The sequence below is a fragment of the Mustela putorius genome, unplaced genomic scaffold, assembly GCF_011764305.1.
Source record: "Mustela putorius furo isolate JIRA1106 unplaced genomic scaffold, ASM1176430v1.1 tig00537227_pilon_pilon_pilon, whole genome shotgun sequence".
Taxonomy (NCBI): domain Eukaryota; kingdom Metazoa; phylum Chordata; class Mammalia; order Carnivora; family Mustelidae; genus Mustela; species Mustela putorius.
This window is the reverse complement of record NW_025422368.1, coordinates 35152655-35274550: the sequence shown is the minus strand read 5'-3', so window position 1 is coordinate 35274550 and position 121896 is coordinate 35152655. Positions and strand designations below refer to the sequence as shown.

The following is a 121896-nucleotide window of genomic DNA, read 5'->3' as shown; positions in this document are numbered from 1 at the left end:
GTTGTGGTGGGTTTTATGAATCATTTCATAATCTGGACTTTCAGATTACTTTCACCCTTCAACGATTTGTAGCCGTAGGTCTAAAGGCATTCCCTTGCATCTAAATTCTGTTCTGGGAGGGCAAGAGCAGTCAATCTAGTGGGAGAAAAAGGTGGAGGAAGGAAGGGGCTGTTGTATTTGGCGTCGGGCTCAGGTAGTGGAAACTGCTACAGCCCCAGGAAAGAATCGAAAAATGAAGAGGAGACGGAGTTCCCACACGCAGCTCCTGTCAATGGCTTTAACTGTGCTCGGGAAGCCAGAACCTGTGTCAGGGGTGTAACCTCGCTTTTGAAACCCAAGTGTATCTGAGACCGCTACCAAGTTCATTAGGGACTTGGGAGACCAGCGGACTTCTTGATCTTGAAACGCTTACTTTTACTGAGGGAGACCTTGGGTTCAGAATACATTGAAAGTGCTGCGTCCAGGTTCGCCTCGGCTTCTTCCCAAAACCCCCCGTTTCCCTAGAAGAGCAGAGACTTCTAGATTCAGAGTGAGCTAACCGGGGCTCACCCCCAGCTGAGGCACCCAGGCGGGGGGGCTTCTAGCCCCTCGGAGCAGGCTACCCTGCCTCCTTGCAGTGCCAGAAGTTAGGGCCCAGGGGCGAGAGCCCAGCTGGGGGGGGGGGCAGAGCTTCCACAGCCTGCCTCGGCCGTCAGCGGCCCGCACCCCCCAGGCTCGGCGACCGCGGGGAAAACAGGATCGCCACCAAGGCGTAAACCGACCGCCAACCACCTTGGAGATCACGGGATCCTGCCCCTCCGTCCCCCACACCCCCCGGCGAGCAGCGGGCGCGCCAGGCAGCGCCGCGCGGGGACCTGAACCCGAGGCCCCGCCGCCCCCGCCCCTCCTGCCCCTCCCCGGCTTCCCGGCCGTTTGGCGAGTTTGTTTGTCTCGTTTGTAATTTCTCCGAGGCCAGCCGGAGCAGGTTTGCTGGCAGCGGCACACCTCCGGCAGTCACGCGACCAGCCAATCTCCGGGCGGCGCTGTCGGCGGCTGCGCGCGGGCGGGCGGGCGGGGAGGCGGCGCGGCCGCGCGGGGCCACCTTAAGGCCTCGCTCGCCAGCCTCGGCGGGGCGGCTCCCGGCGCCGCAACCAATGGATCTCCTCCTCTGTTTAAATAGACTTGCGGTGTCAATCATTTTCTTCTTCGTCAGCCTCCCTTCCACCGCCATATTGGGCAACTAAAAAAAGGGGGCTCGTCTTTTCGGGGTGTTTTTCTCCCCCTCCCCTGTCCCCACTGCCTCGCCGCTCCGCGACTCCGACGCCGGCAAGGTTTGGAGAGCCGCTCGGTTGGCGGGACCCGCGGGCTCGCCGCCGCCCGGGCTTGGACGGGCTTTGCCACCCCCTCCTCTCTCCACTCCCCTTCCCTCCCCGCCCTCGAGCTCGCCGGTACACTTGATCGGCGGCGGCTCTCGGCTGCCTGGCCGGGGCTTCCCCTCCCCCTCCCGCAGAGCCAGCGCGCCCCTGACGCTCGGGCAGTTACTTGTCGGTGTTTGTTTCTCTTGGCTCCGAGCGCGGTCGCAGGGCTTATAAGAGGGGTGCGGGCTGGGTCGGGGCGTTTTGTTTTGTTCAGTTTTGTTCTGCGAGCGCGCGCGCGAGGCGGTCGTGAAGACCCGGGAGGAAGATGTCAAACGTGCGGGTGTCTAACGGGAGCCCGAGCCTGGAGCGGATGGACGCCAGACAGGCGGAGTACCCCAAGCCCTCCGCCTGCAGAAACCTCTTCGGCCCGGTCAACCACGAAGAGCTGACCCGGGACTTGGAGAAGCATCGCAGAGACATGGAAGAGGCAAGCCAGCGCAAGTGGAATTTTGATTTCCAGAATCACAAGCCCCTGGAGGGCAAATACGAGTGGCAGGAGGTGGAGAAGGGCAGCTTGCCCGAGTTCTACTACAGACCCCCGCGGCCACCCAAAGGCGCCTGCAAGGTGCCGGCGCCGCAGGAGAGCCAGGACGTCAGCGGGACCCGCCAGGCGGTACCTTTAATGGGGTCTCAGGCAAACTCAGAGGACACACACTTGGTAGACCAAAAGACTGACACGGCGGACAACCAGGCCGGCTTAGCGGAGCAGTGCACTGGGATAAGGAAGCGACCGGCCACAGACGGTAATGACCCTTCCCCAAACCGAACATGTCCGTCTGTCTGTCCGGCCGGGGCATCAGTTTGACCTGCTTGAGGGTCTTCACCTCCGCTTTTTTTCCCCCAGAGCATTCCGATTTAGCTTTCGGGGAGCGAACTGCCCTAATCTTAGGTTTTTATTAAATGCTGTCCGGCTGACCGCTTGTCTGGTGATGGTTTTTAAGTCAGGAGCCCCGGGGGGTAGTATCTGACCATTTCTCCAACCGAAAACATCGCAGTGCCTCCCCGCTAGCCAGCGGTAGGTCTGTGACTACGCAGGGATGTTTATCAGCGGCCTCCCTCTTGGCAATGGAGAGAGAGCTTTGGGGCGTAGAATACACTTTCTGTTATGTGAAAACAACCTCATTTTGTGCCCTTAAAGGCCACTGGGCATGACGGATCCAGGATTGTGGGTGGAGGTGTGGGTTTTTCATCCTCTAACTATTGTGCCAACTTCTGTCAGCCATTGTTTTCCTAATAAAGGTTGTGTGTGTTCTTTTTTAAAACTCCCTCTTGCCCTTAGATTCCTCTCCTCAAAACAAAAGAGCCAACAGAACAGAAGAAAATGTCTCAGACGGTTCCCCGAACGGGGGTTCAGTGGAGCAGACGCCCAAGAAGCCGGGCCTCAGAAGACGTCAAACGTAAACTGTTCGGTGGGTTGTTTGCTAGGAGCTTGTAACTGACACCCCGAATTGGGTTTTCATACCCTGACATACCCGATCTTAGTGGTTGCTGGCACACTAGAGCTTGTGGGTTTTTGTATTGTTTATATTTTGGGAAGTCAAAAAGTAGGAATGGGGAAGGTTGGGAATCACTGGTGGGGATACTGTTAATTTTTGCAGTTTCTACATCCCGAGATCATTTTTCCTTGAAACACTGAATAACCAGAGCAGGTGTCCTAGCCAATTACTTGTGACCAAAGACCGATGAGTAGGAAGGTCCAGTCCCTCTGAATCCCACCAAAACTTGTTGGGAACAATAGGTTCTTTCCCCCATCTGAACAAGAACTGGGATATGCCTCAGTCCCACTTCATGAGAATTCATTTCCCAAAGGTTCAAGTTGACTCAGTAACAGATTTTGAGGTATATGTGGGAAAATGGCAAGTGATTAAATTTTAAAATTTGAGGGAAAAGTTAGGTACAAATGGCTCATACCTGGTGAATTCCGTTAACAGTGTGAATAGAGAGGTATATTACATTCTTTTATCATTTTTACAAACTGCTACTTTCTGTTTGCTTACAAATTTGGAGAACAGGAAATGAGCCCTGTGTATTAAAAAAAAAAAAAAAAGGCGGGGGGGAGGTGCGGCGGGGGGGAACAAAATAAAATGGAAAAATGCTTAGGTCCCTATAGAATTTTCTGATAACATTGAAGTTGCAAAGCAGAAGTTAACTTTGTTGGATTAAGCAGTCCAGGCACAAGTCAGAATATGTATACTAATTGTCTCATTGTGCTAAAACAGGATGATTGGGATATTTGTAGGGAAAATGGGTAATAGATAACAAGGGCCGCAAGGGTAGATCTACCTTAGGCAAGAGAAGTGGAGATTTTTTTCCATCTACTAAAGTCTGATCAATATGAATAGTTAATTTGAATATTTGAGCCCTCAACTTTCCACAGATTGGTTATCCATAATGATCAAAGTGTATATGTTAATAGTTTGAAAACTTCATACCTTTGAGGACCATGACCTCTTCCCCAACCCCAAACACAGTCATAGCTTCGCACATAAAGAAATTTCAGTAGCTGTTACTAATTTTTAAAATTCTCATTTATAAAAAGGTAAGAATAAAGAACATAGAGATTAAGGTGAGATTCTAGTTTGTTGTGTTTTTAGCTCATAATATAATATATATGATTTCTTCACACCTATCTGACATTTTTCAAAGCTTATACAAAACATCCCTGTAGAATCTCTATTTTATAGCTATATATGAAGTGGGAAAATTGGATTAAAAAATTTCCTGAAGCAGCCTTCAGCTTGGGACTTGTGGTTTGTGACCTGTAGCCTAGCTCATCAGATGAGCCACAGTGAATCACACCTACTGAATTTTGATCTGACCCTCCTCTGACATACAGAGAGGCATTTGTTAGTAAATACTGCCAGTTCAGAGAATACTAGAAATAGTAATAAGAACTTGTTCAAAAGCATTCATGTGTGTATTTTGCATATGACCAAGAAACTAGAATGTTTAGAATTTTTCTTTGGCAAGCATTTATAAGTTATAGGCCCAGGTGTTTTTTAAATTTAGAAGATCTGATACTGTTAAGTATTACAGTTTCTTAGTTTTCCTCTCCTTACCGTCTTTGACCCCAATTCTCTAGACCAGGGTTTCTCAACCTCTGCACTGTTGGCATTTTGGGCTGAATAATTCTTTGTTGTGGGACGCTGTCCTGTGCATTAGTAGAATGTTTGGCAGCAACCCTGGCCTTTCCCAACGGATGCCAGTAGCACCCTCCCCACCCCCAGTGTTAACAACCAAAAATGCCTCCAAACATTGCCAAATGTCTCTTGGGGGGCAAAAATGCCCACTAGTGAGACCCACCGCTCTATAAACAAGAATACATGACACAGAGGAGAGTAAAAAGCTAATGAAAGAAACATTGGATGGAGAGGACTATAGTCATGAACTTTTAGTACACACTTTTCTGTTCTGTCACTTAGGTATTTCACAATTAAGACAGTGACAAAATGATTCCTGTACTTCATTGGTAATGCTGTTCTAGTGCTGTTCTCCTAATTCTTTTTTTTTCTTTTGCAGAATTAAGAGCACGTTTCCTTGTTTATCAGATACATCACTGCTTGATGAAGCAAGGAAGATATAAATTAAAATTTTTTAATACATATCGCTGACTCCATGGAATGGACATCCTGTATAAGCACTGAAAAGCAACAACACAATAACACTAAAATTTTTAGGCACTCTTAAATGATCTGCCTCTAAAAGCATTGGATGTAGCATTGTGCAATTAGGTTTTTCCTTATTTGCTTCATTGTACTACCTGTGTATATAGTTTTTACCTTTTATGTAGCACATAAACTTTGGGGGAAGGGAGGGTGGGGTGGGGCTGCGGAATTGGCATGGGGGGACCTTATGAAGAGCTTGCTTCCATTTAGAGCAAGGAGTAAAATATTTGACTTGCATGGAGAGAAGCAGTTTTGGGAAGGGTTTGAATTGTTTAAAGATGTAATGTCTCTTTCAGTGAAAATTGATACTTCATTTAAAAAAAGCATCTGAATTTGAGCACCGGTTGCAAATAATGGCCAATTATTTTTACATGAAGCTTTTTCTCATTTGGGAGCTCTGATGATTCCATATATACTGGCAAATGGCTTTTTTTTTTTTTTTTAACAACAGAAAAAAAAAAAAACAAAATGAAACCTATTCTCAGTCATCCCTGCCCTTCCCCCCAGTTCCTCTTAAAATTGGAATTTACCAGTTAATTATTCAGCAGTTAGGTAATCATTCCAGGTAATTTTGGGCAAAAATCTGGGGTATATGAGGGAGTTCTGAATGCTCAGAATTGACCGTCTAATTTTTATCAGGTTTGTTGAGAAATTTTCTTAATTTTTTTGGACTTGGGGCTATGTAGACATGGTCAAAATAATTCCAAATCCTTGGATATTTTTTAAAGATCTGCAACTTCACATAAGAAAAATAATGAAATAATTTTTAATTTAAAGCTTCTCATTCTATTTGTTAAAATGTCCAAAGGAAATGGTATTTTTAAAGAAAAGTGTATAGAGAGAAAAGCACACGTGGAATTACTGAAATGGATACTACATCTTTAAACAGTATTTTTACATTGCCTGTGTAGGTATATGAAACAAACCATCTGAAGTGTACCTGTGTACATAACTCTGTAAAGACACTGAAAAATTATACTAACTTATTTATGTTAAAAAGAGATTTTTTTTTTTAATCTAGACCATATACAAGCCAAAGTGGCATGTTTTGTGCATTTGTAAATGCTGTATTGAGTAGAATAGGTTTTTTCCCTTCTTATGTTAAATAATATGGCTATGCTTAAAAGGTTGCATACTGAGCCAAGTATAATTTTTTGTAATGTGTGAAAAAGATGCCAATTATTGTTAAACATGAAGCAATCAATAAATAAACCTTCCATAGCTATTCATTGAGTTTAACTGTAATGTGCTTTATTAAGCTTGAGGTATTTGACCTGGCATTCTAGTCTTACACAAATATAATGTGAAGTGGCAAATATCTTGATAATTTAGGCCCATGTCTGTGATGATGTTTATGTGGCTCTGAATGTGGTAGTCACTATTTTCCACTACGTTCTGTACGAGTGAGCAAAGCTTTAGACATGTGAAGTGGAAAAGCCACATTTTCATATAAGTAAGATTGTCAAATCTCTCATTAGTTCAAATATTTAGGTCTTAGAGGATATGTATCAGAACCAAAAATTTTTACGTAAGTGTAGGCTGGCTGATCACACATTTGCAGGACTGAAAATGAAAGTAACATGGTGACTTCTCTAAATTGTGTATTTACACATGGAATGTTGTGAGAAATAAGAGCAGTTGCTTAGACCATGTAGTACACACCTCTTGTCCAAAGTATTAAGATACATATAGGTCTTCTAGAAATCGGCATGCATTCCACACTAATTTAAAACAGTTATTCTTCAAATTAAACTGGTCATGAAAAACTCCTCAAAGTTGAACTTTCCTGGTGATAATCCACACAACCTAAAACTGGTTCATCTGAATACCACATCTGAAGGTTTGGGGCCCATATCCACATGGCAGAGATAGATATTTTTAAAAAATTTAAACAAGGCCTTTTAAAGTCAAATTTACTAAAAACTGATTTCCTGTTATTTCACATTCTCTTAAAAATGGAGCTAAGGTGTAAAAGTAAGTTATTTTTTCTAGGCATCTGCAGATGGTTAAATTGCAAAAATCTGAATTTGGGTTAAACTGTTACCCTCAAATACTTGCGTTTACATTTTCGCACCCCAAAAGGGACTCTAAACAAGATAGTTTGAGCTTATTTTGACCTGAAGTTGCTTAAAAAAAAAAAAAAAGGCGTGTGTGGGGGGGTAGGTCGTCTCTCTGCTGCTGCCGGGAAGGGGAAAGAAGGTCCTTTGGTGGCTGGGCTACATCTTCCAAGTAGGTATTATTTTAATTATAGGCTAAAGGTGTTTTTATGATTCAATTCAAAACACGCAGATGGGGTGTTTTTTCAGGAAGACACTGAGAAAGCAAGAAAACAATTCAAAATGGGGAGGAAGGAATGGAGAGTCAGGAAATAATGAAATAAAATTACTTTCTGAGCCAAAAAGCGTACTTCAAAAAGTCTCTGACAAAAGACTCTTAATTGCTGCCTGTACCCCATTTTCCTTTCCTCAAAAGGCATCTTTAATGTGGATTTTTAGAGACTGCGTTTTAGGAGTTCTGGGCCAGGAAGAAGTGGATGCTTGCCGCGCCAGGCACGTTCACAGGAACGCAGCCCCCGAGTCACCGGGTCAGTCTTTTCCACGTCTGTGTCAACTCTCCAAGTGCATCCCCGATATTCGAAGCGTTCTCTCCCCGGCCCCTGACGGCGGGGCTCGCCGCGGGCGTCCCTATGAGGGGATGCGGCCGCGGGCGCCAGCCACCCACCACCCTGCTGCCCAGGCCCGTGCGTCGTCCTCTCTCCAAACTGCCCCGAAGCCCCGCACCCTCCCGTCCCGGCAGCGGCGGGGTCCGGCGGCTGGAGCCTCGGGACGAAAAGCCCATCGAGTCTCACCGCTCGTCTGCCACTTGCAGCGCCCGCGCCGCCGGGGTCACTGCGCGCAGTTCCCGCGCCCCGGGCGCCCGCAGGCCGTGCAAGGCTGCTGCGCCCGGGCCCACTCAGTGGCGCGGGGCGGTTTCTCACCAACTTTCCTCCCTCATCATCTCTCCTCCGGGCTAATAAAGAAGCGGAATCCCCCCACTTCTTCCCACAGTCATACCCTCCACACCAGCACCTGGCCAATTCTAGAGCGGTGGGGGGATCTGAGCGACGGGGAGAACCTTTCCGAGTCAGTGGAGCATTCGGGGCAGCAGCCTGCTCCCACTCCCACCCTGGGCTCCAATGATCCGCAGCCCCGCGCATTTCGAAAGGCTTCCCGGCTCGCGGGGGGCCAAGGAGGACCGCAGCGGCGCGCAGGAGGGGCCGAGCGCCACAGCCGCTTGCGGGGTCGCTTCCAACTTTGCAGCCGCTTTGCAAAGTCCACCCCCGCCAACCTCTCAACACGCATCCCCAGCTGTCCCGCGCGGAGGACTGGGGCAGGGAAGAAATGGGGAAATGTGGGGCCAGGGGCATGACTGCGGGATGTAGGGGACCGTGGAAATCCGCAGGATTGGAGCGGGGCGCGCGGTCTTTCAGGCCACGGAGCGCCCACCGCCCCGGCCGCGCCTAACGACTTTTCCTGGCGGCCGGGAAACGCTGCCTTCGCCATTTCATCTTCATCATTGTGAGCGTAGACACTTGCTCTTCATAAGGGTTTTTTTTTATTGAAAAGGTGTTTTAAATGCACGTCTAGGATCTCCAATCTGCTTTTCAGAGTGTGGATTTCTTTTTATTAATTTGCTATCTCTTTCACCTGAGCCACACCCAAAGCCCGCTCCCCTCCCTCCCCGCCAACATTAAGGTAAAAATCCTGCAGACGAACTTGGAGAGGGGGGGCAGGGAAGGAGGGCGCACTATCCTGCCAGATTCCCTCCGCCCACCCGGGGTCGGGGTCGGGGGGAACCTCCCGGATCTCGGCTCGCGTGGGGGTGGGGTGGGGTGGGGTCAGCCTCAGTCGGACCCTGCAGAAGCGAAAGTGTAGTATTTGCACGGAGGCAAAGTCCCCCGTGCGGCCGCCCGCGTCCCAGGTCTGTCTCGCGTGGGGACATACAGTAGGCAATTATTAGAAAGCGAAAATACAAAAAGAAATCGGTGCGTTTTGGGCGCGAAACGTCGACGCGCCTCACAGGAACGCGAAGAAAAGGCAAGGAGAAGGGCGCGCGGCCGGGACGCGGGGCCGGGAGATTGCATCATTGCTGCTCCCCCTCCAGAAAATGGGCTCCGAACCGCGGCGACCATCATGGCGCTCCGGTCGGGCCGCGCTTCCCGCGCGCCTTCCCCGAGCGCTCGGGCCGCGGGCACTGAGCCCCAAACGAGCGTTTTGCAAACATCCCCCTCCCACACCCACACACACTAACTCGGGCGCCTATCCCCCCACCCCCTCCTCCCTTTTGTGTCATGTATGTGAGTGCGTGCGTCCGTCTGAGTGTGTGTAGGATTAGAGAACTCGAAGATTATTTTTTTTCCTTTTTTTTTTTTCCCCTCCCTTGCTGGTGGTTGTAAACTTGATTGGCATTGGCTGCGCCCACTGACCCCTGCGCGGAGTCCACTGCAGATTTAAGGTGGATCCGAAAGACTGCGGCTTCAGGCGGAGTCCCGAGCTTTAGCTGGTTTGGGAGGAAAAGGAGGAAAGGGGAAGGGGGGAAAAAAAAAAGGTCCCAAACCTTGCGCCCGGCGCGTTTTCACGAATCCCCTGCGGTACCAGCCCCCGCGCCCCCCCTGCCCGGCGAGCTCTTCCTCCGCCCACCTCCCGCTCCTTCCCCATTGGCCGGCCGGTGCAGTTTGAATTTTTTCTTTTCGTTCTTTCTTTTTTTTTTTTTTTTCGGATGCTTGTTTTCTTGTAAAAAAATACAGTACCCCACCTCGTACTATGAAACCCACTACGGCGGCCCGAGGTGGGGTGTTTTAGCTGGTTTGGGGAAGGCCGGGGCGGAGGCGGAGCATCTGTGCCAACATTTTGCCCCGAAGTGCCGTTGACATTGTGCAGGCGGGTAGGGGAGCGTGGGGCCGCGGTAAACAAACTGAGTAGCTTCGGCGGGGACAGAGATGTAGTATAAAACGTTAATGGATGTCCAGGGCGCACCGTTTCGCCGGCTGCTGGCCAGAGGTGCTAGGGAGTTGCTGACAGGAGCCCGGGAGAGGATGCACCTTCCCCTGCCTTGGAAAGGTAGACTTGGGGAGGGCTGGGGTTGGGGGTGAAGTTGGCCCAGTAAAGAATATCTGCTCACAAACAAAGGGGTGGGGTGGGGGGAGAAGAAAGAAAACAGGGAAGGTGTAAATATAGCTCAGGTCTATTACCTCAAGCGCTGCTCAGCTAGCATGCATCATAATTCAGCCAGTTGCTGTCATTTTTATTGGATTTTTTAAAAAGTTTTCTCTCTGATTTCGAGAGTGCTTTTGAGTAAGGACAAGTGTTAAAATTGAGGATAAAAACGATAGAGGGAATATGACTTTTAAAGTGACTTTGGTTTCTGGGTCTGGAAATTAATTCTTTTGATAAAGTCCTTTAAGGTTTAGGGTAATGTTATTTGTACTGCAGGTCTAATAGAAATGATAGCCCTTACTAATTATAGTCCAATTATGTTTCACTTTGCTGTGAAAATTTCAGAAGTTTATAATAATTCAAAGTATTATTCAAATCACTCTATCTTCAGGTTAGTGAAGCTAGCACATATGCATACATTGTGGGGGTCTCTTATTCTTCTCACACTGTAGCTAATGATTTTAACCAGATGTCCAGCTCACCCTTCAGTCCAGCCTTCAGTCAACAGTTCTCAACTTCCCCAGTCATTTTTTTAGTTCTTAACTCTTTCAGTCCTTCCTAACCCAGCAAAGGCTTTACTTACTCAACCAAACTGAGCTCCTTGGACCACCATAAACCAAACTATCTATGCCCTTAGAAAGGAATTTGTTTGAGTTAAGAAAGCCCACAGATGGACTGGCTAGCCTCAGGAAGCAGTGAGTTCATCATTCCTGAAGTGTGAATCAGTTACTAATCGGGATGACCCCTTGATAGGGACATTGTAGACAAGACACATATATCAAGGGAGTGTGAGGACTAGTTACCTCCAAAGTCTGTTCTAGACCCTTGAGATACTGTATTTCCAATCTTGAACTTTATGGCTTTCCAGTAAATTAAGCAACTTTCCTTGGTCATTACCATCTTCTGAGTTGTACTGTCCAGTATGGTAGCCAGAAGCCATATGTGGCTGTTGAGCACTTGAATGTAGCTAGTCCAAATTGAGATGTGCTACAACTGTGAAAGACACACCAGGTTTTAAGAATCAGTAGGAAAAAGAGTGTTAAATATCTCATTAATAAGTTTTATATTCATTACATATTAAAAAAGTTATCATGTTTTTGATATATTGTATGAAATAAAAAATATTAAATTTCACCTGCTTCTTTTTACTTTTTTTAACATGGTTAAATGGACAACTTTAAGTTACCTTATGACATAAGTTGCCTTATATGACTCCCATTTTATTTCTATTGGACATTGCTGTTCTAGACTGGCACCTGTGATACCTGAAGTACTATCTTTGAGAGTGGGGACTAGTAATACTGATGAGTAAGTAACTTCCAGCTGCTATCCGAATTTCCCAACTGAAAGTGAGGCCCAAACTGAGCCTCCGGAAACTTTAGAAAGAATTCTGCCAACACCTAACACCTACTGTTTCATCTTTAACACTTAGTATTGGGTTTGAGCCCAGACTGGAAATACGGTACAGATCTGTCTGATGAAATCAGACGTGATAACAGCTTTCCACATTATGTAAATAGAGAGACTAAGGAGTCCAATATGTTAGGAATGAGTCTGGAAAACAATTTAGACCCCAAACAAAGTGTCTACAGGTAACTTTTCACTACCACTCTGCAGTGGACTGGAAGGCAGGGACAGATGGAGCAGGGTTCTCACTCTGTGGATATATCTCTAATGGAAGACTTGAACAAATGAAAAGGTGCATCATATTCTTGGGATAGAAATATTCAACGTGATAAAGATGACAATTAAATCTATACTTTTACACTAAATTCTGGTAAGTTCTGATTATCCTATTCCATTCTATTGTTCTCTCAGTTTATGCACTCAGGACTATGTTCTTTTAATTACTGCACATTTAGAATTATGTCATAATGTTTAGTAGCACTAATCCTCCATACCCAACCAGTCCTTTTCGTTTTTTCAAAATTTTCCTGGATGCTTTTGCTTGGCTGTTTTCCCATTTGGACTTAAATGAATTTCTCTAGTTTGAAATTTTCTTTCTTTCTTTCTTTCTTTCTTTCTTTCTTTCTTTCTTTCCTTCCTTCCTTCCTTCCTTCCTTCCTTCCTTCCTTCTTTTTTTTAAAGAGATATCACAAGTAGGCAGAGAGGCAGGCAGAGAGAGAGGAGGAAGCAGGCTCCTCGATGAGCAGAGAGCCTGATGTGGGACTCGATCCCAGGATCCCGGGATCATGACCTGAGCTGAAGGCAGAGACTTTAACCCACTGAGCCACCCAGGCGCCCCTGAAATCTTATAGGCATCTAAAAAAATGGAGTGGGATCCTTATCGCATACTTTACACCAGGATCAATTCCTGGAGGATTAGAGTGAAGTGTAAAAAAATGAAATTATAGACATACCAGAAGAAAGTTCAGAGGATTTAAAAAAAACCTAATCTGAGAGTTGGGAAGGTCTTTCTAGATATGAAACAAAGCAGAGTCTATTGAATATAATATTGTTAAATTCAATGACATAAAAATGAAAAAGTTTCCGTATGGCGAAAGGTATCAGCAAAGTCAGAGGCAATGACCTAGGGGTGATAGTTGCACAACAGTGTGATATACCTCATGCCACTAAGTTGTACATTTAAAAAATGTTTAAAGTGGTAAATTATGTGTTAAACCATAATAAAAATATAGATACCTACATGCATGCATACTTACATACATTCATACATACATACATACATACATACACACACACACTACTGGAAAAATTTTAAAGTTGTCCATGTTCTGTCTGAAAGAATCTCACACACAGTGTTGTGGGTCCCATCCTTTGTGAGACACTGGTTGCATTTCAGGCTCGAGTTTGATTCCTGGTCACCTAATTCATTGCCTATAAGAGCTTTTGCAAGTTACTTCACCTTTTAAAGCTCCTATTTCTTTGGCTTTATAGTGAGGATGCCTTTAGCTCTCTCATTGGGTTATTAACCTATTCAGTGGGATATTGTATTGTGGTACTTAGCACAGTACCTGTTATATCATAGATATTAATCATTATATATATTTATAAACAATATAACATCCCGTTCATATTTTGGATTCTCAAATAAGCAACCACAATCAGCACTATATTAACCCTGTAAATATGTTTCTCGATTTTAATTATTGCTGTTATTACCCTTAAGAAGAACAATATTTTGGGGGTATTTAATAAACAATATAGTGCAAAAAAATGGTTAAAATGGTAAATCGTATGTTAAGTATAATTAATAATTATACTTAATAATAATAATGATTTTATTACAATTTATTATTTATTATTACAATAATAATAATGATTTTAAAAAAATATTTATTTTTTTGAGAGAGAGAGAGCACACGCGCAGGGGGCATGGCAGAGGGAGAGGGAGAAGCTGGCTCCCCGCTCCACAAGGGGCTCGATTCCAGGACCCTGAGATCATGACCTGTGCCGAAGGTGTACAGTTAACTGACTGAGCCACCCAGGCACTCCTATTTAACACTATTTTTTTTTAAAGGTTTTATTTATTTATTTGACAGAGATCACTAATAGGCAGAGAGGTGGGGGAGGGGGTACGAGGGTTGGGGGGAGCAGGCTCCCTGCTGAGCAGAGAGCCCCATGCAGCCTAAATCCCAGGACTCTGAGATCATGACCTGAGCCAAAGGCAGAGGCTTAACCCCCTGAGCCACCCAGGTGCCCTATTTAACACAATTTTATTTAAAAACCTAAATAAAGCATTTGTTGAGTTTAGGGCCATTTCTAATTATCTCAGAAAGGATCTGGTATAGATTTGTTTGTGGTACCAAATCAGTAACACACACCCTCCAAACAAACAGAATGGCAAACTGGGAAAACTGTCCACAACCTATATACTGGAAGGCTAATTTCCCTGATAATTATCGAATTTCTATAAATCAATGAAAAAAAGCAAACCAACAGGAAAATAAGCAAAGGATACGAATGCAGTTTTCAGAAAAGGAAATACAAAGGCTCTTAAAACATGAAAACAGGGTCAACTGTAGTTTAAAACTATGGGAATATAAATTGTATACAGAACACATAAGTCAAGGCAAGTACGGTCACAATTAGCATCGCTCAGATACAAAGTTGGCCGTTATCCTTTCTTGGCAGTTTAACCTTTCCTTCCCTCCTTTCTATCCAAGGCTGAGTGATCGTGTCCCTGCCCCGGGCTTCACTGGTGACCAGAGAAGCAGAGTTTGCATGTGTGGAAGCCATGACCACCTTTCACATTCAGTGTCAGATTCCTGTCATCCAAACCGGCTAGTCTTCCGCGTAGGGTCACCTTTTTTTGCCCACGGAAATCCTCTGAATCAGCCTCTTAAAGTGAGTCCGGCCCCTTTCCTTGACACATCTCATTCATTCCCAGTTTTAATTCCTGGATGTTGGCTGATAATCTGAGCCTCTCCCAAATCCCCGCCTTCGCCAGGGGCTTCCTTCAAGTTCTCTATTCTCTTAAAAGCTTCAGGCGGAATTTAGTATATGATAAGCACAAAATATCAGATCAGTAGAGACTGTATGATGGAATAAATGTCTTTAGGTGGCAGGATTATAGACAGCCTCATGGGAAAATGTGAAATCTCTCCTACAAAAACAGACACACATTGCATTTTACCTTGTCGACTGTGGGTTTCCTTTTTAATAATTCCTCTTCTACAAATTTACTTTTGGGAAATAATCAGATGTATAACTGAAGATATATTGACCATATATTGATCTTTATGAAGGTATATAATTATAAAAAGGAACAAAGGAGTAAACAAATAACAACTCCTTAGACGTGGGAATATGGGATTGATTATTCAAATCAACTGTAGTATATCCAAGAATGACACAGATTGCAGCCATTAAAACACTCTGGGTTCCTTTATATATTCGTAGGAAAAGTCAATAATATTAAAATAGGCACAGAACAATGTTTATGGTATGACTCCATTTTGGTCCAAAAAATTTTATTTATTTATTTGCTTACTTTAAAAAAATATTTAATTTATTTATTTGACAGAGAGGGAGAGAGAGAACGAGCAAGAGAAGCAGGAGAGGGAGAAGCAGGCTCCCCGCTGAACAAGAAGCCCCTTGTGGGGCTCGATCCCAGTATCCTGGGATCCGACCAGAGCAGAAGGCAGACACTTAACTGACTGAGCCACCCAGGCAGCCTCCCCTTATAAAAAACTTTTAATAAGAAACAACTGCAAAGGTAATTCAAATTTGAAAAATATTTATCCTTAGAGTTATGGAATGCAGAATAAGTTTCTCTTCGTGTCTCTCATTCTCTTTTCTCAGACATCGGCAGAGAACAAGCATTTCTATAATTCATTTCCCTTCTCTTTGTCTGTCTGTTTAGTTTCAGATATCATTAAATCTATATATGAATTATGAGGAGTGCGTTTTGAGGTATATGCTTCCAGAGCACGTAAATGAGGTGTAAATAGCATTCCCATTAACTCAGGAATATCTTAACAAGCCCTGAAAAATTTTTGTGTGCCCTATTCCATCTTTTTGGCACAAGGGATACTATGGGTAACATTATCCCAAACCTCACATTCCTTGATCTTTGGCATTTGGCACACCCAGAGCTCCTGCCCAGAATTCAACAGATTAGCTCCCTGTCTTAGTTTTATTACTTAGGACGTAGTGCTGGGGGGATTGTTTTAAATTTCTCGTTAGCAGACCAGTCTTGAGCTGTGACTCTCCATGGGACTGACTTGGGGCAAATCTTAGAGTCTCCGAATACCAGGTGTGGGAGATCATGGCATCCAGGGTCCATTTTATAGATGAAAATATTCTAATCCTTGACTTCCTGTAAAGTGGGGAAGTTAAGATGATTTATAGGTTCCTTCTGGTTTATGACTCCGTGATTTCTGTTTCCTACTCAGAATCACGTAGTCCATCCACGTGGATCAGGTTATTTTCCAGGGAAGCCAGATTCTTGATTTTTGGCTGAAAAACGCATATTCACAAGAGTCAGAGGAAGATGATAATACAATAGTGTAGACGGAACAGTGAACGTTTATTATCTTACTGGAAAAAAGCCCGTGATAACTTCGTGGTTGCTCAGTGGTGCTAAACACTGCTTCATTGTTGCGTCCAGCCCCTGCTACTGACCAGGCTCTGTGTCTTCAGGGAGACAAACAGGAGTATTGCCCTCTTCAGGCTGTTGGAGGAGATGGACAGGGAATCGCAGCCGTACTTATTAAATGGAATTTGCTCTAGTGTTCCGAAGGGATCTCAGAGCTCTGTTTTATGCTCCAGCAGTTTGGGCCCCCTACAAAGGTGTTCAGCTGGGGTAGCAAAGCAGGGGCTGAAATCATAACTCTTTCCTCAAGTCTGCCTGTGTTGGCCAAAGAGAAACAAGCCATTAAAAATCCAGCTCTCCGCGTGGGGCCTTCTGTAGTTTGCTGAAAGTCCCCTGTGTCCTAATGGCTGCCCTGTAGGATGCCCTAAGAGTTTGACACGGTGTACCTAACCTAGCCATGGTGGTGAGGATATCTCTCCTAAGGAAATGACTTTTAGCTGAGACCTGGAGACTATGGGAGGAAGGGGAGAGTGACCCAGGCAGAGAGGTCCAAGGCCCCAAGCCGGGGAAGGACTTTGAGGAAGTGGAAGAAGGCGCGCTTATGGCTGGGATGCCGTGAACCAGGACAGCAGGAATGCGAACTCTGGTGAAGTTGTGGTGAGGTCTAGACATGATGGGATTCTGGACCTGACTTTAAGAGCAACAGGAAAGCCATTTCTTTCTAAGACATTACTTTAAGCAACTGACTTGTGCAGGTTCAATTAAACTTGATTATTATCCTCCTTTAATCTAATTCTAGTCAAAGCCCTTAGTCTTTTTTTTTTTTTTAATAAAGATTTTGTTTATTTATTTGACAGAGATCACAAGTAGGCAGAGAGGCAGGCAGAGAGAGAGAGGGAAGCAGGCTCCTGCTGAGCAGAGAGCCAGATGCAGGGCTCAGTCCCAGGACCCTGAGATCATGACCTGAGCCAAAGGCAGAGGCGTAACCCACTGAGCCACCCAGGTGCCCCAAAGCTCTTAGTCTTGATCAGGATCATTTCCACTGGATGTGGGCTGAGGCTGGCACCTTTATGTTTCTTTGCAATGCTGTTCAACACACACAACAGAAAACATGTTCAAACTCTGGTTTCAGTAAACGAAGGGGATGTGAAGTCTTTGGACCATCAGGGCAGATACTGGTCCCAACCGATACATTGCTGGCTCGGTGGGGGACACACACTCCCCACCCCCACCCCCACCTCACCCCCCTACCCCCGCTGCGCCCTGCAAATCCCACCTCCTGGTGTCCTCTGTTGAGTGATAGAAGCTGAAGGTGTGCATCTTACCCACCACTTGGGCTCCACCAGCTGCCAGTTCAGCTTGCCTTCTCTCTTCTCTGACATGATGAGCCAGTGGCCTGTCGTTTTAGGAGTGTGCCCCTGGTGTGCCCTTTGCAAGAACAGTGGGTGTGAATCCTCAGCCTAGGGGTGAATACCGAATCATTTTTTCTTCAAATAGCTCAACATTTTTTTTGCCTTCCATTTTTACTGGGCGACTGGCTGGAATGTTTACAAATAGTTTGGCCAAAGGATTCACCATTTATTTGCTTTTGGAAGGAGACTTCAGAGGAGCGATGAGAAAAACAAGCAAACCACAGAGTTCTATTTTTTTGTTTTTGTTTTTAAAAAATCAAACCCTTAAGATAGGAAAAGAGAGACCTCTGCTGGCCAAACTGAGATAACGCCCTGCCCTTGGTCGGTGACTCCAGGAGAAGCTGGCCCTCCGGTGGGAGCAGGTGTTGGCACTTTAAGGGCTCTCTGTTCATTTCCTCAGCCATCAGTTCAGGGGCTTTGGGAGCAAATCTAAGTGACATGTACTTCCCAGCTCGGTCCCGATTACTTCTGTTCCAGTCTCTAGGAAGAGTGTCAGTCTTTTCATATTTCTCAAAAACAAAGCTTTAAACAGCAGCGCCAGGGAAACCCCAGGCCTGAAACAGCTCCCACATCTTCTCTTTGTTTTCTTTCTCTTTCCTGCCCTTCGCCTCCCCGCCTCCCCTCTGACAGGGAAACAAAATCAAACACATCTTCCCTCAAAATCGGGAGATGGTGCTGATGGAAAGGGAGAGGGAGGAATTAACCACTTATCTGTATTCTATCCTCCACTGAATATGGCAGCCGGGGGCCCAGGATTGGGGTTACACACCCGAGGGACTCCGTCAGTGGGAGACCCACTGCTCCTCTGGAGAAGACAGAGGATGGTTATGTGGGAGGAGGGGGAAGGGGTCTCCCTGAGCCCTTTGGTTTGTCTGCAGTGAGGACCATGAGGACCAGGAGGAGTGCCCATGGCCCAAGTGCTTTACATAATTTAATTCTGTTTCCTGCTTTGCCTCTTTCTCTACAATCTTAAAACCATCTTTCTCCAGAAAAAAAAAAATTAAAAATAGGTCAGCAATTTAGAACAAAGCCTACATAAAAATAATAGCTACGTGTGTGCTTGCTATTTTATTAGGTTTTTTTTTGGGGGGGGGGGTCTCTGGACTAAGCTGCACCCAGCCCCCATATGAGAAGAGGCTTTCCCTGGGCTCCGTACTGTCTCCATCCAAGAAAACACCTTGGGGCTGTGGTGAAGAGCTGCAGAGGGGCCTCCTGGTTCTGGTTTCCACACGATGGTTCCACGTCCTGTCTCTCTGTGTCTAGCCTGCTCTCACTCATTCTCCTAGGTTTCACCAACCTTTTCTGCATCTGCTAACACAGGAGCCAATAGTACCAAGTGATGGTCACTTTATGGCTGGCAAAGGACCTTAAATCATCTAACCCAAGCCTCTCTTTTGAGACAACTGAAGCCCCGAGAGGTTGTCAGCTGCCTAAAGTTACCCACCTCATGGCTTGCTGAGGCAGGATGGAAACCCAGAGGCCCTGGATTCTGGAGGAGACACTTCCTTTAGGACACCCATGCTGAACTTGCACAGATGTCCGTTGTGCACAGATGGTTCATACTTTTACTTTCTGCTCTTTCTCCCTGGTTGCCTGTCCATCACCCCCTCTTTTAAGGCCTCCACTCCTTCATACTGCACACAGACAACCATGGGCCAATTACTGTATCCACCAGCCAGCCCTGGGTGGCTTTCCTTTCCTCCCCACACTTACCTCTTCTGCTTGCACCTGGTTAGTGCGGTAACAAATCCCTTGACTCACACCTTTACCGAGCAAGGCTCCCAGACCTCGTACCCTTCTCTGAAATGCCTATTGATATTGGCATTCCTGGGCTGCTGGGTCGTCTTGAGTGTTTTTCATGTATGCATTCAGTTTGTGTATGTCGGAAGTTGCCTTATCCTTATTTTAACCCTTTTTGATTCCTCAGCATAGTACAGTGCCTTCGTCTGGAAACACAGTCTCTTAACCCAGCAGAGTAAATCTCTGTAACTCTGAGAAGGCCAAGTATGGTGGAAAGCCAATTATATAGCCATTTTAAAGCAGGGCGTCCTTTTCTGACTTTCAGATGATACTATATAGTTTCTAATATGGTGCCCTGGGTATCCTGTTAACATTTGCTAGTTTTGTAGATGCCAAATCATCCAACCACAGAACTTCTTCATTCATGGACCTGGCAGTTATTGAAGGAGTGCCTGAAAGTATGATGCATTGCATTAGGCCCCTGAAGGCATTTGAAAAAAAAGTTTGACATCTGCCAGTCTGTCCCCTTCTGGCTGCCTGGAAGGTGGATAAGGTGGATGCAACCTGAGGAGGCATCCTTTGTTTCTGAGGATAGAAGGTGCATTGTAGAGCACAAAGATCCAGGAACTATAGGGGGTGCCTTAACAGCTCAGCACTGCTTATCTCCAGAATTCCTTTAAAGAAAAGAAAAATACACTTTTATCTTGTTTAAGCCACTATTATTTCTGGTCTCTGTTACTAGCTGCCAAATGCAAATCTTAACTGATAGAGAAAAGTTCTTGAGGATTTTTGAGCAAGGGACTGATTCTGATTGGTAGCTATGCAAGAGATAGATTCCTGGCTGGGGGGCCAGGGTGGGGAGGTGTTCCGGGCCATACAGAGATAAAGTGGGCCTGGCAGGTGGATACGGTAGTGAGGTGAGGCTTTGAATGAGGAGAATACACACATCTTGCAGGGGGTCATTGATTTTGGTTCTTTTCCCCCAGGACACCTCTGCTAAACTCCTGTTATATAGTGGCTACTTAAATATGTACTTCCTGAGTGATTTGCATTGTGCTATTGTCAGGTGGCCTGAAAGCTAGGGAGATTGAGAAGATGGGCATTCTTTGTGTCTTAAAAAGGAGCAGGCAAAAGCTGGCACAGGAAAAGCATATCAGTGTTACAGAAAAATGAAGTTACTATGTTTGCTGAACTCCTGCAGGCATTTCCAAGGAAAGGAACTTTTGTTACATGGGACTGTCTAATCAAGATACATTTGAAATGTATCCTCTCCTGGAGAGCAACTGTAAATAATATTTTAAAAATGTATCTTGGAGTAACTTGCAGGGTAAAGATACATTTTATGTGCTAAAAAACTTCTAAAAGGGGAAAAAAATCTACTTTATTAACTTACTTTCAGCTTCCCATCTTCCTAGTGCACTTTTCCTCTTGAGGTTGGGCAGGTAATTTCATACCTCTTAGATTAGAAGACATTTCATTCTTGTTTAAATAGGTTTAACTAGGCTAAAAACATATGAGAGTGGAGCTGTGATCTAGCATAATATTCCTGTGAACTAGCTGTGCTAACCTAATATCTCGGTCTCTCTGTTTCCTTAAAAATTTGTTGACAATTGCAAAGTTCTTCCAAGCCTGGCTCAAACAGGTAATTGGAAGCCTACTACAAATACCAAGGTCCCTTAAGGCATCGGCCTTCAGCCTTTCTCTCCTTGCGCATAGAAAGGCAGATGTGCCCAGTATTGCCTGAAAATTTTTGCTCATTAATTATGTCTCCCCACTCTTGACCTCATTTGGAAAAAAAAATACGTTTGACTGCAAGCCATTGGGGGTGCCTGGGTGGCTCAGTTGGTTAAGTGTCCCACTTTTGATCTCAGCTCTGGTCTTGATCTCAGGGTCATGAGTTCTAGCCCTGCACTAGTCTCCATGCTGGGTGTGGAGCCTCTTAAAACAAAAAAATGCAAGCAACTGAACATTAGGTGTACCTGGACTACCTGTTGCAAACTTCCATACTTTTTTATCAGCTCAATTTTAATAGCATATATGACTGTCCCTCGTTTATAGTGGGAAGAAACAGGAAAAAAATGATTCCAAATACTGGGTTTTGATTTACACCTCCCTGAAGTGCCTGGGTTGACTCCCCAGCAGTCTGATAAGCAGATGTTCTCTCCTTACAGTTAAAGAGATAATAACAGGAACCAACATTCCTGGAGCACTGTCTGCCGAGTCACATATCTACATTATTTCTTTTAATCCTGATGAAAAATTCTGAGCAACAGCTGTCTCGACGAGGAAACTGAGCCTTGGAGCTATTGTTCAGTCACATTAAGGTGCTGAACCAGGGCCCACATTTAGGTCTCACTGACTCTTCGCGTGGGTTTAGAGGGCGTTCTGTTATTCTTGTAAATAATCTCAACGAGAACAGGGCCAACTGGCTCAGGGTGACACTCGATTCCAAATCATTCTCTTTTAGTTTTTGCCAGATTGGAAGACTGTCTGGTGATTAAATATTTCTGGCCAGCAATATCTTGCCATTTATGGAAAAATGATACCCCCTAATCTTTAATAATTGTTTCATTAAGAACAAAAACAATGTGCCTGCTAAGCTTTGGAATGGCTGCAGGAAAATCTCAGTACTTCTTGTACCTTCCTCTCTGTGTCTCCAGGGGCAAGATGGAAAGAAGAGTATCGCTTAGCAAAATTTCTTTAGGAAGAAGACAAACAGAGGATGCTACTGAGCTATGATTAGTAGATAACTTTCTGTGGCAGGCTACAACCAGCATGGGACACTTTAAGGTCTGGAAACCCCTTCTTAAGGGAGAAGACCATTTTATGTTCCCATAAGCTTGGAGAGCCTAAAGGAAGGAGTTTTTTAAAAATATGAGCTTGTCTCAGAACTTCCTTTTGCTTTTTAGTTGCATAGAGAATCTGGTGTTTCCAAGGCCGCCTTGTAGGTTAGGGAAGAAAACCCAGTCCTCTCTTTGCCAAACTTGTTCATGTTAGCTCTCCTACCTCCTACTTCATTGGCCTGGGAAGGGGGGACCCGGCTTGCTTTTGGGGAGGTGTAGCAAGGTAAGAGCCAAGTGATGTTTGCTAATTTTTTTTAAATTTAATTTTATTTTTTCAGCATTCCAAGATTCATTGTTTATGCACCACACCCAGTGCTCCATTGAATACGTGCCCTCCTTAATACCCACCACCTGGCTCACCCATCCCCCTACCCGGCTTATTTGTTTATTTAGTGAGGGGGTCTCACTAAAGAAGTCATTTCTTTTGTGTGCCTGAAGAGTTCCTCAGGACATTTTTCTCATTTATCTGGGTTTCAGGTGCTATTTTGAAGGTAATTTTGAGAGACGAGTTCAGGCTTAGGTCTTCTTTTCAACCTGGCAGGTCCTGGAGACACCAGTTGCTTCTTGGGTGGGACTACACCCACAGCTAGCGGAGCAGTGGGGTGGGTGGGCAGAGACAGAGTGGGTTACTTGAAATCTAAGGCAGTCCTGTTTGCAACAATGTAGATGGAACTAGAGGGTATTATGTTGAGTGAAATAAGTCAATCAGAGAAAGACAATTATATGATCTCATTGATATGAGGAATTTGAGAAACAAGACAGAGGATTATAGGGGAAGAAAAGGGAAAATGAAACAAGATGAAACCAGAGAAGGAGACAAACCACAAGAGACTCTTAATCTCAGGAAACCAACTAAGGGTTGCTAGAGGGGAGGGGGGTGGGAGACACGGGGTGGCTGGGTGATGGACAGTGGGGAGGGTGTGTGCTATGGTGAGTGCTGTGAATTGTGTAAGACTGATGAATCACAAACCTGTACCCCTGAAACACATAATACATTATATGTTAATAAAAAAAAAAAAGAAAAAATATAAATCTAAGGCAGTCTTCCTCAGCGGGCCATGGCAATATCTCAGTGAACCAGGCCATGGCAGACTTGTAGGTAAAGTCATGTCTTCGTGTAGGACGCCTAGCTTATGAGGGAAACTAATAACCTCCCCACAAGGCTGTTGTCAGGAGCGTGGCTAAAGCAAGTGTTACAAAATGTCAGCTATTATTAATAAGAGTGCAATTCAATATTAGGCCCACTTGGAGAAAGCTGATTTATCCAAACATGGGTCAGTGCCTCATGTATTTGAAAAGTGCATTTTTCAATACACTTATATTTTTGAAAAGTTTTTTTTCAGAATACATCCTCTCCCTACCTGTGATGTTCCTTAGCATCCATTCCCATCACTCCCCACTCTCTCCAATTTGCATGGTCTTTTCATATAAATGCTTTCTTCCATTCAGTTTTAGCAGCTGGAACATGCATTCGGTTTCCTTAGTCGTTCTGTTCTGTGTGAAGTGAACATTGACTACACATTATTCTTTACTTCAGGAACATGAGGACAATTCAAAGCCAAGGGCATGTTGGAACACTGGATAATCCGATGTCACATGGCCCATGCTTGGAATAATAGGTATATTTTCCTCAGGCCTGGCATCTCAGACCTGCTTTGTAGGACCAGTGTCTCATTTCTAAGCACAATATTTCCTAATTACTCAAATGAGAACAAGGCCATGTTGATATGATATAACTGCATTAGTGCTGGGCACGATTTCTTCTCTGGTTAGCTGACTGAATCATCATGATAGCTAACATAACTGTATGAATTGTGGCTCTCGCACCTGGAATGAGGGAGAGTGACCTATGTAGCTTTGACGCTGCTCCTTTGCACAAAGTTCAGGAAAATATCTATCTGACAGGGAGTTCTGTATCAGTTTTCCTTTCTTTCTTTCTTTCTTTTTTTTTTTTTTTTTGTATATCAATTTTCTTTTTTCCTTCCCTCCTTTTTTCCAATAAAAATGTATTGAGCACCTACTGTATGCTAAACATTAGGTATAAAAAAAATCATCCCTGCTCTTAAACCCCTAAGAAACTCAAAAGGGGTGTGTGTGTGTGTGTGATCACAGTACAATGAATTATGTATTAACAATGAGGTAGGTTTGAAAAACCTTCTGTGAGTGTACATGTGGGAGAGGGAAATTCTGGGAAGGCTTTTGTGGAGCAGATGTTATGTTAACTATTGAAGGATAAATAGGAATTTGCTGGGCCCAAACCCAACAAACGAGAGGAGAAGAGTCATTCGTTTGGCTGAACAGACTCTACAAAGGCACCGAGGCGTGGAGGAACAAGATGAGGACATATGATGTCTAGTCTGGTCTTGCTAAGCTCGGGGAATTATGATTTGGAGTCTGTGTTAGTAATGCATGGATGCATGGCTCATGGAATTAGACATTCGGTGGGTCTATTCCTGACATTGCCCCATGGGTATGGTAATCATCTGCTACAATCTGCTTTTTGTAGGCAAAGATTACTTTCTTTTTACTTCATGGTATAGAATTCTGGGGGATCAGTAGAACTCTTATTAAAATCAGTTCTCTGTGTGGCCTTGGACAGGAGTGAAACTGAACCCTGAGTTGACTACCAGTTGCCTTCTGCCACTAAATGGAAAATATTTAGAGAGTAGGCGCCACAATAAAATTACCTTACGTTATTTGAATTACCTGTTCTGGTAAATAATGCTGGATTTGAAGAGTCACACCAGCTCCTTTTAGCTAGACTAGGATCACACTTAGGTGGTTTCCTCTGTCTCTTTTCTCTTGTGCTTTGATCTATTTCCTAGTAAGTGCCTAAAACAGAGCCTTCCCCATAAGTAAAGAAGCTCCTGGTCCATTTTACTCTGGGTTTGAAAGGATGCACAGAAGGGAAGTGTGAGAAGGGACAGATCTAAGATAGGCGAAGCTGAGATGGATGTAGTCATGTGGAAGGAACAGTCAGAGGAGTCTCAGGGCTCTTCAGTATCACTTTTGTGTTCTGTTACTGGATGGAGGCAGCCTTGGAAAACATGGTCTCAGGACAGAGTCAGGCGTGGGTTTCAGGTGACTGGCTTGAGGACTCCCATGTGGCCTTGCTAAACTGTTTTGAGAACCCCACTGTGACCCAACACACTTTCACTCAGCCTTTCTTCCTTCCCGCTCCCCTTCCCTCACAGTCAGAGATACATCATGGTTTGACAGCTTCCACAACTTCTCTTGGCTCCTCCTCACTTCCTCTACAGATGTTTACCCTAGTAAATTTCTTTTTTTAATTCCCTTTTGGGGGAAACAGGCTCTCTGCAACGTGGGGCTTGATTCCAGGACCCTGGGATCAGGACCTGAGCTGAAGGCAGAAGCTTAACTGAGCCACCCAGGCGTCCCCCTTAGTAAACTTCTTGTGTGTCTAATTCCATCTTGGTGCCCGCCTCTCGGAGGACCCAGCACAATACTGCCCAGAAAGGGCAAAGGAATGCTGTTTTCAGTTCTAATATTCCCCATTACCGAGATTTGCCAGTAGGAAAATGGATCAGAAGAAACATTTCAAAAGAAAAGAAAGAACAAAAAGCATGTCAATAAGTCAAGAGAAAGCTGTTGAGAAGGATTAAGGTTAGACAAAATAGAGATGATAGGATAGGAGATACAAGAAGATAAAATGATTTAAAAATATTCGAACAAGCATGACGCGAAGATGGGTAAAATCAGAATGCACTGTCGTGTGGTGGCACGCCGGCCCCGTAAGGCCTGTTTCGTGGGCAGAACCTTCACTTGTCTCTGGCTGAGGCTCGTAGAATAAAAAATCCTCACTTGGAGTGGCAATTTAGTAACTGAAATTGTCCAGTTTGATGTTTAATCAAAACTCCATCTTCATTCAAGTGAAAACCTTTTCCTTGCCTCTGCCCCCTTCAGGGGGTGCTCCTCAGCTTCCGCCATCCCCCCGCAACAGAGGAAGAGGCCCAGCACTGGCCTACTGACAGGGTCTGTGCTGGGTATACTAACGGAGGGGGAGCTGCCAAAAGGAGCTACGCGGCCCTTGAGGCTGGAGTTGGGCTCAGAGGGGCTGCCAGAGCCACCAGAAGCATCCTGCCTCTGTCCTAGGAGAGGCCGGGCTGAAACTAGGCTTGAGGGGCAGGTGGCTGCTGTGACCCCGATGGGTCACCCCCAGCCTACAGGTCCCCCATTGTAGTCCTTCCTCACCCTCCCTCCACACCCCTCCCTAACCTCCCCCACTCCCCCCCAGTTAAACCGATGACCAAAGACCTTTCTTTTTTACTTTTTTTTTTTTAAAGATTTATTTATTTATTTGACAGAGAGATCACAAGTAGACAGAGAGGCAGGCAGAGAGAGAGGAGGAAGCAGGCTCCCTGCTGAGCAGAGAGCCCAACATGGGACTCGATCCCAGGACCCCGAGATCATGACCTGACCCGAAGGCAGCGGCTTAACCCACTGAGCCACCCAGGCGCCCCCCAAAGACCTTTCTTATGCAGGAAGCAAAAACCAAAACTTTTTGTTGGCTTTTTCCTTTGTCGCCTCCTGCACCCCCTATTTCTCCTTGCTCCTCGACCTTGGCCCCAGGCTGGAAGCCCTCCCTTCACTTAAGTTATTGTTTTAAACCAAAGTTTACAGTGTCTGTTGGTGGCCCAGACCCTCTCTCCACCCTTCCTCCACCCCACCCCGAAGACCCTGGGACTCAGGAGAGGCTGGGGGCCCTGCTCACCCCCACTCTACCCTTGGCCAGCCCGGAGGAAGGCAAGAGGGCGGAAGGAAGGAGGTGCACTGCCCTCAGCACCCCAAGGGGTTCCCCTGTCCTCAGGTAGGGGACCTCAAGCCCTAGTGCCCACCCTGGGCTTCTTCCTGGGGGCTCTCCAGACCCCTCGCAAGGACCAAGTCCCGCATCACGCTGGGAGTGTGGATTCCAGCAGAGGAGCTGGGAAAAAAAAAAGTGAGACTCCACAGACCCCCTATGGGGGACCCCAACATGGGCCAAGGACTGGGTGTGTTGGATGCTTATGATACCCCAGGCCAGGCCCCTTTGCTGAGAAGACTCCTTGGACTATTTCCCAAGAACCCCTCCCACAGACACCCCTTCACAAGCCACCCCTCCTGAGAGGCAGGGGGCCCTCCGCCCCCTCCCCATGTACTCCCCACCTGTGTTCTGTTTGACCAGCACAGAAATATTAAACGTCCTCTTTTTCACTGGGAAAAAAAAAAAGAAAAAAAGAAGGAGCTTACGACCTTTTAAATTCTAGATAAAACCCATACTCTTGTCTCTTCTGCTCATTCTAGTTGCCAAAGCAAGTCACGTGGCCAACTCCAAAGCTAAAATTCAAGGAAACAGACTTATTCCTGAGTGATAAAACCTGTAAATTACAGGTGAAGTGTGTGGATAGATGGAGGAGCAAAGGTTAGGGCCAGCAATTCAGTCTTTCGTAGTGCGGAGGGGAGAAAGTCTCTTAATTAGCTGTGCTTGGCTCCTGTGTCCATCCCTTGACCAACAGTCCCTGAGGCCAGGGTGGGGACATGGTAGTATGATTGAAAACTCTAACAGGACCCTGTGCTTGAAGTGAGGAAGAAGAGCTTTTCCCCCAAAGAAGGAGATGCTGATCTGGGAAGAGAGGAGGAGTGCTGGAACCAAGATAAGCAACGTCTGCTACTGTGCCTTGGCTTGTTAGTCCTTGTAATCGCTCTCTCACACAGGTCCTACTAATATCCTCTTTTCAGAGCTGAGAAAATCGAAGTTGAGAGAGGTTATATAACTTGCTCAAAATGACACATATGAGTGATGGAACTTTTTGGATTAAAAAAATAGAGGTACCGGGACGTGGCTGGCTCAGTCGGTAGAGCAAGGGACGCTTGATCTTGGAGCTGGGAGTTCACAACTCACATGGAGTGTAGAGATTCCAAAAAAAAAAAAAAAAAGTAGCTGGGGAGGGGGTGCGCCTGGGTGGCTCGGTCACTAAACTTCTGCCTTTGGTTTGGACCGTGATTGTGGAGTCCTAAGATCAAGCCCTGCTTCGGGTTCTCTGCTCAGTGGGAAGCTGGCTTCTCCCTTTCCTACTACCCCTGCTTGTGTTCTCTCTTGCTGTATCTCTCTCTGTCAAATACATATATGAAATCTTTCTTTTTTTTAAAGATTTTATTTTTTATTTATTCGACATAGAGATCACAAGTAGGCAGAGTGACAGGCAGAGAGAGAATGGGAAGCAGGCTCCCAGCTGAGCAGAGAGCCCTATGCGGGGCTCGATCCCAGGACTCTGAGATCATGATCTGAGCCAAAGGCAGAGGCTTTAACCCACTGAGCCACCAAGATGCCTCCATATATAAAATCTAAAAAAAAAAAAAAAAAAAAAAAAAAAAAGAGGCGCCTGGGTGGCTTCATTGGTTAAGTGTCTCTCTTTGGCTCAGGTCGTGATCCTGGGTCCTGGGATGAAGCCCTGCCTTGGAGTCCCTGGAGTCCCTGCTCAGCGGGGAGTCTGCTTCTCCTTCTGCCTCTCCCCTCCTGGCTTGTGCTCTCTCTCCCTCTCTGCCAAATAAATAAAATCCTTAAGAAAAAAAAATAGATTTATCTATTCATGAAAGCTACAGTAGTCAAGAGAGTGGTGGTATTTATTGAAAGGATAGACCCCAAGATCAATGGAACAGAATACAGAGTCCAGAAATAGACACACCCATTTATTGTCAACCGATTTTTAATAAAAGCACAAAACCAATTCATTGTAGGAAGGATAAACTTTTCAGTAAATGGTGTTGACACCATTTGTTAACAACTATACACATGCACACACACACACATACACACACAGACAAGAAGAGAAGAGAAAAAAGAAAAAAAAAGAGGAAAGAAAAAAAGAAAAAGAATCCTGACCTATACTTTTCACCTTAGGCAAAAATGAATATGCAAAAGCCTCGTAATGGATCATAGACCTAACTGTAGAATGTAAAACTATAAAGCTTCTAGAAGGGGCGCCTGGGTGACTCAGAGGGTTAAAGCCTCTGCCTTCAGCTCGGGTCATGATCCCCAGGGTCCTGGGACTGAGCCCCACATCAGGCTCTCTGCTCAGCAGGGAGCCTGCTTCCTCCTCTTTCTGCCTGCTTCTCTGCCTACTTGTGATTTCTGTCTGTCAAATAAATAAATAAAATCTTAAAAAAAACTAAAGCTTCTAGAAGAAAATGTAGAAGACGATGTCTGTGAATTTGGATGAGGGAAAGATTTCTTAGATATGACACTGAAAGCACGATTCATGAAAGAAAAAAATTGTTAATTGGACTTCATCAAAATTAACAACCTTTATTGTGTGAAATGACCATTAAGAGAATGAAAAGACAAACCATGGTCTAGGAGAAATAGTTTTGAATCACATATCTGACAAAGGACTTGTATACAGAACATGTAAGAATTTTTAAGATTTATCAATGAGAAAACCACCCGGTTAAAAATGGACAAAAGATTCTTTTAAAATTCTCTATATGAATTTATATATATGTGTGTGTTTGTGTGTGTGTGTGTATATATATATATATATATATACACACTTTTAAAAATGATTATATTTAGGGCGCCTGGGTGGCTCAGTGGGTTAAAGCCTCTGCCTTCGGCTCAGGTCATGATCCCAGAGTCCTGGGATCGAGCCCAGCATCGGGCTCTCTGCTCAGCGGGGAGCCTGCTTCCTCCTCTCTCTCTGCCTACTTGTGATCTCTGTCTGTCAAATAAATAAATAAATCTTTTAAAAAAATGATTATATTTATTTATTTGAGAGAGAGAGAAAGCAAGCAAGCAGGGGGAGGGGCAGAGGCAGAGGGAGAGGACAAGCAGACTGTGCTGAGTGCATAGCCCAACATGGGGCTTGATCCCACAGCCCGGAGATCATGAGCTGAGCTGAAACCAAGAGTCAGTCGCTTAACCATTTGGATGACACAGGTGCCCCATATATATCCTTTAAGTAAATACTTTATTAGTATAATCCAAATTTTCTGCATGACACAGACATTAAGGGGGATAATTTTTAAAATTTCATGCAGTTGAGCAATTTTAGAGGCTGCTTTTGTTATGTATCACATTACAAGGTAAAAATATAGGATGTATAGGTTTTCTGCCTTTCTGATACTTATTATATTTTTTTAGTTAAGCTGTCTAAAAAAAGTAGTCAACATGGATTTGGTTAAAAAAAAGTTTCTTCTGTCTTGCCATTAAATTTTTACTATGACAAAGTTATTTTTATGTCATTTATTATTTGATATAATTTTTTAAATTATGTTTTATCTTTAAAAATTTTTATTTTAATTTCAGTGTTAACATACAGTGTTACTTAGTTTCAAGTGTAAAATACAGCGATTCAATAATTCTACACATAACTCAGTGTTCATCACAATAAGTGTACCCTTAATTCCCTTCGTGTATTTCACTCATTGCCCCATCCACTTCCCCTGTGGTAAACATCAGTTCTCTATAGTTAAGAGTCTGTTTTTTGGTTAGACTTTTTTTTTTCATTATTTGTTTCTTAAACTCCACATACGAATATTTGTCTCTCTTTGACTGACTTATTTCACTTAGCGTCATACTCTCTAGATCCACCCATGTTGTTTTATTTTTTATTTTTTATTTTTTATTTTTTTTAAGATTTATTTATTTGACAGAGAGAAATCACAAGTAGACAGAGAGGCAGCCAGAGAGAGAGAGAGAGGGAAGCAGGCCCCCCGCCGAGCAGAGAGCCCGATGCGGGACTCGATCCCAAGACCCTGAGATCATGACCTGAGCCGAAGGCAGCGGCTTAATCCACTGAGCCACCCAGGCGCCCCCCACCCATGTTGTTTTAAATGGCAAGGTTTCATTCTTTTTTTATGAGTAATATAGATATTACAAATATAATATATATTTATGTATCAAGTCTGAGCTGGGCTTTGTGCTCAGTGGGGAGCCTGCTACTCTCTTTCCCTCTGCCCTTCCCCCTGCTCGTGCTCTCTCTCTCTCTCTCTTTTTTTAAATATTTTATTTATTTATTTGAAAGAGAGAGAGAGTGGGAGAAAGAGCACAAGCAGGGGGAGAAACAGGCTCCTGACCGAGCAGGGAGCCTGATAGTGGGGATCAATCCCAGGACCCAGGTGAAGGCAGGTGCTTAATTGACTGAGCTACCCAGGTACTCCAGTAAATAAAATCTTAAAAAATAAAAATAAACTGCACTCCTCTTGCTTACGCCAGTGTTCTTGAAAACACGTTCCTAGCTCCCAGCTTCCCCTCGCACGGGTGACTTGACCTCATTGTAAACCCAGTTTCATGTGGTGTCTGTCCCCGCCTGGAAATCCATGCTCCTGATCTGCTTTTCCACCACCAGATAACCCTACAAACTTGTGCCTGCCTAGACCCCACATTCACTTCACCCTGACCTAAGTTCTTCTTCCCTCTCCTTCTTGCCTGCTTGGAATTTTGTTTTCTGCCTGTGTGCCAGAGGGAAAAAATGTATCATAATGATGTAGCCACCATGCCTCCCCTCTTGTCTGCAGGAAGGCTGAATGCTTTGTGTGCTCGGCTCACTCTAGAGGGCTTGTTGAATTAAGCAGAGGAAGAGGATGAGGGAAGAGGGAAGAGGATGAAAATGCTGAGAGAAGACCAAATTGCTCTCCCCACCCCAGGCTGAGGGTGAACCTTGAAAGAAAAGTTCACGAGAAGGTTGAAGAGGCAGAAGAAATGGGTGAGCTATAGGCTGTAGGGCTTTTGAGGAAAGAGGAACTTGATGCGTATTTAAAAGGAAGGTTTCCTGTATGACCTGTACGGGTATTGTTGTCTTTGCCTCCCTAAGAAGCTGGCTGTGTGGGAGCTTGGAGGCAATAAGTGCTGAGGTTGGCCTTAAGGCAAGGGCAGGATGACCCCAAACAGCCCAAATAGTTTTACGTGGGAAGAGTGAGGCAAGGGAAGGCCTCCCAGTGGCATTTGCTCAGGCCTCGGGGATTCTTCAGAAAGCCTGCAGGAAGAAGCTACGCCTCAGAGCAGTCCAAGAAAGAGAGACATGAGGGCATTTACCTGCCTGCCCCCTCCTGTCTCCATTTCCTTTGGCCAAGGTTTCCCCCTACAGGGAGCTAAACCCCCTGAACTCCCTGGGGGTGTGGTCTGGCCACTCTATGACCCCCCTCAGAAAATCAAGTTCACACCTTGCGGCTTGGCTGTTTCACTGCAGTCTGGAAGTGGGGTGACTTGCATGACTGCCTGAAAGACTGGAAGAGGAAGTGGAGGGAATCTGAGAAGGTTGGAAGCATTTGTCCCTGAAACTGAGAAAAGCTTTTATGTATATCTTGCTCCAAATTGTATCGTCTTTTGTTTTTGTTATATATATTTTTTTTTAAGAGAGAGGGAGAGAGAGAATGAGAGAATCATAAGCAGGCTCCATGCCTAGTACTGAGCCTGACTTGGGGTTCCATCTTGTGACCCTGAGATCACGACCTGAGCCGAAATCAAGAGTTGAACGTTTAACCAACTGAGTCACCCAGATGTCCCAATGAATCATGTTTTTAAGTGCAAAGCTAATAAATGTATGAACTGATGTGTTTTCACAAAAACTTGAAAAACTACTGGGGAAACATTCCCTAAAGCTAATTGATAATACCCCAGAAATTTTTCTTTAGAATTCCAGATTATGGGGTGCCTGGGTGGCCCAGTCAGTTAAGTGTCCAACTCTTGGTTTCAGCTCAGGTCTGATCTCAGGATTGTGGGATCGAGCCCAACATTGGGCTCCCCGATAAGCAAGAAGTCTGCTTGGTTTTTCTCTCTCCCTCTGCCCTTCCCCCCAAAATAAATAAATAAATCTTAAAAAAAAATCTAGATTATAACCCTAGCACACAGTCCTACCTGGTGGGAGCTTCAACCATTTTGGTTTAAAAAAACAAGTTGTGTAATTACTCAATAATACATATAGTATTTTTATTAGTTTAAAAAAAAAATCAAGTAGAAATTGCCCTTCCAAGTGAAGGTAGTTGTTTTAGACTTTTCTCTGCCCTTTCTTAAACTCAGTGCTGAACTGAAAAAGGGCATGATTTAATTGGCAGATTTGGGGAAAATAAAGCGGGCATGCCCAGTTCATTTGCATCCATTCTCCTTCTTGGAATCGAGGGAGCATGAGGTCTGCTCTCAGGGCAGCCTGACGCCCCCACCCACAAGGAGGCAAGTCCCCTTTGGACGAGACCTGCTGGCTCTCACTCCAGCTGGGTGTCGGGAAGCTCTTCTGACTCAACCCAGCTTTATCAGGAACTAAGTAATACTTGGGCCTCCTTCGTCCACTCCTTTATCTTAATTCTTCATTTGTTTTAAACTCAGAAAAGGAGACAGGGTGCTATTTATTGGGTTCTGCTTCAGTGTTCCAGCCTGTCGTATGCTGGCCAGAAAGTGGACGTGTAAGAAATAAGGTGCACAATTAGGGAGAACCCCGTGAATACCCGGGGAGTGACGGAGGCCTCTGGAGTGGCAAGGGTTTGGCCTTGGCCCTGCGGTCTTGCTCCTTAGTGTGCATGCAGGACATTTCGATCTTGGCAGTGTGTATAGGCTTGTATTGAGCCAGGTGGGTTTTCATGGTGGTGCACTTGGCTCTGAACAGTGCGGGCCTGGGAAAAAAGGCCTTGGAAAAGCCACTCTGAATCTCTAAGAGGGCCTTGGCAAGGGCACAGAGGCCATAGAGAAGGACTTAGCAGAGGCCAGCAAGCTGAAGAGACCTTAATAAGCAGTTCAAGCCGAGGCAAGGATTCAATTATAGGGAGAGAGAAAGTCTTTTCATATACTGCCCTTTTAGATATTAAAGGAGTAGAAAAGTATTTGCTCTTTTTAAACAGTGGGGGCAGCTGGGTTCTCTTTGGACCAGAGAGCATGGGTGAGAGACGAGTTTTCAATGTGCTAGTACTAGGTCTGGGAGGGTAATGTGAACAAACAGTCCCAATTTTAATTCCTTTTTTATGTTGCTTTGAACTATCTTCAAGGGCAAAAGTGGATGGACTAAGTTTGCATTGATGTGGCTCAAGAATCCCTCCCTCTACTTGTCCTCAAGTTGCTAGACGCCAGTTATTTAAATATGATGGAGAAATCCTCCCCAGGTGATGATTTTCTTAGGCCTAAGCAATTCCACTAGAAAGGGGTGGTGGAAAAAGCCCCTGAAGCACAAGAAGAAAAACGCTTCCTGGTTATTGTGGGAGCTCTGTTACTGGACGGAATTCATCTTCACTGCAACGCTATGGCGCAGGCACCTAAAGGTCAAAATGGCCATGGAAATGAAAGGGTTCTGACCAGCTGGGTGGGAAAGAACAGCTCCACCAATAAGGTCGAATGACTGAAGGTGTTTCTACTGCACATTTCTGCCTTTGCAAGAAGGCACCCCCCCACCCCAAGTGCCTTCCCAGAGGTGGGGCGTCCTGGTTCTGGTAAGTGCAAGGTGCCATTGTGCAGAAATTAACCTGTAGCTAGTAGATTTCTCCTAACTGGGTTTTAATTCACAGTGCACATGTTCTGGATTCTTGGTCTCAATCAACTGGCTTCTTGGTGAGGCTGCTATCTTTGTGATAGTCTTTGGCAACCCAAAATGCTGATGCTGGCTATTTTGCTTGAGATACTTGTGAAAAAATTGTCTTTTCTGGCTATGGTATGTGTAGAGCTGGTGCTATATGATCAATTTGCATCTTCTACTAAATCTGTAGACTCTAGGAAAGAGTACATTACAGACTTGCTGGTATAACTGTTGTTTTCTAATTTAGGGGTCTTGTAGGAGCTGCTGCCATTCCAGTGAGATCTGGCTTAAGCTGTAGTTACTAAAGATCCTTGACTCAACCCTGACATTGAAATCCCCTTCAACTGAGACAGAGCGGAATAAAAAATTGGGGAAGATGAATTTTGGACCTTAATTTTTTTGAATTTTAACCCACAAAAACAAGATAATTTTATTTTGAACCTTACTTTCTTTGAACTTTCATGTCTCATGATTTGGATTTCATTCCTTGGACTTTATTTTCTCTCTAACCATTTGATCAAAGGAAGAGAAGAAGTTAATGTTAACAAATCTTTTCCCTTCAACATTATTGGCATTTTGTCATTGGGGTTTTGTTGTGCATATTAATATTGGAATCACGTAGTTTTGTCATATGATCCTCTGATTTCCTCTGCCGACAACACGGACAGGCATGATAAAAACAGGTGATAGGAAAATGAAAATTTCAACCTTGGATACAAAATGGCATTGAACTATTTAATTAATGCATTATAGGGAACTATTTTGGAACCTTTTGTGAGTGAAATCTCTTCCCCATCACTGCTCCTGGGAGGGCACCAAGTTGGCGGGATAAGAGGGAAGGGTGGCCTCTTGAAGATGGAGCAAGACTGTTCTGATAGGCTGCTGGGACTCTCTCTTAATGCTGGGACCCTCTCTTAAGGATGTCAGATACACCTCTGGTTGACAGAGATTTAATGTCTACACCAGTGGTTTAAGAGAACCAAAAAATCAAGGGACTATTAGTGGGAGAATAATTCTCCCAACTTTTTTTTTTTTTTTTTTTTTTTTTAAAGATTTTATTTATGTATTTGACAGAGAGAAATCACAAGTAGATGGAGAGGCAGGCAGAGAGAGAGGGGGAAGCAGGCTCCCTGCTGAGCAGAGAGCCCGATGCGGGACTCGATCCCAGGACCCTGAGATCATGACCTGAGCCGAAGGCAGCGGCTTAACCCACTGAGCCACCCAGGCGCCCCTCCCAACTTTTGATATTACCTTCTGTCATAGGCTGAGTGGTTCCCCAAACATGTCCATGTCCTAAACCCCAGAACCTGTGAATATGTTACTGTATATCAGAGACTTTACAGATGTGAATAAGTTAAGATCCTGAGGTAGGAAGGTTATCCTGGATTATCTGGTTGGCCTGATGTGATCACAAAGGTCCTTATAAGAGGGACACAAGAGAAGTAAGAGTCAGAGAGGAAGGTGATGCGATGACAACCAGAGATGCAACTGATGATCATTGGCAATGGAGGAAGAAGACACAAGCAATTACTGGACGGAATTCATCTTCACTGCAACGCTATGGCGCAGGCACCTAAAGGTCAAAATGGCCATAGAAATGAAAGGGTTCTGACCAGCTGGGTGGGAAAGAACAGCTCCACCAATAAGGTCGAATGACTGAAGGTGTTTCTATTGCACATTTCTGCCTTTGCAAGAAGGCACCCAAGACACAGGCAGCCACAAATGACAAAAAAGCCCAACAACAACAACAAACCCTGCCAGCACAACAACAACAACAACAACAACAACAAACCCTGCCAGCACCTTGACTTTACCTGAAAATGGATTTTGGACTTCCGACCTCCAGAACTACTAGAGAGTAAAGTTGTGCTGTTTTAAGTAACCACATTGTAATTTGTTGCAGTGGCCACAGGAAATGAATACACTTTCCATACTTGAGGGAACCTGACTTAGTAGATCTTTTGTGTCTTTGGAGAAGGCGATGTAATCTGATGGGTGAATCTGGAATAATAAATCGGACACGATTGGCTTGTTTCATTTTTCTTCCTCTCTGGGAGCCAGTCAGCCCAAGAAAACACAACATCTGCCTTTTCCAGGGCAGGGCTACACAGGTGCACTTGGGGATGTTGGGTTTGGCTAGTTATATCTGTACAATTGGGTGGTTCAGTATTAGGAGGCTCATTTGCCTTTTGTGCTAAACTACATTCTCCAGTGGCTTTTTATCAGGAAAGGTGATATTTTGGTTCCTATTTACAATTTCTTGAATTATTTCTCTCGTGTATAATTCAAGCATGGTAAAAGGGTGAACTCAAAGATAATGGATTGAATAAAAATGATGCAACCTTCTCTTCCAGCTCCAAATTCTGTAAGGAATGGAAAAGGTAGATGAAGAAAATCAAACTGCATGGAAAACAAGAGGGGAAACTTTCCAGGGACCAGCAATTATGACAAAAATGTCTGCATGTCATAGGACCAGGTGAAGAAAGTCTACCATAGCTAAAACTAGAACAGTGATTTTTTTTGCTGTAAAATATAGGAAGGACACCCTGAATGCTCATTGCCCCAAAGGGATAGATGCTATCAGCAGGGAAATGTTCAAAGTTCAAATAAATTGACCAATTCAGGTACCAGAGAAGGAATATCTAGATGGTTTGATCCTTCCTCACCACCCCTTCAGCCAGATGATAGTCATGGCAGTATCTCTCGCCCATGGAAAGAAAAATGGCGAGGAGGGTGAGAGTAAGAAAGTAAGGAAAGACCCCACCTTCAGGGTCTAGTGGTATCTGGGAAGAATGAGGAGAACCTGCACCAGAACACTCTCTACCAAGGTATAACCAGTGATACCTTCTATCCTTCCTCAAAAGGATAAGGTTAGATAAGGATAAGGTTAGATAAGTAATAGAATGTAGACCTAACAGGGGATGTCTTCTATAGAGATGAGCAAAAAAATGAAGAATGCCAAACTTGAAAGGCCACCGTGAAAGAGATGGAAGAAAGGCAACAACAGGTGGTCACAATTTCTGAGAAAATGGAGTTAGTAGAGCAAGAGGATTAGGACTTTACAATAGGTTATGATTTGTGTTGTGAAAGAAATGTGAAGGTTTCATACACTTAAGTATGAATAAACTGGAGATTATGGAACTTGTTGAAATAATAAAACGGCTAAATCAAGTCTGCTGAAAAACAAATTAACAAACTGGAAAACAGAGCTATGAAATCCTCTATAATTAAGGTTAGTGAAAGATCCAGAATTCTAATTTTTATCTAATAAGAGTTCCAGGGGCACCTGGGTAGCTCAGTCGGTTAAGTGGCTGACTTTATTTATTTATTTATTTATTTATTATTTTTTTTTTAAGTGGCTGACTTTTGATTTCAGCTCAGATCATGATCTCAGAGTCCTGGGATAGAGCTCTGCATCAGGCTCAGTGCTCACTGGGGAGTCTGCTTCGGAATACTCTCTCTTCCTCTGCCCCTTCCTCCTGTTATCTCTCTCTCTCTCCCCTTCTCTCAAATAAATAAATAAATCTTAAAAAAAAAAAAAAAAGAAAAAATATAGAGTAGGGAAGAGAGGCAGAGCATTTAAATAAGTCCGGAAAGAAGGCTTGATTGAAAGCGCCTACAAATAGTATGAAATTTATGAATAGAAGAGATAAGGAAAGAAGCTTAAAATCTTCCAGACAAAACAAATAGAAGGCCTGTAAAGGAGGGAGACTCAAACCAACATCAGATCTCTCATCAACAGCACTGTATTAAAAAGGAAAATCAAAAGACAAGTAGGATGGTGAACCTAATATTAAGATTCATAAAATGCAAATAAAAACAATAATGTGAAAAAAAAGAAAAAAAACCCAAAACAATAATGTGATGCAATTTTTAAGCCATCTCGGCAAAAATAAATTTAAGTATGATGCCAATTTTTGAGGGCATAGAGCCATAGGACCTACTCTGTACCACTAAGGGAAGATAACTGGTTTGTCCACTTCGGAAAACAATTTGGTCATGTCTGGAATAATTACAAATGCACATAACGTAGCCATAGGATTCCACTCTGAGACATTCACTCTAGAAAAAGTCTTGCTACAGGAAGTCAACAAGACTCAGAAGAAAATATTCAGAGCAATTGTTAAAGTAGAAAATTTTATTGTTAAAATAGAAAAATTGGAAGCATGCATTAGAAAATGTATTAGAAAAATGAGTAGTTAACTTGGGTTCTTTTCTTTCTCTTTCTCTCTTTTTAATTGTTTTTTATGTTAGTACCAATAGAATACATCATTAGTTTTTGATGTAGTGTTCTGTGATTCATTGTTTGTGTATAACACCCAGTTCTCCATGCAATCCACCCTCCTTAATACCCACCACCTGGCTCACCCATCCCCCACCCCTCCCCTCTGAAACCCTCAGTTTGTTTCCGGGTGTCCATAGTCTCTCATGGTTCATCTCCCTCTCTGATTTCTCCCTGTTCATTTCCCCCTTCCTTCTCCTCACGTCCTCCATGCTATTCTTTACGTTCCACAAATAAGTGAAAAGAAGGCCCATATGCAACCCAATGTTCATAGCAACAATGTCCACAATAGCCAAAATGCGGAAAGAGCTAAGATGCCCTTCAACAGGCAAATGAATAAAGAAGATGTGGTCCATATACACACTGGAATATTATGCAGCCATCAGAAAGGATGAATGCCCAGCTTTTGCATCAACTTGGATGGGACTGGAGGAGATTATGCTGAGTGAAATAAGTCAAGCAGAGAAAGTCAATTAACTTGGATTCTGTTTATAAAAAGATTACTACAAATCAATCTGATGAGATTATGATTAAGCTTGAGCTTCACATTCAGCATGGTGATGACTTTCACCAATGTAATATTGAATGAAAAAAGCAAATTGTCAAAAGAAAATACATTCAGTAAGATATAATTTATATAAAATTGGAAACAACCAAAAAAATACTATGTATTGATTCAGGATACATATGAAGTAGATAAAACCTAACGAAATGCATGGAATGATAAGCACCAGAAGCAGGACAGTGTTTACCACTGCAGGAAAAAGAGGAGGATGTCATCACTAAGAAACAACAAATCAAAAGAAGTAACTAGAGAACATTTGCATCAAACAATTAAAATCTTAATTTTTTTTGATGTTTTTCACATAGGAATTTTATCTCCTGCTTTAAAGATTTTATTTATTTGACAGAGAGAGATCACAAGTAGGCAGAGGCAGGCAGAGAGAGAGGAAGTGAAGCAGGCTCCCCACCAAGGAGAGAGCCCGATGCGGGACTTGATCCCAGGACTCTGGGATCATGACCTGAGCTGAAAGCAGAGGCTTTAAACCACTGAGCCACCCAGGCGCCCCTTAATTTTTTTTTTAAAGATTTTATTTATTTGTCAGAGACAGAGGGAGAGAGAGCGAGCGAGCACAGAGACAGAGGCAGGCAGAGACAGAGGGAGATGCAGGCTCCCTGCCGAGCAAGGAGCCCGATGTGGGACTCGAACCCAGGACCCTGGGATCATGACCTGAGCTGAAGGCAGCTGCTTAACCAACTGAGCCACCCAGGCGTCCCAAAATCTTAATCAAAGATATTGAAACATATAAATCCCATATATGTTGTGTATATATATCCAACAGGTAGAGAAATACCATTTTCTTTAATTCACATAAAACATGTACAAAAATTGAGCATGTGGTAGGACTGTTTTCCAACCTCTATAGTATGTGGGTCCTGTATACCAGGGGCCAGAGGTTTGGGGATTATAGCCTGACTCCTACCAGCATCCTAATCTGGGGCTCTAAATTCCTTTTGCCCTCAGGAGATGTGCAAATATCGTTTTCTATATGTAACATGATACCAAAAGATTTGGGAAGCAGATCCTTGACTATAAAGAAAAGCTCAATAAATTTCAGGCCTCATGCAGTGACTACAATGTAATAAAATTAGAAACTGAGAATAAAAAGAACTATCCTCAAATCTATACACTTAAAAATTAAGACTACAAAGAGACATTTCAATAACTCTTGGATTAAAGGGAAAGTCCAAATAGAAGTAACATTATTTAGAATTGAACAAAAAAGAATACTATATATTAAGTAAGACCCATGGAATGGAACCAAAGAAGGAAATCTGTAGTTTAATTAATTAATTTTTAAAATTTAATTATTTATTTTAAGTTGTCTTTCTACCCAGTGTGGGTCTCAAACTCATGACCTCAAGATCAAGAGTCACATTCTCCACCACCAAACTGAGCCAGCCAGGTGCCCTGGAAATCTGTAATTTTAAATGTACTTTTTTAGAAAACAAGAAAGAAAATAAGTGACTAGAATATTAACCCAAGGAGCTAGAAAAGTAACAAACCCAAAGAGAATAAAAGAAAGGAAATACTGTAGATAAAATGGGAAACTCGGGAATATACATCTGACTTTTTTTTTTTTTTTTTTTAAAGTAATCCCTACACTCAGCCTGGGACTTGAGTTTACAGCCCCGACTTCAAGTCACATGTTTCAACAACTGAGCCAGCCAGCAGCCTCCATCTTTTTTTTTTTTTTACATTTTTATTTGCTAACTCTGGCAACCCTAAAATTAATGAAAACAGAAAATGAAGTTAGGTTTTTTGGGGGGTGGGGAACAAGCAATTAGATAAACTTTTAGAAAGTTTAATCAAAAAAGAAAAGATAAACTTGACTTTGGGATAGAAAGAGACATATTATAGAGATTTTTCAGAGTTACTAGAGAATACCATGTGTAATTTGTGTGCCAATATGTTTAATGAGATGGACAATTATTGCAGATAACTTAAATGTCAAAAATTGAATCCACAATAAGTAAAAAATCCAAAATACACCAACAACCACAAAAGAAATTGAAATGACTGTCAAAGGAATACCCACTAAAGAGGTCCATGGTCTAAATGTGGTCTGTGTTTTACAATGAATTCTCCCAGGCAAAGAACAGATAATTCTCATCCTATCCAAGCCTTTTCAGAGCACAGAATCAAATGGAAAGCTATGTGACTCATTTTATAATTCTGATGACAAGGACAACACAACAGAAGAAACAGACTCAGTCCCATATAGGAGCACAGAAGAATCAATCACTCACTCAACAAGCAAATCTAATTTAGATGTGTTCTGAAAGAATAATGCATCATGACTAATTAAAATTTACCATACAATGTAAGAATCATCTAAATTAAAATTGTTAACTAGTTTACCACATCAACAGATTCATTTACTAAGTGTTTAATGAGCTCCGGTTACCTACCAGGCACTGTACTGGGAACTGAGAAAACAACAGCAAACCAGCAGCTTTAAAAAATGTTTAAGTCAACTTTATCTGAAACCCTATCATAAGAATCAGAATTCAGTAAATCTTTCATTTGAATAAAAATGTAATCACTTAAGTAATAGTAATTTCCTAAACTAAAAATGGGCAAAAATTCAAAATGAGTTTTAAACAGAGACTTTTTTTTAAAGTCTCTAGTTCAGGGGCACCTAGGTGGCTCAGTCAATTAAGCATCGGACTCTTGATTTTGGTTCAGGTCATGATCTCAAGGTTGTGAGACTGAGCCTTGCATTGGGCTCAACGTTGGGCATGAGCCTGCTTGAGATTCTCTCTCCCTCTCCCCCTGCCCCTCCCCCATTTTATCTCTTTCTCTCTTAAAAAAAAAAAAGAAATAAAAATAAAAAGTTCAGCAGTAGGTGTGATTGAAAGCTGAATCAACTCTGAGGAGAACCCACCACATCAAGATACAGGGATGGTGGAGTGAAATAGTACACAAGATAATAAAACCAGGCAAATGTTTTGGTGAATGGGTATTTCTCATTGCTTCTGAAGGATGTGGTAGGCTAGGAAAAAAGGGATTGGTAGAAAGGATTTTGAGGGGGTCCATACGGGCTTTCTGGATATACAGGAGGGAGAAGAGGTCCCCTGGACACACTGGCAATGGAGGGCTGTGAATTAGCGAATGAGGCATGTGATAATTAATTCTGTTGTCAGTTTGCTAGGCTGTGGTGCCCAGTTGTTTAGTCAACCACCAGTCTAGATGTTGCTAGGAAGGTTGTTTTTTTATTTTTTAATTTTTAAAAAATATATTTAAAAATATTTAAGATATTTAAAAAATAAATAAATTTTATTTATTTATTTGAGCAAGAGAGAGAGAGAGCACAAGCAGGGAGAGTGGAGAGGGAGAGGGAGAAGCAGTCTCCCATTGAGCAGGGAGCCAGAAGTGGGGCTTGTCCAGGAATCATGACCTGAGCTGAAGACAGATGCTTAACTGACTGAGCCACCCAGGTACCCTGAAGGTTATTTTCTCAGAGGTGATTTACCTTTATATCAATAGATTCTGAATGAAACAGATTACTCTCCACCATGTGGGTGGGCCTGGCCCAATCAGTTGAAGGCCTCAAAAGCAAAGACTGAAGTTTTTCACAGAGGCAAATCTGCTTCCAGATTGTACTGTCTACTCCAGCCTGACTTTCCAGCCTGTCGATTTCACACTCAAAATTGCAACATCAACTTTTCCCTGAATTTCTTGCCAGCCAGTCTGCAAGAAGTTCAGACTTGCCTGCCCCACAATTGTGTGAGCCAGTTCTTTCAAATAAATCTTTCTCTCTGTGTATATCTTATTGGTTCTGTTTCTCTGGAGAATCCTACTACAGGGCAGAAGAACAAAGTCTGTGAACAAATGAGAGACTGACTGGAGAGACATGAAAAGATCTGTTCTCAGATGAAACTGTCCCTGTAGTTCAGAACTGTATTGGAGATGACTCTGCCAGAGGGAAAAGTCTGAGTGGTTGCAGGGAGTTTGGTTTATGTTTTGGTGCTTTTATCCTCCCTGTGATACCAGCAGCCAATTTCTCAGATTTCTCTTTATCTGTTCTTTTCCATCAAATTTGTTTCACCACGGAATCCAGAACTGGACCCGTATGGCTCTTCATAAGCAGTTTCCAGATTTGCTGCTTCCCATGGCTCTTTATAAAGGTGGGCATTTTGTGAGGATAACTCCACACCATCTGAATTTCTTAATATGGCTAATCTCTTCAAAAGTTTTACATTTTCCTCCATTTAGTTTAAGTTGTTGAGTGAGCTTCCCTCCTGCCTCTGCAATTGCTTTCTGTTCTGTTTTCTGGTATTTGTTTTTACCTGTAAAATACACCTACAATTTACCATTTGAATTATTTTTAGGTGTGCAGTTCAGTGGCATTAACTACTTTCACAATGCTGTGCAACTATCACCACCACTGATTTCCGGAACTTTCACCACCACTGATTTCCGGAACTTTCACATCATCCCCAGTGGAAGCTCTGCCTCTGTGAGGCAAAAACTCCTTCTTTCCCTCTCTTCCCAACCCCTGGTAACCACTCTTCTACTTTCTCTTTATGTAAATTTGTGTAGTCTACCTACCTTATAGAAGTGGAATAATACACTATTTGTCCCTTTTTAAAGATTTTTTTTTTTTTTTTTTTTTTTTTTTTTAGTAAACTATACCTGGGGCTTAAACTCACAATCTTGAGGGCAGTAGTCACACACTCTTCCAGCTGAGCCAGCCAGACGCCCGCCATACTTGTCCTTTCTACAGTTGCTTTTTAGTTGAATAAAAACTTCTCCCAGGCAAGAAAACTATGAAATCTTCCAAAAATTGTTGCCTACACCATCATCTCCAAAAAAAACTCAGAGACTAGAACCTAGACTCATGTTTTCAGGCAACAAGACCACAGCTAGAAGGTTCTCCAGGGGAGGCCTGAAGCCCAGTTCTGAGGCAATTCATGATCCCTTTGTGGTGCACACGTTCACTACAGACCATCTTGTGGTGGTTGTTGGTCCACCGAGCCACAGCAAACGTCACCCCTCTTCCCAGAACACCCCACAATCTTCAGCTAGAGCCAATCCTGCATTGATATCAGTCAAGGGAGCAGGCCCAGGGCTTAGAGAAGCACACTGAAGAACTCACTCTACACTCCCTCTTCTCATCCACACTTTAAACATAAATGATTTGTTTTGCTTAACTTTTTTTTTTTTAAGATTTTATTTATTTATTTGATAGGCAGAGATCACAAGTAGGCAGAAAGGCAGGCAGAGAGAGAGGAGGAAGCAGGCTCCCTGCTGAGCAGAGAGCCCGATGTGGGGCTTGATCCCAGAACCCTGGGATCATGACCTGAGCTGAAGGCAGAGGCTTTAACTCACTGAGCCACCCAGGCACCCCTGTTTTGCTTAACTTTTTACTGAAAAACAAAACAGATTAGAAAATGACACAAAACAAATCACTATAAAGAGAACATCTTTGTAACCACCACCTGAGTCAAGAAATAGAACCTTGTTAGCCACCACAGAAATTCTTTTATGTGTCCCAGCCCCATCTCAACCCCTTGTCTTCCCCCATAGGTAACCTTTCTTTTGGTTTTTTGAATTACTTTTTTGAGATATAATTCACGTACCATGCAGTTCATGTATTTGAAGCGTGGGATTAAATGTTTTTTAGTACATTCACAGAGTTATGCAACCATCTCCTGACTTTTCTAGAACTTCCTTATACTCAACACATATAGGAAAGGCAGAAAAAGCTTAATTTATCAGCTTTCAAGATACTGAATTATTTTTCTCCCATACTTAAGAAGTGAACTGGTTAGTTGAGTTTTTTGTTGTTGTTGTTTTGGTTTGGGTTTTTGTTTGTTATAAGTAGGCTCCATGTTCAATGTGGGGCTTGAACTCAAGATCCTGAGTTTAAAAGAGTCGTGGGCTTTACTGACTGAGTCAGCCAGGTGCCCCTGTTTTGGGCTCTTTTTTTTTTTTTTTAAGATTTTATTTATTTATTTGACAGACAGAGATCACAAGTAGGCAGAGAAGCAGGCAGAGAGAGAGAGAAGAGGAAGCAAGCTCCCCGCTCAGCAGAGAGCCCAATGCGGGGCTCGATCCCAGGACCCTGGGATCATGGCCCGAGCTGAAGGCAGAAGCTCCAACCCACTGAGCCACCCAGGCGCCCTTATACTCATAGTTTTAAATATAGTTGATGAGTTTCATCTATTGCAAATTATTAGTGAAGCCCAAATTATCTCATCTTGGCCAGAATTGCCTCCTGGGTCCCTTTGAGAGCTTTCTTGCGATCTGATATGATGAGCTGCTATCAAGCATGTCAGAAACCTTGGTAATTTAAATAATGTGATATTGATGTAGGACCAAGCAAATAAATTAATAGAAATATGGAGACTTAGTAAGTCATAAGGCCATGCAGTAGACATCTGTTGTTTTTTTTTTTCCCCCCAACATTTATTGCATTTTCTCTAGGAACAGTCTCCCAAAGTGTATTTTGGCTATCACTGCTCATTCCTTCCGCCTCACTGAAGTTTGTTGAGAGGGACTGACAGCATCATCAGCTCTAGCTGCTGCCTTGATGGACTTCAGCCAATCTGCCTATCCTATCACCTTGTTTAAGTGACTGTTCCAGAGACGGGTCTGACCAGAGTCCACGAAAGGCAAGAAGACATTCACTGGGTCTTCTAGGCTAGGTGTTGGGGTAATTTGCCTTCCTTTTGATATTAACTTTCTACTTCTTACCATACATACATATTATTAGAAGAATAATAATCTATTTTTCTTCTAATCTAATCTATTATTAGAATAATTAGATTATCTAATAATCTAATCTGTTATTAGAAGACACAGAAAGTAAAAAGCCATATTGATAGATTGATAATTGGGTCCCCTGATGTCAGGACAACAAACACCATGAGTATAATTAAAAGACAAACAACTGGATGAAAGTAAACATTTCCCATATATAGATCAAGAATTAGTACCCAAATCACTGTGAACCTTCTACATGTGGATAAGAGAAAAGGCAATCCAATAGAAACGTGGGCAAAGGATATGAGCAGAAAATTCACATAAAAGGATACAGAAAAGGGAAAAAACCCCAAACATATGAAACGTGCTCAGTTTCACTCATAAGCAAGAAGGTGCATTTAAAAATTAGGGCACAAGTTTCCAAAGCGTGGACATATCATACGTAGTTCAACCATTTCCCTAGATGATGGAATTTAGATTATTTTTAATTTACTACACTCAGTGCACAGTGGACATCTGTCTTGCCTCCTTGAATTTATTTCTACTTCTGAGATATTAAAACTTGCAAGCTTAAACCTAGAACATGATAACAGACATCTTGGGGTCTGGGCCCCAAACAGAAGTTGTGCAGGATGTGAATGTCCTCTGCAACTTACCATCAGAATGCTCTTTGGATTTTATTCTTAATCATGTGCTTAATCTAATACACTTAGGGACTCCTGGAACTTTTTCTGGTCAGATTAGTTCAAACAGTCAGAAATTGTTCTCTTTCCTTGAAATAAAGCTGATTGAAGGATTACATTGTCTGAATAGCTGTAGGATTCAGAAACTCCTTTATAAAGACTTACTTTATTTTTAGGTTTAAAAATATTCATGATTTCTCTTGGATTAATGGTCTAAACGGGCATGTTTTACTGGGGCCTTCCTTTCTTGTTTATTGTTGCTGTAGCTTGTTTGTTGCTCATTGTACGTACGTTCCAGGGAAAGGAAGTTGTTGACTTTGACTCTCTGCCCAGGAGGGAGAAAAAATATTTATCAAATTCAAAATATGTATGTCTTTTTTTGCAGCAATTTCACTTTTAGGAATCTCTCCTACAGAAATACTCACCTGTATACAAACATACACATGACTACACCCAAGAATAGTCACTGTACCATGATTTGTAATAAACAATTCAATTGAAGATATGATAAATGGCCACCAGTAAAGGAATGGGTAAGTAAATCATGACCTGCCCATAAATTGAGTGACAGCTACATATATCATCTTGGACAAAAATATATGTATATAAGAAGGTCCTGGGCATCTGGGTGGCTCAGTAGGTTAAAGCCTTTACCTTTGACTCAGGTCATGATCCCAGGGTCCTGGGATTGAGCCCTGCATCGGGCTCGCTGCTCAGCAGGGAGCCTGCTTCCCCCCCTCTCTCTGCCTGCCTCTCTGCCTACTTGTGATCTCTGTCTGTCAGATAAATAAATAAAATCTAAAAAAAAAAAAAAAAAGAAGGTCCGGGGAGGAAAAAGAACTCACTCCCAGGTGGTTCAAATGAAGAGATTTTTAAAATAAGATTTTATTTATTTATTTATTTATTTATTTGACAGAGAAAAAGAGAGCTCACAAGTAGGCAGAGAGGAAGGTGGGGTGGGGGGTAAGAAGGCTCCCTGCTGAGCAGAGAGCCCAATGAGGGGCTCGATCCCAGGACCCTGAGATCATGACTCGAGCTGAAGGCAGAAGCTTAACCCTCTGAGCCACCCAGGCACCCCTTTTAAAATGAAAAAAAAAAAAAAACTTTAAAAAAAATTTTTGTTTATTTATCTGACAGAGAGAGAGCACAAATAGGCAGAGCGGTAGGCAGAGAGTGAAGGAGAAGCAGGATTTCCAGTGAACAGGGAGCCTGACGTGGGGCTCGATCCCAGGACTCTGGGATCATAACCTGAGCCAAAGGCAGACACTGAAGAGATTTTTCTAAAAAAAGATTTCATTTATTTATTTATTTGAAAGAGAGAGAGAGAGGCAGATGGAGAGGGGGCAGCAGACTTCCCGCTGAGCAGGGAGTTCAATGTGGGTCTCAATCTCGGGACCCTGGGATTTGATCTTCTAAACTGAAGGCAGACACTTAACCAACTGAGCCACCCAAGTGCCCCTCAAATGAAGAAATTTCAAGAAAGGGGTTACTTACAGAGGCTGAGCAGTGTTAGGCCGACAAAGAAGAGATGGGAAATTCCTACAGACTAGTAATAGTGGAAAGCCATTACCCTCCCTAGGGCTTCGGGTACAGGGGAGAGGACAGAACAGGAGCCCAGTGACATTTGGAACGATAGAGGCAGGGCCACCAATGGAACTCTAGACAAAAAGGGATGAATCTCCTGCAAGAGACAGAGCTGCGACTGGTGAAAGCAGGCAAAGAACACTCTGACTTCTTCCCTCCTATGCTCTGATCTCTTGCTAGTCCCTCCCATTGGCTGGCCCCAGTCAGAAACATCTGGCAAAGGAGGCTGAGTGAAACCATCCATAAGGGTCAGCCTGCTGGGACATGGAGTAGGACAGAGAGAAAGTCCAAAAAATGACCTACGGGGATAAGAAAATGACTAGCACGATGTTTATGTTATATTTTTTAAAGTGAAAAAAAAAGTTGCACAGCAATATATACAACAGTATGCTACTTTCGTAAAAGAAACTCACAACACATATTTGCATAAACATTAGATAAGAACACGTGGCAAACTATGAACCTCAGTGTTGCTTCTAGAGGGTGAGAACAGATGGAGAAGGAAAACTTTCTAAATTTCTACATTTTTATATTACATAAACATGTTACAAAAAGTACTTTTCTGGTGGCTAGGGAAATCAAGATAACTATATTTCCCATGAAAACAGAGTATTTTTATAGTTAATGTGAAGACCAAGTAGGAGAACCCCTAAGTGATTAATAGTTAACTCCTTCATGGGCGCTGCAGAGAGAAACACTCCCCAATCCATGTTAATTATTATTATTATTTTTAAAGATTTTATTTATTTACTTGAGAGAGAGAGAGAGAGAGAGAACACAAGTTGCGAGGGAGAGGAGCAGAGGGAGAAGGAGAAGCAGACTTTTCACTGAGCAGGGTGCCCCATGCGGGGCTCCATCCTGGGACTCCAGGATCATGACCTGAGTGGAAGGCAGACACTTATGTGACTGTCCCACTCAGGTGCCCCTATTATTATTATTTTTTAAAGGTTTAAGTTTATTTTTAGCGGGAGAGGAGGGGGGTGGGGCAGAGGGAGAGAGAAAATCTCCAGCAGCCTCCATGATGAGTATAAAGCCTGATGAGGTGCTTAATCTCACAACTCTGAGATCACAACCAGAGCAGAAACCAAGAGTCAGCTGCTCAACCGACTGAGCCACCCAGGAGCTCTACATGTTAATTATTTTAATGTTAAAGAGTAGATTTTGTATGCTGTAGTGTTGGTTAGGTTTCTCTGTTATAAAGATGAGAACTCAAAGTCTTTCAAGGAATAAAAGGAAACTAAGGATACACAGATGGCCAATGGAACACAGTGATGGAGAAAAAGAAAAAGTGAGATTCTTCTGTTTGCTTCCAGGTAGGTCCCGGTCTCTCTCTTGTTCCCGGCAAACACACCTTCTCTGTTCTTTGGGGGCACATAATAGGCAAAATGTAGCTGACTCACAGATCTGGACTTCCATACTTCAGTTGTGGCCACTGAGACGAACTCAATTCTCTTTGGGTTCATTTTCTAAACTCCCAGGAGAAAGAATCGGATTGGCCAAGTTTGGTTCAGCTGGGTACCTCTGGTCCAGTTGGCTATAGTCGGGTGAAGCAGGATCATGTAATGTAGTACAAACACAGATCCTGGAATCTTCTGGAACTAGATGAAGAGATACTGTTAGACCAAGGGTAGGGGTTATGTTCTTAAGCGACCTGTTCCAGACAAGGCAGAGAACATTATAAATTGATGAGTTAAAAATCACTTTTAGATTGTCCCATAGCTGAAAAGTAAAAAAAAATTTTTTCTGAGGGAGCCAGGACTCAAGCCTGGTGCAGAGCTTCTTATAGAATATGCTTTCCCTCTTTTTCAAAGGTAATTTAAAAATTTTTTAGCATAGAAAGTAAAGGCAGAAATACTTTTTTAAAGTGCTAAATTTTAGGAAAAGTGGGTTAAAAGTTATTTTCTCACATAATTCAAAAACAGATAGAGTTGAAATCCTACTATAGAAACCATTTATTCACTTTTTAAAAAGCAAATAACCAGAGCAGTAACAATCCACTTTCAGTGTATTGGAAGATACATCCTTGCTTCACTACAATGTTTAATGTGAAATGACTAAGTTCGTCTATAAAAAAATAGGCTTTGAGCAAAGTCAAAAAAGAAAACCAAAATCCAACATTCTCTTGCCTATAAGAGACACGCTAAAAATTAAACCCTTCAAGGAGTCTAAAAGTTGGGGGAGAGCTTAAAATTTATTATGCCTCTGTACATACAAAGCCAGCAGGTGTTCTAATCCAGGTTGCAATGATTATTGTATATGTGTGAGAACTTGAGAGATAATGACTAAGCTTGGGAAAGGTAGAGACAAAGGTAATAGTTTCCTGGTGTCCTGTCCTGGGAGATAAGAGAATCTTTATGGCTATTGGCAGGGTGTGGACTCAGCTGCAGTCTTTCTGGCACCAGCGGAAGAGGCTTGTGGTAAAGAAGATATGCTGTAATGGAGCCTATGGGGCAAATGCTTCTATGTTAATGAGGTAATGTATGTTTCACCCACGTGATCCCAGGTGTGCTGTGCATGTGTGCACACCTGTGGAGGGGGAAGGAGGACAAAATCAAACTGGCTTCAGGGAGACTGGGCCAACCAAAGAGCTCTCAGTGTCAGATTTGTCCAGAAGAAAAAGTAAGATTATATATTTTTTTCCAGAAGTGGAAAAAAAGTGGATGCTTTCTTTTTCTTATTTCTTTTATTCCTTAGGCATCGTTTTCTCTCTCCTCTGACACCCCACCATAATTTCCTACTGTAAAATTTCTTCTCCCTGAGTATAGGTAGTGTTAGTGGGAGGGTAAAGTTCTGTGACTATCTTGCATTTGGAGGCTGGAATGATTCACTCTCCCTCTCTCTACCCAGTGCAGACAGGGGATGGGCACTTGACCTAAGCTCGGCCAAGCCAGTGGTCACTCCTAGAATTTTGATGCGTAAGCTGATGCCAGTACAAGAAAGAGCAGGGGTTGGTCAGTGGCAACCAAACAGGCCATTCCAGCTGTAGGACAGCTGCTATCCTTCCAGCTTTGGTTTGGCAGAGCTCCTTGGTTCATTCTCAAGCGCGCTCGTGCAGACACATATCAATAGTTTCCAATAGTTTGATTATATTAGCCAGAGTGAGATGATTTCTATATTCCCAGAGAGACTCTAATTCCCGAGAAATAATTGAGGATGAAGAGAGTATATGAAATGGCTTGTGGTATCGTAGTTCATCTTGGAATATGTATCTCCTCCACAAGAAAAGCACTCTGGTAGACGGCCTGATGGTTTGCATTTCTTCCTCTTGCCTCCTGCTGTGGCAGGAGTTACTTCTTTATCCCATCTTTGTTGGCCATGTGACTTGGTTGACCAATAGAATGTAAGTGGGTATGCTAAGTACCATGTCTGAGCAGAAACTTTAAGGATGAGTTGCCAATTTTGTTTCAAAATAGATATTTTCTTGGGTACCTCGGTGGCTCAGCCGGTTAAGCACCTGTCTTCAGCTCAGGTCATGATCCCAGGGCCGTGGGATCCGGTCCCACATCAGATTCCTTGTTTAGTGGGGAGTCTGCTTCTCCCTCTGGCCCTCTGCTGGCTTCTGAGTGTGTGCTTGCTCTCTCTCTCTCTCTTGCAAAAATAAATAAACAAAAAACCTTAAAAAAAAAAAAGCACCCCAAAATACGTATTTTTTCTTTTATCTACTCCATTCCGTCTTGGCAATACTTGCCAAATCCACAGTAATCTCATTCATTTACTTTAGTAACCTTCTAACTCATTTCTGGCCTTTTAACTGTGTTTCTCTGGAAACCGTCCTTCATACAACTGTCAGTGATGGCAAATCTAACCCTGTAAAGTCACAGATTAAAGCCTTCCCTGGCTCCCTGTCCCCCATATGGCATTTGAGAGCCATCAGGATTTATCTGTATATACCCTCTCAGCCTCATTCCTGGATAGTCCCAGCTTTATGCTTAGCCAAGTGGAATTGTCTAAAACATCTTGAACATTCCTCCATGCCTTTGTCCATTCTGTTCCCTTCTTCAGTCCTCTCCCTTCTAATTCTGTCCAAATAACATCTGTTCAACTCTCAAGTAGATACGCTTCCAGAAAGCCCTCCCTGGAACTTCCTAGGCATGCACTTTCACTCTGTTTCCTCAATGCACACACATCTGACACTCTCCACATCAACTTGAAATGATTTGTTCTGTAGCTTTCAGTCTAACAGACTGCCATTTCCTGGAGGACAGAAATGGTGTCTTATTCAGGTTTTAATCCTCAAAATCTAGCATGATGCCTGGCACACAGTAGGTTTTCAATACACATTCACAGAGTGAAATAAACCAAGCAAGTGAATCATTATATAAGAAAACTGGGTTGTCTTAAATCCTACAGCTGGGATTCCTAAAAGCTAAGGGCATTTTAAAATGGTTCTTCTGGAAAGCAGTATAGTCACGTGTAACAAAAACTACAAAATTGTTCTCCTTCCTTCACTTGGGATTTTCCTATTTGTGAATACTCCCCAAAGAAATAATCCAAATGGGTAAAATGTACACAGATGTTTCAGGCAACTCTAGTTATAATTGTGGGGGGAAAAAAACACACCAAACACTGGAAGCTCTCCAAGTGTCTAATAGGGAAATGACTAAGCAAACAATAGGATTATTACATAGCTATTAAAAATGACAGAGGTGAGGACTGTGTCAACATAGAGAAGTGTGTATCTGCAGAAACGTTAAGTGGGAAAAAGAACACAGACGCGTTTAAACAATAGTGGTTAAAGAGAAGTGTGTACATTAACAAACTTCAGAGGCCAGATTGGAAAAATGAAGATGGCTGGAGTTCACTGGATGTTTTTTTTTCCCCCTGTGCATTCCATGAGTTGATGACAATAATAGTTGAGATATCATTGCAACATAATATTCTGAAAGTCCTCTGGTGTATAGTGATCTAAGTAACCTACCAGCTTACATATTCCAAGAGAGAATTTCATGCTAAATTCTCAAAAAATTATGAAAATAATGACATTTCTTTGAGAGAACAAAATACTTTAGTTTCTTTCTTTCTTTCTTTCTTTCTTTTTTTTTTTTTTAAGATTTTAAGAGAGAGATAGAGAGATAGAGGAAGCATGAGCAGGGGGAGAGGCAGAAGGAGAAGGAGAAGCAGACTCCTCACTGAGCAGGGAGCCTGATGCAGGGCTTAATTCCAATACCCTGGGATCATGACCTGAGCCGAAGGCAGACGCTCAACTGACTGAGCCACCCAGGAGCCCCTGTTTGGTTTAATTCAACAAACAATTCTGAGAGCTTCATTATGTTCTAGAGCACTTATATTCACAAGACATTTATGAAACACAAGGACAAAATTCCTCAGATGGATAGGAGTTATTCTTTTCACTTACTTTTATTTGAGTGACTGTACATATTAGGACCTATTAACAAAAGAAAGTTTGAGAGACCTCATAGTCATGACTAGTCTCCAAAGAGGTTCTATGTATAGTGACTGAGATATACTGATAAAGATTAAAAGGAAAAATTCATCATTATATAATTCTAAACTTGTGTTACTTTACCCCTGTAGTGCACCGTGAATTAATATTTTATAAATCCTATGCTTAGTTTGTGAGTAGTAAAATACTGATATTGCAAGATACATTACAGTGCAATTAAAAAAAACCCACAACTTTTTATAACTTGTTTGAGAAATGTTTCATTTTTATTTATTAAAGTTTTTTTTAAGATTTTATTTATTTATTTGACACAGAGAGAGGGTATACAAGCAGGGGAAGCGGCAGACAGAGGGAGAGGGAGAAGCAGGATCCCTGCTAAGCAAGGATCCCAATTCGGGGCTTGACGCGAGGCTCAATCCCAGGGTCCTGGGATTATGACCTGAGCCAAAGGCAGATGCTTAACCAACTGAGCCACCCAGGCACCCCTCAAGTGTCCATTCTTATAAATAATTCAAAGTATTATGTTGACCATTCTCCTATACTTTCTCTTTCTTCATTATAAGTCTGTACTATGATTACTCGTGCCCCAAAGAAGATGATCCTTCTGTATCCCATTAAAATTCCTCATCCAAGAGATAAAAATTTAATCATAGTCATCTAAACCCCCAACACACAACAAAATAGCAAGGAAAGCTGGGAACTGAAGAATAGTTTATGGGGCGCCTGGGTTGCTCTGGTGGTTAAGGGTTTGCCTTTGGCTCAGGTCATGATCTCTGGGTCTTGGGATCAAGCCCCACATCGGGCTCCCTGCTCAGTGGGGAGTCTGATTCTCCCTTTCCCTCTGCCCCTCCTCCTGTTCATGCTTTCTCTCTCCTTCAAATAAATAAATAAAATCTTTAAAAAAAAAAAAAAGGACTATGGTTGTAAGTAGTAGCAAATGGTGTTGTGTTGATAAATACCAAGCATAGTTAAAAAGGTGGGGAATTTAATTGTGTTCCAGAAAGAAAAGGCTGTTAAGACCTTCTAGATGAACCAGAGAGTTGGAACAATAATTAAGTGAAAAACCAACTTGCCCTTCCTCATTGGAAGGTGCAAGAACGAGAAAGATGATGTATTTGAGGTTTCCCGGCTGAGCTCCAGCCACTGATCTGAAGGCCCCAGAAAGCAGCCACGGAAGCTATACGCGTTTTCCCCTCCTGAATTACCCAGATAATTGCTTTTCAGCCTATGTTCCACTAACCTGGTACTAAAATCCGCTCACTTAACTATTACATGGGCCACAACTGCCACTTCAAATGAAAACCCAGGAAGCCAAATCGCAGCTGCTGTTGAAAGTGTATAATTAGCTCCTTGTGCAGCCTGACCTCACTGATTTCTCTGACGTATTTGGCCTGCCATGTGCCCTTTCTGAGACCTCCAGCATCTTCTCCACAGCTGGAGATGCCCCAAACTGCACGGAGCACTTCCTGTGGATGTGGCCTTACATTCTTAAGGCTGAGGGCTGAGTGGATTGCTTTTCAACCACGCTGCCTAATCATGCTTTTTAAAATACAACATGGACTATGAGTGGCTATATCAGACATAGGAGGGTTCCCGCCTTTCTTTTTCTTTTAAAAAAATGATTTTGTAATGATGTCTTCTCAAGAAACACTATAATTGGTCAGCCTAGGGTGCGTTTTTTATCCTCCCATATAACGTCATTAGCTATTCTCAGGAGAGGAAAGGCAGGGTATGCCCCCTGGGAGAATGACCACACTTGTTTCAAGTTGGGGAAGAGCCTGTGGGTCTTTTCCTGCGTTTGGGGGAAAGCGAACACACAATGTTCGTTTCCTAAATACGGGATGTGCTGTGTGGCTGGCAGGTCATTTTCCACCATGTCACATCCTTCTGGTTGAAGGCAGCAGGGGCTAGGACAGGAAATGGCAAATTCTCAGAATGAGACAAGGCTTTCCCAGGGCAGTCATTGGTTCTCTGGGACTATAAAACATGCTCATCCAGAAACAGCCTCAGATTTTTCTTTCCTGGAGATAGCCAGAAGTGAATGGTAAGTGGGGGAGGCGAGAGGGATTCTGTCTAAAAGACAGTCATTGGAATTGTAATCCTGGGGTTATATCCTTGGTCCACTACATATTTTATGTGACGTTTCCTCATTTTGCTAAGAGGTGTCTTTGCCTGGGAATGTATCACTGGTGGGTGGGATAACCGGGGCATGCAAATAAAATTAAGACCAAGGAGTCAGGAGACAAGGATTCTAGACGGTTTTGTGAAGAATCAGCTGCATCTTGAACATGTCTGTATTTCGATTTTCTCATCTTTCAGAGAATAATGATTCTGCTCTGATACCTCACAGTATTGAAATGCTCTATTTCTATGGCTCATTTGCCACTTTCAAGAAGTTCCTAATAATGAGGAGTACAGTGGATATGAAGGTGGGACTCTCTAGCAACTAGGAAGGAGGTACCTTTACCCCAGAAACACAGTTCTCTTTCTTAGTCATCTTCAGTTGACTTCAACTTGATACGAGGTAGCCCTTGGTGAGTTGTTAAACAAAAATGTTGGGCACTTTATTTTATTCAGCCATTATTCATTTTTAAAGAAAGATTTCATCATAAAGAAGCACAGTGGTATTAATTTAATGCAATTTAGTTTTAATTGTGCACTCCCCAAAGAGTGAGAATAGAAAAAATTGCCCAAAGGCCATCTTAGGCTTGATTCTAAAGTCAGAGCCTAGAAAAATAACAAGCAGGAGAGTCGCTTCAGGGAACCGTCTAACTTAGAAAGATTAGTTTCTTACATCCAAGAGACGGTATGATTTTTGAGTTTTGGGGGGGCTTGTCTTTTTCTCTCATCAGAGGGGAAAAAAAATGTCTTGCCAAACTCCTAGGATCCAGGTCTTCATGTAAGGGCTTTGTGAGCTGGTACAACCCAGCACCTGCAAAGTGCGATCCTTCCAGCAGAGCAGAGGCCTCTGTGTAGGAGTAGATTTCCAGAGCCACCACTCCCTCCTCCCTGAGCTTATGGAACAGTTAATCAAGTGCACCCTTAGCGCTCCCCCGGAGAGAAGCGGACCAGAGCCTCCCTCCCGCTTGCATGTGCGTTTTAAGGTCCCGAGAACTTGTGTGGCTCCTTCCAGATTCCAGAACCTGTCTCTGCGAGCTCGACACGCAGGCCTCGCCGGGCAGGGGCCTGTTTGTACCCCCCCCCTCCCCCGGCGCCGCCGGGGCTGTCGTGTCTAACCCGGGCGTGCGGGAGGCGCGAGCGGGGCGCGGGCGGGCACGGAGGCTCCGGGCTCTAACCGCGCTTCTGTGTCCCCGCAGGGCATGGAGCGGCCGGCGGCCCGGGAGCTGCAGGGCGCCGACGCGCTACGCCGCTTCCAGGGGCTGCTGCTGGACCGCCGCGGCCGGCTGCACGGGCAGGTGCTGCGCCTGCGCGAGGTGGCCCGTCGCCTCGAGCGCCTCCGCCGGCGCTCCCTGGCGGCCAACGTGGCTGGCAGCTCGCTGAGCGCCGCGGGCGCCGCGGCCGCCATCGTGGGGCTCTCGCTCAGCCCGGTCACCCTGGGCGTGTCGCTGGTGGCGTCGGCCGTGGGGCTGGGGGTGGCGACCGCCGGAGGGGCCGTCACCATCACGTCCGACCTCGCCCTGATCTTCTGCAATTCCCGGGAGCTGCGCAGGGTGCAGGAGATCGCCGCTGCCTGCCAGGACCAGATGCGCGAGATCCTGAGCTGCCTCGAGTTCTTCTGCCGCTGCCAGGGCCGCGGGGACCGCCAGCTGCTGCAGTGCGGCCGGAACGCCTCCATCGCCCTGTACAACTCTGTCTACTGCGTCGTCTTCTTCGGCTCACGTGGCTTCCTCATCCCCAGGCGGGCGGAAGGGGCCACCAGGGTGAGCCAGGCCGTGCTGAAGGCCAAGATTCAGAAACTGGCGGAGAGCCTGGAGTCCTGCACTGGGGCCCTGGACGAACTCAGCGAGCAGCTGGAGTCCAGAGTCCAGCTCTGCACGAAGGGCGGCCGTGGCCGCGACCTCAAGATCTCTGCTGACCAGTCCGCAGCGCTGTTTTTCTGAGAACATCCTTTCCCCTCATGACCGAGGCCAGAAACCATCCCCATGGGATGCTCCAGATTTGTAGCTCCCTCAGGAAAACAACACCAAGTTGGACGGGGAGCGGAATGCAAAGGATGAGAAAGACTGTTCTTGAAACTGGGGGGACGGAGGGAGTGCTCAGAGTCCTTCTTTTCCCATCACCGTGGCATCCTGCCTGGGGTTGTATGCTAGGGACATTTTACTTGCCTAATCCTATGGGCTATGTGAACTGACAACTCTTCTTCCTTTATCAAAACCGTTCAGTTGCCACACTGGTGGGCACCCCTGTATTAAAGTTGACTCAGGGTCCTTGCCCCAGCCCCGGTGGGTTTGAGCAGAGTTTGGGGAGGCTGTGTGTGAGGCCACCCTCTGGGGCCCCTCTAAGACCCACTAGGCTCTGACGTCCTCAAAATGAGGAGGAGACACTAGCTTTTAAAACTTCTCTTCCAGAGTTTCTGAGTTTAAAACAACTCCAGAGTCTGGAGCAAATCAGGTCCCTCTGAACTGTGTAGCAGGGTTCAGGACCCAAGAGGGGCCTCTCCCATTCACACACTCTTCCCTCCACCCTCTGGGTGCCTGCTCTCAAATCCAGCCTGGGGCAGGGTGGGTATTTCTGAAGGGCTTCATAGCCAGACCTCTGGATATTCTGGGAGGGAAACCAAGTAAACAGTCATCTGAATCCCACCCCCTTGCAACAAGCCGCTGAGGCCAAGGATGATGAAGTGAAGCACAACCTTCCTTACCCGCATCCTAGTGCACAGAAGAGAGCAGTGGCTTTGAGTTAGTCTTGGGTTTATTATAGGCTCTGTCACTACTGTGAGACCTTGGCCACTTAATTTCTCTGAGACTTGGCTTCCTGATCTGTGAAACAGATGCTAAAGTCACCCTGTTTTAAGGTATTGAGATGAAGTGCCAAGCACAGTGTCTGACTCAGGAAGTGTGTGCCCCCTCCCCCCCCCACCCCCTCTGACTGGCAACATTAGCATCACGTGGGGACTTGGTAGAAAGGCAACTTCTTGGACTCAACAGTCGACCTAAGGAATCAGAAACTCTGGAGGTGGGGCCCAGCAGCCACTTAAAACAAGCCCACAGGGGAATCCTGATATCCACTAAGTTTTGAAGAGCACTGCAACAGATGTTGTTGGTTTCTGATCCCCTCGTGGGCGTTGATGAAGTCTCAAGGCCTCTCCAGGGGCTCCATGGTCTTCAGAGTCATTCACAGAAGGTAAAGGACAGACAGGGTCCCAAAAGTGAAAGAAAGAGTATGTGCAGGATCTGTCAGGGCATCCTGGGGCAATTTCCCACCCTGGGAAGTAAGGGATATAACAAAATGCCCCTCTAGAGGGCAGTGTTGCCTACTCATTGTAGGAACTGGTACACAAAGGACCTTGAACTTAATGCAAATTGACCTTTGTTACCTTCTCTGAAGGCTGCTGGGCCTTGTATTTTTTTTTTTTAATTTATTTTAAGTTTGTTATTTAATTGCTGTTTATTATTTGCATTTAATTGTATTTAATCACCATGCCACGTTTAGAAAATAATAGGAATAGCATGTTTCTGATTGGGAGGCTGTGGAGGCTCTTTTTGGGAGATGACGCTGAGTTTTGCCTTCCTAAGGTGGGGCATGAGTTGGAAATAACATTGCTCTCCTTGAGTAAGTCTCTCTCCAGAAGAGGGGGAATTTTATTTCCTAGTGATCTGAGCGATCCTTTTAGGTAAACGTGGGAAGTTCTGAATAGAGAGACCACGGACGAATTTAGGCTTCCCAATGGAGGTTAGACTTGCGGGCTATAGAAAGGATGCAAGCATATTTATCCTGAAGGTACTTCGCCAGCAAATAACACTTGACCCGAAAGCGAACCTATTTTGTTCCGGGAGGAAAAGAACCCATTAGAGGCATGAGAGGGAGGCACTCAGACCAGGGCAGCCTCATGTCTTGTGACATTATGTCTTGTGACGTTATGTCTTGTGGGTGATAGGCAAATAGCTTATGTGGTGATGTGTTATATTTTCACTTTGGGTGCTGTAGGGAATCTGCAAGCTGTCTCTAAGAAAATAGTTATCATTTCTTCAATTTCCATTCCTACAACCATAATGTTGAAAATACGTTGAAAAGCCTTTGGGAACCACACACCCAACACTTGGCTGTGTTATTTAATTGTTTAACATGCTTTACATTTACCCAGTCTACCCCCATGTTTCCCAGTGGTGGCAGAGTGTCTGAGGAACTGTAATCTCAGCGCTGGCGAGAGGGCTTAGTGGTTCTGTGTTTTTATTTCTCCTATAAATCGCAATTGATCCTTGTTTCTTTTGAAGCTGGCACTGGTTTCTTTTTAAACTGTATCATTTCTTAGACCACCTTGTATGAATGCTAGCATTTTAGATCACCAGAATGTACTTTACCTCGTTGTCTGGGTTGTGTCTCAAAGGCACAACTACTCCCTGACTCCATCTTTTATTAATGCTTAAGTTTGCATCATAGTCTTCCAATGGGTGTGTTGTTCCCTAGAAATTAACTGGGCATTTCAGGACGCAACAGGAGCAACAGCAGCAGCAAACTTCTCATATCATTAGGGTATTTTGGGGATCTCAAAGTCATAAATTCCCAAAGTTATCATTCCAGTGGCCCCCTTTACATCTAAGGAAGAGTGTCTACTTTGGAACAATACTTTGCACATTATAGGAGCTCAATACATGCATTTAAATAATTTAATGAACTGCTTAGCTATAGTATTAGAATTTATTGGTAATGAAATGTTATCCATTCTTTTCTGGGTCTGATATAAAAAGTGGAGCCTCTACCAGGATTTAGCCAAGTCCAGTTAAATGGATCCTAGAGACAAATACTTATTTATTTCTTTTGGGGGAATGCAAATAAGGCTTTTCCTTAAGGTCTTCATTCTGTAAACAAACAGATTGAAATGGTATGTTGCAAAAGGAAGAAGAGAGAGGAGTATTTAGATTACAAATGTACTTCAGAAAAATGTCCAAGCTTGAAAAATAAAAATTTTGTTCTAAGATATAAGTGCTTCTGTTAGTTTCTTGGGTTTATAATAGTTTGGATTTTTTTTTTTTCCCACAAAAAGGAGGTTCATTTGTTTCTGCATTTCAAGGATTCAGTAAAACTACATTCTGTTCTATGAAAAAAATGATCCTTAGCAAACATTCTGATCTTCATTGCTCTGATGCCTTTGCCCTCAGGCATCTGTCATTTCCAAAATGGCAACTGTCACAGTGGAAAGTAGTTACTGGGAAAAAAAAAAGGGAAGAGTGGTGTAGAAACCAGCCTAGATCAGATAAGGCAAACAATCAGTCAACTTGATATATTTCTCATTCAAAATCTTAGTGTGAAAAGGAAGTAAAGGGAAGTGAGACATCGCCATAAAACACTGTGCAGAGATTAAGTGGGGATACAGTTAAATGCAGCAATTTCTGAACTCCACATTTTTTCCCACTATAGCAAAATAAGTTTTTTCCTTTCATTGAAAAAAAAAGGCCCATTCCATAAACTTTTTGACCTTTCTGTAATTAATTACCTAATCTCATGTCTGCCTGCTGTGAATTAATAACTTTGAAAAGGGGCTGATGTGTAATCATGTTCACTTAGAATATTCAGTGTTGACCTGTATAAATGAACTTTTAAACTTTTTTTTTTAAAGATTTTATTTATTTATTTGACAGACAAAGATCACAAGTAGGCAGACAGACAGGCAGAGAGAGAGAGGAGGAAGCAGCCTCTCCGCTGAGCAGAGAGCCCGATGTGGGGCTTGATCCCAGGACTCTGGGATTATGACCTGAGATGAAGGCAGAGGCTTTAACCCACTGAGCCACCCAGGCACTCCTATAAATAAACTTTTAAAAAGTAATTAACTCCTGTTACAGGAATTCTCTTATTATCTAGAAGTCTCAGCAGTTTCAAAACCTTTGGATATAATTGCAATGTAGGAAGCAATTGAAAGGAAACCTAGAATCGGCCAAACCAGCCTTCACAAATCCCAAACACTAGAGAGAGGCAGAAAGGAAGAGTGAAGGCAAAACTCCCCCAGAAATTTCTAGGAGACTTCGCCTTGCAAGTAACTGATCTTGACCTTGCAAGACCTGTGGGAAACTGTAGTATTTTTAGCTAACAGTTCACTATTCCCAATATACCTAGGATTCAGTTTGTAAGGAAAAAAAGGAGGGTGGACATTGAGTGGGAGGTCTGGCAATCCAAAGACTGTGGTGGTCGCTGTAGTCTTTTGAGAACTTCTGGCCTGGATGTGATCTCACTGAGCACCAGCCTCTGAGACTCCACCTTGGAGACTCCCCTGGGTCCTCTGAATGTCGCACTTTTAATGACCATGCGGGGGAAAAAAATTGCTGCATTGGTGGGACTGTTTGCAAAGGCCAGCCCTGGGATCTTATCTTTGCTGAAGCATATGGCATTCCTGTCGTGACAAGTGTCCTTTTAGTGAATTGCAATAAATCTCTCCTTGTTGAGTTGACAGGAGGTTGGGATGGTGCCTTTTGCTCCTGCCAAACCCCTATTCGAGAAGGTAAACCCTGCTGTGGTCTGGAATAGGACAAAGAGGGAGCCCCAAGATCTGGAAATAATCCCTTAGCAACCAGAGACATGTTTAGAGGGGGGGAAATCATGCTGATGAAGCAAGACCACTGCAGGGGCAAAGAAGGAACATTAGGGATCCTCCGTACCCCCAATCATGACTGGCAGTGGCATTAAGTCGTGAAGAGAAGGTCTTCCAATGTGTTCTTGCCTGCACAGGTAAAATTCGGCTATACCAAGCCACATCTGCAAAGAATGAGGTTTAATCCCATTTTGCATTTCCAGTGTAAGCCCAGGGCTGGAAGTGCAGGCAAGCCTGTGACCTGATTTGCCCTAGAACTTTAGCAATGAGTCACAGCCAAAGTCCTCTGGCTCCCAAATACACAGGGATAGCCACAGTATGGCTTGTTCCAGCATTTGTGGGGATGCAGTTGCCAAATTTACCCAAATTTTTGTAAATGGAGTCAGGGAGGGGTGATGATGTCTCACATCTTTCTTTTAGGTTAAAATGTCTTTTTTCCAGGCTCCCTGGTTGCAACGCAGACATTCATTCTGCCTTCCTCTTGTTATTAAAATGATACTCGTGAAACGTTGAAGAACAATACTTTTCTCGGTGCTTAAATAAAATGACATGTAGATAATAAATATAAAAGATGTGGATATTTATATACATAATGGAATACTATGCAGCCATCAAAAGAAATGAAATCTTGCCATTTGCGACGACGTGGATGGAACTAGAGGGTATCATGCTTAGCAAAATAAGTCAAGTGGAGAAAAACAACTATCATATGATCTCCCTGATATGAGGAAGTGGAGATACAACATGGGGGGGTTAAGGGGGTAGGAGAAGAATAAATGAAACAAGATGGGATTGGGAGGGAGACAAACCATAAGTGACTCTTAATCTCACAAAATAAACTGAGGGTTGCTGGGGGAGGGGGGTTGGGAGAAGGGGGTGTGGTTATGGACATTGGGGAGGGTATGGTGAGTGCTGTGAAGTGTGTAAACCTGGCGATTCACATACCTGTACCCCGGGGGTTAAAATATATGTTTATAAAAAATAAAAAAATTTTAAAAAGATGTGGATATTTAATGATAATAATAATTACTAATATCGATCGAAAACTTCTTTGTTCTAAATACAATTTATTATCACATTTACCTTACAAAAATCTTATGTGGTGGACAGTAAGATTACCCCATATTATTAGAGAAAGTAAGGATGTGAGAGGTTGTACAGCGTATATTAGTAATAAAAAATAATAGCTCACGATATTGACAACATTATGAACAATAAGCTGAATGATTCATTCATTCATCCAGAAAATACATGTTGAATACTAACCTTGTACTAGCTACTGTCATTTGTGGGCAATGTAGACAGAGTTCTAGATCTTACAGTGCTAACAATCCAGTAAACTAGGCAGGACTATCTTATGCCAGCAGGTTATTCAATAAAAAGCTAAAATGCAGCTTTGCAAAAGACATGTATTTGTCAAAAACAAACAAACAAACAAAACCGACAACCAAACCAATGTGGGTGTGATTTGAAAATGATCAAACTTTAGCTTAGATCATAACCACTTGGGCACAGTTATTTGTAAAGCTGTCCCAGATGTCTCAATCATGGCCAGATTCTTGTGAACAAAATGTCTAGAATGGAAGGACATGCTTAATAAGAACTTTCTGCTAACCGTTGATGTGCTGGGAAGTCATCGTCAGACACCACACAGACATGCATTGAGAAGTGACTGATTCAACAGGCCTTTCCAGATCTTATATATATAAAAACCTCTGAAAATGAAACTTCTGGAGGGTCATTCCATTGAAACCATCACTGACCCTCCTTGTCGGCTTTCTTCCCATTAGGGGCGTGTACTCAGTTCCCTTCCAGTGGTATGGCCTCATCCTGTTGGGGGCTGGTGGGAGAGCTGCTAGGTGTGAGTACGAATAAGACCTTAGGTATCATGAAACTATTAAAATAATAACGTTTTGTGGATGATTTGTTGTCATTTTTTAAAAAGATTTTATTTATTTATTTATTTGACACAGAGAGAGAGACACACACACACACAGTGAGAGAGGGAAAACAAACAGGAGGAGTGGGAGAGGGAGAAGCAGGTTTCCTGAGAAGTAGGGAGCCTGATGCAGGGCTCGATCCCAGGATCCTGGGATCATGACCTGAGCTGAAGGCAGAGGCCCAGTGACTGAGCCACCCAGGAGCCCTGATTTGTTGTCATTTTTTATTTTTACTTTATTTTATTTTTTTCAAAGATTTTATTTATTTATTTGACAGAGATCACAAGTAGTCAGAGAGTCAGGCAGAGGCAGAGAGAGAGGAAGGGTAGCAGGCTCCCCGCTGAGCAGAGAGCCCGATGCGGGGTTCGATCCCAGGACCCCGAGATCATGACCTGAGCTGAAAGCAGAGGCTTAACCCACAGAGCCACCCAGGTACCCCTGCTGTCATTTTTAAAAAAGCTTTTATTATGAGAAAGAGAGCTCAAGCATGAGCAGGAGCATGAGTGGGAGGAGGGGCAGAAGGAGAGGGACAAACAGACTCCCCACTCAGTGGGAAGCACAACACAGGGCTTGATCCCAGGACCTGGAGATCATGACCCAAGCTGAAGTCAGATGCTTAACCCACTGAGCCACCTAGGTGCCCCTTCATTGTTGTTTTCAAGACTTTAAGTATCTCCATGGGGCACCTGGGTGGCTCAGTGGGTTAAGCCTCTGCCTTAGACTCAGGTTATGATCTCAGGGTCCTGGGATGGAGCCCTACATTAGGCTCTCTGCTCAGTGGGAAGTCTGCTTCCCCCTCTCTGCCTGCCTCTCTGCCTACTTTGATCTCTCTCTCTGTCTAATAAATAAATAAAGTCTTTAAAAAAGAAAAAAAGACTTTAAGTATCTCCACACCCAGCATGGGGCTCAAACTCACAAACCCAAGACCAAGAGCCATGTGCTCCACAGACTGAGCCCACCAGGCCCCCCTGGATGATCCAGTTCTGCGTCGGGCTCCCTGCTTGGTGGGAGTCTGCTTCTCCCTCTCCTCCCTGCTAGTGCTCTCTCTCCCTATCTCTGTCTCTCTCAAATAAATAAATAAAATCTTAAAAAAAAAAGACCTCTAAAAAATCTTTTAAAAAATCTCATATAGACGCACACACACACACACACACACACACACACACACAAAACAAAAAAGAAAGAAAGAGGAAAGGTTTTAAAAAAATTTTTTTTTGTGATAAGAACTTTTATTATCTGCTCTCTTAGCCACTTTCTAACATACCCTACAGCAGTGTTGGCTCTAGTTACCATGTCTTCCATTACATCCTGGCTGCTTACTTATCTTATAACTGGAAGTTGGTGCCTTTTGGTTATTTTAACCCAATCTTCCTTCTCCTGCCCTGTGTCTGGTGGTCACAAATCTGATTTTTTTTTTTTTTTGAGATTTCACATATAAGATCACACAGTATTTGTGTTTCTCTGTTTGACATATTTCACTTAGCATATGTCCTCAAGATCCACCCATGTTGTCACAAATTGATGGATTTCTTTCTTTTCTATGATCGAATAGTATTCTGTTGAATATATCCACCACATTTTCTTTGTCTATCAAGCCTGGTGGTTTTGAATGAGCTGGAGAGAAGAATGGGACCATTGTGAGAATGTTTTCAAGAACAAACGTTTGCAAGACCTTTAGTGATGAGAAGCAGTAGCAGAGAGGAAAGGCAGTTCTGTGCTGCACCTGACGCCCCACCTCTCTGGGCTCTCAGACATGTTGGGCTGGCCTCAAAAACCCAAGCTCAGCCCTACGTCAGCATTGAGTCATAAATCTGTGGTGTTGACAGTGAACTTCCTGATCTCTGAACGCTTTCCTCTCCAGAGTGGCCTCCTTTCTACGGGGTGTTTTCTAAAGAGGGGAAGACCTCGGAATGGTCTGGGGTATCATTTTCCACCTCTCTTGCATGACCCACTCCGTAAGATTTCTCACGTAGTTGGTGATCCCCATTTCCCTCCCAGGACAGGACGGGAAGACATGGTCTCTTCAGTGCGCAGGAGCTGGTAAGACAGTTTTCCCCTGTGGACCACAGTCAAGTTGGACCTTGTCCTCACACTCTGGCGCTATACATAGAAAGCTGTTAGGCTTCTCCTCTCCTTGCCAGGGATGGCCAACCTGGACCCCGGGTAATAACCTGTTTCCAGAAGCTCAGTCTAGCTTACTATTTCTTTTACATATAAGCATCTAACCTCTCTACGTGACCATCGCTGCTTTGTCTTTCCTCTTCCTCATTCCCTCCCAAGCACATCACACACCCACAGCCACGTAGATATTCATTCATTCAAAAAAGTATTTATGGAGTGCCCACTATATGCTGTGTATTTTTCTAGGCAATGAGAACAGGGTAGTGGATGAAATCTCCAATTAACTCTACTATCGTGGAACATGTAGTCTAGTGATGGATGGGAATGCAGGCATAAGTGAAGAAGGAAATATCTTATTTATGAGATACTGTATATTTGTTTACTATTGATACTGTAACAAATTACTTCAAACTTTGTGACTTAAAACCAAACACATTTATTTTCTTATAGTCAGAAGTCTGACACTAGCCTCACTGGGCTAAAATAAAGTTGGGGGGGGGGTGCCTGGGTAGCTTGGTTGGTTGGGCATCTGCCTTTGACTTGGGTCCTGATTCCAGGGTCCTGGGATCAAGCCCCATGTCTGGCTCCCTGCTTGGTGGGGAGTCTGCTTCTCCCTCTCCCTCTGCCCTGTCCCTGCTCATGCTCTCTCTTTCTGCTCTCTCTCTCTCTCTCAAATAAGTGAACAAAAAATAAAGTAAAATAAAATGAAGTAGCTGGCAGGACTATGATCCTTTCTGGAGGCTCTAAGGGAGAATTGTGTTCCCACATTTTCTGTCTTCTAGAGGCTGCTGCCTTTTCAAAGCCTGCAATGAAGAGTTGAGTCCTTCATCCATCACACCATTCTGACCTCTTCTGCCTTTTCTTCCACTTTTCTGGACCCTTGTGATTACATTGGGCCCACCTGGACAATCCAACATCATCTCCCTATTTTAAGGTCAGCTGATTAGTGACCTAAATTCCGTCCGCAACTTGATTCCCCTTTGCCAAGTAACAGAACGTGTTTATAGATTCTGGAGAACAGGAACGGGCACATCTGTGGGGGCTATTATTCTGCTTATGGTGATAAGTTCCATGGAGGAAAACAAAGCAGATCCAAGGGAGAGAGTGCAGGGGGACGAGGCTGTGAGGCCTCAATGACAAGGTGACATTTGAGTGAAGACCTATAGCTGGTGTGTGGGAGAGAGCCATGTGGGCACCCGAAGAAAGAGCATGCCAGGCTAAGGGACCAGAAAGGACCGAGCCTCTGAGACAAGCCTGCTGGATGTGATTTCAGGATGGAGAAAGCTCAGCATGGCTTAGTGGTCCAGGTGAGGACGGGCAGTGGGGGAGATGAGCTCAGAGGGCAGTGGGGCCCATGGGGGTAGGACTTTCTGGACGGTTGTGAGGATTTTGCCTTTTAGTCTGAGTGAAATGGAAATCTTTGGAAGGTGTCAAGCAGAGTCTGATCATAAGTCAGATCTGATCAGACTCGTGTTCTAAAAGGATCCCTTTGCTGTTACGTGGAGAATTCCTTGCAAAGGGGTGAGAGTAGAGTGAAGACCGATTAGGAGGCAATTGCAATACTGCAGGGGAGAGATGCTGCAGCTGGCAGGAAAGAACAGGAGTGAGATTCAAGATATGTTATGAAGGTAGACCAACAGGACTTGCTGACGGATTGGTTTTGGGGATGGAAGAATGGACTTCTGGCCTGAGTGGTTGAGATGGATGATGTGGCCAATTCCTCCCCTGGGGACAGATGTGGGTGGCACGAGTTGTGAAGTGGAATAGGGAATGTTCCATTTTTAGATACATGAAGTTTGACACATGGAGACATTGAAAAGGAAAGACTAGACCATTGAAGAAATGAGTCTGGACGTTGAGGAAGTTAGAGAAGAGTTATGAATGCGAGGATTCTTAGCAAATGGGTGATATCTGGGCCATGAGAATGGGTACGATACTCTGGGAATGAGTAGACACAGACAATGTAGGGAATAGCTCCAAGAGCTCAGCCCTGGGTCTGCCAGCATTTAATCCACTGAGCCACCCAGGCGCCCCCAAGGGTCTGCCAGCATTTAGAGTGAGGAATGGGTGGGGATGAGAGGGAGCTATCTAGGAAGACAGAAGGAGTGGCCAGCAGGGCAGGGAAGAAACCAGGAGTCTGCGTGCCTTGGAAGCCAATGAAAAGGATTTCTCAAGGAGGAGGGAGCCAAAGGCTGCTGGAGAACTGAGTAAAATGAAGAATGAGAATTGGCCATTGGGTTTAGCAGCATGAGGTCACTCATGACCTTGACAAGAGAAATATCTGTGGAAACAATGGGGCCAAAAGCCTTACTGAAGTGGGTCTCCAATCAGCATGTATAGACATCTCTCTTGAAGGGTTTTGCTGTCAAGGGGAACAGACAAGTGGGCACTAGCGGAAGGGGATATGGGACCACGAGAAATATTCTGTAAGGTGAAGAGAAATCAGAGGGCCTGTGTGCGTGCTGTGAGAATGATCCTGGAGAGAGGGGGAAAAGGGAATGGTGCAGGAGAGGAAATAGAGGCTTTAGAAGATTGTTTTTGAGAAAGTAAGAGGTTGGGGGTCGCCCTTCAATTGCAGGGATACTGACCGCACACGCTCAGAACAGGAGGGAAGGTGGAACAGGCAAGTGTTAAGTTTGGCGTGAGAACCTGTGGAAGTTCTCTTCATTTTCCCCCGAAATAGGAAACAGGGTCACCGGGTGAGAATGACAATGGGAAGGGGCACTGGATGGTTGAAAGGATGTTTAGGCCAGTGGGAGAGACAGCGGACAGACACAGGAAGCGTGCTGGGCTCCCTGGGCAGTGAGCAGAGCCACTTACAGGGTTGCTGAGGAGCCTGTTTTAATTATGTCTATGTGGTCTCTTCTCCTCAACAGCTCTGCTACTTAAAGTTCCTAGATGTAAACAACAGAAGCTCTTCCAGCTAATTTAGCAGAAAAGAAATTTATTAGAGCCTATTGGGAAGCTCACAGAATCTCCAAGAAGGCGCAAGTAAGTCTTGGGGTAACGCAGTTGGGACAACACCCAAATCCCATGACGTCATCAGTGAGCAGAAACTCCACTGCTGCTGTCACTAAGCTAGGACACCACAGATGGCAGCCTCTGGACACCAGAACCTTTGCCACTGCTGCCCCTAGAGCTGGACACCTCGGCCAATGGCCAGGATCCACTTGCTTGCATAGCTCTGTTCCGAACTGAGCCCTGACACAGGTGTCTCTGTTTGGTAGAAACTTGTGCCGCCCTAAGTGTAAGGGAGGGTGGGCAAGTAAGGTTCTGGTTTCTACTTAAGGAGAAGGAATTGTGCCAGGAAAACATTGTGAGCCATTGGACAGCTGTTGAAAAGATGCTGGACTCTCACTGAGGATGAGAAACATCCCAGATAGCGGTTGATGTTTTACTTTACCTTTAGTTATTTCAAACATTTAGACATCGAACTCATTATACTTAAATTCACATGCTTCTATTTGAAAGAGCAGCTGGAAGCTGCTGTGTGTTATTATTTCATTGTGGCAATGGTACCTGGATTGCCAAGGCATTATAAAAACACCTCCATTTCCAGCATTTTTTTTTTTTTAAATTGTGTATGCAGGGGCGCCTGGCTGGCTCAGTCAGTAGAGCATGTGGCTCTTGATCTCAGGATTATGAGTTCAAGCCCCCTGTTGGGAGCCTACTTAAAAAAAAATTGTAAAATTGGGCATGCATTAAAAATAAAACACTTAGGTAAAAGGCATAGGAAACAAGCAGGAGACCAGGAAATGAGACATTAGCTGCTTTTCCTTTATCACCCAGCCCACAGTATGAATGAACGGACCTTGAAACGTCAGCCTTTGTGGTTCTCTACCTGAGCATTATAACATAACATTTGAATTTCCTGCTTGTTGTTGACTTGGGGTTAATTCCATCCTTTATATACATTTATTTACATCTTAGAATATTGTCCTCTGCACTGTAATTCTCAGTCTGAGGCACCAGATTTCTTCTGGTCCCTGACAGAGCAATCTTTTTTGGGAAAGATCCGAGGAGGGTAGTAGATCAGACCAAGGGGTTCCGGTTAATGTTCAAGGGGCCAAATGCAGAGTTGGCAGAGTAGCTGGATTTACTGCCACACTGAGCGAAGCTGCTCCCGGCCACTGCTTACGGGGTGGTGTCCATCACGAGAGCGGCTGCCTGAAGTCTTATTAAATTGGATTCAGAAACTCCCGTGATCCATATAATTAGTAAATAAGTAGGCTTTGGGGATTTATTCATGTTAAGCTCACTCATAGGAGACTAATCTACAAACCAGTCTCAATTATTCATTGGGCAACTACCCGCTGAATGCTTATTCTCTCCCTGGCACTGGGCATCGCAGCAGGGCAAAGCACAGTGTGGGAGCTGCCCTTCTAGTGCACATTGTCTGCTGGGAAATCACACAAGGAGAAAGTCCTCGTGGACCATGGTGGGAGGGTTGGGAAGGGAGAAGCAGGGGAATTCAAGACAAATTTTGGTATGGAGTCTGTAGGACTTGCTGATGTGGAGCCCGGAGGAAAGGAAGAATTAAGACAAGGAGGATAGAGAGGGATGATGGTGTGGAAGAGACATCCAGATGCTAATGGTTTTTGTTTTGTTTAGTTTGTTTGTTTTTGTTTTTTTAAAGGATTTTATTTATTTATTTGACAGAGAGAGATCACAAGTAGGCAGAGAGAGAGGAGGAGGAGGAAGCAGGCTCTCTGCCAAGCAGAGAGCCCAATGTGGAACTCGATCCCAGGACCCTGAGATCATGACCTGAGCTTAACCCACTGAGCCACTCAGGCGCCCCAATCAATGTTTTAATGTTCATTGGGAGATAAGGCCAAGTTGAGATTCAAAACTAATTATCCACAGATGAGATGCCCTTTGGGGTATGTAGACTACCCAGGAGACAAATAATTTGGCTTCAGCTAATTGAAAAATTTAAGGGCATATTACTTATATTTCTATCTCCCTTAGCTGTGTTAAGGATCACACACACATGATACAGCATGGTGATGAGAGTGGGAGCTCTGGAGCCAGTCTGCTTGGGTTCAAGTCTCAGTTCCTACAAGAGCCATTCTCTTCTGAGCATGACCTCACTCCCTTTATCTGTCCACATATTTGTCTCTCTTCTGGGGTCTCCTAGTTATGTAAAGTTTCCAGTCCGTTTCTTCTTGCTCAAGCCGGACACTGGGAATCATCAACGTGATGACTGGCCTTCATTTTTCACATTAAATCATTCATGAGGATTTATCTAGCCTCTCCACACGCTTTGATTTTGTCCATTTCTCTCCACCCCCACTGCCCCTCTCTGGTCCAAAACACCATCATCTTTGGCTTAAACACCTGGTAACTGGTATTTCCGCATCCCTCCCCCAACCCAGTCTGTTCTCCACTGCAGCTGACTGAGTGATCTTTTCAAATACATCTCTGCCTCAATCTCTTCAAAGGCTTCCTATTGCCCTTGGAATAAAGTCTCAAATCCCAGATCCTTTACATGGCATATGGGGGTCTTAGATATTCACATCCCTATCTCTATTGCCAGCTTCATTCTTAATCACCATCTTCTAATCACTATAAGCTTCATCTGATTTTTTCCACTGCAGGGCCTAACCTAGGAGATTCTGTCTTTAAGCCATTCCCTATTCCCCACGCAGCTGGTCAATTCCAGGTCTCAGCTTAAAAGTCACTTCCACAGGGAAAACGTCCATGATTCACAGAAAAAGGTTAAGTGATGCTCTTGCTTTTCTCCTTGGTACCATTCATCTCACTTGTGATTACTTTTCTGTGTCTATCTGTCCCTCTTGATTGTGAATATTTCTTTCTCTCTTCTTCTTCTTTCTTTCTTTCTTTCTTTTTTTTTTTTTTCAAAGATTTTATTTATTTATTTGAGAGAGAGAGACGGTGAGAGAGAGCATGAGAGGGGAGGTCAGAGGGAGAAGCAGACTCCCCATGGAGCTGAGACCCTGATGCAGGACTTGATCCTGGGACTCTGGGATCATGACCTGAACCAAACGCAGTGGCTTAACCAACTGAGCTACACAGGCAACTTCTTTCTTCTTCTTTTTAGAAAATATTTATTTATTTTAGAGAGAGAGAGAGAAAGTGAGAGCACACATTACAGAAAAAGGGGGAGGGGCAGACGGAGAGGGAGAGGGAGAACCTCTAGTAGACTCCCCACTGAGCAGGGAGCCTGACATGGGCCTCCATCCCAGGACCCTGAGATCATGACCTGAGCCGAAATCAGGAGATGGACAGTTACCCGACTGAGTCACCCAGGCGCCCCTATGTCTTCTTATTTTTTTTAAACAGGCTCTCTCCCCTACTGGAGCACAGGTTGCATGCTTAGCTCTGGATCCTGATGTCTGGCCCAGGGTCTGACATAATGTTTGAGACTATTTGTTGAACAACAACAAAGAAGAAACAAATACAGATTCCTCTGTATTTTAAGAAGTTTTTAAAATCAAAAGCAAAAAGAAGACACCAACAGTCAACTGGGACCAGTGATCTTTCTTCCTCTAGACAGGGATTTGTTACATAACTAAATAATTTGCATGTGAACTCTCTTTCTTCTGGCCTGTTCTGTTTTTGCCCTTGTTGTAATAATCATGTGTCTCTCTTGTCTTGAACATACACATTCATAGCAGATTTTAATTCATAAGTTAAAGAGAATTTTCTGACTGATTACATTTGGCACTGGTTCCTTCTTGACGAATACAGAACATGTTCAGGACAAAAAGGGAGCTTTCTCCACGACTGGCTACAGGAAAAGCAACTTCTGGGAGGATCTTCGGCAGAAAGTAATGAACAAAGGACTATGCATCTTCTACAGAAGTCTTGCCCATAAGTTTGGGGACTCACTCCACATTTGGTCCAGGATCCACTGCTGTCCTGACTTGCTCATGCCCCAAAATGTCTCAGGGTCACTGACCCACTGAAGACTTCATCATGGTCCTTCCCTTATGTGCCAAGGGCAGGAGCCACAGTGCCTGGAGCCCACCATATTTTTAGTGGTCCACAAAAAAGGTTTCAACTTTTTTTAAAACCGAAAGGACATGGGGTGCCTGGGAGGCTCAGTGGGTTAAGCCCCTGCCTTCAGCTCAGGTCATGATCCCAGGGTCCTGGGATGGAGCTCTGCATTGTGCTTTCTGCTCAGCGGGGAACCTACTCCCCCCCCCCCCCATCTCTCCCTTTGCCAGCCTCTCTGCTTACTTGTGATCTCTGTCTGTCAAATAAATAAATAAATAAAATCTAACAAAAAAAAAAAAAAAAAAGAAAAAAAGAAAGGGCAAACAAAAGAACTTTCACATCAAAGAAACTTTCTTTTTTTTTAAAGACTTTATTTATTTGACAGAGAGAGATCACAAGCAGGCAGAGAGGCAGGCAGAGAGAGGAGGAAGCAGGCTCCCCACTGAGCAAAGAGCCCGATGCAGGGCTCGATTCCAGGACCCTGGGATCATGACCTGAGCCAAAGGCAGAGGTCCTAAACCACCGAGCCACCCAGGCACCCCAAAGGAAGTATTTTAATATGGTAATATTTATATATTTGTCTTTATACTAATGCAGCCTTAAAGTATAATTTTTAGGAATTGTTTTGTGGGAAAAGGGTCCTATGAAGGCAGGAGTACTAGGGTCTGTGAAAACCTTTCAGAGTAAGGTGGTGTCCATCCCTTTGCCTTCTCCCTCTGGAGCCAGTGTATTGTTTCAGCCCTGCTTTCCCCCCTCATGATTTTGAGTGTTTATTTGGATTTCCTCTTTAACCTTCCTCATTGTTCTAAAGTACAGGATATGACACTGCTCAGTTACTAGAACAACTTCTATAATATCCATGACTAGAATATAAATATCCAAGTGACTCCACATCGTAAAAAGCAGATAGTCCTCTCAGCTGGTGCCACCTCTCCTCTGTGGAAACCTCTGGGGTCCCCCTGCCGGTCTGACATGAATCCTGTCCCAGGCGTGGGTGCTGGGGGAGGCCCAAATCTTGCCCACAGGCCTTGTGCCAGAATGGCGCCACCAGGCTGCTGTTGGGGCCATTGAGCCCTGTCTTCTCTGCGTTCCTCTGTGCCTCGGGGACACTGGCACCACAGGAAGTCTTAAAAATAGCTGATGTCTGAATTATCCAAGAACAAACAGAAACGGTTTGGGCTTGGCTGGAAAGGGCAGTTTATATTATAAGAGCAGCAAATCCGTCCCCCTTCAGAGCAGCACCAAAAATCTCCTGTGATTTTTTTTTTTCCCCTTTCCTGTCACACGTTTTAACAAACTCTGGGGAACTTTAGACCCCATATGATATGCAGTTTTTTTTTTTTTTTTTTTTTAAAGATTTTATTTATTTATCAGAGAGAGAGAGAAGGGGAGAGAGCGAGCACAGGCAGACAGAATGGCAGGCAGAGGCAGAGGGAGAAGCAGGCTCCCTGCTGAGCAAGGAGCCCGATGCGGGACTCGATCCCAGGACGCTGGGATCATGACCTGAGCCGAAGGCAGCTGCTTAACCAACTGAGCCACCCAGGCGTCCCTGATATGCAGTTTTATAGGCCTTCCAATTGCTTCCATCTGGGTCTCCTTTCCAGGCCTCTAGCTTCCCTCCTTTACTGTCAGGGCTTCTGGCTTCCCTCAGCACTTTTCATTGCCCACTCCCCTCCTAAATGAAACTGGAAAACGAGTCTAAGGGAAGCTGTAGAAATACTTTGGCCACTCTGTCGTTGATAGAGAAAACTCTGTGTGGCGGTGGGATTTGGAGTGTGATTCCGCTGAGATCACGGAAGCTGATGTTCTCTGGGGGGAAAAGCGCCGGCCAGGCCCTGGAGGCCGGGGTTCTACCCTTGTTTCCTGTCACCTTGCTGTGTGACATGTCTCTTTATCCCCTGGTCTCGAGTTTCTTTCTCCTTTGTCCAACAAAGAGCACAGCATTTCCAGCACGTCTACCACACACAGCACAGAAAGAGGAAGAGCTAGAGTTAGTATGAGAGACTTTCTTCAGGATAAGTCAACTTCTCCTTATCCCAAAGAGTATTACCCACTTGAAGCTCACCCAGGCTGGCCTAATTTCCCAGTCCTGGGAAAACAGAGAGGGTGGAGGTGTAGCGGGTTGCATGAGGAACTGGAATGCTTCAGACTGTGTTGGCACAAGCACGGGCTGATTGAACCCATCTCAACAGGGTGACCTGTTGTCTTATACAGTGTGTGTCTGCTCTCCTTTCCTTTAACTTGGAGAAACGGTATAAAAAGACCGAAGGCGCTAGTATATTCTGTAGGAGGTGATCACAAAGCTAGAAACGATTTCACTCCCTGAGGAAATAACCAGTGAAGTTCCTTTTGATCTGCCGTCATACTTGATTCCGATGCTTCGCTGAGTTGTCATTGATCCAGGCGGTGCTGACGGAGCATCCATTTTGTGTCAGGCAGTATGCTTAGAGCTGGGGCAGGAAGATCAGCTCTTGCTTCCTACGTTCTCTTTCTATCCTTTCCTCACTACGATCTGTCTCTGTAAAGAGTTAAAGTGATAGTTTAAATACGTAGATCCTTCTCTTCCCTGCTCCCAACACCTTCCTTTTGTATTCAGGATAACACCCACCCCCAAACTTTCCTACTGGAGGGCCCTACAGCTCTACAGGGTCTGACCTGAGACCGCTTCTCTGACTGCATCCTACCTGTTTTTGTTGTTGGGGACACCAATGTGATTCCTAAATCAGGGCCTTTTCTCAGCCGTGATGGTGGTGCTGGGGAGGATCTCAGGCACACTGAGTTGAGCTGACACTTCTCAGTACAAGGCACATTGTCGTCAGAAGTTCCTTCTTTTTGCTTTGGATATGTATTCTCTTTTATTCCCAGCTCCCCAATTCCCAATTTTATCCCAGTTCCTCTCGCTCCATTGATGACCTATCTCTAAAGTGTATCTTTCAGTGTGTATGTGCTCCAACAGAAAGTGATATTTTGTGGACATATATTTTATTTATTTTTGGAGGGCATATATTTTATTTTATGTTATTATTATTATTTAGATTTTATTTATTTATTTGACAGAGAGAGAGACACACACAGTGAAAGGGAACACAAGCGGGGGGAGTGGAAGAAGGAGAAGCACGCTTCCTGCTGAGCAGGCAGCCAGATGCAGGGCTAGATCCCAGCATCCTGGGATCAGGACCTGAGCCAAAGGCAGACGCTTAAGGACTGAGCTGCCCAAGCATCCCAAGGGGGGCATATATTTTAAATGTACTTGGTATATGGTATACTTTTCTCACTCTGCACTAGGCCTTTGAGATCCAGCCATATTGTTATAGGCACATTGCCTCACACTGTGAACACATTTTAACTATTCTTTGCACTTGCTATTCCTTTCATCTGAAATAGTTCTCCCCTGGGTCCTTGAAGGGACTTTCTTCTTCTCATTAGTGAGATCCCAGCTCAACTATCACCGCCTCCCAGAGGCCTTGTCCAAGCTCACAGTTATCCCCCCAACCCACTCTCCCCAGGTTACTCTCCAACATTTTTATTTCCATTTGTTACATCTTAGCATTTATCACAACTCGACCTCATCAGTGATCACTTATTTATTATCTGTCTTCTCCACGACAGCAAGGGATGTTGTCCTGTTCATGAGGCATCTAGCATAGCCCTAGCATATGGTTGGCTCTAGACAAGTATTATTGAATAAATGAATGAAACAATTAAGATAAATAAATAGTATTGTGATATCAACCTGTTCAAAGCTCTATGGTTAGAAAAGCAAGGGCCATAACAGGTGTGAGACGTTAGGAAACTTCTTTAAAGGCTCCTAGAAGATAGGAGGCTTACGTCGTCAGCCCCTTCTGCACTTGGTTTGGTGTGTAAGGCCAAACGTTTAGGCCCATCCCCTGCCTTTTTTTTTTTTTTTTTTACCAAGTTTCCGCTAGACCACACCTCTAGGGCGGGCAAATCCCCGGAGGCTCGCAGGGGGCGCCCAGAACGTGATGCCCGGTGAGAACTAAAACTACATTTCCCGGCATCCCGCGCGCTGCCGACCCACTTCCGGAGTGCGCGGACGACATGGCGGCGCCCGACGAGTATGATTCTGCGACTGAAGCGCCTCAGCCGGCCGGGCAGGAGGAGGAAACGAAGACGTTTAAAGATCTGGTGAGCGTGGATGACGCCGGCTCTTCTTTGTACTGCTGGCACCAGGCGCAGACAGAGTCCGGGTCTCTCACATCCTGGTTGGCGGTGTACAAAAGCATCTGGCGCCTAGCTTGGCATTACCTCAGAATTTCCGAAGCTTGGGCTCCGACGCTGTCCCTAAACCTCCGGGTTTGAATGGTGGGAGGGCTCCCGGTCCTTGAGAGTTGCCATTTGCGCTTTTCTCCATTTTGGTGTGCCCACTTTTGTATTCGCCAGGAGACTGTCCATGCGGCAGTCCCCCCACCCCCACCCCGCCGAAATCTTGGGCTGCGCAGTAAGATGACACGGGTTTGGAGTCTGACCCAATTGCTAACTAGGGGCACGTCGTTACCTCGCACTGCCTCACATTGCACATCTGTAGATTGGGGGTAGTAATAAGTACTTCACAGAGTTGTGAGGATTAAATGAAATAAGACATGTGGAGAACTTGACTTTGTCTCTGAGTAGAAGGTGTTAAGTCTTGGGGTGGTGTCTCAGTGCTTACAGTTCAAGAGCAGACCGAGTAGGCGCGCGAAACGTTTTGAATCAAAGGCTAAGGGATGCACTTGTCATCAGCAGGGTGCCTCTGACATTCATTTAATTAGTAGGGAGGCAAGTGTGTGTGTGTGTGTTTAAGATTTTATTTATTTATTTGTCAGAGAGAGAGAGAGTGTGTGTATGTGCAGGAGAACACAAGCAGGCAGAGCGGCAGGCAGAGGCAGAGAGAGAAGCAGGCTCCCCCCTGAGCAAGGAGCCCGATGCAATGCGAGGCTCCATCCCAGGACCCTGGGATCATGACCTGAGCCGAAGGCAGAGGCTTAACCAACTGAGCCACCCAGGCGCCCCTGTGTGTTCTTTGCTAAAGTTTGTTTTTCTGAATTCTAAGGGTGTGACAGATGTGTTGTGTGAAGCCTGTGACCAGTTGGGATGGACAAAGCCCACAAAGATCCAGATTGAAGCTATTCCTTTGGCCTTACAAGGTAGGTTGAAATTAAACATGTGGCTCAATACAGGTTCGGTGTGAGGTTATACTCAAATACCATGTTTGAGAGCTATTGTATACTTCGAGTAGTATAAAAGTGTGGCCACTTTTTTATAAAATTTGTGGCTTATTGGCTTTTGAAAAAGTAATTCTCTTCTTCTGCTGAGGTTATTTTCTGTAAAGGGATTTGTTTTCTGCAACTGATGCTGACTTTAAGGAAACACTGGATTAAAGTGTACTAACAAGAAACTTGTTAGAAATTATGAGTTGGTAAGTGTGGATTTACATATAGGGTACCTGGAACATCTGTTAGTATCCAGAGGAGTTGAGAGCTCTTGCTTTGTGAGACATATTTATCAGATTTGCAGAAGAATGGCTAACATTTTGGTTGATGACTAGTGGGACTGATACTAACAGGAAGAACTTTCATAGGTGTAGAGGCAAAGTCCTGCTCTTCGATTCCCAAAGCCCAACTTCACAGGATCAGGGTTGATGGTAAAAGGGACCTAGCAATGTTAACTGAAATTCGTTAAGATCCTTAGAAAAAATGAATGTTACCTTAGCTATAATAAGATTTTTTTCCCAGAAAAAAATGTATCAGTGTTTCTGTACATAGAATTTACACCCTCTTCCCCCAATTCCTCGGCTCCATATCCCAGGTTAAGAACTCTTGAACTAGCTTAAAGAGGAAAAAGTGCCTTGTATTGGTTAGAACACACCTAGAATATTATGCTTAGTTCTGAGGACCAGTTTTGAGGGACCAACTGAGTGGCATTGAATGTGGTACAGTATCAAGAGTACAAGTGCCTGGATGGCTAAATGGGGCACCTGGGTGGCTTATTCGGTTGAGCGTAGGACTCTTGATCTTGGCTCAAGTCATGATACTGTGGTCCTGGGATTGAGCCCTGTATAGGACTCCATGCTCAGTACAGTCTGCTTCAGGTACTTTCTCCCTCTGCCCCTCCCTGTGTGCGTGATCTCTTTCTCTCTCAAATAAGTAAATAAAATCTTAAAAAAAGAAAAAAAGGTCCTAAACAGTTAAAAGAGCTGAGTGCATTTGGTCTGGAGAAGAGTTAAGCTGGGTGGGATATAATAATTGGCTTCAGTGATTTGAAGAGCTGCCATGTGGAAAAGTAATTAATCTTACTCTGTGAAATTCCATTTGTTCTTTCCATAAATAGTAAGTATCTAAGTGTAAGGCACCAGAAGTTAAGATTTGGCCATCTCCAGAAACTTCGAGTCTACTAAGGAGATAATTAAAAATCTATTACAAGGTGAACAGGGGCATAAGAAAGTTACATTCCAAGTGTTCCAAGTGCACTGAGGGAGGAGAATAGATTATTACTCATTGAAATGGGTTAAAGAAAACTTTATCTTTTGGCAGGGAAGATTGGAAAGACATTCGAGCTGAACCTTGAAGACTGAATAGGATTTAGACATTCATGTCTGGTGGGAGGGGAGGACTTTCTAGGCATAGGAAATAGCATGAAAAAAAAGCAAAGGAGGCTGCAAAGCACGGGCATGTGCGGAGGCCTGCAAGTACTTAGCAGAGAATGGGGGGAAAGATTAATAAAATCATTGGGGCCAGATTATGCCAGACTTAAATGCTGGGCCAAGGAATTTGGTCTTTGTTCCACGGGCACTGGAGATTATTTTTTTAGCCAGAGAATGAAATCCTCAGAGTTGTATTCTTGGGCTGTTAATCTCATAGCTTTGTAAGGTAGTTCAGAGATGAGTGACCAGAGACTGGGGCACTAGTTAAAGTATTGTGGTAATTTTGGCAATGAATAAAGCGTAAGCTAGTGGTAGTGAGAGTGAGAAAGAGAAAATGATAGAAAAGGAATCATTGTGATTTTATAATCAGTTCGTTAATGGAAAGCAAGGGGTGGGGAAATCTAAGATTATTGCCTGTGCATTTAGGACATATTATTGGTGTAAAAAGGAGCATAGGAGGAAAAATAATTCTGGGGAAGTTGAGGCATCAAAGAGATAGAATTAACTAATACACAGTTGGAATCTGGGGATTAGAGCTTGCTTAAGAGGCCAGAACAGGATACAGACACCATATCCAAAGTGAAGGTGTAGCTGAAACTGTGGGTATGGATGAGGATGCCACATAAGGGTGAAGAGATGGTGGAGGCTCAGTAGAGGGTTGAAAATCGTGAGAGTATGATTTCATACAAAGTAGGTGAGGGGGAGTGTTTCAGGGAAGGGACAGCAAAGACTTTGAACTTGTTTAGAGAAGCTAAACTGGATAGGGACTGCATGAGTGGGGAAGACATTTCAGTAGTCAGCACTAGTGGAGCTGCTTTCAAATAGCAAATAGAAAGTTTGGTGTGTTCCAGCATTTTCCTGCTTACCCTACAGCAGTCGTTGGAGGGAGGAACCCAAATTAGGTGGTGGTAATAATTCTGAAATTATTCATAATGTTTTTCAGTAAGAAGTTTATATTGAATACAGAGAATGTAGGAGTCAGTGAAAGGATACCAGGAACTGAGTAATGTGAGGGACATCGTAATCATGGAAAAAGTCTTTATTCTTATTCTTGAACTTATCTCATTCTAATGAACAATTTATAAATGCTTCATTTAAAAAAAAAAAAAACCTGTAGTTGCTGGCCCTAAGCAAGAGATTTAAATAATCTAACAGCATTTTTCTTCTATAAAATGAACTTTAAATTTTTAGTTTAATTACTAATGATGGTTTCAGTTTCAACAAAGTTAAGGAGTTCTGGGTGCATCCATCATTCTTAAACCTTATAACAATTCTGAAAGTTAGGATTGATTATTTTATTCGTGAAATTGAAGGTCAGAGGATTAGAGTCACATAACTAATTATTGTTGGAGCTAGAATTTGAATATAGGATGTTCTAGCTAAAAAGCCCAAGTCCTTGGCCCTGTATTACAGGGTTTTACAACAGAAAGATCAAAACCTTTTGATGTTTTTTTAAAATTTTTTATTTTTTATAAACATATAATTTATTTTTATCCCCAGGGGTACAAGTCTGTGAATCACCAGGTTTACACACTTCATAGCACTCACCATAGCACATACCCTCCCCAATGTCCATAACCCCACCCCCCTTCTCCCAACCTCCCTCTCCCCAGCAGCCCTCAGTTTGTTTTGTGAGATTAAGAGTCACTTATGGTTTGTCTCCCTCCCAATCCCATCTTGTTTCATTGATTCTTCTCCTACCCCCTTAACCCCCCATGTTGCATCTCTACTTCCTCATATCAGGGAGATCATATGATAGTTGTCTTTCTCCGCTTGACTTATTTCGCTAAGCATGATACGCTCTAGTTCCATCCACGTCATCACAAATGGCAAGATTTCTTTTCTTTTGATGGCTGTGTAGTATTCCATTGTGTATATAGACCCCATCTTCTTTATCCATTCATCTGTTGATGGACATCTAAGTTCTTTCTATAGTTTGGCTATTGTGGACATTGCTGCTATAAACATTTGGGTGCACGTGCCCCTTTCGATCACTACGTTTGTATCTTATTTTTTTTTAAATATTTTATTTTTTATAAATGTATATTTTTATCCCCAGGGGTACAGGTCTGTGAATCGCCAGGTTTACATACTTCACAGCACTCACCAAAGCACATACCCTCCCCAATGTCCATAACCCCACCCCCCTTCTCCCAACCCCCCTCCCCCCAGCAGCCCTCAGTTTGTTTTGTGAGATTAAGAGTCACTTATGGTTTGTCTCCCTCCCAATCCCATCTTGTTTCATTGATTCTTCTCCTACCCACTTAAGCCCCCATGTTGCATCACCACTTCCTCATATCAGGGAGATCATATGATAGTTGTCTTTCTCCGCTTGACTTAATTCGCTAAGCATGATACGCTCTAGTTCCATCCATGTTGTTGCAAATGGCAAGATTTCATTTCTTTTGATGGCTGTGTAGTATTCCATTGTGTATATACACCACATCTTCTTGATCCATTCATCTGTTAATGGACATCTAGGTTCTTTCCATAGTTTGGCTATTGTGGACATTGCTGCTATAAACATTTGGGTGCACGTGCCCCTTTGGATCACTACGTTTGTATCTTTAGGGTAAATACCCAGTAGTGCAATTGCTGGGTCATAGGGCAGTTCTATTTTCAACATTTTGAGGAACCTCCATGCTGTTTTCCAGAGTGGTTGCACCAGCTTGCATTCCCACCAACAGTGTAGGAGGGTTCCCCTTTCTCTGCATCCTCGCCAGCATCTGTCATTTCCTGATTTGTTAATTTTAGCCATTCTGACTGGTGTGAGGTGATATCTCATTGTGGTTTTGATTTGTATTTCCCTGATGCTGAGTGATATGGAGCACTTTTTCTTGTGTCTGTTGGCCATCTGTATGTCTTCTTTGCAGAAATGTCTGTTCATGTCCTCTGCCCATTTCTTGATTGGAATATTTGTTCTTTGGGTGCTTTTGGTGGTTTTTGAGGATGCTTTTCTTCCCATCTGTTTTGTGTATTAAGTTTATTTCTAATTCAGAGATCACTCAAAGTCCTCTAGAAATTTCAGACAGTTTTTTGAATGGCTGCCATATCCCAAAGCAGTTGTTTTAGGTGCTAGCCGTGTGATCAAGGTGAATGAATTTATTTTTCTCTTATGGGGTATATATTCTACACAGACACTACAGACACTACCAGAGGGGCTTAGGGGTTGTGAGAGGAAGAAGGGAGATCATAGAGGCAAATCAGTCTCACAAAGCGAGTATTGCTTTGAGGGGATCATAAGAGAACCGCAGGCAGTGCTGGCCTTCACTGGGGGTGGTGGGCGTCGTTCACAGCCACATGAAGCGAGAGACTCAAGCTCCTTTACTTCCCTAAATCTTTCTTGTATACTCCTTTCTTCTGAAATTTTTAGATTTCCCTTGATAGAAAAAGGGACAGATCCCACTGTTTTTGTTTTTTCCTATTCCAGAAGGCACGCTGGACCCCGGCAGGGAGGGCAGAATTCCCACAGAGTGGAGGAAAAAAAAGCTTTGGAAGCCCTTAGCTCACAATTAGGGGGATGCTGTTGCAGTTTGTTGTCACTTACCCTATGGCCAAGAGGAACAGTAAAGTTAGTAAATGAGGGAGAAATTTTATCCTTCTGTTGCCATTTGTTTTTGTGACCTTAATAAAATTAGTCCATTGTCTGGACTGACTTATAATTCACATCCACACCTGTACTTTTATATGGAAAACATTGATGTTACTGTTAGAAGGGTAAAGGTTAGCATTCACTAGAATGTGCTGTTGTTTGGTCTGGATGGCCAATTCTTGTTTAAGTGATTAATGTCTAAGAGATGAATATCAAAAAGTTTTTCTATTTGATATTAATCACTCTCCTTTCTTGAAGCTCTCTTTCTCCTCAATTTCAAGTCAGTATTTTCTCCTGTCTTTCTAGCTGTTCTTTCTCAGTTTCTTCTGTTTTTTTTTTTTTTCCCTTGCAATGTTAAATCTATCTTTATCCTTTTTTTCTCACTCTAAAACACCAGTAAGATTTCTCATGTCCTGAACCTTTAACACTGTCTGCGTCAGTAAATTTCAGCCAGTGTTCATCAGATTCACCTGTGGAAATTGTAAAACAACAGAAATTTCTAAACCCACTGAATCAGAATTTATATATATATATATATATATATATATATATATATATATATATTTCTATATATATATAATTTCTATATATATATTTCTCTCTATATATAATTTCTATATATATATATTTCTACGCATATATAGATATATAAATCTCGTAAATTATTCTAATGTGCCTTGGGGGAGCACCACTGTTTGGATGCTGATGGCTCCCACATCTGTATTTCTAGCCTATACTTCTCTACTGAACTCCAGACAAGTTAGATATTTCTCTCTGAGCCTCTGGCATAAACCTTAAGTTCCTTATGTTCAAACCAGAGTCACTGTTATCCTCATCAAGAACTAATTTTCCAGAAGCCCTTGTCTCAATTTATGGCCTTTGAGTTTCCCAAGCTAGAAACCCATGTGTCAACCACATTTTTTTTTTTTTTTAAAGATTTTATTTATTTATTTGTCAGAGAGAGAGAGAGAGAGCAAGAGCGAGCACAGGCAGAGTGGCAGGCAGAGTCAGAGGGAGAAGCAGGCTCCCTGCGGAGCAAGGAGCACGATGTGGGACTCTATCCCAGGATGCTGGGATCATGACCTGAGCCGAAGGCAGCTGCTTAACCAACTGAGCCACCCAGGCGTCCCATCAACCACATTTTTTTGAATGACTTTCTACATCTCACTTCTTTCTGTCCTCACTGCCTAACCTCAGTTCAGATCACCTTCCTAACCCCCCTGGTATCCTCATTGAGCTCTCATTTTCCTGTGTGTTCCCCATTCTGTTTGTTTGGGTCATTTTAGGTCATGAAGAAGAGAGTTAGCTAACCTCAGGAAAAAGGAGTTTATTGTAGGGTTAATCCCTAGGTAAGGAAATCTCACCAGTTGTGTACAGTCAAGGAACAGTGTGAGCATCAACTGGTGGAGGGCATTTTGCTAGGAAGTATTCCCAGGGGCCGCGGTTCTGGTGCACGGCGACCTTATAAGCTGTAGCCAGCCAGCCTAGAGATGGTGGTCTTGCTTTGGGAGTTAATTTCCAGATCTTACTGTTATGGCTTTGATTGGTGAGAACAAATCTCAGGGACCTTTTTTTTTTTTTAAGATTTTATTTATTTATTTGACAGAGATCACAAGCAGGCAGAGAGGCAGGCAGAGGGAGAGGAGGAAGCAGGCTCCCCGCTGAGCAGAGAGCCTGATGCAGGGCTCTATCCCAGGACCCTGGGATCATGACCCAAGCTGAAGGCAGAGGCTTTAACCTACTGAGCCACCCAGGCGCCCCTCCAGGGACTTCCTCTTAAGGGATCACTTATGGCATTCTTCCCTCAGAAGAAGCAATAGAAATGGCGTGTACTGTTGAGATCCTTGGCTCCTTAAGCCATCAGGCCTAGGGTTTCTCTTCCTAAGGAATAACATTGGTCATCAAATTCCCTGCTTTTAAAATCCTTCAGTTCCTCCCTTTTAAAAGAAGACATCAAAACTCTCTAGCATGGCTTACGGATTTCTTTTCTAGTCTCATTCTTCTCCCTTTACACTTCTTTGTTCCAGCCACATTGTACTTCTCACTCTCCCTACACATGCTGTGTTCTTTAAAGCCTGTCCCCTCTGTCCTCATATAGGGATGTCCTTCCTTTTTTTCTTCGCTTACTTGAATTTACCCATCACCCCTGTTAGCCTTCCCTGACTCCTATGGACTATAAGTTACTCCTTCTTTTGTGTTCTCACTATATTTTGTAGGGGCCTGTTCTAAAGTCCTTATCACATACCATCTTTGTGTATCTCCCCCAGATTTTGAGCTTATCTAGGACAAGGCCATGTCGTCTGTCTATTCAGTCTTCCTTTCCCTCCCATCATCAAATGTTTATTCATTGTCTCCTTTGTGCCCACATGCCATCATTGTAGAAAACAGGGAAATAATGCAGAGAGCATTTCTTTGCTTTTAGATGTTTCCTTTTTCTTTCTAGGTCGTGATATCATCGGGTTGGCAGAAACTGGCTCTGGAAAAACAGGGGCTTTTGCTTTGCCCATTCTGAATGCGCTGCTGGAGACGCCCCAGCGTTTGTTTGCCTTAGTTCTCACGCCCACTCGAGAGTTGGCCTTTCAGATCTCGGAGCAGTTTGAAGCCCTGGGGTCTTCTATTGGTGTGCAAAGTGGTAAGTGTCTGAGAGGAAAGGAATCAGAGTTTCATTACAAGTTGAGAATGAGTGTAAAAGGAGAATAGAAGAAAGTATTATTAACATGAGTTCGTTAACCTTAAGAGCCAATTTGGTATTTTAGCTTTGGGGAAAGTTGTACAGGAAGAGAAATTTAGGTAGAAATCTAGCACTGGCTTCAAAAAGATGTTCGGTGAACTGTGGAAAAAATAAAGGGTCTCTATTCTATATTCTTTTTATTTCTGTAGCTGTGATTGTAGGTGGAATTGATTCGATGTCCCAATCTCTGGCTCTGGCGAAAAAACCACACGTAATAATAGGTGAGTAACTAACAGAGGTAGAAGGCACTAGTGATAATGAATTGGAGAAAATCTACAGATGTTGAGTGTAACTTACTTGTGTGGAAAGACTTTGAAGAAAGGACTTTTGTAACTTTAATTTTTTTAATTTCTGAAATTTGGGGGTTGGGGTGGTTGATAACTTTCTTTTTGTCCTTGTTCTTAAACATTGTCTTTCTCCTCAACCTTTCTTGATAGCAACTCCTGGTCGATTGATTGACCACTTGGAAAATACAAAAGGTTTCAACTTAAGAGCTCTCAAGTACTTGGTCATGGACGAAGCAGACCGAATATTGAATATGGATTTTGAGACAGAAGTGAGCATTCAATTTCTTTCCTCCTCTTAGGGCATCTCAGGTGCCCTGTTTCAAAATTTAATTCATTGCACATCTGCTCTATGTGGAGCTCTGTATCATCATCAGTTAATGTAAACATCCCTGCTGCCTTTTCTCATTCTTAGTGCTCCTCTCTATTGTCAGTGCCTCAGTATCCTCCCTAGAATCTAGTTAGATTTTGATTTCAGACGTGAGAAATTTCAACCAGATTTCCTTTCCATTTCGTTTGATTTCTACCTCTTTCATAGACTTTGGGATACCTCTATTTTAGGTCAGCTGTTATCATAGCTGACCCACTCATCACAGCTTAATTAGTTGATGAACACTTATTCTTGACTTTTTTCTTAGATTAACTCAACTCTAATTTAAACTTCTTAGATTAACTAAACTCTAATTTAAACTTCTTTTCTCTCTTTCTATTTCTTTTTAAATAGACCCTGGTATGGTATCAAAAAGTAAATATTCATTAAATTTTAGCTGAATTGAGTTTTTGAGTCGCCGGATCCCACAGTGATACTTTTGGTTTTTTACTCTCTGTCCCCTTCACAGAGAGCATTTGCAAGTATCCATTCTGACTGTTATATTGGTATCCTTTCCTCTTTGTGCCTTAGGTTGACAAGATCCTCAAAGTGATTCCCCGAGATCGGAAAACATTTCTCTTTTCTGCTACCATGACCAAGAAGGTGAAATTTTCTAGGACTTAACATTTTCTTCTTTATTAAGTGATAAATTAAAACAATAGCAATCATAAAAATAGAGCACTTGGGCATCAGTGTACTATTCTGAATTTTCTTTCTTTAGGTGCAAAAACTTCAGCGAGCAGCGCTGAAGAATCCTGTGAAATGTGCTGTTTCTTCCAAATACCAGACAGTTGAGAAATTACAGCAATATTATCTTTTTATTCCCTCTAAATTCAAGGTAAAGTGTTTACTTTGATCATTCCTGCCTCTCCCTCTCCTTCCTCACCGAAGCAGCTGAAAGTTCGTCCACTTTTGATTAGCTGAGAGCTGTGCTCCTGTTTGTTTTAGTGTGCTTACTGTGCTTATATTTATCACTGATAAAGTCAGATATTCCGGGAATTCATAGCACGCTAAATCACAATAATGATGTCATTCCTTTCCCAGCCCATTCTTGAAGTAGCTTTTCTTTTGTCTGCTGATTATGTGGCTTTTATAGGCAAGGGACCCTAGCTTTGTGCTTTGATGTCGGGACTCTTCCTGGTTGCTGACGACAAGGAGTTGTGCTTGGCTTTAGGCTGCGTGTGAGATTCAGAGTTCACAGACATGATAATGCTGCTTCAGGAATGCAGAACTGGCAATGCAATGCAGATCTGGAAAATTGAGAAGCAACTATATATAGGCTTAGTGTTTTACATAATTTGTATCCCCAGGACTCTAGTCTTTTCTCCCAGGTTCAGTTACTTACATTGTTTTGGGTTTTTAACTTAGGATACCTACCTGGTTTATATTCTAAATGAATTGGCTGGAAACTCCTTTATCATATTCTGCAGCACCTGTAACAATACTCAGAGAACAGCCTTGCTACTCCGAAACCTCGGATTCACTGCCATCCCCCTCCATGGACAGATGAGTCAGGTAAAGACTCTTCGGTGTCATTAGTGGTGAACTGGTGGCATGAGAAAGGTAAACTTTATAGCAGTAGATCTGTACAAAAACAGCATGAAACATTAATGCATCTTTCCAGAATTAATCAGATTTTATGGACTTTAAAGTGTTGCTCTGGATGCCTCCTTCCAGGATAGGAGAGAGGCTCAGACTCAAAGATTCCAATTATTTGTCTGGTGTGGAAGCTCTTGAGTTGATTTATTCAGCTCTAGTGGTAAAAGTGGTTCTTTGGTCTCAAAAGAGTTTTAGTAAATTATTTTTCAACTATCTGTCATGTTAAATCATCCTTGTTTCATGTTAGTATTTTCTAGCCTTAGTATTAAATATTTTTTTTTGTTGCTTCCATGTTTCCTTTTGACCTGTGAAATCCAGTCTGGACTTAGAGGGAAACAGCCTTTTAAAAATTTCTCTTTCTGTTCTTATATTTAGTGTGTCTATTCTAGATTGTAAGATTCCTATTGTTCCAAAATTAAATTTTTTTTCATTTTTTTTTTCATCATCTCAGAGCAAACGCCTAGGATCCCTTAATAAATTTAAGGCCAAGGCTCGTTCTATTCTTCTAGCAACTGATGTTGCAAGCCGAGGTTTGGACATACCACATGTGGATGTAGTTGTTAACTTTGACATTCCTACCCATTCCAAGGTGAGTCCTGTCACTGACCTGACTTCCTAGTCCCAAAGTGTATTTCTTTCATTTTTAAATTGAGGTGTAATTGACATATAATATTACTTTCAGTTGTATAACCTAATAATATGATATTTGCATATATCATGAGATGATTGCCACAGATCTCATTAACATCTGTCACCATACATGGTTATGAGTTTCTTTCCCCCCTTGGGATGAGAACTTTTCAACCATACTCTCCTAGCAGCATTCAGATGTGTGATATAGTATTATTAGCTATAGTTGCCCAGCTGAACGTTACGGCCCCATGACTGACTTATTTTGTAACTGGAAGTTTGTGCATTTTGACCCCCTTCACCCAGTTTATCCATAGTCCCATTATTTCCACCTTTGGCAGCTACGAATTCTGTCCTCTGTATCATGAGCTCAGTTTGTTTTTGTTTTTTAATTTTTAGATTACACATATAAGTTAGCTCATATGGTATTTATCTTTCTTGGACTTATTTCACTTAGCATAATGTCCTTAAAGTCCATGTCTGTTGTTGCAGATGGGAAGATTTAATTCTTTTTTATGGCTGAATAATATTCCATTGTATCCAAATTGTATTTCTTTCTTTTTTTTTTTAAGAGTTTTTATTTATTTATTTGAGATTGAGTTGAATGGGGGGAGGATCAGAGGGAGAGGGAGAGACAGACTCCCCACTGAGCAGGGAGCCTGGCATAGGGCTCAATCTTAGAACTCCAGGACTATGACCTGAGCCGAAGGCAGATACTTAACCAACTAGGCTATCCAGGCACCCCCAAAGTGTAATTTTTTAAAAGATTTTATTTATTTACTTATTTATCAAAGAGAGAGAGAGAACATAAGCAGGGGAGTGGTAGGCAGAGGGAGAAGCAGGCTCCCCGCTGAGCTGGCAGTTGGACCCCAGGCTCTATCCCAGGGCCCTGGGATCATGAGCTGAGCTGAAGGCAGGCACTTAACTAAGCTACCCAGGCATCCCCCAGAGTGTATTTCTATTTTTTTTTTTAAATTTTATTAATTTATTTGACAGAGAAAGACAGTGAGAGAGGGAACACAAGCATGGGAAGTGGGAGAGGGAGAAGCAGGCTCCCCACTGGGCAGGGAGCCTGACTCAGGACTCGATCCCCGGGATCATGACCTGAGCCGGAGGCAGACGCCCAACGACTGAGCCACCCAGGCGTCCCGCAGAGAATATTTCTTAATGGGATGTTTTCTCATTAGTTACAGCATCATTTTTAAAATTTATTTGGTTCGCAGTTAAAGGGAAGGCTCTTGATTTATTCATTCTCATTATCTTGCATGTGCCTGAAGATGTGATATTAATAAATGTGAAAGAAGGTAGTCAAAGAGAAGTACTGGGTGCTCATAGCCCACAGGGGAGGTGCAACATATGCTGATCTTTGTCAGTCCCATTTCTTCAAAATGGTCAGCTTGTAGTTTTTTGTGTGTCTCAGGGTTTCTCATCTTTGGCACCATTAACGTTTTAGGCCAGCAGATTCTTTGCTGTGGGGCTGTCCTTTGCATTGTAGGATGCTTAGCTGCATTTCAGTTATACACACAGGTGACATTGTGACAACCAGATATGTTTGCTGACATTTCCAAATATTCCCTGGGGAGGACAGAATTGTCTCCAGATTAACTCCCACAAAGTAATCTTTTGGCTTTGTGTGTAACTGCTGTCTCATTTGATTTTGAAAATGGCTCTGAGCTTGGGCATGCATTCTATCCTGTTTTATAGAGAGAAACAAATTCAGGGAGACTCTGTGACTTGCAGACAGTGGTGTAGCTGGTAGGTGGTAAGACCAGAACCATGATCCAGGTCTGCCTTTGTATCCAGTGCTGTTTTCCTCTAGACCATGTAAATATACTTTAGATTCGTCTTTCTGTAAAACAAAAGAAAAAAGAGTCAATTTAGTGCTGCAAGGAGAAGAAAAAGAGAGGAAGTAGGGGTGCTGGGTAGCTCAGTCAGTAAAGTATCTGCCTTCGGGTTGGTTTATGATCCTGGAGTTGTGGGGTCAAGCCCCATGTCTGGCTCCCTGCTCAGCGGGGAGCCTGCTTCTCCCTCCTCCTTCTCATGGCTTGCTCTTGCTCTTTCTCCCTCGATCATTCTCTCTCAAATAAACAAATAAAATATTTTTAAAAAAAGAAAAAAAGAAGTAGTAGATATATCTAAATCTATTGCCCAATCCATTTTTCCATGTTTCAGCATGAGTATTTTCTTTTAGAGGTTTGCAGTAAAACCTTATGTTCATTATTTTTTGTTTATGTTTTATGTAACTCAAATTTACACTTTTTGTTTCAGGATTATATCCATCGAGTAGGTCGAACTGCTCGAGCTGGGCGTTCCGGAAAGGCTATTACCTTTGTCACACAGTAAGTGAATTGATTTCCGGGGGAGAACAATGGAGAGAAAAGAGCAGAGCTTTTTCAGTGGACTGACCTGGCGCCTGACTTTGCCATTTACTCTAATTGTCACTTAAACCTCCCTCATACTGTTTTCATCATTTATAAAATGGAAATAATAATACCTACCTAGCAGGGTTTTAATGAAGGTTGGTGATACACAAATAAAAGAACTGGTGCGGTGTTTGGCATACAGAAGCATGCAGAGAAACCCCTGCTGTTTCTTTCAGCTGCTGAAACTGGAGCACAGTGACCTTTCCTTCAACTCAAAGTATTAGAATAATTATTTTGGTCTTGTTTCTAAAAGGAACAAATTTTTATGTAACCAGGGTTTTTCTAGGAGTAAAGAATACGTTGGACATTTTCTAGTGGACTGTGTACAGAAGGTGGCATCTAATTAGTATTCTGAAGAGGAATAATGGATTCGGTAGTGTTTAAAACTGGCTCCTGGTGCATCATATCACATAATGTATGCTTTTGGAATGGGCAGACATTTGCATTGTCAGCCAACCAAAGCCATGCCCATTTTCTTTCCTTAGGTATGATGTGGAACTCTTCCAGCGTATAGAACACTTAATTGGGAAGAAACTGCCTGTCTTTCCAACACAGGATGATGAGGTTATGATGCTGACAGAACGTGTGAATGAAGCCCAGAGATTTGCCCGCATGGTATGCAACTTATTTTCTCACCAACTTAAATGCTGACACTGTGAGCTGTGTGCTAGGTGCTGTTGTATGAATCCTCAAAATCACAGGAACTCAGTATTATTTTATTCCAAATTTAAGATGAGCATACTAAAATACAGGGATGGTAGGTAATTTGAATTGGGGTTTGGACTCAGTCTGACCACAGTGACCACATGCTCAGCCTCTCTTTGTGTTTCACATGTGACAAGAAAACCTTTGGATATGCGGTCAGAAGACTCAGCTGTGAATTGGACATTGTGGGTTTGGATAGTGCATCTAACCTCTCAGAATCAGTTCCTTGCCCAAAAAACTGGCAATAATAATTTTCTTGATACTGTACAAGGGCTTTTTTGGTGCTAGATAAGCTAACGTGACCTGCATAGTAACTAACTAAGTAGTGGCAATAAGGGTGGGGATGGATGGGAAGATTCTAAAGGAGACTTTAGCAAGTGCTGTCTGCTCGCTAGAGTTGTCGTTTGAGGGATGAGGCAGCTGTGCCCCTGGGGTGCTTTCTGAGTAGTCCATGTGTGGACTTGTTTTTGTTTTTCTGCTCACATGGAATTCTTTGGTATTTTCGCTTATAACAGTATTATATATACATTGAAAAAATTTCAGAAAATACAGGAAAGATTAAAATAGTAAATTGAAACATACAAGCTACCCCGCATAGAGAACATTTGGCTATTTTCCCTTTTTTAGCCATACTTAGATTTTTTTTTTAAGATTATTTATTTATTTATTTGACAGACAGAGATCACAAGTAGGCAGAGAGGCAGGCAGAGAGAGAGAGAGGGGGAGGCAGGCTCCCTGCGGAGCAGAGAGCCCGATGTGGGACTCAATCGCAGGACCCTGAGATCATGACCTGAGCCGAAGGCAGCGGCTTAACCCACTGAGCCACCCAGGCGCCCCAGCCATACTTAGATTTTTATCTGATTGTATAGGATTAACATTTTTCTATTTTAACAAATGGGGAGCCATGGGATCACTTCTTCATGGCTAGAGAAAATTCCATTATGAATATATAACATGACTTGTATTGGTGCATATATGTTTATGCTTTTTCACATGTTTTGTATTTTAAGTGGTATGATGTTGGACATCCTAATATGTATAGCTTTGTATACTTGTTTCTTTTGAAAAAGTTCCTAGAAGTAGAATTAATTGTTGGGCTGAATTAATTGTTGGGCATTCATCGAGAATGCCATATTTCCCGCCCCTTCCCCCTGAAAAGCTATAGCTGTTTAAACTGTCAGAGACAAAGTATGTGGATGTTCCCACATGTTGACCAGTATGAGGTACTACCTCTTAAATCTTTGATGGCCTCCTATGTGAAAATAATAGCTTATTGTTTTAATTTTCATGTGAACATTTTTATGTATTAGGATTTTGGTCTTAGCCTTTGCGAATGTGAGGTGTTAGGGAGTTACTTAGTGTTTGATTTTAGGGAGGGGAGACAAGATGTGTTACCCTCAGTAACAGTAACTTTCACTCCCATCCTTTCTCTTTTCTTGCAGGAGTTAAGGGAGCACGGAGAGAAGAAGAAACGCTCACGGGAGGATGCTGGGGACAACGATGACACAGAAGGTGCTATGGGTGTCAGGAACAAGGTGGCTGGAGGAAAAATGAAGAAACGGAAAGGCCGTTAATTCTCTTGTGAAGACTCAATTTCAGCCTTCTGTTCCATAAAAGGGGATTGTAGAAGAGAATGAAACCTCCTTGGTCAGAGTTCCTTAGATCGGAATCTGTCAGAATGATGTCCAGAACCTCCTCTAACTCAGTTCTCGTTCCCCTTCTATAGAGCTCCATGACTGCAGACTGGCTTTTCCAGTGCTGAGGTCAGCTTTGGGTCCTTGGTCATGACCTGAGTAGGCTGTGCTCTTCTGTCACTTCACACAGACCTTTTGCTTTTTTAGCTACAGGTCAAGGACTAGGTTGATGAAGCGCTGGACCTGTTGTTATAAAGGGAAGACGCTCCTATGTCTGTAAAATGGTGATCCTTTAGCAGTCTCAGCTTGTGCTTCATTAAACCTAATGTGGAATAATAAATTTAAATATTATTTTTAAAAGATTCAGTACTCCTTGAAGTCTTTTATAAGCTGAGGAACTTTAGAGATTTAAGTAAGCTCTTACTAATAAGTAAGAAACTGGCAGTGGCAATTATGTGGCAGATTCATTGCTCATCCTTAATTAAGATAAATATTTATGATTAAAAAAAATCTACAAATGAACAAGATGATGGATGGCTTTGAAAGGAAAGTCTTGATTGTGTTTTTCTTGGTGATGAACCAAAGTTCATAAGTAAGACGGCAGAGTCTGTTAGATCACTGAATAGATTCACTTCCCTGACTTCTTGGATTAAACACTTGGATAGGAAGACTGGTTTCTTATATAATAGACTCTTATTCCCAGGTAATTAGAGTAAAATCAAGAAGCATCAGAAATACAGGGTAATTCCAAAACCCAATTTCACCCCCTTGTCATCGAGGCTCACTGGCTAATACCCTTTCTTTTGTCTCCATCTGCTGGGTGATGAAATTCAGGAGAAGTAAAGCTGGACCATCAGCTCCTAGAGAGAAAATAGACTGTGGCTCTGTAGGGACTGGGTGGGACAGGGGAGAGTTGATGGAATTTAGAAACAACTATGGGCTTCATGGTCATGAACAGTGTTTTGCTCTTTTAACTCAGAAGATGCCTAATCATTTTTGTCAAATGTAACAAGTTTATTAGAAGAGGATGTGTCTAGAGTGGCAGAACCAGGGTGAAGAGTTTCCAGTGATTTAAGATTGAGAATGAGTTTTCGCAGAAGAGAAACTTTCCTTATGTATCTTAATGAGAAGTATAAGTTCCAGGCGCCTGGGTGGCTCAGTGGGTTAAGTCTCTGCCTTCGGCTCAGGTCATGATCCCAGGGTCCTGGGATCGAGTCCTGCATTGGGCTCTCTGCTTGGCGGGGAGCCTGCCTCCCCACCCCCCCCTGCCTGCCACTCTGCCTACTTTTGATCTCTCTCTGTCAAATAAATAAATAAATAATTTAAAAAAAAAAGAAAAGAAAAGTACAAGTTCCAATGATTGTATTTCTTAGAGTCATGAGAAGTGAAAAGTAGACGTCAGTAAAATTCTCTGTGGTAGTCAGATGTGGGACCGTTGATTGCAGGAAGATCTTTATAAACACAGGTGGTAGGGTACATTCTGCCACAAATGCATCCAAGAGGAATGCCTGTGGATAAGAAGGCATTTATAATTACTTGAAATCTAAACACATGGCTATTCTGTTGTTTAGTTTGCTTCACATTTCATTGTTCCTCATTATGGTGCATTTGAGCGAAGATTAAGTTAGAGAAGTTAGGAGTCAATAAGAAAGAAGGAAAGCAGAAAAAGAACAGGAGAAAGGGTGAGTGGGTCCATACTTGTGACTGAGTTGTGTGTACCACTGGAGGCTGATTCTTCCTGAATGTATTTTCCTGATGGGACTCTCCAGGGGGGCTTAGGATGATAACAGCTCTCTCTCTGTGAGCCTTTGGGTAAGAGTAAATGGATGGTTGCCATTTCAGTTCATTGGGGGACTTCAGAAGCAAGCTGGTATTGAATTGGGGGATGGGTTGTGGGTAAGGAAGAGAGATTGGAATTATCCTAAAGGAGTGTGAAGTTTCTAAGTAGGTAGGGGTCTTTCATATAGGATCTGTAGATGCCTGAAGTGTATGCATATTTCTGGGGAGACCAAAAGGGTTAAGAACTACTGCTCTAAAGCTAACTGTTATGCTTTGCTAGGATGGGACAATAGGACACTCATTGAAGAAATGTGAATGAGGGGCGCCTGGGTGGCTCAGTGGGTTAAGCCGCTGCCTTCGGCTCAGGTCATGATCTCAGGGTCCTGCGATTGAGTCCCACATCGGGCTCTCTGCTCAGCAGGGAGCCTGCTTCCCTCTCTCTCTCTCTGCCTGCCTCTCCATCTACTTGTGATCTCTCTCTGTCAAATAAATAAATAAAAATCTTTAAAATTAAAAAAAAAAAGAAAGAAATGTGAATTATTTGTTTTTAGGCATATTAGGAGATCCAGACCATAAGCCGGGGTCCCATACGAGGTGAGTAAAGATGTTACTGCAAAGGACAGGAGGCATAGAAATAAATAAATGTGATCTGTTAGTGAATACGGACAGAGCTGTGGGTTTATACCATTAATTGGATCTGTTCTTCTACCCATATCCTCTGAGGCAAGGTTACGAGGTCTTGCTGCTAAAACCCTAATCAAGGTGTGTGTTAGTTTCTTAGGGCTGCCATAACAAGGTACTACACACTGGGGGGCTTAAAAACAAATTTATTGGCTCATGGTTCTGGAAGCTTCTTAGAAGTCTGAGATGAAGAGGTCAGCAGGGCCTTGTGCCATCTGGAACCTCTAGAGAAGACTCCTTCCTTGCCTCCTTCCCAGCTTCTGGTCATTGCCAGGCATCCTTGATGTTCCTTGGCTTGTGGCTGCATAACTAATCTCTGCCTTCATCTTTACATAACCTTCCTCATGTGTCCATGTCTTCATGTGACCTTCCTCTGAGGATACCAGTCATTGAGCTCAGGGTGCATCCTAATCCAGGTGGACGTGAAATTTGGAGGGAGAGTATTCAATCCAATACGGACCCATCTTTCTGGACTGCTATGTTTGGGGTTTAAGACTATATGGTGGAATAGAAGTTGATGACAAAGTGGAGAAAAGGCAGAAGGTAGGTCTTCAGAAATGGTTAAGGTGGGTGGAAGCATAAAAGTTTAAAATGAGGGGCACCTGGCTGACCCAGTTGTTAGAGTACGTGACTCCTGATCTGGGGGTTGTAAGTTCAAACCCCATGTTGGGTGTAGAGATTACTTAAAAATTAAATCTTAGAAAAAAGTTTAAGATGATACTCTCTTAAATGAAATATAAATTATCTTTGCAGTCAAGGTACCAAAGGTTCCAGTTTCAGGAGTAGGGAGGGTGTTTCTAGCATTTCTTCTGTTTCCTTCTTGGTGTAATTCCTTAGTTCTGCTTTCCTGATTTAAGAAACAGAGCATTGGGGGCACCTGGGTGGCTCAGTTGGTAGAGTGTCCGACTTGATTTTGGCTCGGGTCATGATCTCATGAGTTCTCATGAGATTGAGCCCTGTGTTGGGCTCCGTGCTGGGGTGTGGACCCTGCTTAAGAGTCTCTCTCTCTCCCTCTGCCCTCCCATCACCCCCTCATCTCTCTCTCTCTCTCTCTCTCAAAAAAAGAAAGAAACAGGGTTTCAAAATAACCAACCACCCAACCACCCTCACCCCCTCCTCCAGTTGCAAGTAATTCCTACACCTAACTTGTATGACTTCATAAAGAAAGTAACTTACAATAGTCATGTAATGCTGGCCCAGATTTCCCTTTTATTTCTCATCTGAATCATGAAGCCACTTTATATAGTATTTGTTGTATCATGGCTTCATAATACTAGCTAGTCGCTTTTTATTTTCTCTGTCTAGAGCCGAAGTGAGATGAGGAAACTATCTCTGCTTTTTGAAGGGGTCCAAGGATCCCATTGATAGGGTTTTAGTTGGGCTGGCTATTCCAGACTTAAAGCAGGCCCAGAATTCTACGCACTCTGGAACTTAAAGGTACTCTGAGGGGACTCTAGTAGTTGCCAGGAGGGGTCTAGACTCAACCTAGCTTACGATGATTCTTCTTCTTTAATTTTTTTTGAATATTTTATTGATTTACTTGAGAGTGCACAGAGGGAGGGGGACAGGAGAGGGAGAAGCAGATTCCCCGCTGAGCAGGGAGCCTAATGCAGGGTTTGATCCCAGGACTCAAGATCATGACCTGAGTTGGAGGCAGACATTTAACCAACTGAGCCACCCAGGCACCCTGATTATTCTTTCTTAGTCCCTTAATATCCTAAAACTTGGCTGGCTTTATAAAAATATCTGGCTTACAGCCAAAGTGTTTTCCAGGTAGCTTCCTACCTACAGATAATCAAAAACCTAAATTGGGGCGTCTAGGTGGCTCAGTCAGTTAAGCATCACCTTTGGCTCAGATCATGATTCCAGAGTCCTGGGATCAAGCTCCACATCCAGCTCCCTGCTCACAGGGAGCCTGTTTCTCCCTCTCCATATGCCTGCCACTCCCCTTGGTTGTACTCTCATTCTCTCTTTCTGTCAAATAAATAAAATCTTAAAAAAAAAAAAATCTTAATCAGAGACTCTCTACCCCAGCTCCCTCAAAGCCTGGGAAAGGAGACCAGAAAGAACCACAGGCTCTGGCATTGGTGGCAGAAAATGAAGGCATCCAAGTTATCAAAAGCAGGTAACAAAGTAATGTCAAGAAAGTATGTTCCAGGGCGCCTGGATGGCTCAGTGAATTAAAGCCTCTGCCTTCAGCTCAGGTCATGATCCCAGGGTCCTGGGATCGAGCCCCACGTTGGGATCTCTGCTCTGCAGGGAGCCTGCTTCCTCCTCCTCTCTCTCTCTCTGCCTGCCTCTCTGCCTACTTGTGATCTCTGTCTGTCAAATAAATAAATAAAATCCTAAAAAAAAAAAAATAGAAAATATGTTCCAAGAACTTGAACACAAAATTAGAGAATATACAAGAAGTTCTAATTCACATAGTTCCTAAGGTGAAATCTTGCCTCAGGGCAGATAAGTCAGGGTATGAGTCATCTCTCTTCAGTTGGAATGACAAGAGACCCAAACCTTGGCACTAGAGGTTCAAGGGTTATCCGCACCCACATTCCTTTTCATGCCTCACCTGTCCCAGGTATGCACTAAAACTCCAGCTAAAAATAACTACAGAAACTCAATCTCTGGGAAAGAGCCCTGAACAGTCTAACCCTAAAGTGAGAAGCTGGTTTGTGCCAAATGGAACAGAGACAGGAAGAAAATGGGCTCATGTGGGACTGCGTAGTCTCTAGGACATGGGCCCTGATGTCTGTTTTTATTCTTGCAAGTTTTTTTTGTTTTAAAGATTTTTACTTATTTGACAGAGAGATGCAGTGAGAGAGGGAGCACAAGCAGAGGGAGTGGCAGAAAGAAGGACAAACAGGCTTCCCACAGAGTGGGGAGCCCGATGTGGGGCTCCATCCCAGGACCCCTGAGCCTGAGCCGAAGGCAGACACTTACCGACTGAACCACCCAGGGGCCCCAATTATTCTTCGAAATTTTAATCTGCTCCCAGCCCTACCTCCACCTGATACCTTCGTTAACCTGCAGATGCCATGTAGGGGCTGGTAGAAACTGGAAGGATGGGGGAATGCAACAGAGTGTGGGCAAAATGTTAGTCAAGAGACCTGTTGACTTGCTGTGTGACCTTGTGGGAGTTACCGAACCTTGATTTCTCTCATTTGCTAGTATGGAAATAAGAGCATCTATCCCATCTGTCTCCCAGAGTCGTAGGCCTAGTTTTTGTGTTTTATGTTTTTTAAATTCTGTGGTCTCCTTCCTTTCCAGTATCTGCTATGTCCCAGCTACTGTGCCCGGTACCAGGAAGACAATTCTGAAAAAAAGTCAGGTGTTCCCTTTGCTGAACTTGGCCTTCGGTGAATGCAGTCTTAGCACTGTACTGTGATTATGCTTGCCTGGAGGGCAGATACTGTGGCTTATTCATGGATGCAATTTTAACATCTTGTAGTGCCCAGTACACAGTGAATGTTCAATATCTGTCATTTTCTGGAACATACTATATGTTGGCAACTTTATATGTGTTGTCTCTAGTTCCTTGAACAATCCTGAAAGGTAGATGTTATTGTTCTCATTATAAGCTGTGGAGCCAGATGGTCAGATCTGCTCCTTATTAGCTCTGGGACCTTTGGCAAGTTATTCAGCCTTTTTTTGTTTCAGTATTATCAGAAGAAACGCAGATAGCAATATACCTACCTTACAAGGTTGTGAGGTGTAAGTGAGGTAGACTGGCTCCTCATATGATTAGTGTGTATTAGCCATTATGTTACTATTACTGTAGATGGCTAAGTAGTGTGCCCAGGTCATACAGCAGGTAGGGGGTCAAGCAATATTTGGTTTCGAGGCTCTACCCTTGATATTACATATACTGTGTGTGTATGTCTATAACTTGATATTCTCACTCAGTAAGTGCTTATTGAATGAATGATTGAACCATAATATGTTATGTATTTAATCTTTTGGAAAAATTTCTTCTACCAGCAGATCAGTACTACCTAAATGAGCTTTCAGACTCCACAACCTATTTGCAAATTGGGAACAGCCTGGTGGGAGAATATGAGATTTTCATTTCCACCAGTAGATGGCAGAAGGAAGAAAAAATACTTGTGACGGGGCGAGAGTTCTCATCCTGAACAGAATGATTAATAATGAGACACAGGGTCTGATTACAAGGGCTCTTGGTGTCATGTCTGGCCCACAGTGACTAAGAGGTGGGAACCAGTGTGGGTATGAGAACTCACCATAGGTATTTGAAGGGTGGCAACTTTTGAGAAGATCTAGGCTGACCCACAGGATGGGCCCTGGGAGACTCAAGTACACAGAAGTTCAGATGTAGTAGGAAGAAAAAGTTGTCTTCTGCTCTTCTCTGTGCTCTACAGCCTTAGTCCACATTCCCTCCTTTTCATCTTAAAAGCAGCTTTGTTCTTTTCAAGACTGCCCTTCCCTCCTAGGGTTTTGATGAAGTCCCTTGCCCTCTCTTTATGCCCCGCCCCCCACAAGCCTGTAACCTATGGGTACTGTTATTCTCCCCCTGCCTACCCCAGTACATGTTGTTTGTGTTTAGAAACTAAATTCTCTGAGCCATTAATACCTTTTGTTATCTCCGTCTCTCTTACTGCCTATCCATCTGCAGAGCTTTGTTGGCCTCCCTCTGTCAAGCCAGCATGGTGCTGGTTAGTGGCAAGCCACTCATTCATCCGTTCTGTCCTCTTTCAGCTCCAAGTGATGGGGATGTGTCCCTCTGGTTCCATAAGAGCAGTAGAACACTCAGGCATAGTGGTCAGAGACACTGGGTTAACTGCCCTCCCTGATGTCTGTGCTGGCTCTTCTCCAGGCATTCCTTTGAGGGAGTAGTCTGCTGGTGATTCCTGCTCAGTACCTGACATCTTAGAAACTTGAACCCACCCTATTCAACCCCGTGCCAACTTAAGACCAACATGCTTGTTGTGTTTTCTGGGTGGGTCAAGAGAGCGGGGAGCACCAGAAGATTTCTCATTTGACATACTCTGTTGGCACATTCATAATGGTTTGTTTGTGATTCTTTATAATAAGGCTGTGGAGAGCCCACTGTGTGCGGGGTACTTGCTAGGGGCTTGGCATATGTTATTTCATTTATTGGAAGTAATGACTCACTTCTTGAGGAAACCTAGAAAAGCTTGTTTATGGTATATTAAAAGCACAACCTGATCATTCCTCATTGTGCATCCTCTGTATTTCATACGTGCATCCAAGGGTGTTCTGGAGCTTTTGCAGGGAAGGCTTATGCAAACAAAATGAAGTGGAGGTTCCGTAACACCATATTTAATCTCTGGCCTCTGTTTCTGTTTCATTGATTTGGGGGGGAGTCAAAGAGCTAGGGGTGAGGGGGAAGTGAGAAAGATGACCCTCTTCACTGTAATTTTGTGTTTTCACCAAATCCCTAGAAAATGAGTAACATTTGGACTCTGCCATAATACTTCTGTGTGCGTCCTCACACAAAATCAGAACCTGAGGGTTGAGAGGATCTTGGCAATCAACCAGATTGTTCATTTTTCCTTTGAGTCAAAGAAAGTATATGTGTGTTTATAAGTTTGGGTATGTTTTATATGTGTGCTCCTGAAGTTATAGCTACTTAGACACTAAATAGACTCCTGTTTTTCACAAAAGTTCTAGAGGAATTTTGTTTATAATAGTTGCCTAAGGGGAAAGAAAATGCTTGCTTTTAAGGACTAACATCTGAAGACTGGAGTCTCCTTTTGGAGAAGAGTGGTGGAAAAATGCTGGGCACAAAAACGTGTTTTAGAAAATACTGATCAGCCAAACCCATTTTCCTAATAAATACCAGTATTGTCCCTAACCAGGTTCTAGGTGCTGTCTCAGGAGGAGTGTGGGTAAGTCACATTTCATGCCTCACCTGAAGGGCATCTTTGTCCAGGTGAACTCCAATTACATGTGATCACCAAGGGAGGCCTACGGGGAGGCCGAAGTCGACATGAGGATGAGGGTCAGGCTGAGAAGTTCATGTGAGAATGGAGAAGAGCAACATACCTCTCTGTTGACCCCCTGGGTAGGGTGCAGGTACAGAGAGGAAAGCAGCGAGAGAAGCAGGTCATGTGAGATTTATAACCTGTACATAAACCGCAGAGTTTTATGGTACTTAGTGATACACTCATTTCCTGCCCCTTCTCCTCCACTCTTCACACTCCCTGGGTGGTTCTCTTGTGGGTCAGTGACCTGTGGCTGGGCTCCCTTCTCTCCCCGTGGCCTAGAGGACTGGTTTTCATGGGGGGACATGCATCCGGGGGGGTGCATGATGGTTTTTGGGGTGTGGGAAGAAGTAACTTGAATTTTTATTTAGACTTTTAAACTCATCCTTTCTTGATTGCTATTTTTGTGTGTCTTAGAATGTACATAAAGTATGGGAATAATTTATAAATATATACAAATATTGAAGTTTGTTAAAATGTTAAATAGGGGTACACTATCAAGATTTGAGAATAAAGCTCTAAGGAATTATTCTGACAACAGTCCTTTAAAATAAATATTTCATGTTTCATTCTGAAATTAATTTTTTAAAAAGATTTTATTTACTTATTTGATAGAGAAAGAGATCACAAGTAGGCAGAGAGGCAGGCAGAGAGAGAGAGAGAAAGAGGGAAGCAGGCTCCCCACTGAACAGAGAGCCCAGTGTGGGGCTCCGTCCCGGGATCCTGAGATCATGACCTGAGCCAAAGGTAGAGGTTTAACCCACTGAGCCACCCAGGTGCCCTTGAAATTAATTTTTAAACAAAACTCGGATACATCCGTATATATAGATAGATGGTTGTATTTTTTTTAAACTTTTTTAAAGCAGTTTTAGGTCCACAGCAAAATTGAGAGGAAGGTACAGAGATCTCCCAAATATCTCCTCTCACACACATGCACAGCAGAGAGTACATTGTTATGTACTACATAACAATCTGTTGTTATCTACACCCCCAGCAGAGAGTACATTGGTTACAATCCATGACTTTACGGTGACACATCACAGTCACTCAAAGTCCGTAGTTTACCCCAGGGTTCATACTTGGGGTTGTGCATTCTGTGCATTGAACAAATGTATCTACCACTATCGTATCATACAGAATATTTTCACTGCCCTGTAAACCCTGTGCTTTCTGCCTATTCATCCCTTCTTGTACCCCCAAACCCTGGAAACCACTGATATTTTTACCGTCTCCATAGTTTTGCCTTTTCCAGAATGTCATATAGTTGAAATCATATAGTAGTTAGCCTTTTCGGACTAGGTTATTTCACTTAGTAATATACATTTCAGTTTCCTTCATTCCTTCTCAAGGCTTGATAGCTCTTTTCTTTTTAGCCTTTAAAGTTGCTATAAACATCCTTGTGCAGGTTTTGCCCCCAATCCTTTTTTTTTTTTTTTTTTAAGATTTTATTTATTTAGGAGCGCCTGGGTGGCTCCGTGGGTTAAGCCTCTGCATTCGGCTCAGGTCATGATCTCAGGGTTCTGGGATTGAGCCCCACATCAGGCTCTCTGCTCAGCGGAGAGCCTGCTTCCCCTTTTCTCTCTGCCTGCCTCTCTGCCTCCTTGTGATCTCTGTCAAATAAATAAACAAAATCTTAAAAAAAAGATTTTATTTATTTATTTGAGAGTTAGAGAGAGCATGAGAGGGGAGAAGGTCAGAGGAAGAAGCAGACTCCCCATGGAGCTGGGAACCCAATGTGGAACTCCATCTCAGGACTCCAGGATCATGACCTGAGCCAAAGGCAGTCACTTAACGAACTGAGCCACCCAGGTGCCAATCTTTTTTAATGTGATAGAATACTCATAACCTTTACCATCTTAACCATTTTAAAGTATAGAGTTATATGGTATTCAATATACTCATATCATTGTACCACCACCGCCGTCCCTCCCTGTAACTCTTTCCATCTTGTAAAACTAAAAGTCTCCACCCATTAAATTCCCATTCTCACCAATCCTCAGTTGCTGGCAATGACCACTGTACTTTCTGTCTTTATGATTTTGACTACTCTTAGTAGCTTACGTTAGTGGAATCATACAGTACTATTTGTGACTGGCATATTACACTTGGTATAATATCCTCAAGTTATATACGTATTCTGGATTATTGCAGAATTTCTTTCCCACTTAGAGCAGGATAGTCTTCTCTTGTATGTGTAGACCACACTTAGCTCATCCATTCCTCTGTCAGTGGGCACTTGGGTTGTTTCCATGTTTTAGCTCTTGTGAACATCGGTGTTAATATCTCTTCAGTACCCTGCTTTCAGTTCTTCTGGGTATATAGGCAGAAGTGGAGTTGCTGGATAGTTCTGTTTTCAACTTTATGAGAAAGCACCACATTATTTTCCATAGTGGCTGTGCCATTTTACATTCCCACTGACAATGTATAGGTATTCAATTTCTCTACATCCTTGGCAACACCTGTGGTTTCTTTTGTTTTAATCGTGGTCATCCTGATGGGGTGAGGTGGAACCTCACTGTAGTTTTGATTTGCATTTCCCTAATGATTAGTGATGTTGAGCATCTTTGTGTATCTTTTTTTGAAAAATGTGTGTTTAAGTCCTTTGCCCATTTCTGAATTGGGTTTTTGTGAGTTTTTTTTTTTGCTTTTATTTTTAAATTTAATTTAATTTAATTTTTCAAGGTTGAGTTTTATGAGTTCCCTGTGTATTCTGGATATTAATTCCTTATCACATATATAATTTGCAAGAATTTTCTCCCATTCTGTGGGTTGCCCTTTTCATCTGCTGAGTGTCTTTTGATATGTAAATTTTTACAATTTTCATGGAGTCCAATTTGTCTATTTTTTTCTTTTGTTACCTATGCTTTTGGTGTCATACCCAAGAAATCATTTCCAAATCCAATGTCATGAAGCTTTTGGAATGTTTTCTTCTAAGAGTTTTATTGTTTTAGGTCTTGCATTTAGGTCCTTGATTCATTTTGAGTTAATTTTTGTATGTGTTAAGTAAAGGGTCCAACTTCATTCTTTCACATGTGAATATCTGATTTTCCCAGTAATATTTGTTGAAAAGACTGTCCTTTCCCCACTGAATGGTTTGGCACCCTTGTCAAAGACAAGGTATATGACCATATGACCATATATATGAGGATTTATTTCTGGGCTCTTTATTCTGTTCCATTGGTCTATATGTATATCTTTATGTCAATACCACACTGTATTTTTATTATTGTTAATTATTCATTTGAGAAAGATACAGAGACAGAGACAGAGCACAAGCAAGGGGAGAGGCAGAAGGAAAAGGAGAAGCAGAATCCCGCTGAGCTGGGAGCCCAACATGGGGCTCGATTCCAGGACTTGAAGACCATGACCTGAGCCGAAGGCAGACATTTAACCATCTTAGCCATCCAAGCACCATGACCCTATATTGATTACTGTAGCTTGTTCTAAGATTTTAAATCAGAAAGTGTAAATCTTCCAGTTTTGTTCTTTTTTAAGGTTGTTTTGGCTATTCAGGGTCCTTTGAGAGTCTGTATGAATTTTAGGATAGGTTTTTCCATTAAAAAAATTGGGATTTTGATAAGGGATTGCATTGAATCTATGGATGACTTCGGGTGGTTTTGACATTTTAGCAATTTTTAAGTGTTCTAATCCATGGAACGTGGGATGTGTTTCCATTTATATATGTCTTCTTTAATTTCTTTCAGTAATGTTTTATAGTTTTCATTGTATATGTCTTTACCTTCTTGGTTGTTTCCTAAGAATTTTATTCTTATTTAAAAAAAAATCTTTTTGATGCTATTATAAATGGAACTATTTTGTAATTTCCTTTTCAGATATTTCATTGATAGCATATAGAAATGCAACTGATTTTTGTGTGTTGACTTTGTATCCTGCTACTTTGCTGAATTCATGTACCCTAATAGTTTTTTTGGTGGAATCTTTAGGGTTTTCTTTTTTAACATAGAAGATCATATTATCTGGAAATAGAGATAATTTTACTCCTTTTTTCCCTATTTGGATGCCTTTTATTTCTTTTTCTTTATTTTCTTTATTTCTTTTTCTTGCTTTTTTCTTTTTTTTTTTAAGATTTTATTTATTTATTTGACAGAGAGATCACAAGTAGGCAGAGAGGCAGGCAGAGAGAGGAAGGAAAGCAGGCTCCCTGCTGAGCAGAGAGCCCGATGTGGGGCTTGATCCCAGGACCCTGAGATCATGACCTGGGCTGAAGGCAGAGGCTTTAACCCACTGAGCCACCCAGGCGCCCCTCTTTTTCTTGCTTTCTTTACTTGCTTCTTTTTCTTGTAGTACTATGTTGAATAGAAGTGGTGAAAGTGGGCATCCTTGTGGCTGATCTTAGAGGAAAAGTTTTCAGGCTTTCATCATTGAATATGAGGTTTGTTCTGGGTTTTTCATATATGGCTTTTATTAGGTTGAGACAGTTTCCTTCTATTCCTAGATTATCGAATGTTTTTAATTATGAAAGGGTGTGGAATTTTGTCAAATATTTTTTCTGCATTGACAGCATCATGTGTTTTTATCCATTCTGCCAATCTGTCTTTTTTACTGGAGGGTTTAAGCCATTTACATTTAAAGTAATTACTGATAAGAAAAGACCTTCTTGGGGTGCCTGAGTGGCTCAGAGGGCTAAGCATCTGCCTTCAGCTCAGGTCATGATCTCAGGGTCCTGGGATCTAGCCCCACATTGGGCTCTCTGCTGAGCAGGAAGCCTGCTTCACCCACCCACCCCACCACCTGCTGCTCAGCCTACTTGTGATCTCTCTCTTTCTCTGTCAAATGAATAAATAAAATCTTTCCAAAAAAAAAAAAAAAAAAGAAGAAGAAGAAAGAAAGAAAGGACCTTCTTCTGTCATTGTGCTATTTGTTTTTCTGTATGTCTTGTGGCTTTTTAATCCCTCATTTCCGTAATTACGTGGTCTTTTATTTTTATGTTTAGCTGGTTTTTTTTTTTTTTTGGTAGTGAAATATTTACATTCCTTTCTCATTTCCTTTTTTTTTTTAAAATATTTTTATTTATTTATTTTTGTGCACGCATGTGCACACATGCAAAAGAGAGAGAGAGAGAATTAACATGAGCAGGGGGGAGCAGCAGAAGGAGAGGGAGAAGCAGGCTGCCTGATGAGCAGGGAGCCCAATGTGGGACTCTGGGATCATTACCTGAGCTGAAGACAGACACTCAACCTACTGAGCCACCCAGGCACCCCTCATTTCCTTTTATGCATATTCTGTAGCTATTTTCTTTGTGGTTACCATGGGGATTGCATTTAACATCTTACAATTATAATACTCTAATTTGAAACTATTCCATTTTAACTTCAATAACATATAAAAACTCTGCTTCCTTTATAGCTCTGTCCCCACTCCTTTGGTTGATGTCACAAAATTAGAACTTTATACATTTTGTACCCCAAAACATAAACTAATAATTCTCTTAAATACATTGGACTCTTAAATTAGGTAAGAAAGAAATTCTGGAGTTACAAACCAAGGATACAGCAATTTTAGCTTTCATACTAACAATTTTTTTCTTTAAAGGTAGTAGTCTCTCAGATACATAGGAAAAAGAAGTGGAGTTACAAACCGTTGTTACAGTAATGCTAGCTTTTATAATTGCCCATGTATTTGCCCATATATATATATATATATATATATATAGTGTGTGTGTGTGTTTACCTATGTTAAGATCTTTTTCTCTATATAGTTTTGAGCTATTATCTGGTATCCTTTTATTTTACCTTGCAGGAATCGCTCCCTCTTTTTTTTTTTTTTTAAGATTTTATTTATTTGTTTGACAAAGAGAGAGCACAGGCAGAGGGAGTGGGAGAGGGAGAAGCAGACTTCTGTAGGGAAGTACGGAGCCTGATGTGGGGCTCAATCCCAGGACCCTGGTATCAGGCCCTGAGCCAGAGGCAGCCACTCAATCAACTGAGCCACTCAGGCAACCCTACCTTGCAGGAATCTCTTGAGCATTTCTTATAGGACAGGTATAGTGATTGCCTAGCTTTTGTTTATCTGGGAACATTTTAATTTCTCCCCCAGTTTTGAAGGATAGTTCTATCACATAGAGGATTCATGGTTGACAGTTCTTTTTCTCTTTCTCCTCTCCTCTCTCTTTTCCTCCTCCTCTTCTCCTCTCCTCTTCTTAGCCAAGAGAGTTTTAGTTCTCTCTTCCCAATCTATATACCCTTTATATCCTTTTCTCATCTAATTTTATTATCAAGAATTTCCAGTATGATCTTGAAAAGGTGTGGTGAGAGGAGACAGCCTTGCCTTGTTCTTGATCTTAGTGGAAAAGCTTTGAGTTTCTCACCATTAAGTATAATGTTAGCTGTAGAACTTTTGGGGGGTATATATTCCCTTTTATGGTGAGGAAGTTCCCTGTATTCTTAGTTTGCTGAGAGTTTTTATCATAAATGGGTGTTGAATTTTATTAAATACTTTTTCTGTTGTATGTTCATGTGATTTTTCTTCTTTAGACTGTTGATGTGATGGATTACATTAATTGATTTTCAAATATTAAGCCAGCCTTGCACAACTGGAATAAATACTACTTTGTCATTGTATAGAATCCCCCCCCTTTTTTTTGTTACATTGTTATATTTGGTTTGTGAATGTTTTGTTGAGAATTTTTGCTTTATGTTCATGGGAGATATTTGTCTATAGTTTTCTTGTAATGTCTATGTCTGGTTTTGGTAATAGGGTAAGTCTGGTCCTAGGATGAATTAAGGAAATATTCCCTCTTCTATCCTCTGAAAGAGATTCCAGAGTTTTGGTATAATTTTTCCTTAAATGTTTGATTGACTTTATCAGAAAACTCATCAGGGTCTGGTGCTTTCTGTTTTGGAAGTTTATTAATTACTGATTAATTTCTTTAATAGATATAGGTCTATGCAGATAGTCTGTTTCTTTACAGTACTTGGATACTCTCCTCTCCCTCCCCCCTTCTCCGTCTTCTTTTTTCAGTCTCCTTGCTTTTCAGGTTTGGAAGTTTGTACTGAGATATCCTCAAGATCAAATATTCTTTCCTCAGCCATATCCAGTCTATAGATAAGCCCATACAAGGCATTCTTCATTTTTATTATAATGTTTTTCATTTTTGTTTGATTTGCATTTGATTTTTGTTCTTTGGTAGGATTTACACCTCTCTGCCTAAATTGCCCATCTCTTCTTACATGCTATTTTATCCACCAGAGTCTTGAATATATTAATCATGGTTGATTAATTTCCAGTCTGATAATTTCAACATTCTTTCCATGTTTGGTTTTAATGCTTGTCCATGTGCTCAAATTGTGGGTTTTTTTTGCCTTATGTCTTGTAATTTTTTCTTGATATCTGGACATGATGTACTGAATAAAAGGAAGTGCTATAAATGGACCTTTAGTAATGTGGTAGGGTGTGGTGGGACGAGAAGTTTTCTGTAACTCTGTGATTAGGTTTCAGTCCTTTAGGTTGCAGTCTCTGGACTGCAAACTTCAAGGTGTGTCTCAGTTTTTTGTCTCAGTTTTTTCCCTCCCCCTTAGGTAAGACAGGATGGCTAGAGTGGGCTGAAGTTGGGTATTTCCCTTCTACATGGAAGGCTAGTGTTAGCTAGATTTGAGCCTCTCCTTTCTCTCAAGTCTGATAATACCTAGCAGATTAGGCTCTGTTTAACTAGTTTCTCTTGAAGATAGGCCTTATTAAGAAGAACTGCATGCTCTGATATATTTCAGATGGTTCCCTTTTTCTTCCCTCTGTTGGAAGCAGGGGGGTATTTTTCTCTTATTTTCATTGTGAAAACCTGCTTGAACTCCTAGAGGTAAATCTCACAAATTGTGGGGCTCCCTTCTGACTGGGCCCCCTGGAGTTTTTAACTCTCAAGAGTTGTCCACACTGAACCTCCAGCCATTCATCAATTACAGTTCAGGTTTTTCTACCCTGGTACTCATTCCCACTGTGGTTTGTTTTTTGAGTCTCTCCTCTGGAAAACCATGACTTCCTGTATTCACCTATAACTCTCCAATCTTGGGAGTAGCAGTTTGACATGTATCCTTACCTCTCTTATAGATCCTAGAAAAGTTGTTGGTTTTTGAGTGTGTTTACCTTTAACCTGTTGTTAGGATGCAGTGGTAACTTCCAAGCTCCTTACATGTTGAAGTAGAAATGGGAAAACATAAACTCACTCTTATGTTTTTAGATTCATGGGTTGTTAGAACTCAGTGTAACCTCCAAATTCTAGTTTCAAACCAGAGATTTGTCTGAAGTTCCCTAGGAGTTCACAGAAGGTGTGTGAGCTATTTTCGCTATTTCCAGAGCCCAAGAAAGTCTTTTATTTATCCAAAATAAGACTGCATAGGCCAACTTAAAGGTCAAGTGCTTTGTGTTGATTAGAAATATTAAGTAGTTGGAGTGGTCCTCTCATACTGATCAAGAAATGTAGCTATTTATGGGAATGGAGTTGACATTTGCTGCTTTGTTCCCAGCATTGTAACTCTCCCTCTATCTTGAGGGAGTTCCTCAGAAAGATGAAGTGGGACACACCATTCCTACATCCTGATTCCTGGACAGCGCTGAGTTTAAAACTGAACAAGTGAGGCCCTCCTTCAGGCCCTGCTTCTCAGGTGTTCCCACACTTCGAAGTTTGTTTCTTAAAATTTTCGAAGTCCCCCTTCCTCTTGTGTCTTTCTATTTCTATTGTGTTTCTTTTATTTTTATTTTTAAAAAGATTTTATTTATTTGACACAAAGAGAGAGATCACAAATAGGCAGAGAGGCAGGCAGAGAGAGGGAGAAGCAGGCTCTCCACTGAGGAGAGAGCCCGACGCAGGGCTCTATTCCAGGACCCTGAGATCATGACCTGAGCCAAAGACAGAGACTCAACCCACTGAGCCACCCAGGCGCTCCTGTGTTTCTTTTAAATAGCATATACTTGGGGTTTTTTCCCCCAGTGTGAAAATTTCTGTTTTATTATTGTAGGCTAGCTCATTTATTTTTAAGGTAACTTTTGATATGTTTAGGTTTATCCTAACATTTTGGTTATTCCTACTTGTCCTTTCTCTTGTTTGTTTCTCTGTTCCTCTTCTCCTGACCTCTTTTGGACAACTGGAATATTTTTAAATTTGCCATTGACTATTTAGCTAAATATCACCTTTTATTTTTAGTGGTTTTATTCCACAGAGTTTTAATTTTGCACAACCCACCTTTAAATAACATTATTATTGTTCTCAAACAATGTATAACTCTTGTGATGCTATAATTTTGCTTACTAAACTCCCATTCTTTGAGCCCTGGTTGTCATGCTGTATGTTGTACAATGCCATTATTGTGTTGCTTAAACAGCCAGTGGTTTTTATTTTTTTTTAAAGATTTTAATTATTTATTTGATAGGCAGGGATCACAGGCAGGTAGAGAGGCAGGCAGAGAGAGAGGGCCATAGGGAAGAAGGCTCCCTGACAAGTAGAGAGCCTGATGCGGGGCTTGATTCCAGGACCCTGGGATCATGACCCGAGCCGAAGGCAGAGGCTTTAACCTACTGAGCCACCCAGGTGTCCCCAGCCAGTGGTTTTTAAAAAACATACAGATGTTTTTTATATTTAGCTTTGTATTTATGGTCTCTGGGGCTCGTATCAACCATGCAAATCTACACTTCAATCTGTATCATTTCCCTTCTTGTAAAGCAGGTTTTATGAACATAAATTCCCCCAGCTTTGTCTGAAAATGTCTTTTGTTTACCTTCATGTTTGAAATATATGTAGATTTCTAGGTTGACAAGTTTCTTTTCTTTTAATTTAGCTCTTTAAGGGAGATTTTCTATTATCTTTTGACTTCCACTGTTTCTGATAAGAAGTCAGGCATAATTCATAATAGTTCTTTTTAATTTGGGTGCTTTTAAGATTTTATTTTTATCTTTAGTTTTTATCACTTTAACTATGATATGTCTATGTGTGGTTTTCTTTGTATTTATCCTGCTTGGGGTTCATTGAGCTGCTGTGGTTTGTGGATTGATTTCCTTAATCAATTTTAGAAAATTTGTGTCCTTTAGCTCTTCAAATAATCTGTCTCATTCTGTCTTTCTTCTTTTCCTGAGACTTCAAATACAAATATGCTGGGCCATTTGATATCATCTCAGCATCTTAGTTGCTCTGTCTGCCCCCCACCCCATTTTTCATCTCTGTTTTAGTTTGAATAATTTCTATTGATCTATCTTTAAGTTTACTGATTATGTCCTCTGCTGTGCGCATAATTCTGCGAAGACCATCAAATGACTGCTTCATTTCTGATATCATATTTTTCTATTTTTAGCAAATTCTTCCTTCTTCTCTTTTTTCTTTTCTTTTCTTCATTTTCCCCTTTCTTTCTTCCATCCCTGGCTCCCTTCCTTCCTTTCCTCCCTCCCTCTCTATTCCTCTTTCTTTCTTTCTTTCTTTCTCTTTTTACTAAAATTCCTGAATTGTTTAGACATAGGGTTTACTTTTTCCACTAGTTCCTTTGTCATATTTATCAAAGATATTTTAAAGTCCCTGTCTGATAATTGCAAAATTTAGACCTACTCTGTGCCTGCTTTTATTGACTATTTCCCCTCTTGATACTGGATCACATTTTCTTCCTTCTTTATATGCTTCATTATTTTAGAAATTGAAGTAATATTTATCCTTGACAAAGGACATACTCTATAGGAGACTGAAATTTAAAATAGCTCTGGGTGGTGCACCTGGAGGATTCAGTTGGTTAAGCAGTCAGTCAATTCTTGATTTCAGCTCAGGTCATGATCTCAGGGTCCTGGCATCAAGCCCCATGTGAGGCTTACCACTCACTGGGGCATCTGCTTGAGGGCTCTATCTCTCCCTGTCCCCCCATGCCCCACTTGCTCTTTCTCTGTCTCTAAAATAAATCTTTAAAGAAAAAGTGGATCTGGGACTTTTCCTGTTTAGTTTGATTTAGGTCACCATTGGCTTCAAATTTTTTTTAATAATTTTTTTAAGGTTTTATTTACTCATTTAACAGAGAGGAAGAGTACAAGCAGAGAGAACAGCAGGCAGAGTGGGAGAGAGAAGCAAGCTCTCTGCTGAGCCAGGAGCTGGGTGTGGGACTTGATCCCAGGACCCTGGGATCACAACCTGAGCTGAAGGCAGCCACTTAATGAACTGAGCCACCCAGGCATCCCAGCTTCAAATGTTTTGAGATCAGGATGAGGACTTTTCCTTTAGCAGAGCTTGGGATCTGACATTAGTAGGACCACAGAGATCTCTTTATGCTTTATATCCAGCCACCAGCTTCACAGACCATGGAAATCTCTCTCTGTTTTTAGCACAGTTGCTTGGTTTGTGTTTCTGGGAAGTTCTCTTTGCTTTCCTGTCACGTTACTGGCTTCATGCACCTTTGGAAACTTTTTTTGCCTTTTGCCTTGCTGCTCTGTCCCCAGTCTTTGGAGGACCCCTAAAGCACTCTCCCTGAAGAGGAGTCCTCAGAGGGATTCCTTTCAGCTCTCTTCTCTTGGTTGTAGCTGTGCACTTAGAGAAGACCTGCATATTAGTGGCGATCTCTCTCAACTCTCCTGCCCTGTCTCCAGCATTGAGTTACTAGCCCTGCATATTTGGTGAAGGCCAGGGGAAAACATGGGTGGGTGGGTGCAGACTTGCACTATAGCTTGCCACACGCAGCCAGTAGAAGTTCATTGAAAGTTCAGCTGCTCTTTTTTTTTTTTTTTAAAGATTTTATTTATTTATTTGACAGAGAGAAATTACAAGTACACTCAGAGGCAGGCAGAGAGAGAGAGAGAAGGAAACAGGCTCCCTGCTGAGCAGAGAGCCCGATGCGGGACTCGATCCCAGGACCCTGAGATCATGACCTGAGCCGAAGGCAGCGGCTTAACCCACTGAGCCACCCAGGCGCCCCTCAGCTGTTCTTCTTATTCCCATCTTTTATAAATGTTTTATCCTTCAACATGGAAGCCCTTTATAACACTGCAGTTTAGTTCATTTAAGTTTCTTTGTGTCCTCATATCTCTAATGGGCTTTTTTTGAAGCTTTGATTTTGTAGATTAACCCCCTTATTCTCATTGTTAGGGTGTGAGTCTTATGATTCTCCACAACTCCATACATGTTTTAAAAATAATTTTAATTTTGAAACATAGAAAAGTGGCAGGTATAGCAAGGAACCTTTTCCACCCTAAATCACTGAGAGAAAATTGTTGATACAATGCGTCATCATCCCTCAGTACTTCAGTTTATATTTTGTACAAAGGAGAATATTCTCCTACTTAACATAAATGCAACCATCAAAATCAGGAAGTTAACAGTGACACATTATTACAATCCAGACTTCAGATCCATTCAAAACTGCAGGCCATTTATTTTGTAGCACATTCCTTAATTTGGAATCTAATGTGTTCCTACGATTAGATTTGGGCTATGCACTTTTAACTGAATATGATAGAAGTGATGTTGTGTTCTTTACATGGCAGCTTATGAGATGGCTCCTGGTTTTGATTTTCTCATTACTGATATGGTCACTTTGATAATTTGATTATGGTGGTATCTGTGAGGCTTCTTTACTATGCAGTTACTTTTTTTTTCTTTTGTGATTAGTAACTTTTATGGAGAGGTGGTTTGTAGGAATATAAATACCCCCTCCTCATGAAGCTTTCAGTTTATTTCTTTATATCAGTAGGGACTTACGGCTTCCTGTTTTATTGTTTATGTTGATGCTTAAATTAGCCCAGACCTGGCCAGAGGAGAGCCCCCATTTCAGCTGGCTTTTGTGTCCTTTTGATATACCCCCATAATTCTTTAAGCGTGTCTTTATTTCTGGCACCACAAGGCATTCCAGGAAGTTTCTGTGCTTTCCTTCCACAGTTTGGAAAGAATCATTTCTTCAAGAGAACCTTGTTCCTTTTAGTAAATAACGACATTTTTAAAAGTTTTTTTTTTTTTTAAGATTTTATTTATTTATTTGATGCAGAGAGAGAGAGCACAAGTAGGCAAAGAGGCAGGCAGAGAGAGAGGAGGAAGCAGGCTCCTCTCCGAGCAGAGAGCCCAATGTGGGGCTCAGTCCCAGGACCCTGAGATTATGACCTGAGCCAAAGGCAGAGGCTCAACCCACTGAGCCACCCAGGTGCCCCTATAATGGCATTTAGAAACCAACATCTGGGCTCTATGTGTGGTCAGTGCTACTGGGATGTCACACTCCTAGGCCCTCTCAGTGGACAGAGTTAGAAAATACATGTGTTTGTGTACATTTATCTCTATTTCTATGTCTATCTATATTGAAAAATGTGAGTTCATACCAATATTTCCAATTCCAATCTAACAGCACAGGTTTTATTCTAGTTTTCTTCCTTTCCTTTTTTCTAATTTCCTTCTCTAATAGTGATTACACTTATTGGCCTTCATATTAATTCCTTTTTTGATCAATCTTTCTGTATATAACCAATATCCCATAACTGCTACTAACCCCACTCCAGAGTAGATGACTTCATCACTCCATTTGGATGCTCAAACACTGTTCCAGATTGCCCCCCTGCTTGGACATCTTATTTACTACCCTGCTTGGTTTTGGACTTCTCAACCTCGACTGCCTTCAGGTGTGGATGCCTTCCCTACCTTGCTCAGGTTCCAGTATCCTACTCCAGGCTACCTCTCTGTGAGGACATCACCCTGCTTAGACTCTGATACATTGTGCCAGCCTATGTCATAGCATACACATACTCCTCATCTGCTTGGGCCCCCATATCTCATGTTGGTTCCTCTTCACACATATACCCTCTTTATACTACTCTGGCTCAGACACATCACACTGTGACATCCCTCTGTGGGGACACTGTTCATCTCCTCAGGCTCCAATTCTTCATGATGGACCATCTTGCCTTTTACCCTCTCTGGCCTCCTATGAATATTTTCCTCACCTTTCAGTTTCCAACTTGCTATTTGGGCAATTATCATGCAAGGACATTCTTCTAATCCTGCTTGGGCTTTAAAACCCAATATCTTGGGTCAGTCATACCCTTCTCATCCAAAATGAGATTTAAAACCAATCCCATGCCCTGTTCCAGATACCCCTCCCCACATCCTCCTCGCCTCCCATCCTATCTCACCCTTACTCTTTCTGGTCTGGGAATCATTCAGAGTTGGTTTTATTTGTTTGTTATATTTTGTTTTGTTATGTATTTGTTTTTAAGATTTATTTATTTTAGAAAGAGAGTTGGGGGGGAGGGGCAGAGGGAGAGAGAATCTCAAGCAGACTCCATGTCCACTGTGCAGCCCAGCTTGGTGCTTGATCTCATGACCTTGAGATCGTGACCTGAGCCGAAATCAAGAGTGGGACACTTAGCCAACTGAGCCACTTAGGCACTCCAGTGTTGTTGCTTTTTTTTTTTTTTAATTAAAAAATGTTTAATGGTTTATTGAAACATTTATGTAGCAAAAAAAAACCTGTTTTAATTGTACAGTTTGATAAATTTCCACAAATTTATGCAACCATTACCTAATCCAGTTTTAGAATACTTCCTTCATCCCCAAATTTTCCTCATGCCCATTTGCTTTCTGTCCTTATTGTTTTGCTCTTTCTTCTGCTTCTTTTTTTAAAGAGAAAAAAAATTATGAACTCACATTGTTATTTTCAACTCAATTTGTCCTGTAGGCAGCATTTTCTTTTGCCACACCTAGTAAATCCAAGACAGGTTTGGTTTGTGTTGAACCTGAACCTGGGAGCGCCACCGCATTAAATGGTGCTTGACTATCACACTTCCCTTCATGGTTACCTAAGTCAGTACTAACAATACTCATTTATGTACTCCTTGAGCTCACTGTAGATTCAACTTAGAGTGGCTTGCTTGCTTTCCTTTTCATCCCTGATTTTAGAAAAATACTAAGACCTAAAATGAGGATCTCTTCTGCAAGTTAGAAGCCAAAATAAATGCAGTGATGCCACATGAAGGTTTTCTAATTTAACTTTATCAGATGACAAAATGCATAAAGTACTGTACAAAGCACAGCAATAAACCAAGTCCGTAGTTAGAAGCGATGCAGTGGGAACACGGAGGCCAGGGAAACCCAGGAAATGTATGACACAGAAGCTTGTCTGACCTCACCTGACAGTGGAGAAGAGGTTAATAGGGAGAACAGCTGCAGTTCACTTCTGCACCATGGAAGCGAAAATTTCCGATGAAAGTCCCTTCTTTTCATCCTTCCTTTTTTGAATGAGGAAACAGCAAGTGAAGAATTCATATGATTTGCCTTAAGCCTCTAGCTAGGTGGAACAGGACACAGTCTCGTCTGACCCGGGCAACAGACTGCTTGCTGCCTGTGGTGCAGGCTCAACGCAGGGGAGACTTGGAGGAATAGGGAAGGCTAAGGCATATCTTGCTCAAACTCAAGGGCAGGGCAGATCTGACTTCAGTGACATGCCTTTGCTAGGTGTGTGAGGGCTGTGTCACGCTGGGTGCTTAAGCTCTACACTCTGCTGTACTTTTCCTTACTGTGAAAGGGGGGTCATTGTGATAACATCACCCTCACACAGTTGTCATGAGGATTAAGAACTAATTCAGTACTAGTAGAAGACACTCAGTATATGTTAACCCTGATGATGATGATGACTTCTGTTTCTGGGTCCTGAGAGGTTTCTAAGCACACCTTCTTGGCATCTGCTCTTTGGACCACTCAACCCTGGAGGTCGATGTTCATGATTAGAACCACATCCCTCCTCCCATGTTTTCCACCAGCCCACATCATTCTTCCACGTTTCTGTGCTGCTTCCGTGATTCAAAATAAATGAAAGCAGAGGCAGGGCAAACTCTGAAGATCTAACTGATGAACAAGTATTTAGATGAGCAGCATATTAGATGATGAGAGAGGGATCAGTTTTTGCCTTTAAGGAACTTTCAGTCTTAATTGAAGAGTTAAAATTGAGAAGTGCACAATTAAAAGATGATTCAAAATTAAACGGAGTGCTGATTATATGGCATAAGTAATTAAAGAATAAATCAATAGAAAATTAATTCTTAAGATGTAATAACAAAATAACAGCAGTTAATATTTCTGAGCCCATGCTATGTATCAGATGCTTTAAGTGCTTTATGTACATGATTTAATTTAATTTAATTTGCCCAGAAGTTCTCTAACATAGCTATTATTAATATTGTCCCTTCCCAGAAGAGGAAGCTAAAGCTCAGACAAGTAGCTGCTTAAGGTTTTACATAGCTGGTAACCAAATAAGGGGGATACAAATAATACAGAATAAATGAGTTTAGAGGAGGCAGACAATGTCCGCCCAAGTAGATGTTTGTCATTAATTCTGGTCTTTTTTCAGAGTTCCCCTCTAGCTGAAACAACCATGTCAATCCTCAGAAAGACCAACTGACAACTAACTCACCCAACCTTCCATGTCTATCCATTGCTCTTTGGAGAAAGGATAAAGAAAAGTCCACTTAACAAGGCTTGGCATGTCTCCACTAATCTCTCCAGCAACTCTTTTACTTGTCTTCCCTCCCCCATGGCATTTTTAGTCCCTAAGCTTCTGCCTGCCACAGGCCCTTTGCACATGCTATTTTCATCTGCCTGCTCTCCTCTTCTGTCTACTTCACCTATGTAACTTCTACCCATCCTTCAGATCTCAGCTCAAGCATTTCCTTCTTCAGGGAAGCCTTGCCTGACATCACTGACTAGGCCAAGTCTTCCTACTGGAAACTATGATTGCATGCTGCATCTCTATTTTGTAACCCTTGTCATAGTATTATATTTGTCTGGTTATTTGGTATCTATCTCTCTCACTATATTATAAGCACAATGAGAGGTGAGACTGAATCCATGTTTATTCATCATTAAGCACCAAACAATGTGCCTAGCACATAATGGCACTCAGTCAATATTAGTAGAATGGATTGAAGACTAAGTTAAGAAGGTTCCACAGAGGATCTAGGACATGGAGGGGCCTAAAATAGAAAAGAGATGGAGAGGTGAAGGGGAAACATTTAAGGTAGAGGAATTAGTGGGACAACTAGTAAGTAATCTTGCATTAATGAGCTGAAAACAAAGAAGACCTGAAAATGGCAGTCCATAGACCCAAGTCAATGCCTATTGGCTTGGTCAGCCTCTCCCACATTTTTGGAGTTACATTTATTGCTAAAAGCATGTCCATATATATAAAACTACTCACTAAATTATGCCTTTACTCAGGATTGCACACATTCTTCTCTCCCTGCCACTTCTGAAATGTCTGGACCTCAACCAAATATAGAGGTTGGTTTTAGAAACCAGAATGTTCTAGTTCTTCATCTTTCCCACTTCTCAGCCGGTCTTGGCAATTGCTGCATGCATGGTGAAGCAGTTTCTGCACATGTCATATTTATGTATAGAGGAAACAGAAGGATAAGCAGTGTTCTTCAGTGGGTAGAATCATGTCTCCCAAAAAGATGTGTTTTTTAAAAAAGATTTTATTTATTATTTGAGAGAGAGAGAGAGGGGAGCACACAGAGGGAGAATGAGAGTTTGAAGCAGACTGCCTGTTGAGCAGGGAGCCTAATGCAGGGCTTGGTCCCAGGACCCTGAGATCATGACCTGAGCGAAAGGCAGATGCTTAGCTGACTGAGCCACTCAGGTGCCCCACCCCACAAAAGATGTTTCTGATTCTAATCCCCTGTACATGTGAATGTGACCTTATTTGAAAATAGGGTCTTTGCAGCAGTAATCATTGATGAGATCACACTGGATAAGGGTAGGCCTTAATCCAATCACTGGTGTCTGTGAGAAGAGAGAAATTTGGGCACAGAGACAGAAGACACACAAGGGAAGGGCCATGTGATATTGGAGTATGAATCTAGGAGAAAATGAACACCAAGGATTGTAGGCAACCCCCAGAAGGTAACAAGAGGCAAGGAAGAAACATCCCTTAGAGCCTTCAGAGAGAACACAGCCCTGCTGACACCCTGATTTAGAACTTCTAACCTCCAGAACTGGGAAAGAATAAATTTCTGTTGTTTTGAACCATCCAAGTTTGTGGAACTTTCTTATGTCACTCCTAGGAAACTAAGCCAATTATCTCTGGACCCAAAGCAGTTCTCAAAGCTCAGAAAAACAATTAGGACACAAATAAGGAAGCCCGGAGTCTACCAAGTTTTGGTAGACCAGAGCAAGCAAAAGCTAAGTTCAGTGCTTAGTAGAACTCAAGAAATGACAGATACTCTTGACATTGGAGTCTACATTTATTGTCTGGAGCATTGCTATGTATAGACAACCTTTCATCTTGATTGCATAAGAAATATTCAAGGGTTTAGGGGGTGGTTTAGGCTGAAATTATAGCTAGCTTGATAAAGCATGTAAATAGAACAGTGGTGACAAAGCCATATGAAATCACCAAGGTGAATCAGAACTTTCTGTGATCTGTCTTTAGACTCTACGATTGCTTGCTACCAGGCAGGGTAAGTTGGGCATCTAAATCCATGCTTACTTCTGTGTGTGACTGTCAGAGACAGAGCCCTGCTATGGAGAACTTACCAAGAAAATGCCTTATGGTGTTTTTTGTAGAAGGAGGGAAAGACTACCTGCTCATTCTCTTTCCCATATGAAGTATTATTAGTTTGCCTTCCTTTCATACATAGGTACTATGTCAGTTATCACTTTATGGCCTCTTAGCTTTAAATGCACCCTTCAGTACCTGCTCTGTGATGATAGGCTGGACTCCAGGCATTTCTTGAACATGCTGAGAATGATGTTAAGTTGTCTCAGTAGAGGGCAAAGGAGGGAACTTGAAGAGGAACTGGTAGGCTTTTCTTCGTAGTTCTGGTGCATTGTGGTTTTCCTTTCTTGCTCTTGCAGAACAAGTAGTCAGTGGTGTGGCACTTTAGGACAATGGTGCTCCGTCCTCGCTGTTTGCTCAGAACATGCAGTCTCTTGGAGACAATGCAGGCCCAGTGACCACCTTCTTGTGGCCCTTTCTATGTGGCTCTGCATGCTCCTGGCCTGCAGTGGTGCCCTTACTCCCTCTGTCCACCCTCCCACAAGCCTCAGCTTGCATGTATCCTGAGGAGTTGCTTCCTGCCTGCCCAGCAATTGTGAACCAGCTCTGGCCTGGGCAACACAGAGGAACTTCCTCTCCAACCAGCAGCACTAAACACATCTTCTCCAGTGAAATTTGAAGCCCAGCCTCAGGATGCGGCCTCCGCTTCAGGCTTGTCTCTCCTTGGATATTC

At 42.8% G+C, this 121896-nt stretch overlaps 3 protein-coding genes and 1 long non-coding RNA gene across 19 annotated transcripts; all 4 read left to right on the top strand.

Annotated features, from left to right (window-relative positions):
• Positions 1–1155: 1155 nt before the first annotated feature.
• On the top strand, positions 1156–6287 carry CDKN1B (cyclin dependent kinase inhibitor 1B). The gene is made up of 3 exons (XM_004755817.3): positions 1156–2140; positions 2677–2806; positions 4917–6287. Exons 1-2 carry the CDS (start codon positions 1663–1665, stop codon positions 2796–2798), a joined length of 600 nt encoding a protein of 199 aa, XP_004755874.1. The 5' UTR covers positions 1156–1662; the 3' UTR covers positions 2799–2806; positions 4917–6287.
• Positions 6288–8934: 2647 nt separating this feature from the next.
• On the top strand, positions 8935–61068 carry APOLD1 (apolipoprotein L domain containing 1). Of its 16 annotated transcripts, XM_013057884.2 has the most exons (10): positions 9818–10161; positions 31764–31951; positions 34221–34658; positions 43649–43715; positions 46018–46246; positions 47365–47512; positions 49748–49876; positions 50932–51036; positions 56287–56501; positions 57285–61068. In XM_013057884.2, the coding sequence occupies exon 10, from the start codon at positions 57288–57290 to the stop codon at positions 58026–58028; it is 741 nt and encodes a 246-aa protein (XP_012913338.1). In that variant the 5' UTR covers positions 9818–10161; positions 31764–31951; positions 34221–34658; positions 43649–43715; positions 46018–46246; positions 47365–47512; positions 49748–49876; positions 50932–51036; positions 56287–56501; positions 57285–57287; the 3' UTR covers positions 58029–61068. The 16 variants fall into 16 exon arrangements, 15 of the variants coding, with proteins under 15 accessions (XP_012913338.1, XP_044929350.1, XP_044929344.1 ...); XM_045073415.1 differs by lacking the exons at positions 43649–43715; positions 56287–56501 and adding an exon at positions 36404–37217 and having other exon boundaries at positions 9819–10161; positions 34221–34573; XM_045073409.1 differs by lacking the exon at positions 56287–56501 and having other exon boundaries at positions 9819–10161; positions 49788–49876.
• A 5382-nt stretch (positions 61069–66450) lies between these two features.
• Positions 66451–73768, top strand: LOC106006125. Its single transcript, XR_001180009.2, has 4 exons — positions 66451–66651; positions 67515–67666; positions 69609–69723; positions 73036–73768. It is a non-coding gene; the product is annotated as an uncharacterized LOC106006125 (long non-coding RNA).
• Positions 73769–77694: 3926 nt separating this feature from the next.
• Positions 77695–94660, top strand: DDX47 (DEAD-box helicase 47). The gene is made up of 12 exons (XM_004755808.3): positions 77695–77838; positions 78743–78836; positions 86368–86556; positions 86805–86876; positions 87093–87211; positions 87841–87912; positions 88031–88147; positions 88678–88824; positions 89360–89497; positions 91807–91877; positions 92447–92576; positions 94109–94660. Exons 1-12 carry the CDS (start codon positions 77752–77754, stop codon positions 94238–94240), a joined length of 1368 nt encoding a protein of 455 aa, XP_004755865.1. The 5' UTR covers positions 77695–77751; the 3' UTR covers positions 94241–94660.
• The last annotated feature ends 27236 nt before the right edge of the window (positions 94661–121896 follow it).

What these genes read in the sequence shown, in the direction of transcription:
- CDKN1B (XM_004755817.3), top strand. Translation starts at nt 1,663, where the DNA reads ATGTCAAACGTGCGGGTGTCTAACGGGAGCCCGAGCCTGGAGCGGATG. An exon ending in GAAGCGACCGGCCACAGACG is followed by an intron (nt 2,141 to 2,676) that starts GTAATGACCCTT and finishes TCTTGCCCTTAG; the next exon opens with ATTCCTCTCCTCAAAACAAA.
- DDX47 (XM_004755808.3), top strand. Translation starts at nt 77,752, where the DNA reads ATGGCGGCGCCCGACGAGTATGATTCTGCGACTGAAGCGCCTCAGCCG. An exon ending in TTCTATTGGTGTGCAAAGTG is followed by an intron (nt 86,557 to 86,804) that starts GTAAGTGTCTGA and finishes TTATTTCTGTAG; the next exon opens with CTGTGATTGTAGGTGGAATT. An exon ending in TCCATGGACAGATGAGTCAG is followed by an intron (nt 88,825 to 89,359) that starts GTAAAGACTCTT and finishes TCATCATCTCAG; the next exon opens with AGCAAACGCCTAGGATCCCT.